The sequence below is a fragment of the Hakea prostrata genome, chromosome 8 (assembly GCF_041222555.1).
Source record: "Hakea prostrata isolate BN-2017 chromosome 8, UWA_Hpros_2, whole genome shotgun sequence".
Classification (NCBI taxonomy): domain Eukaryota; kingdom Viridiplantae; phylum Streptophyta; class Magnoliopsida; order Proteales; family Proteaceae; genus Hakea; species Hakea prostrata.
In genome coordinates, this window is record NC_142607.1 from 48,605,444 (window position 1) to 48,748,962 (window position 143,519).

The 143,519-nt window shown below is 38.2% G+C and overlaps 11 protein-coding genes and 3 pseudogenes across 16 annotated transcripts; 6 read left to right on the forward strand and 8 right to left on the reverse strand.

The window, feature by feature from the left end:
- Nucleotides 1–39,605: 39,605 nt before the first annotated feature.
- LOC149008331 (pentatricopeptide repeat-containing protein At3g29230-like) lies at nucleotides 39,606–45,755 on the reverse strand. Of its 2 annotated transcripts, none has more exons than XM_089165082.1 (2): nucleotides 45,544–45,755; nucleotides 39,606–45,331 (listed from the first exon to the last, which is right to left on the reverse strand). In XM_089165082.1, the coding sequence occupies exon 2, from the start codon at nucleotides 45,312–45,314 to the stop codon at nucleotides 43,482–43,484; it is 1,833 nt and encodes a 610-aa protein (XP_089021208.1). In that variant the 5' UTR covers nucleotides 45,315–45,331; nucleotides 45,544–45,755; the 3' UTR covers nucleotides 39,606–43,481. The 2 variants fall into 2 exon arrangements, with proteins under 2 accessions (XP_089021208.1, XP_089021207.1); XM_089165081.1 differs by having other exon boundaries at nucleotides 39,606–39,822; nucleotides 40,743–45,755.
- Nucleotides 45,756–48,508: 2,753 nt separating this feature from the next.
- On the forward strand, nucleotides 48,509–60,804 carry LOC149008332 (nuclear pore complex protein NUP93A-like). The gene is made up of 15 exons (XM_089167591.1): nucleotides 48,509–48,702; nucleotides 48,809–48,900; nucleotides 49,138–49,204; nucleotides 50,434–50,493; nucleotides 51,495–51,584; nucleotides 53,188–53,457; nucleotides 54,105–54,200; nucleotides 54,342–54,476; nucleotides 54,849–54,902; nucleotides 55,003–55,086; nucleotides 55,303–55,389; nucleotides 55,457–56,359; nucleotides 57,843–58,024; nucleotides 58,378–58,669; nucleotides 59,342–60,804. The coding sequence occupies exons 1-15, from the start codon at nucleotides 48,601–48,603 to the stop codon at nucleotides 59,417–59,419; spliced, it is 2,592 nt and encodes an 863-aa protein (XP_089023717.1). The 5' UTR covers nucleotides 48,509–48,600; the 3' UTR covers nucleotides 59,420–60,804.
- Nucleotides 60,805–62,004: 1,200 nt separating this feature from the next.
- On the reverse strand, nucleotides 62,005–64,614 carry LOC149008333 (basic leucine zipper 23 pseudogene; annotated as a pseudogene). The gene is made up of 2 exons (XR_016175346.1): nucleotides 64,173–64,614; nucleotides 62,005–63,651 (listed from the first exon to the last, which is right to left on the reverse strand). The product of XR_016175346.1 is annotated as a basic leucine zipper 23 pseudogene (transcript).
- Nucleotides 64,615–66,344: 1,730 nt separating this feature from the next.
- On the forward strand, nucleotides 66,345–67,675 carry LOC149008334 (putative glutathione S-transferase). Its single transcript, XM_089167592.1, has 2 exons — nucleotides 66,345–66,761; nucleotides 67,093–67,675. The coding sequence occupies exons 1-2, from the start codon at nucleotides 66,450–66,452 to the stop codon at nucleotides 67,462–67,464; spliced, it is 684 nt and encodes a 227-aa protein (XP_089023718.1). The 5' UTR covers nucleotides 66,345–66,449; the 3' UTR covers nucleotides 67,465–67,675.
- A 1,962-nt stretch (nucleotides 67,676–69,637) lies between these two features.
- On the forward strand, nucleotides 69,638–70,917 carry LOC149008335 (putative glutathione S-transferase). Its single transcript, XM_089166139.1, has 2 exons — nucleotides 69,638–70,057; nucleotides 70,383–70,917. The coding sequence occupies exons 1-2, from the start codon at nucleotides 69,662–69,664 to the stop codon at nucleotides 70,752–70,754; spliced, it is 768 nt and encodes a 255-aa protein (XP_089022265.1). The 5' UTR covers nucleotides 69,638–69,661; the 3' UTR covers nucleotides 70,755–70,917.
- A 1,646-nt stretch (nucleotides 70,918–72,563) lies between these two features.
- LOC149008336 (putative glutathione S-transferase) lies at nucleotides 72,564–73,729 on the forward strand. Its single transcript, XM_089165059.1, has 2 exons — nucleotides 72,564–72,921; nucleotides 73,247–73,729. The coding sequence occupies exons 1-2, from the start codon at nucleotides 72,610–72,612 to the stop codon at nucleotides 73,616–73,618; spliced, it is 684 nt and encodes a 227-aa protein (XP_089021185.1). The 5' UTR covers nucleotides 72,564–72,609; the 3' UTR covers nucleotides 73,619–73,729.
- A 321-nt stretch (nucleotides 73,730–74,050) lies between these two features.
- Nucleotides 74,051–79,109, reverse strand: LOC149008337 (25.3 kDa vesicle transport protein SEC22-1-like). Its single transcript, XM_089165060.1, has 7 exons — nucleotides 78,911–79,109; nucleotides 78,246–78,309; nucleotides 77,925–78,133; nucleotides 76,918–77,078; nucleotides 76,650–76,796; nucleotides 75,746–75,822; nucleotides 74,051–74,538 (listed from the first exon to the last, which is right to left on the reverse strand). The coding sequence occupies exons 3-7, from the start codon at nucleotides 78,110–78,112 to the stop codon at nucleotides 74,455–74,457; spliced, it is 657 nt and encodes a 218-aa protein (XP_089021186.1). The 5' UTR covers nucleotides 78,113–78,133; nucleotides 78,246–78,309; nucleotides 78,911–79,109; the 3' UTR covers nucleotides 74,051–74,454.
- A 1,283-nt stretch (nucleotides 79,110–80,392) lies between these two features.
- Nucleotides 80,393–82,103, reverse strand: LOC149008338 (zeatin O-glucosyltransferase-like). The gene is given in 1 exon segment (XM_089166157.1): nucleotides 80,393–82,103. A coding segment is annotated over 1 exon segment (1,506 nt). The 5' UTR covers nucleotides 82,080–82,103; the 3' UTR covers nucleotides 80,393–80,573.
- Nucleotides 82,104–88,076: 5,973 nt separating this feature from the next.
- On the forward strand, nucleotides 88,077–89,695 carry LOC149008339 (putative glutathione S-transferase). Its single transcript, XM_089166158.1, has 2 exons — nucleotides 88,077–88,438; nucleotides 89,342–89,695. Exons 1-2 carry the CDS (start codon nucleotides 88,130–88,132, stop codon nucleotides 89,693–89,695), a joined length of 663 nt encoding a protein of 220 aa, XP_089022284.1. The 5' UTR covers nucleotides 88,077–88,129.
- Nucleotides 89,696–91,514: 1,819 nt separating this feature from the next.
- Nucleotides 91,515–92,736, forward strand: LOC149008340 (putative glutathione S-transferase). The gene is made up of 2 exons (XM_089165061.1): nucleotides 91,515–91,890; nucleotides 92,170–92,736. Exons 1-2 carry the CDS (start codon nucleotides 91,582–91,584, stop codon nucleotides 92,536–92,538), a joined length of 678 nt encoding a protein of 225 aa, XP_089021187.1. The 5' UTR covers nucleotides 91,515–91,581; the 3' UTR covers nucleotides 92,539–92,736.
- Nucleotides 92,737–92,908: 172 nt separating this feature from the next.
- On the reverse strand, nucleotides 92,909–96,763 carry LOC149008341 (receptor kinase-like protein Xa21 pseudogene; annotated as a pseudogene). The gene is made up of 3 exons (XR_016175284.1): nucleotides 94,166–96,763; nucleotides 93,591–93,998; nucleotides 92,909–93,341 (listed from the first exon to the last, which is right to left on the reverse strand). The product of XR_016175284.1 is annotated as a receptor kinase-like protein Xa21 pseudogene (transcript).
- Nucleotides 96,764–103,976: 7,213 nt separating this feature from the next.
- On the reverse strand, nucleotides 103,977–107,894 carry LOC149008342 (uncharacterized). Of its 2 annotated transcripts, XM_089165992.1 has the most exons (3): nucleotides 105,227–107,894; nucleotides 104,664–105,100; nucleotides 103,977–104,501 (listed from the first exon to the last, which is right to left on the reverse strand). In XM_089165992.1, the coding sequence occupies exons 1-2, from the start codon at nucleotides 107,892–107,894 to the stop codon at nucleotides 104,694–104,696; spliced, it is 3,075 nt and encodes a 1,024-aa protein (XP_089022118.1). In that variant the 3' UTR covers nucleotides 103,977–104,501; nucleotides 104,664–104,693. The 2 variants fall into 2 exon arrangements, with proteins under 2 accessions (XP_089022118.1, XP_089022117.1); XM_089165991.1 differs by lacking the exon at nucleotides 103,977–104,501 and having other exon boundaries at nucleotides 104,603–105,100.
- Nucleotides 107,895–114,610: 6,716 nt separating this feature from the next.
- LOC149008343 (LRR receptor-like serine/threonine-protein kinase EFR) lies at nucleotides 114,611–120,085 on the reverse strand. Its single transcript, XM_089166322.1, is given in 4 exon segments — nucleotides 114,611–115,438; nucleotides 115,554–116,664; nucleotides 116,666–119,674; nucleotides 119,802–120,085. Coding segments are annotated over 3 exon segments (3,057 nt in total). The 5' UTR covers nucleotides 118,223–119,674; nucleotides 119,802–120,085; the 3' UTR covers nucleotides 114,611–115,049.
- Nucleotides 120,086–120,093: 8 nt separating this feature from the next.
- LOC149008344 (uncharacterized) lies at nucleotides 120,094–122,758 on the reverse strand (annotated as a pseudogene). The gene is made up of 2 exons (XR_016175139.1): nucleotides 121,573–122,758; nucleotides 120,094–120,970 (listed from the first exon to the last, which is right to left on the reverse strand). The product of XR_016175139.1 is annotated as an uncharacterized LOC149008344 (transcript).
- Between the last annotated feature and the right edge of the window lie 20,761 nt (nucleotides 122,759–143,519).

The window sequence follows — 143,519 nt, forward strand, 5'->3', positions numbered from 1 at the left end:
CAAGCTTATGTTTTATCTTCATCTCAAGTCATCAAGCAGATCCCGTGTGATGGATGGATACAGTTATCCTTTGAAGACACAGTTTGCCAATGGCAAGACTTCTCTGTATGTGTCCAACAAACTTCCAAGTTTTTCAATTCTGTGATCAGTAGTTGGTGATTTTATTTCATATTGAACAGAAAACTTAAATTTTGTCTTTTTCTTACATGCAATAACAAATTAGTCCATGCATCTCTGATAAAGTAAAAAAAGAACTACAGATTAAGGAATCAATTGCTACAAAAGAACTAGTTCTTGCTATGCAGATGAATCAGAACTCAATCAATCTCTTGGTCTGTCCTGATATACTACAAACCAGAGAAGACACCCCAAAACAAGGAATAGAACTTGGAAGAATAAACTTAATAAGATTGAGGTACCATGTTAGAGAATACGAATACTGGTGAACTAAAAGAAACTAATATGATGACGAAATAGTTACAGACATCCACATTCTTTCTCCTAGGTTGTGAAGATGATGATTGGAATAAAAGAACAAACAAAAGGAGATTTTGAATGCCTAATTTGCTTGTTATATTATGCTACCAGAGTATCTTCTACACTTATCAAGCATCTACTGTCAACTGGAGCAGGAAAAAGTACCTGCAGCCAAGGATTATATCTGGACGTTGACTTGGTCCTACATAATGATATTCTTCAAGACAATTGCATATGATATCTAAAAATTGCCACCTCTCCAACATTATAGTTGCTTTTTTCTTATAGTTGTGATAACCGTCATCATTTTTTAATGTGAATAGTTCCTTTGTCATTTGCTTTTGACAAAGTTCATTTCCAGAAGTTCCAACACGCTGCAGTCCAGAAACAGAACTACCTTTCTCTTCAGTGTCGAATGTTGATTCCAAGTTTTCTCCCTCCAAGATGTCAAAAATGCATCTGCTTATCTAGTGAGATAAGTCATAAAGTTGTAAATATACAGATTAAAGAAAGGATACAATTACTTTAAGTTTATGAAAAGGTCACACAAGTCTTCAACCAGTAACGCAATGGAAAGCAATTAACTGATGCATACATAAAACTTCAAGCATGATCTTTTTGTCTTTTATTTATTTTTTGGCTTGGGACCATAGAGAGGAGAAAGATATTAAAAAAGTCTATCAGAGACTGGTATAAGGTTATTAAAAATTAAGGAATGGAGAAATTCACATGCAAAAAATAAAAGATCTGACAATTCTATCTATACCTGGAAATGCACCTTGCTACTTAATATTCTACTTTGGTGCCGATCAGATAAATAATATACCTGGTTAAATAATAATTTAACAAAACAGACTCCAAGGGGTCCCTGGAGAAACAGAGGCAGGAAAGCCCCTCAACCTTATGGTTACCTATCCTGTAAACATGTTCTAACAGATACATGAGCTTATCCAGTCAAAAGGATACACCTATAGTCCCTAGGTTAAACCACTCCTGCATATGGTGCATTAATTGCAAACGACTCCAGAAGCTCTTTTTAATTTTCGGGTAAGGAACAAATTTATTCAAAGAGGCAATTGAAAGACGGCTTTTTAGCAAGAATTAATTCCTAAGAACCCGTAGTAGAAAGTGGCCACTCGGTCTTACTTGCCAAATTAAGGGCATCCTAGGCTAGGCAATAAGCAAGTCCATTACAGTCCCTAAATACAAGAACAATAACTTTATACATGAACTTGTGAGGACCTCAAGTAGAAAATGGAGTTTCTTTTCAAAGATACAACAACAAGAAGAAGCCTTGTCCCAACTATATGGGGTCGGCTACATGGATTCTTGCCTTCTAATCAGCTCTGTTTGAGGCCATGCTAGATACAAGGCCCAAGCTATGTGTATCCTTTCTCATCACTTCTCTTAATGTTATGTTAGGTCTGCCCCTAACTCTTCTAATTCCTTCAATTTGTATTATATCACTTCTCCATACAAGGGCATTTACAAGCCTCCATTGAACGTGGTTGTGCCACCTCAAGCAACTTGCTTGTAGCTTATCACTTATCGGAGCTACTCCTAGAACAACTCTAATATGATCATTTCTTATTTTATCCTTCTTAGTTTTGCCACTCGTCCATCTTAGCATCCACATTTTTGCTACATTGAGCTTATCTATATGATGTTTTTTAACAACCAAACGCTTTGCACAAAACATCATAGCTGGTCGGACGACGATATTATAGAATTTTTCTTTAAGCTTGAAAGAGAAAAACATCAATCACACAATACCCCGGATGCACCTCTCCACTTCATCCACCCTATTTTAATTCCTTGGGAAACATCATCCTCAATATCACCTTTTTTATTTATGACTAAACCACCTAAAACAATCGCTTTGAGGAATCTTTTTATGATCAAGTTTCACCACCTCATCGTCCGCCCGATCATGACCAAAGTTACAAAGTAGATATTTTGTCTTCGTTCTACTTAGTTTAAAACCTTCTGATTCTCCAAAGTTGCTCTCCGTGATTCTAACTTGGTATTAATCCCTACTCAAATCCCATCTATCAACACAATATCATTAGCAAAAAGCATACACCAAAGAACCTCATCTTGAATCTCTTTGGTTAATTCATCCATAATAAGTGCAAATAAATATGGGTTTAAAGCTGATCCTTGATGCAACTCAACTGTAATTGGGAATTCACTACGTTGTCCTCCCACCATTCTTACACTTGTCATTGAACCATCATACATATCCTTAACTGTTGAAAACATGGACTGAGGTTTCTTAATTAGAAAAAGATTATGTTTCCTCATAAGTCTAGAGTTTTATTTCTATATTTCCTTTTCCTACTTAGTATAGGACTTAACTAGGTTGTAACTATAAATACCCTATTGGGGTCTTGTGAATAACTAACTTTTAGATGAGCAATTCCTCACATTACAAAATGGTATCAAAGCAAGGTTTTGTTTTCATCCTATAGAGGTGCTGTGTGAAAAAAATATTTGAAGTCGCTATTCACTATCATAACACGGTTTTGTTTTCATCCTACAGAGGTGCTGTAGAAATTTTTTTGAAGTCGCTATTCACATGTTTTGTTTTCTTTTCGGATACCTTGGAAATGTATATTGGTGATTAAATGCATGTATAAGAAAATTTTATCTAAGGAGTCTGGTATTTAAGTGGACCGGTTGTGTCCCTTTAGTATTTCCTGGAAACTTTCCTAGTGTACTTTGATTCAACAATATACCAATTGGAGGTAACCTGAGGAGATACTTTTCACGTGAATTAGTGGGAGTAATTTTGAAAATATTTCAGGAGACTTTTTCGTAAATTTTGAAAAAGTTCAGGGACTTTTTGAATAATTTCTCCTTACGATGATGGATGATCCCATATCTCATTTATCTGGTACATTTGAAGAGTCTCCCATGTCTTCCATTCATAAGGATCGTGAGTTTTCTCCGCTTCAAATAACCACTGTGAAACTTAATGAGACAAATTATCTTAGATGGTCTCGTTCAGTTTCTCTCGCTATTGGTGCTCGTGGTCTTACTGGCCATCTTGATGGAACTTCTACCAAACCTTCCACACCTGGTATGCAACTTTCCAAGTGGTATACAGATGAATGCTTGGTCATGGGTTTTCTCATCAACTCCATTGAATCTAGCATAGCAGAGAGTTATCTCCTCCTTCCTGATGCGACAACAATTTGGAAAGTTACTAAAGATACATACTCCAGAGTTGGCAATGATGCACAGTGCTTTGAAATTAGATGGAAAATCAATCAGTTACAGCAAAAGGATCTTCGTCTTTCTCAGTACTATAACACTCTTCGGGGATATTACCAGACTTTAGATTTCTATGGGAAGTTTACACCAAAGAATGCTGAAGATGCTATTGCCTATCAACAATGGGAAGATAAACAGAGAGTTTATAATTTTTTGGCAAGATTGAATATAGAATTTGATCAAATTCGCGCATAGATCCTTTCTAGAGAGCCTTTCCCTTCTTTGGCTCAAGCCTATGCCATGGTAGATACCGAGGACAGTCGAAGGACAGCTATGGTACATACTCAAACATCTGATAGATATGCATCGGTGGCTGGTTATAGCAATAATAAATCTAGTTCTGGTAATTTTCGCCCTCCAGTAAAGTGCGAGTATTGTGGAAAAGAGCGTCATACAAAGGACAAGTGTTGGAAGTTGCATGGACGTCCAACAAATTCCCGTGGAGGAGGTAGAAATGGAATCAAGTGCAACAATCAAACATCTGCAAATCAAGCCAGTTCTGACACCTTGAGGACTCCAACACCTCTTTCCTCAGATGAGCTCCATCACCTTCGCCAATTGATGTCCAGACTTGACTCATCTTCTTCAATACCGACTTCCAGTACAAGTATAGCCTCTGTCATTGATCCCTCTGTTGATCCGCAAATCCCCACAGGTATTTTTGGTTGTCACAATGTCAATTTGACTTATCCCTCCTGGGTAATCAACTCTGGGGGAACCGACCATATGATAGGCTCATCTACTTTGTTTCATACTTATTCATTTATCCTAATTGCTCGGGACGTTCGAACGGCTGATGGGCTCTCTTCCCCTATCGCTGGGAAAGGATCCATTATATGTTCGCCTTCTCTTACCTTACCTAATGTCATGCATGTTCCTAAGTTTTCGGCTAATCTTTTATCTATTAGTAGCCTTACTCGTGATATGAACTGCAAAATAACTTTCTTTCCTTCTCATTGTGTGTTTCAGGGCCTGGAAACAGGGCTTACGATTGGCAGTGGTAGACAAAAAGGGGGGCTTTACTTAATGGATGGGTCCCCATCAGTTCTTTCTACGGTCTCTAGTTCCACCTCCCCTGCACTTTTTACCTTATTACAGTGGCATAATCGTCTTGGCCACGTTCCTTTACCTATTTTGTCCAAATTATTTCCTGATTTGATTAAAAGGTGCAATTTAAATGATTTTTATTATGAGGCATGTATTTTGCCAAACAGACCAGGCATGTTTACCCTATTTCAGATAATCGTAGTAAAATTCATTTTTCAGTCATTCACTCTGATGTGTGGGGTCCTTTTCGAATCGTGTTTGTATCTGGTCATAGATGGTTTGTTACCTTTATTGACTGTTGTACTAGGACCACATGGGTTTACTTACTTCACCAAAAAAGTGACGTTTTCTCGTGCTTTCAAAATTTTCATAATATGATTAGGACTCAGTTTGGGGCGACAGTTAAAATCCTTCGTACGGATAACGGAACTGAGTACTTGGGTGGCACATTCCCTTCCTACTTAGCAAACCATGGCATCATACACCAAACTAGTTGCGTCGACACTCCACCTCAAAATGGGGTTGCCGAATGCAAGAATAGACATCTACTTGAGGTAGCACGTTCCCTCCTGTTTTCTATGCATGTGCCTCTTCGGTTTTGGGGTGAAGCCGTTCTTACTGTGGCATATCTAATTAACCGAATGCCTTCCCGAGTCTTAGACCAACGCTATCCCCTTGAGGTTCTTTTAGGTACAGCAGTCTTTACAGTCTCACCTAAGGTTTTTGGATGTGTTGCCTTTGTCCAGAACCACCATGTTCATGGAAAGTTAGATCCTCGTGGGTTAAAGTGCATTTTCTTGGGTTATCCTCCTACACAGAAGGGGTATAAGTGTTATCATCCTAGTTCTCGTCGTTTTTTCGTCTCTATGGATGTTGCGTTCCAGGAACAAATTCTTTTTTTTTCCCTACACCTCTTCAGGGGGAGTTTTAGTGAAGATGTTCCAATGTTGATTCCTCCTTTCGATATTTCTCTTGAGATTCCTACAGATGATCCTCCTTTGGAAGATGGAATGACCGGACAGGAACAGCTGGTGGATGATATACAGGGGGAGACTAGACCTCTGAAGACCTATAAAAAAAAGCAACAAGTGACCCCTTCTGAACCAAGCTAGTCAAAAGCTTTAGTTCCTGGCCCTGAACAATCTGTTCTTCCAGGTGAGTCTGTCTTTGACCCTTCTTCTAATCCTACTTTAGACTTACCAATTGCATTAAGAAAGCAGCCTCAAACTTGCACCAAGCATCCTATTTCCAATTATGTTTCATATCAGTCTCTATCTCCAGAATTTCAAAGATTTATTTCCTCTTTGTCCTCTACTTCTATTCCTAACACTTGGCAGGAGGCATTATCACACTCAAACTGGAAAAAAGCTATAGATGAGGAAATGCAAGCTCTGGAAAAAAAAACAAAACGTGGGACTTGGTGACTTTGCCCATAGGAAAGCAGACTGTTGGGTGCAAATGGGTGTTTGTGATCAAGTATAAGGTAGATGGGACTGTTGAAAGGTACAAGGCAAGATTGGTGGCCAAAGGTTTCACTCAAACTTATGGCGTTGACTACCAGGAGACATTTGCCCCTGTTGCCAAGATGAACACAGTTTGTACTATTATTTCATGTGCAATTAATAAAGAGTGGAGTTTACAACAATTAGATGTGAAGAATGCCTTTTTGCATGGAGAACTCCAAGAAGAGGTATATATGGATATACCACCCGATTATTCTACTACAGAGACTTATAGGAAAGTGTGCAAGTTAAAGAGGGTTTTATATGGGCTGAAGCAATCTCCAAAAGCGTGGTTTGGAAGGTTCCATAAGGCAATGATATCTAATGGCTATAAGCAGAGCAATGCAGACCACACTTCGTTTATTAAAAGAGATGGTTGCCACACTACTATACTTTTAGTATATGTGGATGATATTGTGATCACAGGCAGTAGTGAGGATGAGATTTTAACATTAAAAACTTTTTTGGGAACTAAATTTGAGATCAAAGATATGGGAAAACTAAGATATTTCCTAGGTTTAGAGTTGGCATATTCTACTAGCAATGTATCTCTATCCCAGAGGAAGTATACATTGGATCTTCTTGAGGAAATTGGAATGCTAGGATGTAAGCCTGCTGAGACTCCTATTGAGCCTAACCTACACTTGAAGGCAAAGGAAGGAGAACCAGTTAACAAAATAAGGTATCAAAAATTAATGGGAAAGTTAATCTATCTATCTCACACTAGACCTGACATCACATTTGCAGTTAGTCTTGTTAGCCAATATATGCATGATCCCTATTCCTCACATTTGGATGCAGTATATCGGATCTTGAGATACTTGAAGACTACTCCAGGAAAAGGAATTTTAATTTCAGCTCATGGACATTTGAAGATTGAAGCATATACAGATGCAGATTGGGCAGGATGTCCAAATGATAGGAGGTCTACCTCTGGGTATTGTGTATATGTGGGAGGTAATCTTGTGACTTAGAGAAGCAAGAAACAGGCTGTAGTTGCACGGTCCAGTGCCGAGGCCGAGTTTAGGGCGATTACTCAAAGCATTTGTGAGGTGCTATGGCTTAAAGGGCTGCTTCAAGAGGTTGGGACAGATTTGGAGGTTCTTATACAGTTATACTCAGATAATAAGTCAGCAATCAGCATAGCTCATAACCCTAGTACAGCATGATAGGACTAAGCATGTGGAGATTGACAGACATTTCATCAAAGAGAAGCTTGAGGCTGGGCTGATCCATATCACCTTTGTTACTTCTGATATTGAGGAAATATGATCGAACCTGGTTCATACTTGGTTTGACCCTCGACCCCGATCGAGACAAAAGGAATCGACTCGCTTCCGAGCGAGCCGGGTCCAGGAGGTAGCTTACTGAGGAAGAAAACCGAATCAGCCACAGGCACGCCCTAATCCGACTTATGGATTAGGTTAATTACCCTAATGATGGCTGATTCAACTTGGTGGTTGTCACTTATCGCTATTGAAGGGATAATCATCGGATAACCGTGAGGTTATCTCAGGAGTCCTATACTAGTTCAAACTAGTAGAAGTCTATCGCTCAACGGATCTAATTGTTAGAATCCAACGACTATCCGAAGAAGGCTCAAATGCATCCAACGAAGAAGATTCGAAGGTACACTCTATATAAACCTTACTTACCTACAAGGTAAGGAAGGACATCAGATCCATATACACACCTTTGGACGTAAACACTCATATGCTTACGATCTAGATCATATTCCAATTATTCATTCCTTAGCTCTGTGTGTCTGGTAGAGCCGTTTGTGATTAAGTTCATCGACTGACTTAGCCTTCGGAGGTGGACTCCCGACCCCAGCGGTCGGGCCACATCTGACGCTTTTGTTTTGCAGGTCATTCCAAGGAGATCTAAGGGCTGAGCAGATTTTGGACGCATCATTTGGCGCCGTCTGTGGGAAATCGATTCAAAAAGCTATGGTGACTAGATCGGCAGCAGCCGCAGCAGCAGCCACTGCACAACGCGATAATGGTGTCCAAATTCCTGAAGAAAATAATCCAGACATTCCTCAGGGAAGTTTACCACCTCTCGAAGTAGATGGTGGTCAAGAGGGACACGATCCTCCAGAGACATTCCAAGATCAATTGAATCAAGTGAAGATCCAACTTTTGGAAGTAAGTCAAGCACTCCGCGTGCTAACTAAACGAGTGGTATTACCACAAGAACCTGATCATCGCGATGCAGGGAGGCGTGTATTACCACGGGATCAAAGATTGACTGAAGATCGGAATATCGGTCAGAACTTTCGTGAAGGTGACCGAGTGCCTAGGAGAGTCGATGATCTACCTAAGCGAAACGATCGGTTTGACTGACCACAAAGGAAAGTACAACCGATTCGAATACGAGGTTGGATACAGGAGTGAAGACTCACTCACCAACTGTTAGACGAGCCTTTCGTGAGGATCGAGCAATTCGTGATGAGCGGAATGTTCGTGACAAGCGGGCTGTTCGTGATGATCGAGTAGCTCGTGATGATCGTTTTGTTCGAGGTCGTGATCGTGTTGCAGAAGATCATTCAACACATATCGGTCAGGAATTAGCCAATATTAATCAGAAACTGGGACAATTGGCTAGAGGAAGGATAACTGATGATATTTATTCAGTTATTCGAAAGACCCCTTTTCCCGAGCCAATTGCGGGATATCAGTTTCCTCACAATTTCCGCTTGCCAACTTTTTCTACATTCGATGGCTCCGGAGATCCTACGGCCCACATCAGTTATTATCAGCAGACTATGGCAGTTGCAGGTAATTCTGATGAAATTCTCTGCAGGGTTTTTGGTTCATCTTTAACCGGAGCGGCGCAGAAGTGGTTTTCGAACCTCCCATCTGGAAGGATCGTAAATTTTGATGAGTTGGCGCGCAAATTCATAAGGCAACTCCAGAGTGGAATCCAGGTCAAGAAAACAAAGGAAACCTTGTTTACCATCAGACAAGGAAGGAGCGAATCGATCAAAGAATATCTGAAAAGATTTAATAGAGTTACAATGGAGATAGAGAATCTGGATGAGCAAGTAGCTAAAACTGCTTTGTTCACTGGACTCACTAACCAAAGACTCTTGGAGTTATTACTTCAAGATATGCCTACAACTTATGCGGAGTTGGTACAGAGATGCCAAAAGCAGGCTGAAGTCATGGAGATCCTAGGTGCACACCAGGGGGACAATAAAGCCTTCACCAAAGAACAAAAGGCTCCTGAGAACAAGTAGAAGCCAAAGCAGAATGTTCGAGATCGAGTTGGAAAGCCTCAGGCATGGCGGCAGAGATCTCCCGGTAAAAGTGAGTATCTCCACTAAATACTCCTCGGGCTGATATTTTGAATATCATTAAGAAGCGAAATATTTTGAAGTGGCCTCCAAAAATTCCTTTAAAGCCTGGAGAGCAACAGGATCGAGAAAAATATTGTCATTTCCACAAGGATTATGGTCATTATCGTCATTTGAAGGCAGATATTGAGAGATTGATATCTCAGGGACATTTGTCCAATTTTGTTAACAAGAGAAGAGAGGAGCCACGTGAAGCTGGCCCCAAAAGGGATCGTTCGGTTAGCTCAGAACAACCGAAGAAGGCTCCGAAATCTAAAAAGGGTAAGGAGGTGATTGATGCTACTCGGTCACCAATCCTTACCATATTTGGAGGCCCCGAACCCGAATCACTCCGGAGGTTGAAGGCAAAGTCTAAATTTGTTGGGACCGGAGAGACGGTAAGAGGCCAAATGGTGAAGATTCTATCACCTTTGGCGAAGAAGACGAAAGAGGCGTTTGTCTACCTCATGATGATGCCATAGTCATCAAGGTAAAGATCGCGCGCCGCGAAGTACATAGAGTTTTGGTTGATACAAGGTCTGCAGCTGACCTAATATCTTATGAAGTGTATCAAAAGCTTAAGGTGGATAAAGACTTGATGGAGCCGTCATCCACACATTTATATGGCTTTGCAGGATCGTCTTCAATAGTAGAGGGATCTGTCCAGTTGGACTTATCTATTGGGAGTTTTCCCAAGGAGACTACCGTCCAAATCAATTTTTTGGTGGTTCGGGAACTTCCAGCCTACAACGTTATCCTCGGGCGACCATCTTTGTCCAAGTTAGGAGCTATTGTTTCGACGAAGCACCTGAAGATAAAATTCCCGATGAATTGGTCAAGTTTCATCTGACCAGAGGATCTCTCGGCAATGTTATGTTGCCTATTTAAAGGACAAGGAGGGCCTGAGGAAAATGACTGCCCTACCAAAAGAAGTTCGAGATGATCGGGAAGAAGCAAAAATGCAAAGGCCCGAACCGGTAGAAAAGCTAAAGCAAATCTAGTTGTTTACGGATAACACAGAAAGGATTACCTATATCGGCTATATTGGAGCAGCTAGAGGAGTTCAAAGAAGAGTTGAAGTTTTTTCTTCAACAAAATAATGACGTATTCGCATGGTCTGCCGAAGACATGTCAAGAATCGATCGGACTGTTGCAGAGCATAAACTTTGGATAGATCCAAAGGTGAAACCAGTTATCTAGAAAAAGAGAAATTTCTCCATAGAAAAGTACGAAGCCGTTCGGGGCGAAGTCGAAAAACTGAAGAGTTCTGGTTTCATAGAACCAATCGAATGCCCAATCTGGTTAGCCAACATAGTGATGGTCAAAAAGTCGAATGGGAAGTGGAGGATGTGTACAGACTACATAGACCTCAACAAGGCTTGCCTTAAAGATTGCTATCCGTTGCCACGGATTGACCTCTTAATAGATGCGACTGCAGGGTATGAAACTTTGAGTTTCATGGATGTCTACTCAGGGTATAACCAGATCCTCATGAATAAGGAGGATGAAAAGTATACGGCTTTCATGACTGATCGTGAAAGCTTTTATTATAAAGTCATGCCTTTTGGCCTGAAAAATGCAGGAGCTTCATATCAGAGGGCCGTCAACAAAATATTCAAAGACCTAATCGGAAAGAATGTCGAGGCTTATGTTGACGACATGCTGGTAAAGAGCATTATAAGAGCAAATCATATCGCAGATTTAACTGAAGTATTCTCAGTACTGCGAAAGTATCAAATGAAGCTGAATCCAGAAAATTGCACCTTTGGAGTATCTTCAGGCAAATTTTTGGGCTTTATGGTATCACAGAGGGGTATTGAGGCTAATCCAACCAAAATACAGGCTCTAATTGACATGGAAGCTCCAAAAACTGTTCGAGATGTACAATGCTTAACGGGGAGGATTGCCGCTCTAAATCGTTTCATCTCAAAATCTGGAGAGAAGTGTCTACCATTTTTCAAAGCACTCAAAGATTTGAGGAGCAGCAAGGAAGTGAATTGGACTGAAGAGTGCCAGAAGGCTTTCGAGGAATTAAAGGAAACACTGGGAAAGCCACCGCTTTTGTCCCGACCAGAGAAGGGAGAAATCTTATAGCTATATTTAGCAGCATCCCTTTCAGCAATCAGTGCAATACTTGTTCGGGAGAAGGATAAGAAGCAGTGGCCGATTTATTATGTTAGCCACGTGTTACTTGATGCGGAGACATGATATTCGCAGATTGAGAAGCAGGCTTTAGCTCTCATGACTGTAGCCAGGAAGCTACGTCCATACTTTCAGGCTCACTCAATAGAGGTATTTACAACTTTCCCTCTTAGTAAAGTTCTTCATAAACCTGATTTGTTTGGAAGAATGGTGGCCTGGTCGGTTGAACTCAGTGAGTTCCAAGTAAGCTTTAAGCCCAGAACGGCAATCAAAGCTCAGGCGTTAGCCGATTTTGTAGTAAAAACTACTGCACCAATGGAGAACCTTGTTGAAGAGCCCACTATACCAACCATTTGGGAAGTATATGTGGACGGATCAAGTAATAAAGACAGGGCATGGGCTGGAATTCTCTTGAAGAGTCCAGCAGGATTTATCATCCGATATGCATTGAGATTTGCATTCGAAGCAAGCAATAATGAGGCAGAATATAAAGCCCTAATAACTGGACTTAGGTTGTCAAAAGCATTGGCAATAGCAGATGTAACTATTTATAATGACTCTCAGCTTATTGTCAACCAAGTTCAGGGGAAATATAGTATAAAAGAACCTCGCTTGCAGAAATACCAAGAGATTGTGCAGGCATTTCAAAAAGAATTCAGGAATTTGAAGGTATGTCAGATTCCAAGGATAGAAAACACGGTGGCAGATGAGCTATCTCGATTAGCCAATGCCAAAGAAAAAAAATTTAGACCCGTCGGTTTACATTGAAGAGATAACATTTCCAAGTTATCATGAGAAATAAATTTCTTATATTGAAGCAGAGCGTTGCTGGATGGATCCAATAGTTGAATATCTGAGAGATGATAAACTACCAGAGGATCCGAAAGAGGCCAGATTGGTCAAGGTACGATCAGCGAGATTCATTATGCAAAATGGAAGGTTGTACAGAAGATCTTATCCTGGACCCCTTCTGAGATGTTTGGGTCCCGAAGGAGCGGAGTCGGCTCTTGCCGAAGTACACGAAGGAATTTGTGGAGCTCATATGGGTGGATGAGCCCTGGCACACAAGATTCTGAGACTTGGGTTATATTGGCCTAAGATCCAGCAGGCTACTATGGAGTATGTTCGTCGGTGTAGTAATTGTCAAATCCATGCTACAGTATCAAAACGCCCATGACTTCAATTCTAGATCCCATCCCTTTCGCGATGTGGGGAATTGATATTATGGGCAAATTCACCAAGGCGTCAGGCGGACGAGAATATCTGATAGTAGCAATTGACTACTTCACAAAATGGGTTGAGGCCAGCGCCCTGGCAACAATCACTAAGAGAAAAGTGGAAAAGTTTGTGCTTGAATCGATCATATATCGCTTTGGGATTCCAAAGATAATCATCATTGATCACGGCACTCAATTTGATTGTCCACAATTTGAGCAATTTTGTGGAACTTACATAATCGAGCATCGTATGTCATCAGTGGCATAACCCCAGAGCAATGGACAAGTAGAGGTTACTAACCGAACGCTACTTGAGGGGATAAAGAGAAGACTTGAGGCCGATAAAGCCTTATGAGTCAAAGAACTGCATAATGTACTGTGGGCATACCGAACTACGGTTCGAACACCCACAGGAGAAACTCCATTCAGGTTGGACCCTTCCTGGGAAGGACCTTATATGGTTGTAAAACCAGTCGGTTCAGGAGCTTACAAGCTGAAGAACATCACAACCCAAAAAGAGTTGGATCGTTCGTGGAATGCCAGGCATCTCAAAAAATTTATCCTTGATGATTTCAATTTTGTTCGCGATGTAACCAATTTCAACTCAATTAGTGCAATTATTGGTTTTCAACAGTTATCTTTTGATTGAAGGGCATCATACACCACACTCAAGAACAGATCCAGCTACAAGGCATCGGTTTAAAACCCGTGTGGGTCCTTTTACAAGGCATCGGATGAAAATCCGTGTGGGTCCTTCAACACTTATTGAATTTTTTCGGAATTTCTTAAGTCAAGGCATCAGATGAAAATCCGAGAGAGTTCCTTCCACAAGGCATCGGTTTAACAACCGAGTGAGTTCCTTCTTAGACTTATTGAATTTTCGAAAAATCCTTAAGTAAAGGCATCGGTCTAAAACCCGAGTGAGTTCCTTCTCAGACTTATTGTATTTCTCCGGAAATCCTTAAGTAAAGGCATCGGTTTAAAACCCGAGTGAGTTCCTTCTCAGACTTATTGTATTTCTCCGGAAATCCTTAAGTAAAGGCATCGGTTTAAAACCCGAGTGAGTTCCTTCTCAGACTTATTGTATTTCTCCGGAAATCCTTAAGTAAAGGCATCGGTTTAAAACCCGAGTGAGTTCCTTCTCAGACTTATTGAATTTCTCAGGAAATCTTTAAGTAAAGGCATTGTTCTGAACAACTAAGACCTAGTGCAACAGCAACTCAAGTGACTGGCAAAGTTCAAGATGAAGTTAATTCTTAGTTCTTCAAAAGACCGGAAGGGGCCAACCTTTACATCAAACATACACATGAGATTACAAGAGTTGGGATACAATCTTCGTTCGGTCAAAAAAGAAAGTCATCATTGGTGATCATTAAGAAATCAAACAAGATCGAAACAGCTTTGCCAGAACAAACACAAGAGTCAAGAAGCAACACGGATTCAAGAAGAAGAAGAGGAGGAACGGGGATTACAAAAGCATTTCAGTATGTACAAAATCCTCCGCAATTTCATACTCTTTATCCAGCTTGACCAAAAGAAGTATGGTCCTTGATCAAACTTGCATTCAGGGCAAGCTCTTCATAACTGAATCCTTTCAGGGGAGAATAAACAGGAGAATCCTCGAGATAATGCATAATATCCGGATCCAAAGGCGGAGGGTCGATCTTATCCTTGGTCCAGTCAGGGAAAGGAAGACCCAACTTGGCAAACACTCCAGGATGACAATCAGCGCTGTAGGGAGTCGTATCAAAATGAGGATCTTTCCTTAGTATTGATTCCCATACTTCGTTCTCGCCATCCCGGTACGCCTGCAAGTTATAAGCATTCAACATGTCAACAAAGGGCTTACTGTGTAAATATTTGAAGATGCAGGTTCTACGAACGTCAGTTGGAAGGGATTCGAGCAAAGGAATGACAGCTTGCCTTTGAGGTAACGCTTCAGATCCTTTGGCCCCTGACTTTCCTGCTTCTCGCTCCAGTTGCCGGATCTTCTCCCTGGCATCATCCAAGTCTGAACGGAGATGCTCAATCACAGAGTTCTTTTCTCCTGCAACCTCCCAAGCTAATTTCCTAAGGCGAGCAATATCAGCATCTTTGGCTTCGAAGTCTTCCCGAAGCCTGGAAACTTCATTACTCAGTTTACTGAATCTAGAGGCTGCTTCCACTTGCTTGTGGAAGTTCCTAGTGAGACTCCTGCAAACGACTTCCGAGTTAGTCAAGAGCAAAAGAATAATCTTCAGCATCAAAAGAAAATGAAGAAAAACTTACATCACCAGTGACTTCATAAAGTCATCGTCTGGAAGTTTGGAAAGAACTATGCTCTGGCTAGACTTTTGAGCAACAGTGCACCACTCCAACGCTTTGTCAAACTCGTTTGACACTAATTCAGACTTCCTCGAGGGAGGAGAAGGATGAGCTACATCAAGAGAAGGATGAGCTGCATCCTCCACCAACCGACGACGCTTCCTAGTGGCAAAATCCTCTGGCTCCAAAAAAGGAGAGGAAGAGGATGCCAAACAAGCTCTAGAGTTGGAAATAGAAGCAGCACCTGCTGGGACCGCGCCTTTATCAGATGACAACATAGTTGCCCTCGATGTCCGAAGAGTCTCCTTCGGAGAAGCCCGAATGCTCTCTCTAGTGGGGGCATCAGCAGCACCATCAGCGACGGAGTGATCAAGATCATCCTAGGAAGACCGAGCGATCTCTTCAGGCGGAGGGAGCGTAGGAGAGGCATCGCGTGTGGGGAATCGACTCGAAGATCTCACCAACAACCACCAAAAGTCCTTACGCTTACGAAGATTCACCGGATGCAATCACCTCTCATGGCCACAACTTCCGTCGATCTTTGGAGCAGTCTTCTTGCAGGACTTCGCCCTAATAAAGTTCGGATCGATTCTGGGAGGCACTGCAAGCACAGAAAAAGCTGTATCAATACGAAAATCCAACAACATAAGGAAAAAGGGAAAACCCTAGTTCTCTTCAGATATGAACTTCTCAGAATACCCATTAAGTAAACCCCAAGTATTACTATTGTGGAGTTCACTTAAGGGGAAGGAGGAGATTGGTGATAGACAAAGCAAAAAAGCTCACTTGTTTAGAAGCTGATAAAAAATAAGGTAATTTTCATCTGGACCCCCTGAGGTTTGGTTCATGTCATTTTTAGTCCAAAAAAATGGACACTTTGCATCTGCCTCCCCTGAGGTATTCAATAAGATAAATTAAGGACAATTTGTGAGTTTTATGACCAAAATACCCTCACATCTATTCTACCGTAAGATTTGCATATTTTCTTCAGAATTAAATTCAACGATGAAAATAAAAAAAGTGGGGTGTTAGATTTTAGACACGTCAATCATTCCAATCGAATGAACATAAATCCATCTGAAAAAAATGCACATTTCTAAATTCCCAAATCTTCTCATCTCCTCATCGTCTCCATCTCCGGGCCGCCATCCGCTTTTGGGGTTTGACAATTCAAAGGAGACCGATTTTTTTAACCCGCACGCTCGAAAGTCTTGGCGGTACGAGGATCGTTTAGAATTAAAAAACTTCTATTAATTTTTCGTCTTTGAAAAAATCTTGAAGGAGAGAAAGAGGGATTTGTTTAATTATCTTCTTGGCCTGTTCTGATACGAGGTTTCATCGAGAGTGATTTTATATTCTTCCATTACAACTTTAGAGATTGTCTCCGATTGAATGGTTTTCTTCTCCTCTCTTCCATATCTATATTCTTTGTTAGTCCTGGGGATTATTTCTGTTGAACATTCGAGGGTTTTTAGAGAGATGGGATTCACTGGAAGTTTCCTTGGACTCATCGGCCGGATTGGGTATTCCAATTGGTCTCTTTCGGGCTATCTTCTCTTCATCTACCTCGAACCCGATGATGTAAAGGTGATTCACTACTCTTCAATTTCGTGGGCTCTCTCCTTACATACAGCTTCTAAATAGCATTTGATGATGACTTTTATGAGCTTCGATTTCTTTGATTCGATATTGATGTTTCTACTTGCTGTCACCGGTTTCGTTACAAGCAATGCGATCACTTTGTGACTGTCTCCGTTTCGTTATTTTCCGTGTCGCACGGAAGATCTTGAAAAGCTTTTCCCTCCTTTAAATAAATATGAATATAAGATAATATATTTGTTTTCTTTGTATTTTTATACCAAGAGCAAACGGAGATAAGAATCTCGGTTGCGTTGAACTTGTTTTCAGTCTTAAACCGCTTGAGATATTTATCCTCCGGGAAGGGTCGCGATATAATCTAAGTTCGCACACGAGTCATCGCCGGAAAATCGGCAATTCCGCGAAAGGTTGTAATTCGATTTCGGTGCTTTTTTATCGCCTTCATCGAACTTAGGACAAGATGCTCGGAGGGAGGAATGGAAAGAAGTAGATTTTTTTAATTCGCTCTTCATCGAACTTAGGACAATGATGCTCGGAGGGAGGAATGGAAAGAAGTAGAGATGGCGGCAACCAGAGATGGAGACGATAGAAGGAGATGAGAAAGATTTGGGAATTTAGAAATGTGCATTTTTTTCAGATGGATTTATGTTCATTCGATTGGAATGATCCACGTGTCTAAAATCTAGCACCCCATTTTTTTTATTTTCACCGTTGGATTTAATTCTGAAGAAAATATGCAAATCCTACGGTAAAATAGATGTGAGGGTATTTTGGTCATAAAACTCACAAATTGTCCTTAATTTATCTTATTGAATACCTCAGGGGAGGCAGATGCAAAGTGTCCATTTTTTTGGACTAAAAATGACATGAATCAAACCTCAGGGGGTCCAGATGAAAATTACCCTAAAAAATATTGTTTGAGTACAAGGAATACGGATGCAGAGCAAGAAGACGGAATGTCGTTTTGCAAATCTAACTTGTAGGTAGCAAGATAGATGGAGAGTACCCTTGAAGGACTTAAATAGCCTCAGGTAGTGAGGCGACGGTTGAGAGCCAAAGGCCCAGATCGAAGAAACGCTTCGAATTCTTTGACAAGCAAGATCAACGGTCATAAGGAAGCCACGTGGTAATATGCACCTGATACGAGAATACCTCCAACTATCGCGCCACCATTTAAATAATGGTTGTATTACCAATTCATTGAAAGAAGTGAGTGGTATACAAGGGCAGGGAAACGTTTGGACTTCGCAATAAATGAAGGGAAACGTTTGGACTTTGCAATAAATGAAGGAGCAAGTGGGGAATACGAAGCTAAAGCATCTTTCCCAAACGTCTCTTCATGATATCTTAAAGATTATCCCCCGTTAAGAAGATTAAGTGATAAGTTTTATCATTTATATTTGATTTCCAAGACAAGCTTTTGGATATGAGATGAGGAAATATTGAGGCAATCATTGAAAAAGTCTTTTCATTAATGAGGATCAATCTTTACAAAAAAAAAAAGAAGAAAGAATAACTCCCTACCCTTCTTCCTCATTATCGCCCGAAGAGTCCTGCACAGGAGAGCCTTTCTCAGGATCGTCATTCTCAGGGTCCTTTTCAGCGGCAGCCTATGAATTTTCTTCTTGAAGGGGCGGTTCGTCAGCAAGATATTCTTCATATTTCGGGTCAGCTGGAAAAGGATCATCCTCTTCCAAAGCCCGATTAGGGAATTCCAACTTAAGCTTCTTGAAGACCTCTTTGTGACACACCTCACGAAGGGGAGTTGTATCGAAGGAAGGGATAAATCCGAGGATCTAATCCCAAACATCATTCTGCTCTAAGCGGTAAGCTTGGAGGTTGAAGGCGCCCAGCAAGTTAGAGAAAGGAACGTTGTTCAGGTACTTCCGAAAACAATCCCTTCGAAGCTCCGACTTGATATGCTCGGGTTTGCTAGGAACTGCCATCTTCAGTATACTGTCGTGCTCTATGGACTTAAGCTCAAGTCTGTCACCGAACAACGTGGCAGCTGCTTTCTGTTTCCTAGCCTCACGTTCGGCAGCAGAAGCACAGGCATTTGAAGAGTCGAGATCATTTTTCAAAGATTTCATCTCCTCATTATGCTTCACCTTCAGCTCTTCGGCCGCTGTCTTCAGCCGGTCTATTTCAGAATTGGCCTTCGCCAAATTCTCTTCACAAGTCTGCAGCAAGGAGTCATTGCGACCCACCCGGCTCAATGCCTCCATATGTTGATAAAAGCTCAACACAGCATTCCTGGGACGAGGAGATTATCAGAAGAGATTATAAAAGATTATGAGAAACAATCAGTAAAAGATCAGGAAGGCCGGTACCTTGTGGACTGACTAACAAGAGCATCATCGTCCAGGACTTCAAAGGCCTAATGATTGGCAAGCAGAAGACCGAGAGAACTCCATTCTGCAGCTTTCTCAAGGTCTTGTGTTGCCCTATCAGTCTGCTTTAGTGTCCACTGAGGCGTGAAGACCTCCTCGCAATCTTCACAGTTTTGGGATTTTTTATGGGAGGAAGCATCGACTGTATCGTGCTTCCTTTTGGTTCAAGCGGCGGAAGAGATACTTGGCTTTTCCACCATTGGTTTTTTCCCTTTTCCCGAAGCGTCAACCACGGGCTTTAAGTTCCTGATACCCTTGTAGGAAGGCTCGGGGCGACCGTTGCTCAGCTGTCACAACGGCCCTGGCAGCCTTTGCCCGAAGATTCTCAGGGTTCATTCTTGGTGGCACTGCAAAGAAGGACAAAAATCAGGATTGCAAAAAGACATATCATTCTTAGAAAATCGAAAGGTGGTGGTTAAGAAGCTCATAATGAGCCAACCCCCAATACTAAAGGATGGAGTTGTACTCCACCTCAAATCCATGTATCTCCTGATACCATGGAATTGATTTGATCTTCCTGACGGCCGTCTCGTCCTCTTTGGATAAGGGAAGGACCCGGTTACATTCAGAGTATGAAGTATATTGTTTCCAGACGGTCGGGAAGTTGAGATCTGACTGAGGCGCTCAACAGAAAAAGTATCGCTCGCGCCATCCTTTGTGATTGGAAGGACAAGTTCCTTTGGCAAGAATGCTGCCCCTCCAGCCAAGCTCAGTCTTATTACGCTTGGAGAGCACAACCCAACGAGGAGGATGGGAAATAAAAAGAAGATGAAAGTGCACAAAAAGAGCAAGAGAGGGCGTAATGCCAAGTTCAAAACATAAACCCAAGAAGCCAACGATGAAACGCCAGCTATTGGGAAGGAGCATTCCAAGGCAAATGTCCCAGTGACTTAGGATGGCTGCAAACAAAGGATTGAAAAAAGGAAAGCAAACCTCGCTTTCCAGTGCATCTATGTATAGGGAAAATTCGCCCGGAAGGGTCGAACAACCCTCTCATCAGGGTTGGGAACCCTAAGATGATAAGAAGGAGGAAAATCAAAACCCTGGATGGCCGAAAGAAGAGTTTTCTTCTTATAAGAGGAGGGAACAGAACCAGGTCCACCATTAGACCTGGAAGTTTGTTTTGACTGCCCAGAAGACTCGGCGGTCACCCTAGGAGTCTTGGATGGTCCAGACTCAGGAAAGACAGAAAAAGTCTCAGCTTTTCTTTCTAATCTTTTCTGGTTAACTTCTGTGAATTCACGCCAGAGAGCAGTTAGGGTTTTATTATCACTATCCGACTGCTCAGAAGGAAGGGAAGCAAAGGCCTCGTTACCACTACTATTACTGACGCTGGGCACCAAGGAAGCTTCAGAAGAAACCCTATTGTCCTCCATTGCTAAAGCTTCAGTACGGTACAAAAAGAAAAGAAAAAACCTAGAGACAGGAAGTTAACTTTGCAAAGGGATCAGTAAACTTACTGATTCAGTGAGGCAAAAAGCTCGAGAACGAGAAGGCGCGAAGCAAACGACGAAGTTTCAAAATTCCAGACAAGAAGAATGAAACCTACGAAGACAACGAACCGCTTTTAAGCACCCACACAAGAGGGCGTGAACGATCGAGATTGATTCAGCATCGACGATCAAGATCAAGATATGGTTTGAAAGTTTGAACTCACGAATCCAAAACAGGCGTTCGGAAACCGTCGCTTGGGTTACGTGAGCCACGATCATTCGACTGCAATAAGACGCGTGGCGTTACCCTCACAACGCTCGAGGAAAAGTGACCACCGCATTAAATGTGACATGACATTTAGTGGGATATGCAAAGATTATTGCTCGACGAAGAACCCAGTTAAAAACCAAGCCCTCGAAATCGACCGAACGCTTAGTATGGGGGGCTCGTGATATGGAGGAAATATGATCGAACCTGGTTCATACTTGGTTTGACCCTCGACCCCGGTCAAGACGAAAGGAATCGACTCGCTTCCGAGCGAGCCGGGTCCAGGAGGTAGCTTGCTGAGGAAGAAAACCAAATCAGCCACAGGAACGCCCTAATCCAACTTATGGATTAGGTTAATTACCCTAATGATGGCTGACACAACTTGGCGGCTGTCACTTATCGCTATTGAAGGGATAATCATCGGATAACCGTGAGGTTATCTCAGGAGTCCTCTACTAGTTCAAACTAGTAAAAGTCTATCGCTCAACGGATCTAACTGTTAGAATCCAACGACTATCCGAAGAAGGCTCAAATGCATCCAACGAAGAAGATTCGAAGGTACACTCTATATAAACCTTACTTACCTACAAGGTAAGGGAGGACATCAAATCCATATACACACCTTTGGACGTAAACACTCATATGCTTACGATCTAGATCATATTCCAATTATTCATTCCTTAGCTCTGTGTGTCTGGTAGAGCCATTTGTGATTAAGTTCATCGACTGACTTAGCCTTCAGAGGTGGACTCCCGACCCCAGCGGTCGGGCCACATCTGACGCTTTCGTTTTGCAGGTCATTCCAAGGAGATCTAAGGGCTGAGCAGATTTTGGACACATCAACTTCAAACGAGCAACGAAATGATGTGCTCACAAAGAGCTTGAGCACAAAGATATTCAATTACATTATGAGCAAGTTAGGCATGATAAATATTTATGCTCAAACTTGAGGGGGAGTGTTGAAAACATGGACTGAGGTTTCCTAATTAGAATAAGATTATGTTTCCTCATAAGTCTAGAGTTTTATTTCTATATTTCCTTTTCCTACTTAGTATAGGACTTAAACTAGGTTGTAACTATAAATACCATATTGGGGTCTTGTGAATAACTAACTTTTAGACGAGCAATTCCTCACATTACAACATTAACTATGTCCACATATTTACTTATAGCATTTCTTTCCTCTAATACTATTTACTATTTTATCTTGTGAACAGTATAATCCATGACCCAGTTGCAAATTTAGAAGTTGACATGCACATTCAAAGATGAAATTGACGAAATATGAATTGAAATGTTTTATTCTTCTGTATATTATTCAGAACTTTACAATCAATATATACACAGCTACTATCTATGAAATAGGAAAGAAGCTATACAGCTGCCATCTACAGAATAGGAAGATATCCTATACAGCTACTATCTACAGAATAAGAAAAAATATCCTACCTAGAAGATTATAATAATGAGAAATCTACCTAGAATAAATGATTACAATCAATGAGAAATCTACCTAGAATAGAAGATTGCAATAATAAGAAAAATACCTGTAATAGAATATTACAATCTGATCTACTTAGATTAAAGATACTAATAAAATATTATGATATGATTCTAAGATTTTCCACACTCCCCTCAAGCTGGTGAATAGGCATTCTCCATTCCCAACTTGGATATGCATTTTTGAAAGGCTGAGCTGCTTAATCCTTTAGTAAGTACATTAGCAAGTTGACTATGTGTAGACACATAAGGCGTACAAATCAGTCCGCTATCCAACTTCTCTTTGATGAAGTGTCTGTCAATCTCAATGTGCTTGGTTCGATCATGTTGAACAGAGTTATGTGCTATACTGATTGCTGATTTGTTGTCACAATAGAGTCTTATTGGTCCACCCCATTCAACCTTTAGGTCTTCTAAGATAATCTTCAACCAAAGTAATTCACATATTCCTTGAGCCATCGCACGAAATTCAGCTTCTGCACTTGACCGGGTCACAAGATTGCCGCCAAGAAATATGCAATATCCTGTGGTCGACCTTCTATCTATTGCTGATCCTGCATAATCAGCATCAGTGTGTGCTTCTAATATCATTCCTTTATTCCTTCTAAATAAAAGGCCTCTCCCTGGCGTCCCTTTTAAATATTGTAGCACACGGTGAGCTGCATGCAAGTGAATTTCCTTTGGACTGTGCATGAATTGGCTGATTACACAACTGCATATGCTATGTCTGGCCTTATGTGAGACAAGTAGATTAGTCTTCCTACTAGTCTTTGATACATCTCTCGGTCCACAACAACATCTTCTTCTACATTCCCAAGTTTACTGTTGGGATCTATTGGAGTGCTTGCTGGTTTACATGCGGCCATTCCTGTTTCTTTAAGGAGATCAGTGATATACTTTTGTTGAGAGATGAAAATGCTTTGTTGAGAGTGAGCAACTTCAATGCCAAGGAAGTATTTTAGTCTTCCTAAAGCCTTGATCTCAAATTCCTTAGCCAAGCATTGAGTCAAATTTTATTTCTCTTTTTCTTCATTTCCTGTCACTATTATGTCATCAACATACACAAGTAGTGCCGTGACTCCCCCAGATGATGATTGCTTGATGAACAATGTATGGTCTCCTTGATTTTGCTTGTAACCCATACTAATCACGACTTTAGTAAATCTGCCAAACCATGCCCGCGGTGACTGTTTGAGTCCATATAAGGCCTTTTATAACTTGCATACAATATTAGCAGCTAAATCCTTCTCATAACCCGGTGGAACCTCCATGTAAATTTCTTCCTTTAGTTCACCATGCAAGAATGCATTTTAAACATCAAATCGTTGCAAGTCCCAACCATAATTTGCCGCCAAGGATAGTAAGATTCTCGACAAGTATTCATTTTTGCAATTGGAGCAAATGTTTCAAGGTAGTCAATCCCGTAAGTCCGGGTGTAGCCCTTGGCTACCAACCTTGCTTTGTACCTTTCTAAAGATCCATCTCGCTCGATACTTCAATGTATATACCCATTTGCACCCCCACGTGTTTCTTCCCTTCGGTAATCTTACAAGTTCCCATGTTCCATTGCTTTCTAATGCTTCCATCTCCACATTCATAGCTTGCTTCCACTCCTTATTGGATAAAGCCTCGGATAAGGTGTTAGGAATGGCAATGGTGTTTAAACTTACGAGTAAAGGCTCTATGAGATGGGGAAAAATGTTTAAAGGACAAGAATTAGGCAAGAGGGTACATGGGTTTCGTTGTGCATTCTCTAGTGCCTTTCCTAATGGCAATAGGAAGGTCTAGTTCATTACTATCTCTGGGCACATCAGATTCAGTTTGTAGTGAAGGATTAGTCATTTGTACCTCATTTCCGGAATTTGGATTGGAGTCTTAAACTTGCACCGATTCCCGGAACAAGATTCTTCTTCCTTGAGAACACCTTTCCTTTGCCAAATCTCACATGCTCAATATCAGAAATAGGCTCATTCATTTCAAAGTTTGACATATGTTCATGTTGTTCACAGTTTGACACAGGCGAGTTTGACACAAGTTTAGGTTGTTCACAGTTTGACTCAGGTGACATAGTGAAGTATTTGGGAGTGAACTCTAAGTCAAGTAAGGAATTCCCATTCTTATCTTCCATTATTGAATGCTCCCCCTGAAGATGAGGTGTGGAAAAATAAGACTTATGTTCATGAAAAGTGACATCAATGGAAACATAGAACCTTTTTTAAGGAGGGTGATAGCACTTATAGCCCTTTTGAGTGGAGGAATATCCTATAAATAAACATTTGAGTGCTCTAGGATCTAATTTACCCCAATGTGGTCCATGAATATGAACAAATGAGACACACCCAAAAATTCGAGGAACAAGGTTATTTGTCATTTGTAGGTTTGGGTAGAACTGGGAAAGGACATCCATTGGACTCTTGAATCCTAAGACTCTCGAAGGCAGCCGATTTATGAGATGAGTTGCTGTGAGGACTGCTTCCCCCCAAAATGACTTAGGCACATTGTATTGGAATAGGGAGGCTCTAGTTACATCAAGAAGGTGGCCATTTTTCCGTTCAGCTACTCCGTTTTTGTTGGATTCTATTAGGAGTCTAATAAGAGTTTGTATAGGAGTTAAATTAGAGTTTGCATTCATGTAAACTTCTATTCCTTGTAATAGTCTACTTTCCAGTTTATTATAAATAAAGGGCTTGAGATCATGGATCAATAAGCCATTTTACTACAATCGTTTCTTTCAACATGGCATCAGAGCCTAAGTTCGATTGAAGAATTTTTTCCTTCTGCAAAACCCATCGCAGATTTTTGCAGATTTTCTCTTTTCTTCGCTACCGTAAAACCCATCACAATTGCAGATTTTCTGCAACAATTGCAGATTTTCTGCAACCATCGCAGGAATTTTCTGCAACTGTAATACCATCGTAGCTCTTTCTTCTGCAACAATTGCATAACTTTTTCTACAACCATCGCAGGATTTTTCTGCAACTATCGCAGACATTCAAATTCCTCTTTTTTCTGCAACTATCGTAGATATTCAAATTCAGAAATTTTCTGCACCTATCGATTCTTCGATTTTGGACGCAAATCTGCCACCGCAAGAACAAGAAAAAGGAGGGAAAGAAGAAGAGAAGAGGAACCCCGCTTATACCATCACCGCTGCATCTCTTATCGAGCCAGAAGCCATTGAAATTCCCTGAATTTTTTTTTTCACCCATCGTTTTTTTTCTTCGCGCATACCCTCGCAACCGTTCTGTTTTTTTCGGTTCGCACCCATCGCAAACCCTCGCAACCCATCTCCTTTTTTTTTTCTCTTCTTTTCAAGACCCACCGCACTGGGGTGGGTTCGATTAGGGAAGACCAGGAAGAAAAGGAAAGAAGAAGAGAAGAAGAGAAGAAAGAGAAGAAACACCATCGTTGCTGCTACTTGCTTCGTCTCTCCAGCTTTTGGGACTTCAAGAAGAAGAAGAGAAAACAAATCGAGTGAACCAGGTAAAACAATAAATCTTGGTCGAACCATATTTTGGTTCTCTCCAACTTTAGACCATATTTTGGTTCTCTCTGAATTTAGACCAAACTAGACCATTGCATATTTGGCCAAACCATATTGTTATTTTGTTTCTTATAATCTACTATTCTGAAAAGAAAAAAAAAAAAAAAAAAAAAAAAAAAAAAAAAAGGGAGAAAATTTTGAAGACTGAAGAACTGCAGATAATTTTGTCAACATGACAACTATTGATGATACTACTGCTCCCACTGGATCCGAATATTTTTCCACTTTTCATTCTCTTTCGGTAAGATTTGACGACACAAATTACTTGATCTGGTCTCGATCTGCTTACCTGACTATTGCTGGAAGAGGACTAGTTGGATACATTACAGGCACTAATATCAAACCCACTACCGCATGTGTTTTACAGGATAAATGGATATCAAACAACTCTCTTATTATGTCATTCCTTTTGAATTCCATGCATCCAAATATTGCCTGGGGTTACCTATTACATGATACTGCAGCCCAAATCTGGAAGGCTACTACTGAAACATATGGACAGTTGGGGAATGATGCACAAGTTTATGAGCTATGAAAGAAGCTTCATGAGACTACCCAAAAGGAACTAATCGTGGACCCACTATTATGCTGAGTTACGATCTCTTTGGCAAGAGTTGGATCATTATGGGGATTATCACCCCACTAATCCAGATGATGTGGCAACATATAAGAAGTACATTGATAAGATTCGAGTATATGACTTCTTAGCAGGTTTAAACGTGGAGTACGATCAGATCAGAGTGCAAGTCTTAAGTCGTTCTCCTTTTCCTACACTAGAACAGTCTTATGCTCTTGTTCAATGTGAGGAAAGTCGTCGATTAGTCATGCTTCATACTCCTATTATGGAGAAATCAGCTTTACACTGTGTTCGCACTAAATCTGATTTAGCTAAGGAGATTGTCAAGTGTGAGCACTGTCACAAACCATATCATACCAAGGAAAATTGTTGGAAACTACATGGGAAGCCTGCTGATTTTGAGCAAAAACGAGCACAAAGACAGGGAAAACCAAAGACTAATCTTTACGAGACAGCTTTCCACCACACCCTCTCGCAGACGTTGGTTTTTCAGCGGAGGAGTTCACTACTCGCAACATATTATGCAGTCTTCTATTGCCGGTACAGCCTCAACCACTGCTTCCTCTACTACCCCTACCAACTCCTACCTAGCTACTTCAGGATCTGGGGAAGGAGATTGGTCGTGGTAAATGGACTTTATTTGCTCTAGCCGATTGGAGGATCTACTTCTGCTTTGACTACATCTTCTAATCCGGTCCATTCGGTAATATCAGACCTTCATTAGTGGCACCGTAGGCTCGGTCAACCCCCTTTCAAATTTTGTCATTCTCTCTAGATTTGTTTTCCTGATACTTTTATCTTACCATTACAATTTCTTCCTTTCCAAGTTTCCCCATTGGAATTTCCTTTGTTATTATCTTCCCACGTGTAACGCTACACGTGAGGGGGGAGATTGAAGATGTCTACAATTCAAAGCCTTTCATGTAGACTTCCTTATGTAGAATTTGATCTTTGTTACCTTTGAAAGTTTGTCCCTTACCTTCGCAATCTTCCACTTTGGAGATCTAACATTGCTATAGAGCTATCTTTTTGACTATGCAGAACTTGATCTCTGTTAACCCTGGAGATTTGCCCCTTAACTTGACATCTTCCCTTCGGAGATCTAACCTTGCAAAAGACTTGTCGTTTGACCTTTGCAGAACTTGATCTCTATTACCTTTGGAGATTGTCACTTATCTTGACAAATTTTCCCCTACCTTTGGAGATTGTCCCTTGGCAAACTTTCCCTTTAAAGATCTAACATTGCTACAAATCAAAACTTTCACTTTGGTTGTTTTACCCTAGCTATTGTTACCCCAAAAATATATTTTCCCTCAGATTTGTGCAGAAATTTAGTCTTCTCAACATTTGAAGATTCTACTTTTTTACTTGGGCGTTCTTCCTTGGAGACATAAAGTTGCAGTAAAGATGAGGACAAATCAAATGGAAGTCTATAAGGCAGACATAATCTATAAGTTTGAAGATCAAATTGCAGATGTTTACCTGGACAGATGTTTTATACTTTTTTGGTCAAGTTGGACATGTGTGATATCCATGCCTCAACTTGAGGGGGAGTGTTGGATTCTATTAGGAGTCTAATAAGAGTTTGTATAGGAGTTAAATTAGAGTTTGCATTCATGTAAACTTCTATTCCTTGTAATAGTCTACTTTCCAGTTTATTATAAAAAAAGGGCTTGAGATCATGGATCAATAAGCCATTCTACTACAATCGTTTCTTTCAACAGTTTTGTTGTGGGGTATCAACGCACGATGACTCATGTATAATTCCCTCCCTTTGAAAGAATGGAGTTAGAATTTGATTGAAATAGTCTCTGGCATTATCAGATCTAAATCTTTTTATACTAACTCCAAATTGGTTTTTAACCATGGAATGGAAGTTGGGAAGAACACAACTAACGTCGGATTTATTTTTGAGTAGAAAAATCCATGAGACACGAGTGCAATCATCAATGAATGACACGAACCACCTAGCCCCAGACACATTAAGAACTCTAGAAGGACCCCAAATATCATTATGAATGAGATAAAAGGGGATGGAACTTCTTTTCTTGCTTAAAGGAAGTGGTACACACTTGTGTTTAGTAAGCTCACACACATCACAATGAAACTCATCGACATGTATGCCTTGAAACAAAGAAGGAAACAAAAGACTGATTACCCTAAAGGAAGGATGTCCAAGTCTGTGATGGTAAAGCCAGATTTTTTTCTTTATTGGTTTGAGAAGGACTACCATTAGTAGCATGTGATTGGCTTGGTGCCTCAAGGTAGTAGAGTCCATCCCTTTCTCTAGCATGTCCAATCGTCCTCCCCGAATCCTTGTCCTGAAATATACAATGACAATGGTGAAAGACTACATTACAATGTAAATCTTGTGTGAGTTTCTTCACAGAAAAGAGATTTGTAGATAGTCTAGGAACATGTAGGACATTTTTCAAGGTGAGGGATGAGTTGAGCTCAATATTTCCAGTTCCAGCCACAGTAGTTAATAAGCCATCAGCAGTAGCTATCTTCCTACTACTTGGACAGGGAGAATATGTGGTGAAAAGATTTGGTGAGTGTGTCATGTGGTCAGTTGCACCTGAATCTATGATCCAAGGGCTTGGAAGAGAATTACTAGAGACATTTAATCCAATAGAAAGTGGAAACTCACCTGAATATGCCAAAGAACATGTACCTGGTTTTTTGTTAAGGTTGCTCAAAAGAGTTTTTACACGTTCTATGTCCTCCTGATTAAGGCTAGCAACCTCTTTATTAATGGCTTCAGGTTGCTGTGTAGATGTAACATGCGCCTGACCATTATTTCCAGATTGCTCTCCTTTGCGCCGCCACTCTCGGCTAGGAGGTTTACCATGAAGTTTCCAGCATCTTTCCTGTGTGTGACGAGCTTTCTTATAGTAGGTACACCATAGATTGTCTTTGTTTTGCAATTCTCCATTCTGCAGATTTTTTATTGTCTGATCAAATGCAGTCCCGAAAGTAACCTCTCTTGGTTCTGACATACTCTTTGTAGGTGCTTAAAAATAGTATGTGAAACAGTAACCAAAGATGCAATAGAACGACAGATAAGGCGGAGAAAGAAAAAAATATGTTTTTCAGGTAAACAAAAATAAACAGAACAAAGCTGAATAAAGAATGGCGATAAAGGCCAAAGAAAGAATAATCTCTGTGTGGCGGAAACACCAGAGATTACACCAGAGATTAAAGGCAATGAAGGCCTGAAAGCTGGACAGCAATCCCAAGATTGGTTGGCTCTGATGCCATGACGAAATATGAATTGAAATGTTTTATTCTTCTGTATATTATTCAGAACTTTACAATCAATATATACACAGCTACTATCTATGAAATAGGAAAGAAGCTATACAGCTGCCATCTACAGAATAGGAAGATATCCTATACAGCTACTATCTACAGAATAGGAAAAAATATCCTACCTAGAAGATTAGAATAAATGAGAAATCTACCTAGAATAGAAGATTACAATCAATGAGAAATCTACCTAGAATAGAAGATTGCAATAATAAGAAAAATACCTATAATAGAATATTACAATCTGATCTACTTAGATTAAAGATACAAATAAAATATTATGATATGATTCTAAGATTTTCCACAGAAATGGTTATTAAATGACAACATGGGAATGAACCATGTCAATAAAGGATCAATGTCCACTACCTACAGAATACCAATGTGTTGATTGTTGGACTTGGTACATACTGGATTAGAAAGAAATGAATTGGTAACCAGTATAAGTGTCAGTATAGGGCAATTGGAAGAAAATATTACACCCATAAGTTTTTTATTCTGTAAGTGCTCATACCCTCAATTATTTTCCATATATTCTCCTCCTGGGAAAGGGATTTGCTTTCTACGGGTGACTAATAGAATTTCATATCAACGGAATGCATTCAGTTCTCATAAAATCCATCTTTCTCCATATTTCCTCTTAGTATTCTTTCAGTAACATTTTCATTCTAAAATGATACAGAAAACTTTAGTTAATCCTGGAAAGGTGGATTCATTCAGCAAAGCACATTCTAAAACCTTTCACAAAAATAGCCAAAATATTTGCCATGTGTGGTCAATCAGAAGGATCCCAGAACAGTTGAGAGGAAGACCCCCAAGCTCCCCTGCTCCTGAGTCAATTTTCAGCCCAAATGGAGTTCACCAAGTGGAAAATTAGAACTTCAAAAAATCATAATGTGGAGTACAAAGTGATGGTCAAAGTACACAGCCACTGATAGACTTACAGGGGTAGTTGATTGAAATTGAGACTGAAATTGGACTGAGTTTTCCTTCATCAGCAATCAAGGGAGGAATCCTTAGTCTGAGCAATTCAGATGGTCTAGACAGGGTTTCGGGCAAGGGCTGGGATGTATTGTCAACTTTGTCCAATAGGAGGGAGGAGTGTTAGTTACCTTAGGATGTTGGTACTTGGCTGTAACCTACTCTGGGAATGAAGGAAAACCTTTTCCCCGCAATTTGACATATGGCTGAACCAGATTGTATCCGCTCAATCCAACAGTTATATTAGCCATGTTATATACTTATATGTACACATAGCACAGGAGGGTGACTAGTATCTAGAGGCCTCTCAACAGCAGACTTGGTAAATGAATTCTTTTCATCCCAGAAATAGGACTGCCTCTCGACACTGGATCGAGTAAATAAATTTTACAATTCCAGAAACCGATTTGCAATCTTTGGAGAGGTACACAACCATTATTACAATGGGAATGATAAATGCAAATAAAAGACTAAGCCTCCCCATATTTTTCCAGGTTCCTAACAAATTTGATAATGTACACACCCTGCTCTGCAAAAGAAGGTTAGCTGTCTCAAACTTTTGAGATACTGAAGCAATGCTATCACAAAAAATAACCTCTCAAATGTAACTCTAAACCCCACATTTCGGTTCAATCATTTTTCATTCCCCCTTTTTAATCCGAAATTTCAATCTTTTGGGTTCTGAAGTCCTATTCTTCAATATAGTGAGAAACCCACATTTCAGCTTCAACGTCTCTGATTGGTTGGGCCAAGGAGTAAAAGATTTTGTTAGTTGCTCCAGAAGAAATAGGAGAATTGAAGAATAGAAGAAATAGAACACCGAAGAATTTCCTATTCAAAAGGACATAAGGGAAAACTAGAGAGGTTATTGAAGACATAACCTACTTCAGGTAAAAAGCTCAGGTAGCTGTGTCCCCGTTAATAGGAAAGGAGGCTAACCAGAGCCCGAAATCTTGTACCAATTCCATCCAATCATCTAAAAAAATATATATAACAAGGCAATAACCTCTAACTTTACACACGAGTCTGCAAACTGCTCTGTATTTGCTTTGAGGGGGTAAAGTAAGTTGGTTTTGGCACCTTGAAAGCATGGTGAGCCTTGCATCCTGCTGATTGTAATAAACTCTCCAAATGGCTTTGCAAATACCAAAACATCCCTTTCACATGAGAATTGCATGATGAGCTATTATCCACCATGATTACTCCCCGTCGCGATAGTCTTCTTCAAAAGCTGGTCGTGAAAAATACATGAAGTTTAAGAAAACGTAACATGAATATTAGAAACAAAAGTAAGCTTCAATTCTCCATTTGGACAGTTTCTTGCCCTTCTAATACCTCCTGGATCTAGAGGAAGATCCTTCTCCTTCATCCCCGTGCTCTTTCCGCTATCTCTGTCCAAATCTTGCATGGATCTTCCACCCTTTTCTGGCTTGATCCTTGGCATCCGTTGGGCATTCTCTTCACCCTGCTTGGCCCCCGCAATGTCTATGATACCTGCATCCCAAAGTTTGTCACCCTTGACTATTTCCTCTCCAATGGATCTTGGGTCCCTCTCCCTCCCCCCTCCTCCCTCCCTCACTCATGTTTGGAATACTCTCCCTCCTATCTACAATCTTCCCTGCGACACCACCATTTGGACCCCATCGCCCTCAAAATCTTTTACCACTTCACCCACCTGGAACCTCCTCCGCACCCCTTATCCCCCTGTCCCCTGGTCCCGCTTGGTTTGGTTCAAAGGTCTCATCCCCCGTCATTCCCTTACCCTCTGGAGAGCCCTAAACCTTGCTCTCCCCACCCAAGCTTTCCTCATTGGCCGCCATATTGCCGCCAACACCTGTTGTACTCTTTGTGGGAATGGTTCAGAGGACATTGATCACCTATTATTTGCCTGCCCTTTTTCCCGCCCCCTTTGGGACAGAGCCCTTACCTCCATTTGGCCCCGCCAAGACGCTCACATGGGTTTGCTCGTGAATGGTCTTGGATATTGAGGAATTTTGCTGGTAATTCTATTTGCGACCGCCTTGGCAAGCTTGTCTTTGGTGCCTCCATCCATCACATCTAGTGGGAGCGTAACCTTAGAAGATGGACTTCCAAGTCTCGATCCCTAGATTTGATTTGGAAAGCCATTTCCTTCAATGCTTCCTCTAGATTGCTTTCTCTTCCCCATCCCCTTGTCGCTGACAACCCTAGAAATAGGTTAATTGTTAGCTTCTAGGATCTCAGCTGCTCCTTCTCTTGAGCTTGTGCTCCTCTTCCCCCCCCCCCCCCCATCTCTCCTTTTGTTCTCTTGTATTCTCCCTTGTTGGTGTGCTTGTCTTTTAATATATTATTTATTCATCCAAAAAAAAATATATAATAAATTAAATTTGAAGCAAGGAACAAGAAGAACGCGATGGAGTAAAAATTAAAAAAAAAAGGAAACAAGGTCACGGTACTAATATGAGAAACGGCAGCAATAGAACCATTGGGTAAAATAATTGGTAAATAAGATTTGAAAGGTGTAAGTGAAGTGAACAAAGAGGAATCAAAGGCAATGTGCTCAGTTGCGCCAGAACTCATCCAAGTAGAGAGAAGAGGTGAAAATTTTCCTGCCATATTAACTAGGGAATGATTACCAGATGACAAAGAAGAAGAATATATAAATGCGCTAATCGGGTCGCTACTCGCTAGCACTGGTTACATCAATACATGGTTGAGATGCATGAGAATGCACATTTCAAACAACATCTCAACGAAGTAGAGTGGCGCCAACCATGGCAAAAAAAGAAGGATCAAGTTCCTAGGCTCTAATACCATTTTAAACACAAAATCATCAAAATGACTTGTGTGTGTGATTGTATTCACTTTACAATAAGAGTGTTATATATACATGAATGTTTCCTAATCTACTCCTACTAGTTAGGATGTACAATCAAAATAATTTACAAAATATTGCAAAATGATACAAGATAGGAAAGGTGAATTTGGAGGATAATGATGTGATAAGGATGGTGATTGGAGGATCTCGGTAAAAATGGAAAGATAAGGCGGAAGAATAATGTGATGAGGGTGGTAATTGGAGAATCTCAGTAGATATAGAAGGATGAGATGGGAAGCCAATGTGATGAGGGTGGTGATGTGGAGAATCATGATAGATTTTGGTGATGTGGAGAATCCTGATGGATAATATCTCATTCAGCACTCCAGTTCCTTTATATTGTGACAACCAAGCTGCACTTCACATTGTCGTGAACCCAATCTACCATTAGCGCACAAAACGCATTGAGATTGATTGTCATTTGGTTCCTGAACAGCAACAAGAAGGTCCCATCAATCTATGCAAAATCTCCTCCAAGGATCAATTTGCTAATCTATTCACTACAACGCAAGGCTATGAGCAATTCCATTACTTACTTCCAAGTTAGGTGTTCAAAACCTTCACGCTCTAATTTGAGGGGGCGTATTATCCACCAATATTCTCCACATCACCAAGATCTTCCATGATTCTCTACGTCACCACCCTCATTACACTATCTTACACTATCTTTACACCTCATCTTTCCATATGACCATATCTACCTAGATTCTCCAATCACCACCCTCATCACATTATCTTCCCACCTTATATTTCCATATTTACCGAGATCCTCCAATCACCACCCTCATCTCATCATTATCCTCCCAATTCACATTTCCTATCTTGTATTATTTTGTAATATTTTGTAAATTATTTTGATTGTACATTCCTAACTAGTAGGAGTACACTAGGAAATTTTCATGTATAAATAGCACTCTTATTGTAAAGTGACTACAATCATAAACACAAGTCAATTTGAATATTTTGCGTTTAACAAAGCTGCTACCCCATCATCCCTTCCAGTGTCTTCATTGTTCTCCTCGTCAAATACAATAATGTATTTTGAGTTTCTAAGCAGCCATCTGTAGAAATTCACCAGTATTAGCACAAACTTAATTCAACAATTTATCATAAACAACCAAACATGCTAAACATAAGATTTTTAAATACAAATAATTTGAGCATATAAAACCCTAAAACTGATATCACTTATTAAAGATTCTAAATGACTCATGCTCAACTGCTACTAAAAGTCAACCAGTAGAGGAAGCTTAATTCAAATCTAAGCAAAAAACCTGAGAAAGAGAAGTGGTTTTTTTTTAAATTAATGACATATCTTGAAGCCAAAGAGAATTATTAGGAAAATAGGTAAAACTAAAGAGAATTATTAGGAAAGTGGTTATTATTTAGGAGTCCGGATCGTCATTATTTAGGGGAATGTTATTGAATTTAATTGAGAAATTTAACCTGGGGAGTACACGCCCCATTTGAGTCTAGATCCTCTATTCAATCTAAAAACAAAATCCTCTGTTGAGTGAGAGAGATAGAAGATTTGGATTCCTACATTTTTAGAATTTTCCTAGAACAAAGGATTTTTTTTTAGATGTGATACATGAATCTAACCATGTGGAATGAAAAATTTCCCTCTCCGGCAGATGATACAGGTTTACTCTACAAGTAAGCTAGAGTAAACTATTTTCGAATTTTCTTGGTTCGAGCTATTCTCCCAAAATAGGTAAGAAAAGCAAAAATAGGAGAGTAGGGAGTAACGGTATCCTTAATGAGGAGCTCAACCATCCATCCCAGAAAAATAAAGACCATAAGAGAAACAAGAATAAAACAACTAGATGTATATTTTCATGCGAATCAAGAAACAACAACAGACCAAAAGTATTTCATAAACTCTGAATTTGCAGAACACGACTGAATGACTCAATTGAAGTTATCAAATGAAAACACATAGAAAAGATTGTATATCTGATAAAAGAAATATAAATTGAGGAAAAAGATCTTGATTCAAATTAAAGAAGCAAACAAGTCACACCTCAATAATAACTGATATAATCAACTGATCATTTCCCAAGAAGTTGGTTAATCCTAACAGTAAGAAGAACTTCCACCGAAGGCACTTGAAACAAATGACGAACAAGATCCAACTCCAAACATCCGACGAGTTGGTTTGTACCAAGGGAATGACTCCAGATTACACACTCAAATACGTCCAATGTTTTAACTCGAACGGGAATCATCTGATTAAGAATCACCTGACACCAGAATCAGCTGAATCATACAAGGAAGATTTTATTTTTATATTTTATTTATATGTTTATATATCATAGGCTAGAAATTTCAGTTCATTAATGGAACAAAGGAAATCTTTGGCCATGAATATCTACAGCTTCACACCCCCAGGAAAAAGGTCAACAAATTCAAACTTAAATTAGTATTTGTTTTCCTAATGTTTCAGATAAAAATAGGGTGCTGTATTCAGCACCCATGAACCTGAGGAATACAGGATGTATTAAGCCTTACTCCATCATCATTTCTCTTCCATAAAAACTGCCATTCCTACTCCATTTAGCAAAAATGCAGACATTCTTAATCCACCCAATGATCCCCATATCAAACTCAAATGGAATCAGATTGTGAGAGGTATGTTTGACGATCTACAAAATGAGTATACCAACAGTTGCACAATTTGATTTGAAGATCATTATATAAAAGAGAATTACAACCAGGCTAGATCAGGTTATATATTATATATAAAATTAAAAAGAGAGAGAGCTAGGGAGGGAGGCAGTAGATTAGTTGTTGCAGACTTGAAGTCTCAACTATATTCAATAAATCAATCATCCATTTCACTTTAATAGCAAAACATTAGTAGATATACAGTATAACAGCAAAGGGAAGGGATTATTTTGAATTTTCTTTACTATCATATACCTGACTCCAGTACGGCCTCTGATGGTCACACTTTTGATCCCCTTGCACCAGTTCTTCCAGCAGAAAAAAAAGGGATGAAGGATCAAAAGAAGCACATTTCATGTAACTGTTTTATCAACAGATGTTATCAGATTTCTGTTTCTCTCTTGGCTACTATGTACTTCCTCTTGAATGCCACAGTGCCAACCCATATTCAAATTTATTTTTTTTTTCATCCACATTTCTTGTTCCAGCCTCACAAGTTAACATCTTAGCCTCCATCCCGAAAAACTTACTGTTTTTTTTTTTGCTCAAAACTTACTGTTTATATTGAAGCTTAACAAACAATAACAGAATAACAAAATGGGCCAAAGGAGTAATACAGAACAAATACTTAAATAGGTTCACAGTATGAAATGGAGAACCAAATCAACCAATAGATATCAACCTTAGTCACTGGAGGACAATTCAGATATCTCCATCACTTGATTCCTGAAAAAAAATTAGCCAACAGAAACCCACAAAGCCTAGTTCTACTTGTAGCATCCAATGTTATCTCCTTTATCCTTCTCTTTTCAGCCCCTTTGAGAACCATTTTCTGCTCTTTACTTCTCTCTTCATATCCTCTGCTTGATAAAAGAATGAAGATTATGAGAAACCTTTCTTCCCATTTTCAACAATGAAAATCCATGTTCCATGATTTTTTTTTTCTAATGGGTTGAGTGTGTCGGTCGAGATCCTCCTAACATAATTTTGCTGCGTGATTGGAAATATAGTTGGTTTTGTCTTTTGATGATTTGAAGCAATTGAATAGTCAATCTTCTGGATATGGTGTAAATATAGTTGGCTCTGTTTTTTTCATGACTTTAGGTAATACGCTACTAAATTGTTTTGAACTCAATTTTATATTATATGCATTCAGTAAAACTAAATTATTTTGAACTCAATTTTCTAGTATACACATTCAGCTATGGTGAGTTCATTTCTCTTTTATCATGTTTAGGTAGTTCCCATGTCATGACTTAAAAATGCTCCTTAGGAACATAACCAACTTGCTTAAGATGCTGACCCAATCTATCTATCATGTTATATATTCTTTCTGCTTCAGGGTGTGATCTATCTTGCACTGTAAATTCATGAATCTCATCATTCAACTCAATATAACTAGCTCCAGGAGGCTTACTGGATCCTGTATTTTTCATTTGCAACCTCATCTTAGCAACATCACCCCATTACCTGTTGCTGCATATATATTAGACAAGACTGCATAGTTCCCTGCATCTGAGGATGCAAACTCTACAAGATGTTCAACTACCTCTTCCAAGTCCCACATGCTAATGCATTTGACATGCCACCAAAAGGGTGCCCCAGATGATTGCATTTGGCTCCACAGGCATGTTCTTGATAAACTCAAATGCTTCCTCCAAATGACCCCCACGTCCAAGAAGGTCGATCATGCATCCATAATGCTCAATTTGGGGAACAAACCCAAAGTCTTCCTCCATTGCAGAGAAGTAACGTCGGCCCTCTTCGATAAAGCCCCCATGGGTACAAGCACACAATACACCAATGAAAAATACAGGTATTATGAGAAAAGGTAACAAGAATATTAGAAGCAGAAGTAAGCTTACTAATAGATAATAAATTAAATTTGAAGAAAGGAACAAGAAGAACACAATAGAGTAGAAAACCAAGAAACAAGGTCACGGTACCAATATGAGAAACGGTAGCAATAAAACCATTGCGTAAAGTAACTGGTAAATAAGATTTGCAAGGTGTAAGTGAAGTAAACAAAGAGGAATCAAAAGCAATGTGCTCAGTTGCACTAAAACCCAAAATCCAAGTAGAGGGAAGAGGTGAAAATTTTCCTGCCATATTAACTAAGGAATGATTTCCAGAAGACTAAGAAGATGCATGTATAAATGCACCAATCGGGTCGCTGGCAGTGGTCGCATCAATACATGGCTGAGATGCATGAAAATGAACATTGCAAACAGCATCTCTATGAAGCAGAGTGGGGCCAACCATGGCGGAAAAAGGAGGATCAAGTTTCTAGGCTCTAATACCATTTTAAACACAAAATAATCAAAATGAGTTGTGTGTATGATTGTATTCACTTTACAATAAGAGTATTATTTATACACAAATGTTTTCTAATCTAATCCTACTAGTTAGGAATGTACAATCAAAACAATTTACAAAATATTACAGAAAAATACAAGATAGGAAAGTTGAATTGGGAGGATAATGATGTGATGAGGGTGGTGATTGGAGGATCTTGGTAAATATGGAAAGATAAGGTGGGAGGATAATGTGATGAGGGTGGTGATTAGAGAATCTCAATAGATATGGAAGGATGAGGTGTGAAGATAATGTGATGACAGTGGTGACGTGGAGAATCATGGAAGATCTTGGTGATGTGGCGAATATTGGTGGACAATATCTTATTCAGCACTCCAATTCGTTTATATTGTGACAACCAAGCTGCACTTCACATTGCCGCGAACCCAATCTACCACTAGCGCACGAAACACATTGAGATTGATTGTCATTTGGTTCGTGAACGGCAACGACAAGGTCTCATCATTCTATGCAAAATCTCCTCCAAGGATCAACTTGTTGATCTATTCACTAAAGCGCAAGGCTATGAGCAATTCCATTACTTATTTTCCAAGTTAGGCATTCGAAACCTTCACGCACTAACTTAAGGGGAAGTATTATCCACCAGGATTCTCCACATCACCAAGATCTTCCATGATTCTCTACATCACCACCCTCATTACATTATCTTTACACCTCATCTTTCCATATCTACCAAGATTCTCCAATTACCACCCTCATCACATTACCCTCCCACCTTATCTTTCCATATTTACCAAGATCCTCCAATCACCACCCTCATCACATCATTGTCCTCCCAATTCACCTTTCCTATTTTGTAATATTTTGTAAATTATTTTGATTGTACATTCCTAACTAGTAGTAGATTAGGAAACATCCATGTATAAATAACACTCTTATTGTAAAGTGAATACAATCACACACCCAAGTCATTTGGAATATTTTGCGTTTAACAAAGTTGCTACCTTGTCATCCCTTCCAGTGTCTTCATTGTTCTCCTTGTCAGATACAATAATGTATTTGAGTTTCTGAGCAGCCATCTGCGGCAATTCACCAGTGTTAGCACAAAATTAATTCAACAATTTATCATAAACAACCAAGCATGCTAAACATAAGATTTTTAAATACAAATAATTTAAGCGTATCAAACCCTAAAACTGATATCACTCATTAAAGATTCTAAATGACTCATGCTCAACTACTTTCTTTTTTCTTTTTTCTTTTTTCTTTTTTTTTAATTAAGGAGATATCTTGAAGCCAAAGAGAATAATTAGGAAAATAGGTAAGACTAAAGAGAATTGTTAGGAAAGTGGTTATTATTTAGGAGTCCGGATCCTAATTATTTAGGGGAATGTAATTGAGATATTTAAATGGCTTCACCTAGGGAGTACACTCCCCATTTGAGTCTAGATCCTCTATTCAAGCTAAAAACAAAAAATCCTCTGTTGAGTGAGGGAAATAGAAGATTTAGATTCCTATATTTTCAGAATTTTCCTAGAAAGAAGGATTATGTTTTTAGATGGGATACATGAATCTAACCATGTGGAATGAAAATTTTCCTCTCGGGTAGATGATTTAGGTTTACTCTACAAGTAAGCTAGAGTAAACTATTTTCGAATTTTCTTGGTTCGAGCTTTTCTCCCAAAATAGGTAAGAAAAGCAATAACAGGAGAGTCGGGAGTAAAGGTATCCTTAACGAGGAGCTCAACCATCCCACCCAGAAAAATAAAAACCATAAAAGAAACAAGAATAAAACAACTAGCTATATATTTTCATGTGAATCAAGAAACAACAACGGAACCAAAAGTATTTCAAAAACTATGAATTTGCAGAACACAACTGAATGACTCAATTGAAGTTATCAAATGAAAACACATAGAAAAGATTGAATATCTGATAAAAGAAATATAAATTGAGCAAAAAGATCTTGGTTCAAATTAAAGAAGCTAACAAGTCTCACCTGAATAATAACTGATATAATCAATTGATCATTTCCCAAGAAGTTGCTTCTATCCTAACAGTAAGAAGAACTTCCACCAAAGGCACTTGAAACAAATGACGAACAAGATCCAACTCCAAGCATCCGATGAGTAGTTTTGTACCAAGGGAATGACTCCAAATTACGCATTCAAAATTGGAAAACGTTATACGTCCAATGTTTTAAATCGAACCAGAATCATCCGATTAAGAATCACCTGACACCAGAATCAGCTGAATCATCCAAGGAAGATTTTATTTTTTTATTTCCTTTATACTTTTATATATTATATTATACTAGAAATTCCAGTTCATTAATGGAACAAAGGAAATCTTTGGCCATGAATATCTACAAGTAACAAATTGACAGCTTAACACCCCAAGGAAAAAGGTCAACAAATTCAAACTTAAATTAGTATTTTTTTTTTCCCCATGTTTCAGATAAAAATAGCATGTACCTGAGGAATACAGGATGTATTAAGCCTTACTCCATCATCATTTCTTTTCCTTAAGAACTGCCATTCTTACTCCATTTAGTGAAAATGCAGACATTCTTAATCCACCCAATGATCCAAATGAATCAGATTGTAAATGGCATGTTTGACCATCTACAAAATGAGTATACTAACAGTCGCACAATTTGATTTGAAGATCATTATATAAAAGAGAATTAAAACCAGGCTAGATTAGTTTATATATTATATATAAAATTAAAAAGAGAGAGAGAGAGAGAGGCAGCAGATTAGTTAGTTGCAGAATTGTAGTGTCAACTATATTCAAAAATCAATCATCCATTTCACTTTAATAGCAAATCATTAGCAGATATACAACATAACAGCAAAGGAATGGAAGATTTTGAATTTTCTTTACTATCCTATACCCGACTCCAGTATGGCCTCTGATGGTCCTCCTTCTGATCCCCTTGCACCAGTTCTTCCAGCAGAAAAAAGGGACAAAGTATCAAAAGAAGCACATTTCATGTAACTGTTTTATCCTCAGATGTTATCATATTTCTGTTTCTCTCTTGGCTATTATGTATTTCCTCCACAGTGCCATCCCATATAAAATTTTTATTTTTTCTTAAATCTGCATTTCTTGTACCAGCCTCACAAAGTTAACATCTTAGCCTCCTCTGTTTTCCATTTCCTCTCTCAAAGCCAATAACTTTTTCTGTTAAATTATATATTTATATATTCTTATGGTCTTAAATACATGCTATTAAAGTCCAAAATTCCACAACAAAACATCCCACAGAACTTACTCTTTTTTTTTTTAATCAAAACTTACTCTTTATATTGAAGTATAACAAACAATAACAGAATAACCAAATGGGCCAGGGGAGTAATAGAGAACAAATACTTCAGTAGGTTCTCAGTATGAAATGGAGATCCAAAGCAACCAATAGATATCTACCTTGGTCACCGGAGGACAATTCAGATATCTCCATCACCTAATTCCTGAAAAAGATTAGCCAAAAGAAACCCACAAAGCCTAGTTCTACTTTGTAGCATCTAATGTCATCTCCTTTATCCTTTTCTCCTTTCAGGCCCTTTGAGGAACCTTTTCTTCTCTTTACTTCTCTCTTCATATCTTCTGCTTGATAAAGAATGACGATTATAAGAAACCTTTCTTTCCATTTTCAAAGATGACAATCCATGTTTCATGATTTTTATTTTTTTTTCTTATGGGTTGAGTGTGTTGGTTGAGATCCTCTATATATAATTTTGCTGCGTGATTGGAAATATAGTTGGTTTTGTTTTTTAATGATTTGAACCAATTGTATAGTCAATCTTCTGGATATGCAGCAAATTTAGTTGGCTTTGTTTTTTCATGACTTTGGGTAATATGCTGTAAGCCTAAACTGTTTTTGAACTCAATTTTATATTATATGCATTCAGCTAGGGTGAGTTCATTTCTCTTCTATCATGTTTAGGTAGTTTTCTATAGAGTGTAATGCTGTTATGCTGAAATCTGCACAATGGCTGAAATCTATAGAACTCAATTGCTTTGAACTCAATTTTATTCTTCTTGATGATGGTCAAATCTGTACTGAAATTAATCAACCATATATGGAATATGAAATATGATCTATGAACCTAATTCATCAGAATCCCTCCAAAATGAACTCAACCCATCATGTATGGTAGATATCCATTGGTTGATTTGGTTCTCCATTTCATACTGAGAACCTACTGAAGTATTTGTTCTGTATTATTCCTTTGGCCCATTTGGTTATTCTGTTATTGTTTGTTATGCTTCAATATAAAAAGTAAGTTTTGAACCCAAAAAAACAGTAAGTTCTGCGGGATGTTTTGTTGTTGGTATTTTGTACTTAATATCATATGTCTAAGACCAAAAGAATATATAGATATATAATTTAGGAATGAACTCAATCCATCCTTTATGGTAGATATCTACTGTGGTTGATTTGGTTCTCCATTTCATACTGAGAACCTACTGAAGTATTTGTTCTGTATTACTCCTTTGGCCCATTTGGTTATTCTGTTATTGTTTGTTATGCTTCATATATAAACAGTAAGTTTTGACCCAAAAAAACAGTAAGTTCTGTGGGATGTTTTGTTGTTGCAATTTTGGACTTTAATATTATATGTCTAAGACTATAAAAATATATAAATATATAACTTGACAGTAAAATATCTAGGGCCGGAACCCCTGGCTTTACACCAAAATGCTGCTCTGATATTGCTTCCACAACTGAGGATCATTGAAGAGGAGTTCTCATGTCTAATGTCACAACTTCAAAATGCTGCTTAGGAACATAACCAACTTGCTTAAGATGCTGACCCAATCTATCTATCATGTTATATATTCTTTTTGCTTCAGGGTGTGATCTATCTTGCACTGTAAATTCATGAACCTCATCATCCAACTCAATGTAACTAGCTCCAGGAGGCTTACGGGATCCTATATTTTTCATTTGCAACCTCACCTTAGCAACATCACCCCAGTGACCTGCTGCTGCATATATATTAGACAATACTGCATAGTTCCCTGCATCTGAGGGTGCAAACTCTACAAGATGTTCAACTACCTCTTCTGCAAGTCCCACATGGTTATGCATTCGACATGCCACCAAAAGGGTGCCCCAGATGATGGCATTTGGCTCCACAGGCATGTTCTTGATAAACTCAAATGCTTCCTCTAAATGACCCCCACGTCCAAGAAGGTCGATCATGCATCCATAATGCTCAATTTGGGGAACAATCCCGAAGTCTTCCTCCATTGTGGAGAAATAACGTCGGCCCTCTTCGACAAAACCCCCATGGGTACAAGCACACAATACACCAATGAAAGTGACTCCATCAGGCACAAAACCTTCTTGTTTCATCCTTGAGAAGATCTGGAGAGCTCTCCCACTAAGCCCATGCATAGCCATTCCTTGGATGATGGCATTCCAAGACACAACATCCCTTTCAACCATCCCTTCAAAAACTCTAAATGCTTTTTGTAGGTTCCCACATTTGGCATACATATCAATCAATGCATTGCACACTTGAGTACTACATATCAGTTTACTCCTCTCAATTGAGTCGTGAACCTTCTTACCCAAACTATACAAACCAGATTCAGCACAAGCAGCTAAGATGCTAATTAAAGTACCATCATCAGGCTTGAATCCAGCTCTATCCATTTCATTGTATAGTCTAAATGCCTCCTTGGCAAGTCCCTTCGCAGCATAGCCAGATATTATGACAGTCCAGGCAACCAGATTCTTGACAGGCATCTTATCAAACAACAGCCTTGCCATGTCCATGTCCCCAACTTTGCTATAACCAGATATCATTGTGGACCAAGACACGACATTTCTTTCAGGCATATTCTCAAACAACTCAAAGGCTGTGTTCATTTCTCCGGCCTTAACATACCCATCAATGACGGTGTTCCAACTGACAGTGTCTTTGTGAGGCATTTCATTGAAAAGCCGACGAGCTTCACTCATATCACCGGATCTTGCCAGCGCAGCAATCATGGAGTTCCAGGAAACAACATCCCGATCTTCCATTGCTGCAAATAGAATCCTCGCAGCAGCCACACCAGAAGCCCCACACCTGGAGTAACTGTCGATCAGAGAATTAGGTACGAAAATATCCGCATACAAACCAAATTTCTCAATATGAGAATGGATCATTTGGACTTGGCGAAGACCGAATCGGCCAGAGCAGGCCTTGAGAAGAAATGGGTAGGTGAAATTGTCAGGGTTCACGCCATTCTTTTGCATATCGAAGAAGATGGAGAAGGCTAAAGAGGGTTGGGAGTTTTGGGTGAAGGCTCTAATGAGAGTATTGTAAATAACTATATTTGGTTCCTGAATTTGACTGAATACATTCATTGCTAATACCATTTGGCGACATCGAGAAAATGCAGTAACAAGCTTTGGTGTTAAAAAAGGATCTTGGTGGAGATTGGCTTTGAAGATTTGGGCATGAATTTGCTTCAATTCGCCGAGGTTGGGGCAGTTTTGGAGCTCCGCAAGCTTTTGTTCGAACAGTCTTCGTCTTGAGACCCATGTTGGAGTTCGAATGCCCGTGGACATCAAAATTGTATCTACCGCTGCTAAAGTGTAAGGCATGAATCACAGAGATTGACTACTAATAATTTACAGAAACGCAAGCCAAATGATCGACATTAACATCGATGGATGGTTTTGCAAATAACAAGATAAGGCAGGCTCCGGTGGAATTGGAAGAAACAGTAAACGAATGCTTATCTTTACGTTCGCCTCTGGAATTGGAAAAAAACTGTAAAGGAAAACTTATCTCTACCTTCGCCACTAGTTTGCTGTGCATATGATTCTCTAACGTGGAAGCTTTCGCTATCAGAGAAGCTCTGATCTTGACGAAGAATCTAGGGTTTCATAATCTAATCATGGAAAGCAATAACCTGATCCTTATCCAACTGTTACTTGAAGAATTCTTCCTGCGACTGTTTCCTTCATACTCACCAGAGTGTTGCAGACAAGCTCGCGCCTAATGCAGCTTTGGAAGGATCAGTTTTCCCTCCACCCAAAAATTATAAATAAATAAATAAATAAATAAAGGGAAATTTTCGTCAGAATAATCAATTATAATAATAAATTATGAGTAAAAATTCTTCTTCTATAAAATATTAATCATAATTATGAAAAATTCTCAAAATAGACATAATATTTTATATAACAAGAAATAGGTTTAGGCTCTTCTTGGTATCAATTATCATTGTCAATTATGAGAAATTTTTATTATTTTAAATTATTTGGCATCTATATGGGAATTTTATTATAAAAAAAGAAAACCCCAAACCAAAGAACTGCCAAGGATATAATGAGAATCATTATCTCATGGAAGTTTACAAAGTCTATAAGAAGATGAGGGTAAAATAGTCATACACATTCTTTATAACAACCATATTTTCCTTTTTCACGTTACTATCATTTTTATAATTTATCTTGACCCAAACTTATTCCATTCATTATTTATTTTCAATAAAATTCACCAAACCATTTTTCATTATTGACAAATAATGAATTCTTGTTCTTATTTATTTTAAATAGGCATAATAGATAATGAGAATTGATACCAAAAAAAGCCTTAGTATTATTGAGTAAGTAGTATATTATGTGTCATTAGTGTGGTTTTTAGTTTACTTTTTTTAAATATATATCCGTTTTAGTTTTGATTTTGGCGCCATTTGGTAGTGTTTTAATATTCTTAAAATACTGTTAAAAGTATAAATGGAGTAATGTGGGGAAATGTGGGGGTAGAGAGGGAGAAAAACAAGATTTTGTTTTTTATAATTTTATCATTTTTTCCTTGCTTAAGTAGGAATTATGCATATGTTCATTAATGGGAACAGTCATAAATCAGACCAAATGTATCTATTTATGTTTATAGAACAGATAATCATAAATTTAAACTATATAAAATAGAGTTTTATAAGATATTTTTAAGAAAAATTTTACTTAAATAGATTCTATTTATAAAACCAATTACTAAATCCAAAATTTTGTACTAATTTTTCCAGCCCAACTAGGCACGCAACTAGCATTCTATGATGATTGAGAGCCACAAAAGACAAGATGTTGAATGAACTTGAAGTGGACAAAAACAATTATCACAAATTTAGGATTTGATAAGTATTTTAAAAAAAATATCCATTTAAGTAAAACCCTTTTTATAAATATCTTATTGAGTAATATTTTTTAAAGTCTGGACTTCTAGGACATTTTATAAAGAAAAATAAGAAGGGTAGAATGGGTAGAGAAAATTTCTTCTTATTGTGATCATTATTTGAGTTTTTTACAAGGTGCCCACTTAAGTGGACTAAAGTGCGTGGTGCCCATTGTGCATTTTTTTGTAAAATTGCAAGTTATCCACGATTAACTATTCTATTAGTTTGATATTAAAATGGTCATTTTGTCCATAATGTTTTGGTAAATATTAATTTATATTGTATTAAAAACCAATCCATCATCTCGAGCTGCATTTTAGTCGGTGTCAAAACCTATCTAGACCAAAAAAAAAAACTATCTAGATCTCTGTACCAAAAAAAACCCAGGAAAAATTACATGATTAGTCATTTTAAGGTTTTTCTTTAACAAAAATAACCACTTAATGTTTCACTTAACAAAACTAACTAAAACTAAGTTTGGATTTACAAAACTAGCCAAAATAGTAAATTTTCATTATTTTAATATTTTTTAACCCCTAAAACTAACCACATTAAAAAGGAAAAATCACTATTTTGTTCAAAAGAGGAAAATCACTAATTTTCATTCCATTTGGACATTTTTCCTCCTATATTTGTATGATTAATTTTAGAGGTAAAAATGTTCAAATATATAAAAAATTACTATTTTGGCTAGTTTTGTAAACTCAAACTCAGTTTTAGCTAGTTTTGTTAAGTGAAACTTTGAGTGGTTACTTTTGTAAATGAAAACTTAAAACTAGCTAATCAAGTAATTTTTCCAAAAACCTCTATAGATCCAGTAATTACAAAAAAATAAGGGGTTTAGGATCGGGTAAAGCCAGAGGTTTCATTTTATAAATAAATTTACAAAATATTAAACTCTCCAATACAAAAAAATAATAATAAATGTATGTACAACTTACCCTTACTATTTGATTTCACATCGTAGGATTACCTTTTGAACACATGGTGTATTCTCTAAGCTCAACTGTTGTCTTCAGCCTTGCAACAAATAAAAACCCAGCCATAACAAGCCTAACAATTTTCAGGGAATTTTATAAAGCCACCCCTTGAGATATCTCTTAAAATTAATACCACTCATTGAGTTATCTAATTTGACAACCAAACTTCTTATTTCATCCTAATTAAGTGTTGATATAAGTAAGTTAAATATTTGAAAGTGACAAAAATAACCTTGGATGAAAAACTCATGCTCAACTCGTTTTTTTTTGTCCACGACTTCTTTCTCTCCCAATCAAGTGCTCACAAATTTTAGAAAATATCATGGATAGTGTTTTTGAGTTTAAGATGTGAGATAATATTGAAAATAAATAAATAAAAACTACCTCCAACCAATGATATTAGTATTAAGAGGCCTCCTGATAAATTAAATGACAAATGGTAGCATTAATATGTTTATAAAAAAGAAAAGAAAAAAAAAAAAAAAACCATGGGTGCTACTGAAAATTTCTCCAATTTTTGTGAGTACATCGGCGGAAATATTACAAAAAAAAAAAAAAAAAAAAAAAAAAAAAAATTCCGCGGAAAACCCAGTCGCTTTTTTTTAAGGCTTGTCCGCTGCTTCGCTCTGCCACTTTCCCTCCATTTTAAACTAGGGTTGTAACGTTTCTCAGTGGAGCTTTCGAGTTGCAGCGATGGCTACTGAACCAGACATGAGTAGTTGGACCGATCTTCTTCACTCATCCACCAAGCTTCTCGAACAAGCTGCTCCATCTGCTCAGTTTCCACCTTTGCAGGTTCTTGTTTTTATTTCAATTTCGGCCATATCATTATCTTGCATCATCCTCTTCGTCTTAATTTCTGATATTTTCGGTTTCTCAACTCACTCATGAACTGTTGCAGAGGAACTTGGATCAATTGGAATTGTTGTCAAAGAAGCTTAAGGCGAAAACCCTAAGGACTGAAGCTCCTACTCAATCCATCGCCGCCACCAGGTAATGATTCGTTTCTATTTGTGCGGAGGAAAATATTAGGGTATTCTTTCATTTAAACTAAGTGAGATTGGGTTCCACCGCGGTTAGTTTGTCTGTGATAATGGACAATGTGGCTTACCGGGAGAAACTCTGAATTAATTATTCCGTTAGCCTAAGATAATTTATCGTTGGCTGTCTAGGATCAAGATTTTCTTGATATCTGTTGTTGAGTTTTCGGCTATATTTGTGTGTGGTCAGGTTGCTGGCACGCGAAGGAATCAACGCTGAGCAGCTTGCACGGGATCTCAAGTCTTTTGAATTAAAGGTTAGGCCACTCTGTGCCTCAATTATTTTATGCTATAAGTTGCAATGCCTTCTAAGATACTTTGGACAGTTCACTCTGTTGCTGAAATGGAGACACTACAGTTTAGATGCATTCCCTTTTAAGGTACTTTAGAATTGTGGCATCTATGAAAATTCTAGGAAACGTGTCACCTTTCTACTTCTAAAGACTTCTCTCCTATATTGGGGCTTGGGGTGCCAGAGAAAATCCATCGACATTTTTGTTTTCATATCCTTCAGCTTAAAATGTCATTTCCAGTTAACATTTAACAGTTAAACGTGGATCCACTACGATTTCATACTTGCAGGAGTAACAGATATTGAACTGTTATTTGTTTGCATTATGACTGGAGCAATGGGAGATGAAATTGTTGTTTTCCTTAGAGCCAACTTGTGCATGCTTCTGATATTCTTGAACAGTATAGCTTCGACATTTGGAAATTAAAATATAAAATTTATTGTGATGCTTTACCCTTCTTTTTTTTTTTTTTTTTGGGGGGGGGGGGAGGTTGGGGTTTGTTGGTGAAGGTTTGCCAGAGGAAACCAGCCGATGCACCCAAAAAAAAAATCTGAAAAGGATATCTTGTTGAATATATTTTGTGAGAAAAGCCATAATCACTACCTTCTCTCTCTCTCTCTGAGAACTTTCTATGCCTTTGGCTCAGTATCAAGTCGGTAACACTTAGTTGAACAGACAAGATTCGCCTAACTACATGCTTCTTCTAAAAGAAAAATGTAAAAGAAGATGATAAACCTGTTGTGCTAAAGCATTTGTCCATGGAAGTTCATGATGTGGAAAGCTTGAGGATAGCTAGTAAGGGTTGCATACTAATCTTCATTTGATTGCCATGGAGTATATCAATTTGTGTAATTTGATGTTAGAGGAAAACATATAACGTGATACCATAAAGGGTTGGCATAGATTCTGCAAGATCAAACCAAGTGTCAGAAATGGTTTCATTGTTTGCCATAAATAGTGCTAGTTTTTTCACTGGTCGTATTCTCCCCCCCCCCCTCTTTTTTTTTTTAAATTCTAAACCTTGTCTAGTTTTGAGTTCTGTATGCTAGGTTTCTGCCAATGATATAATGTAATACAATATATAGCATGTACTTTCAAGGCCCTCCTCCCTCATCACATTGCCTTTTTAACTTTTGATGTCTTTTATAGCAAAGCTGTCTTGACTTATGTTCATTTTCTCTTTCTTGTTGAAGACAACATTTGAAGATGTCTTCCCTGCTGAGGCAACAAGTGTTGAAGAATATCTGCAGCAGGTAGCTTTACACCTCCTGTTGCTCAATAAAGTATTTCAAGTTTGAAGTTTTTATTTATGTTATGGCAGTAGAATTTTTGATTGCTTTCTTTTGCTACCCAGTCACATTGATCACAGACAGCAATTCATGGAAATTCCAACCATTGATGAAAGTATATTCGTCAAATTTGTTCGAGTCGTCGAACCTTCGACTTTGCTTGGCCCCGGACATTTTATATGTGGGACGGGCGGACAATAGCGTGTGGACTTGGGCTTTTTTCCTTTTTCTCCCCAATGTCCATGTTTATTCATGCAGAAGTCTTATTATTAGAGTTTGTTTTATCATTCAACTTTGACTCATATGGTTAGATGAGATTACTTTGTTCTTTACTTTTCAAGTTGGAATATGTTTCACATTTTAGTCTTTTATCTGATTGCAAGGACTTGAGAAATCTTCGCTTTTATACTACATAATTTGAATATATTTAGGAGGGAGGCTGCTATTATTAATTGAGAGTTTCTTCAGGAGTTTCTTCTCATTTCTCAGCTGAGAGTTGGTTCTCCGACTGATATTGTACCTCAGTGTCAACCTATGCTGCCTGTATGTTACATATTGCTGTAATTAATGGTGTCACAAAGTTAATTAGGGGATTTGCTACTAAGACAACTTCATGCTGCCTGCTCTCTTATGCCATGCCTAGGCTTTTGATGATTATACTATATTGTGGCCTTGTGTTACCTAGACACTTCTCATTGCTCCACTAAGTAGCCATCTGCCATGATACCAGATGGTTATGGGTATGAAATACTATTTTTTATTTTATTATTCTCAGAATAAAGAATGTCTTTTTTGATCACTAAAATCCCCAAGAAGAAAAAGGAAAGGAAATGGGAAAATGGAAGACTACAGGCTCTACACTAACTTTACATTTGGACTTAAATAATTAGGATTGCAGGAATGGGAATTGTATTCATGCTTTGCTGAAATTTGTTTGGTTTTTAATATTTGTAGTCTGTGCACAGGTTCATGAAATGGCTATGGTTTCAGCAATTCAAGAAGCACAGAAGGATAACCTTAGAAGTTTCAATGATTACATGTTGCAAGTTTTGGAGGTAAGTATTTGTCAATGGTTTTATGTCCCTTAGAAGTTAACTTTGAACTCGGTGGTTGAGGCTTTCTTGTATGTTACATTCTTCCAAATGGCATATCATGTATCATTTTGTGAACTTTATTCATGGTAGTGTTCATTTTCTTTTATGACTTCTTTACATGCAGGCTACTGGCTCAGTTTGCAGTTTTCCTTTTGATGGGAAGCAGTCCTTGAGTTATACAAATACCTGATTATCAATGGTTGTGAAGGATTATTCTTTGACAGTTGCATGATTTATAACCTAATGCAACTTCATTTTTGGGTTGTATATGTCTTTCTACTTTTTTATTTTGGTATAACCTGTATTCTTTTACTCAAGGCTGTGTTTGATTGGCAAGAGATGAGTAGAAAAGAAAAGAAAAGAAGTATCTAGAAAAGAAAAAGTAAACTCTGGTGTTGTTGGTTGTCAGTGGAGAAGAAAATGAAATGAAATGAAATTTTAGTATTTGATATACAAAAACAATTGTGGGACACATGACAACTTTCATTGTAGATGCTAGTCCCAAGACAGATTTCTCATGAACAAGTGAGATTTCTTTCCAAAATAGCAAGACCTTTTTTTCTGGTGTGACTCGTGACATTTTTGGCACTCCTGTTTCAAAATTCAAAATGTCAGGGGAGTCTCCCATTCCCATTGTCATTCCAAACAACATGAAATAATCTTCCCAAGGGAAATCTGTGCAAAGAAGCAGTTTTTCCTTGCATTTCTATCCAAGTCAGGACAACCAAACATAGCCTAAAGAATCCTCTTACTCCCTCCTGAGAAAAAATTCTTGAAAGTGTAGAATTTGATGCATGATAGATGATAGTTGAATTCAGGTCTCCACCATAATTCCTCAAATTAGTGATCAAATGGCTGAAGATAGAGTAGTCCTTGGATCCTTTCCTTTCTTTCCAAAAGAAGTTAGTAATGTCAACTATTTCGTTACAAAAACTACTGGATCTCATTTCTGTAAGGTGGCCCTTTGGCATGTTTGCATTGGACAGTAGAACATAGGAAGCCTCTTTTCAGGTAGCAGTAAATCAATTTCCTGACCTAAATAGAGAAAAAAAGACTAAAGAAATCAATGGGGTGGCTGAATAGAATATAACAAAAAGAATGTTTAAAAATGTGTAAGCAGAAAATTAATTCTGTAGTGAATTCAGCCAGAACATAATTCTGAATAATGATTATTGGGGTTACTTGTATTTTAGGGTTTGACAGGAAGGTGTGAATCCTTTTTTCTGACCAGTCAGAGGAATTTCATAAGGGCTTAAAGTTTCCCACCATGCCTGCTTAAAACTGTAACTGCTCTCCACCTGGATACTGTAGCACGCCCTACAGAATGTCCTAATAATATCCTCCTTTGCTTGAAGTTGCAAAAGGTTATAGAAGGGACCCCTTCCTCTCCACTAATATAAAGCAATAGACACACTAAGCACTGTTTACTGACAGAATTGCTTCTGCTTTTGATATTATAAAATGAGGACAATAATAGATAGATGGTAATAATCTATTATACCAAAAAATGTTAATGCCAATTAGGCTCTTCCTTCTCTTATGTGTTGTGCTTGGTTGTTAACAGGATGACTGGCAAAAGGAAAAGCGGGATTTTCTGCAAAGCTTGAGCCGGCTCTCAACGTTACCAAGGACCAGCAGTACTGCATTAAGTACCATGGTCACTCGTCCTGGCCAGAGAACGTCCATTGTTTCTAGTCCTCAGGTTTCTACTGGTCAATCAAGTATGGAGATTTTGCCTCTGGCTAATCAACCTGTCCTTGAGAAGAAGGCTTCAGTCTATGCTGAGGTTGTGAGGAATCTCAATAATGCGAGAGAGCGTGGCTTGCCATTTAAAGTAAGACTTTGATTTTCTTTTGCTATCAAGCCCTTTCCATCTGTTGCAAGCTTTCTTTTTGTTTATGCAATTTCTTTGACAATGGAGATAGATCAATGCATAGTTGTCAAGGCATCACTTAGGCAATGCCTAGGCATCCAGGACCTTCTATGGTTTTGGGCATCAAGGCAACACCTTGTTGCCTTGGTTTTCTTCACCCCCTCGGATGCTTTGCTTGGTGCCTTGACAACTATGGATTAATGATACCATATTGGCTCAATGGTTTTCGTTTATTTGATACCTAAGTGATGAACTTCCATCTGCGGATATTTTCTTCCTGATGGCTTACACATGGATCCTGTTATCATCTCTAATGTCTAACTGTACCTTTGTCACTAGCAATGTGAGAAGAAAAAGGTATCCTGATACATGGATGCCCCTCTTGCATATTTTTTAATAATAATTTCGTTTATTTACTTATTTCTTGAAGATCTTCTTATATGAGATTTTGAACTTTAGTAAGAGAAACACGAAAAAGCACATACTCTCACGTTCACACATGGAGTCCACACCCTCTATGTGAAAACTTTGAATCAGATGGTCTTTCAATCAATTTAAAACCATGTGATTTTAGATTAATCTATTCACTGTTTATGGCTTCTGGTTAGCCTGCTACAGCTTTCAAGGGTGCTTATGAAAGTCTGGGCCTAGATGCCTCTGGTGGGAAATCAGTTAGCATGCAGAAGATATGGCACCTGATTCAGGTACATCTGCTTGTAAATATTATTTAGTTTGTCTTAAGAGTGGTACAGTATTCAAACATTTGCAATTTCCTTTGTCACCATCCAGTCTTTATATGTTCATCTATGATAATTCTGAGATGGTTGTTTTATTTATTTGATTAGTCGTTGATGGGTGAGAATTCAGCTATTCAGCAAAAGGTTTCAAGAAAAATGTCGTTAGTAATTGGTGCAAGGCGACACTTGGAATGGGGGCATGAGAAGTATATCATGGACACAATCCAAAGTCACCCTGCTCAGGTAAAAAATTTATTTAGTTACTTATATACTTATTTTAAAGAAACTTTCTATTTATTAGCTAGTCCCCCCCCCCCCCTTCTTCTTCTCCCTTTTTTTCCCCTTTTGTTTTCTCTTTTTTTTTCTTTCTTTGGTTGGGGCAAAATATTGCCTAAATGGATTTACTTACTGTTGATCAGCAAAAGGCTTTGTGAACTCTAGTGCCTTTTTTCTGTGCGAACACTACTTAGATTTTTGTAGCGATGCTGCTGATGCAACTCTGTATCCGTCTGTCTCCCTTCTCAGTTACATGTTTTATCTTGTAATTTGTCTGAATTGAAAGAACTGGTCTTAAAACTTTCTATATTGGTTGGTTTTCTCCTGATGCTGCTGTAGGCTGCTCTTGGTGGTGGTGTTGGAAACTTGCAACGAATTCGTGCTTTTCTTAGGGTATGTTTCATTTTCAAATTTCAGAGCTTTAATCTACATGGTGTGTTTGTTTAGCCTGTTTCCAACCTCCCTCCTCTGGTCTATTGGTATCTCTTAACAGGTGCGTTTGAGGGATTATGGAGTTCTAGATTTTGATGCCAGTGATGCTCGTAGGCAGCCTCCTGTTGACACAACCTGGCAACAGGTGTTTCATTCGTTCCTTTAGTATAATTTCATAGATCCAATTTTCTTGTAATTAATGGCCTTCAATTTTCTTCTGCTTTCAAATTATCTTTTTATTGGTTTTCATCACTTTACATGTTTAATTGTTTCTATAATGTTGTAAACAGCTTTTCTCCATATATAATATGAGGTTTATACTTGCTTCATACTCATTGTATGCAATTTTTGTTGTATACAGATATATTTTTGCTTGCGGACTGGCTATTATGACGAAGCAAGAAATGTTGCTCTAACTTCTCGTGTTTCACACCAGTTTGCTTCTCAGGTAAATATCTTTCACAATGTATACCAAAGAACTTTTGTATTGAATTAATATATTTTCTATCTGGCAGCTTGCTGAATGGATTACAACTGGAGGTATGGTGTCAGCTGAGACTGCATCTGTGGCTTCAGAAGAATGTGATAGAATGTTGAGAATGGGAGATCGGGCGGGCCGAGCTGGGTATGATAAGAAAAAATTGCTACTTTATGCTATTGTTTCTGGTTCTCGCAGACATATTGACAGATTACTAAGAGACATGCCAACACTTTTTCATACAATAGAAGATTTTTTGTGGTTCAAATTGTCAGCTGTACGAGACTGTCCTAGTGTAACTTCTTCTATTGTCTTGAATGAAGGCTTTGTACCCTATACTTTGGAAGATTTGCAGTCATACCTAAATAAGTTTGAGCCCTCACATTACACAAAGAATGGAAAGGATCCTTTAGTGTATCCGTATGTGTTACTTTTGAGCATCCAGTTGCTACCCGCCATCCTATACTTATCCAAGGAAACAGGAGATGAAGGATTTAACATTGATGCTGTCCACATTTCCATTGTGCTAGCAGACCATGGGATCCTTTCTGAAAGTGTTGGGTCTGGCCAGAAGCTAGGGATAATGGATGCTTTTGCAGAAGTAGCTAGTATTGTTAGGCAGTATGGATCGGCATACTTGCGTCTGGGAAATCTTCCAGTTACATTGGAATATTATGCACAAGCGGCTGCAGCAGTTGGTGGTGGACAGTTATCATGGATTGGTCGAGGCAATGTTGATCAGCAAAGACAGAGAAGTTTAATGCTGAAACAACTCCTTACTGAGCTACTGTTACGAGATGGTGGTATTTACCTTCTACTTGGTTCAAGAGGTTTTGGGGAAGAAGGAGAGCTGAGAAGATTCTTGGCTGATAGGAAAGCACAACAACAATTTCTGCTTGAAGCTGCTCGCCAGTGTCAGGAAGCTGGGCTTTATGACCAAGTAATGCTTTTATTTGTCTATATGTTGTTTGGAAATTTCCTTGATGATTTTTCCTTGTTTAGACTTAAGTCTGTTAACTGGAAGAATCAAAGATTTAATATCTATACAAAAGTTCGTCTCAGTCGAGAGTTTGGTCATCATATAACTATGAGCTGTAGTTTTGTTTGGGAGTTATAATTATGGTGCAACTTGTCATTGTCAAAATGGCAAGTTGATAAGTTGTCACCTTCTTCTGATTGCGTATTGTATTGTTTAATGCAAAGAGTAAAATAGGGTTTTAAATAAGTTAAAAATGACTTAGCATTGTGATCTCTCATTGACATAAATGATTGGAGTTAATCCCATTAAAAAAAGGTGTTATAATAAAAGGGAAAAATGTAAGGTTACAACTTCGTTTTCTCTGAGATTGGTTACTAAAAGATTTGGTCATCAATTACGCATATTAAGCTGATTCTTGGTTTCTTATAGGGTTATGCTAACTTGAACTTAGCTGGAATATGATGACAGGAGAGTTAATTAGCAAGTCACTACTTAGCCAATAATTAGGTATGGAGACAGATTCCCACAAATGATTGTGGCGTCTATGATAACTGTCTTATAGAGTTTATCCTTGAGCTTAGTAGGCACATGTTTGTCGCATAAAACACCCGAAGCACCTCTTCACTTAAACCATCCTACCTTAATCCTGTGAGAAATGTCATCCATGTCACCCTCATTATTAAGGGTATAGCCCAAGTATCGAACACATTTAGTTTGCTGTATCTCTTGATCTTCAAGTCTAACTACTTTCATTGCTTCTCACAGTTTGACTGAAGTTACACATCATATACTGTCTTTGTTCCACATATCTTAAAATTTTCACTTAAACCATCCTACCTTAATCCTAAATTTCATCTATATCACCCTCATTGTTAATGGTAGAGCCTGAGTATTGAACACATTTAGTTTGCTGTATCTCTTGATCTTCAAGTCTCAGTACTTTCATTGTTTCCCACAGTTTTGACTGAAGTTACACATCATATACTGTCTTTGTTCCACTTATCTTAAATTAACTCCAACTTGGCATTAATCCCTTCTATTGTATGTTTCTAGGCAATCATTAAAGGGTTACATATATATTTTCAGGTAGTTTTATGTGGATAGATTCTTTTCAAAATTATTGTTTATTATTTATTATTGTGATTATGTTTTAAGGGTAGAGTTTTGATTGGAATTGGATGATATGCTGTTCTTCTAGTTCTTAAGCTCCACTGCTATAACAGTCAAAGTTTGCTTGATTGCCTATTTATAGGAATTTCATATTTTTTAATTATCAAATTGTTTCGTCAAGCCAACCCCATTTAATTGGGACAAGGCCGAGTAGATTTTATACTGTTCCCTCCTCAAGTTATTTGAAGTATTTCATCTTCTACTGTTGAATCTAGCTATTTTGATTTTCTTGATTTTGTAACCAGTTGCTTTGTTTGGATTTGCAATGTTTCAGTCAATAGAAATTCAAAAGAGAGTTGGGGCATTTTCAATGGCATTAGAGACAATAAATAGATGCCTCTCAGAAGCAATCTGTGCTCTATCACGTGGTAGATTGGATGGTGACAGCCGGACTGCTGGTCTTATTCACTCTGGCAATGAGATACTTGAGATGTACAAATATTCTTCAGAGATCAGGTTATATTCTTATTTAACAATTTCTTTTCACGCATTTTGCCTATATATCAGAGGGACAATATGTCTAGTATTTTTGCCAATTGTGCTAAATATTGATGGATAAAGTGGTTTCATAATAATGTTTGTGGAAGTTAGATTTGAAGTTTCTGGAGTAGCTGCTTGTTTTGATGGTTGATATTTAAATTAGATGGTCCTTTTTTTTCAATATTGTCCGTTGGTGTTCTGTTCAGCTCATACATTACTTTCTAATTTAAATGCTTTGTCCTGTCCTATGTTCTTTGGGGTGCATGGTTGCACATGCATACATAAACAATATCTAGTCTGCTTAAAGGTTTCCTCCATGTCATGTGCAGCCTTCAAGAAAGGGAGCATGTTTTGGAGCAACAGATGGTGTTAAGACAACTCGAGGCAATCTTGTTTATCCACAAAGTGGCTAGAGAAGGCAATTATATAGAAGCTCTTAGGGAGGTTACCAAGCTCTCCTTCCTCCCCTTGGATCCACGGGCACCAGATGTTACAGCAGATGTGTTCCAGAGTTTATCTCCTCATGTCCAAACTTGTGTGCCAGATCTCCTGAAAGTTGCTCTTAGTTGTTTGGACAATGTGAGAGATACTGATGGATCACTTCGTGCCTTGCGGACTAAGGTATGCATGCATCCCAATAAAGATATCTATATCTTCTTCCTAGTTCTATTTTCTAAGCTTGATATGCTTGGTAAAACCATTGTAATATTGAGGAGCATATGGATCTTCAAACTTCAATGGGGTCCAAGGACCTAAAGCTGGGGTCATTCTGCCTTTCCAACGGGTTGGGTATTTGGGGGTTGGTTCGTTTGTGGACCAAAATCCTCCAATACAGACATCGTTGATTCCTTCCTGTTGTCATGATGCTAATGCCAACGAGAGCTCATGTCTATGTGCCAGGCTACGGGGAAGAGGCAATAAAGGAGGGAGGGAGGGGGGGGGGGGGGAGGGGCTTGGTATTTATGCTGTTGCAGTTATGTTTGCAGAAATTCCTGCCAAGCCTACAGGACTGGAGAAAGTTGAAAGTGATTTTTGAGTTTTACCATGGAACAAGGGTCATTGGCACACATATAGTGCTTGAACTTATGGTAGCATTCTGCTGGATGATCATTTCCAAATGCGCCACTCTCATTGCTCCCCTGAGGTTGGATTTCTACTCGGGTGACGCATACAATCACAAATTTAAACCATAAAGAGCTCATGCTTCAGGGGACAATGGGATTAGTGTTCTTTTACCCCACACTTCTCTATATTTTATGAAGATTGTAAAGAATTGATTTTCGACTTTTGCAGATAGCAAATTTTGTGGCAAACAATTTGACTAGGAATTGGCCTCGCGATTTATATGAAAAGGTTGCTCGGATCGTCTGAAGCAAGATCGCGTTGGTGGTCTGAGGCACACACCATTTTCCAGTCTAATCTGGAGCTGCAGTCCTCAAATCAAATATAACCATTGGTACAAATGTAAAGATCCTGTTGAAAAATAGTCAAAATGTTCTGTACGCCCTGGGAAATTTTGTTATGAGGAACCAAATTTACATCTTCTAGCATCCCCTCCCCTTTCTCCCCATGCCCATGACTGTAACTAGTGGCTGCTGCTGACCAAGGAGATAAATGTGAGCTTTCAGTGTCACTTGAAGATTCTAGTATAAACGGGTAACTAGTCCTTTTAGTTTTGTTGCATGTTTAAACTCATTAGATTTAGTATTATAGGCTGAGAATTTCATGGTTGTCCCTCGTAATAAAATTTGTAACTCGAGCACAGAAACTAACTATTTGTAAGAACTGACCCATGAGTGACAAATAAGAACGAAAAATTGAGGAATACACTCCCTGGAGGAATGCTATCCATTATAATTTTTCTAAATCTCTGGAAGTTCCCAAAATGCTAAAATGGTGATTAATGGTGTTGCCGATGCCTGAACTTTAAATAAGTTGCAGAAATAATATAAAGAGAACAAGTATTCTAAAAAAAGCAAGCTTCTGATCGGTTCAATCATTAAGGGTAATTTCGATCGTCTTAGTCAGGGCTACGCTGGTAAGTGACAATTGTCTGAGGAGAGGGCGATGTGCAGGGAAATTTCTGCAAATCCGATAAGCGAATCGTTTTTCCATGTTGCTGTTGATGCCATGCCTTTCTCTTTGTTCCCATGATTGTTCTTACTCTTCTCTTTTTGGATGAATTCTGTTATTCTGTGCTCATGTACTGGTTATCAACACATGATCAGAAAGGCCAGAAGCAATTTTCTTACGCTTGATGACCGTACATGCTATGTACTCCATTTACTCTGGATATATGAACATGCCTTACAGAGTACATAATCTTCCAGGAGAATAGAAGAACATCTGAAGCACTTCATCCTCTTATCCCAAATCAAATATGTTGATACATGAAAATTTCAATCTTGATTTCCAAACTCCACAAGGTTCATTCAATAGTTTCAGTGTAAGGTATCAGGCAACTAAGTTTCACAATTTAAATTAGGATCTGGGCACTTCCATTGACAAACTAGCAAACATATATTGCTGCTTCTGACTCAGACAGGGGGTTTCATTTTTTGCATTTCTATGTACACCTTAAGATAAACTTGCCAATTGAGCAGTGCTGAAACTAAGGAACCCCAGCATTTTATCCAGTGAACAAATATGCTTTGTTTGTTTCAACAGCTTAACATGTCTCAGCAACCTGATGATAAACCAATGCTCATTCTTATCATATCTTTATGATTCATCTCTCCATATCTTTCCATATATGTATTTTGTATCTATTTTCTTCCTCATTTGTTGTATATTCTGTTTTCCATCTTTGTTGTAATCACAAATTGATAGGAATAGTATTAGAAAAGATAATATTGTTGTAATCACAAATTGACAGGAGCAGTAGGAAAGACAATATCTAGAATTAGGAAAATAATTTTCCTTTCATGATATATATATTCCACGTTTGTGGAAGGAATAACACAGTGATATGATTCAATCTTCATTAACACTAATAAATTGCAGGAAATAATAACTATAGTCAATGCTAACTGGACAGGGGATCTTGTGTTGACAAGTCAAGTAGAATGTTTCATTTGCTGCATACAGGTTACTAAGCTTGCAACTAAGGAGACATTTCAATTGCATATACAAAAGAATAACAACTGGAGAAAAGGTTAGAACTTCTGTCTGGTATTTGTTCCTGATTAGAGAAGTAACATTCTGGTTGCTTGTTTGAAAGATCAGGCAGCAGCATGAATTGCATGAATTTCAACTTTTGATGGTATTTCCATGCACAATGGAATGAAAATTCTGATCCTCCATACCCAGATAAAGAGAAGGAATAAGCTACTGTTCATGTGAAAAGACTTGTCAAAATATCCTGATAGCTGCCATATGAAATTGGACTAATGTTGCAAGAGGGATGGGAGGCTTGGGTTTTCAGGTTCAATTTATGAGAACAAAAGAATGAGACGGAAACAAATAGTTAAAGGTGTCTGTAATTCATAGATAGTCCTTCAATTTCAGAAATTGATGCTCTTAAGTCTTAAAAAATTTAAGCAAAACATGGATTGCACCTCACACTTCACAATTAGCATTAATTAGATTTCAGAGAGTAGCAACAAATTGACATTTTTTGATATATCTACTGTTAGTGGCTCAACCCATTAATGTAAGAAGGCTGTCAAGGACTTGAATTATAACGATTCCATTCCAGCAAATAAAGTGGATATCAACTTGTCTCATAACTACTCTATGGTTGATTCTCTCTCCTCCTCCCCTTCTCTGTACCGCCTGTGTCTTAGTAGTTTTAAACGAAGTTTGATCTTCAAATAATAAATCTATAATTATTTCAAATAGCAGACTAAATTTGGCCCAGAAATAGATAACTATCAGAGTACTGGACGATGGTTCGAGAGAAGTCTCTCAAGGAATGATGTCTATATAGGCAGAAAAATCTGACAAAATGTCAAAATGTCAAAATGTCAGAGTACCCAGAGCACAAGCTACCTGGGCAGATGGGAACCCTTTATGATTTAATGTTGAAGAAACTGAAATTCACGTTTCCTTATTATGTTTTTTTGGCCTTTTTATCTGAAACTTTAGTTACAGGCAGAGGATTCCTGTTGTAAGATAGAAATGCATCAATACTCAAATCTAATAACATGGTTCTATGGAGGGCCTGATGGGAGCTTCTCCTCCCAATAAGCTAGAATGTATAAAGATTTATCAGATTCCAAAAAAGTTAAGAGGACTTCATTAACTCGAATTTTGTTTTATGAATCAAAGTGAAATCTCATTTCAAGAACTCACAAATAATAGCAATTGGGACTTTACAAGAACAAACCTATCAAGAATTGAGTCCCTCACCTTTCTCTCCATTCGTTTTACCCCAGAGGTTTGTCAAAGATGTTCATGACTGTAAAATCCCAACAAAAAAGTAGGATAAGAAAATATATAATTATACTTTATATTCATCTGACCACAAGAAGATGCTGTCATGTCCATACCAGTAGTCACCAGAGGTTGTATGAACATAAAAGAACAAACATTATTCCACCAGATACAAATATCTATCAGACTAAACAAAGGATACAAACATCTATTAGTATTTCATAAAAATATTCAACCTTCTAGGCATTCACATCTAATGTACACTGTATGGAGAAAGAAACTCATCACTACTCACTTAACTTCAGGAAAATATTAGGAGACTTCATGCTTTATAGGAAGGAGACTTACAATTAGATCCTCCCCTCTTTCTGTTCAGGTTTAGATGCAGATGAGACCAAGGTTTCTAGTGTGTCCATGGTTTCTGAAACCAGATTCTCTGTATGCCCCTTGGTACTTGCTATGCTTGGCCTGACAGGGGCACTTGGACTTGCCTGACTATCCTTGATTGCAGGTTGGCAGCTCCCATCCCAAGTGGCAATCATCTTTGTGCTTCCCCCAGTTTGAGTTTGATATGATGTCCCAGGTTCTGGATGGAGGCATTGGAGATCACTGTTGCACCTTACATCGATTCCCCCAACAGCATGAACCCTGCCATCACCTTCCTTGAAACCAGTAATAGAACTACACCGCTTCTGCAATGGGAAAGCACCCAACTCACTATCAATTTTGCCTCTAACATCTATTAATAGTGCTCTTAGCCTCAAGACCTCAGCTTCAAGTATCGATTGCCCCTGTAATCGCTTAAGCAATTGCTGATTAAGCATACGCAGTTTCTTGACTTCCTCTTCCAAATAAGCAGTATGGGCCTTCTTCTTCTCTCTATACTTCCGAACTGCTTCCCTGTTTCCTGAAGATCTTCTAACTTTTAAGACACACTTCCCTTTGTCATTTGACCCTTCATCTCCATCGGATGCAACCACTTGGGTGTGTGTATGGTAACAGGTGTGAGTGTGTGCTGCATCCGGGCCTGGTGGATTGCAGGTGTGAGTGTGAGTACATGTCCTAGTGTTCCTCAAAAATTCATCAAGGAATGAATCATAGGCAGATCCTTGTAGATCACAAGATACATCTTCGTTTGATACTAAGACCTGTTCAGAGAGCTCTACTTCTCCGTTCTCCATTTTCTAAAATTTTCCTTTCATTCCTTCAATCACTCATCCAATATACACCTAATCATTTCAGAGAAGTGGGAATTGTTTAATCCGAGATTCAATCAAATCCAACTAAATAATTCCACTACACAAACACGTCAAAAGAGATAGTTTGGTTCAGGAATATATACGAAAATGCACGACTTCCATACGAAATCCACCAAATGCCCAAGCATAAATTCAATTGAAGAACAGAAAGTCACCGATCCAATCAAGTTTTCAGTAGGCAAAAATTAAAGAAGGGCGCAGAAGAACCAAGTTAACACAATTAGTGGGTCTTAAGATATCAAAGAGAGCTTTAATAGTGTGATTGAATGGATACCCATATGGAGATTCCACCTAAAAAGACTAGGGCAGGCATAAAGATGAGACTTTGACGTTCAAATCACCAATTGCAAAAGATAACTCATGCTACAAGTGGAGAAGAAAAACAGAATCATAAGACCATCTTTCGTTGATCACAAATATGGAAGGTAAGAACATGGGTTTGATTGAATTGGAAAGCAAATGATTCTCTTATGGTCGATTGTTATTTTCACCTGGTTTCCGGAAAGTCAACACTGGAGCTCTTAATCCATTCTTGAGAGACCGGAATTGCTGATCATCTCAAAATTCTCATTGACTCTCTCTGTTCATCACTTCCCCAGAGAGAACTTCACTCATTAATCTTCTGGGTTAGTACACCCATCAGAATGGAGGTAGGTCGGTTTTGGTAAGAAGAACCGAAATTTGGCAACCCTTCAACAGTAGCTTATCCTCTCTACAATTTGACTTTACAAATCTCTCTTCCAGTGGTACGATTGGAATTTGCAACTATCAATGTGGCCCACCAATACATTGATTCCTATCCTTGACCATAACTTGCAGGTGTACGTTACCTTCGACAATAGCGTGTACTGATAAACTCGGAATCTTCCAGAGAAGTACTTTATTTGGTTTTTCTTTTGTTGTACTGCAACTCAGTAAGAAAATCTATATTTTCTTCAATCGCACTTGTGGAGTGATTGATGTCTCTTCCAATGTGTACGAGGAAGAATTCAGGCAAAGTTGTTCAATATCTGTTACTTTGGTCCGTTGCATACGAATTTGCACCCAGAAAGTTAGAAAAAAAGAAAAAAATTCCTTGCATACGAACTGCTCGATGAAATGCAAAAAGATATAACATCATTTCAGCCAAGCCCCTGTTCAAGATTCAATCTGAGGAACAACCTTAGGATGGGTTCGAGCTGACAGTAGCAACTTGGGTTCCAGTTTGAAGATACCCTCCCTCTAACTGCCAGAGCAGAAAACTCTCCCTCGTCATGGCACAGTGGCAAGAAAGAACTAAGTTTGATTGACATGGTTCACCCACCATGTGATGACAGGAGCTAAGGTTTATAGTTCCATGCATATTACCAGAAAAAGTCAAGTCCAAACAGATCATGTTAGGTAAAACAACAAGAACCCCTTAATGCGCATCTGTTTAATTTGCCAATAATTTGTGGGATTGATTCATACTTAAATTTTGTTGTTTAATGTATTTGGTCTTTAGGGGGGTGTCTTGGTGCAGTGGTCGGTAAATTGCACTTATAGCCAGAGGTCAAGGTATACGAACATCTTCTCAGCAAAAGTTACTGAGATAACACTACCTAAGAATATCACCTCCTCTTTCAGACTATGCATGATAGGTAAATCATGTCCGAATCCTTTACCTGTCAAGGTAGTGGCCAGTGCTCTAACTATACTTCTAACTATACTTCTTGGGTAAGTCGAGTCTGGATCCTCTACCTGTCAAGGTAGTTTGTGCTCACCTCATGCCTCGCCACCATATAAAAGGGATGGGGTCATGTGAGACCAGTGGATCCTATCCCACCCTTATTATGTGGTGAAAAAGTGTGAGAAGACTAGTAAATCCATATATAACTGGAGTGGGTTCTCAAGAGATTCATCTAAAGAGATCTCATATGAGTTGGATTCTGTTCTGATAGTTTCCTTTTGTTCAGTTCCAAATGGGTTCTGTTTGAAACTAAAATGCTGGTATCTTTTGTGTCAGATTGTTCCCTCTTAATTTGTATCCAATTTCACATTCTCTGGTAAAGGTAAACTAGATTCTTGTCAGCAGTGTGGGCTTGTGCACCGTGGATTGCTTGCCTGAGTGAAGGGAAGGAGCAAGAGAAAGCCATAAATGCGGCATTGGGGAACTTTAAGGACACTGGAAAACGAGCTCAAAGTGAAGTTCTTTGAAGAAGAGACTATTGGACTAGTAGACATTGCTGGTAAATAAATAGCTTTGTGGGTTGGAATATTTGAGTAAGTAGGAGGATATGATCCAAATTCTTACTTGTTTCTTTTGTTTATTTGTTTGTTTGAATTTCAAGGTCAGTGCGTACGTATGAGTGTGGTTCATCTCCCCTGGCCTTACAACCATAAAGTATGTAGGCTTATAAATAAAATATAATAATTTTTTTAAAAAAAAATCTTATCACCTTAACCTTGTGGGCTTTCTATAATTCTAGTCAACAGCAGACGAGCCAGGCTCTCCACTTACAGTCAAAACAGATGACAATATGCTTAGGTACTGAAACCATTTTTAGGTCTTGGTTCAACGGAAGGGTAAGATATTAAAACCTCTTAATGGTTGTCTGATTAATTTCCCAATAATTTATGGGATTAAAATACTTGTAGTGCACAGATGTTCTGTTTTGAAAACTATATATTTCTTGGGTGTGAAGAAACCAAAAACGTACAAAAAGTTTTTAGCAGAAGAGGGACTAACTGAAGGTGAACCATCGTTAGTCAGTAGTAAAGAGAAAGAAAGAGCAACAGCAAGAACATCAATGGCTCAAGAAGTAAAGGTGATGGGCTCGTGGATAAGCCCATTCAGTCACAGAGTTCAGCTAGCTCTGAAACTGAAGGGTGTCCCTTATGAATACATTGAAGAAGATCTAGCTAACAAGAGTCCGTTGCTTCTCAAGTATAACCCAATTCATAAGAAGATCCCTGTTCTTGTACACAATGAAAAGATCATCCTTGAATCCACCGTCATACTTGAATATATTGATGAGACCTGGAACGGATACAGCCTAATGCCTGAAGAACCTTATGAGAGAGCCATGGCGCTTTTCTGGGTTAAGTTCATAGATGAGAAGGTGAGCTGAATTTTTTTTCCTTCTCTGTTTCTGTTCATATTTGTTCAATCATGAGTTGATGGGATTGGCGTATGGCTAATCAAGTGAGTCTGTCAAGGACTATTGGATTCATAGATTATTTTATGTCCAGTAATCCAGAGATCACCTTGAGTGGATTCTCACTGAAGGGATCTCATGTTAACTGGAATCAGGTCTGGTGTTCTCTTTTGATCACTTTCCATATGTTATTGTCTGTGATGGTTCTCTGCTCTAACCGTGTTTTGTTTCAGCCAGAAGGTGAGTCATTGTTTTGTATTCTCTGCTAAAGTTGACTTAAAATTCCTGTGAGCAGTGTAGTCCTGCAGCATGGATGGCTAGCTGGAGTGAAGGGAAGGAGCAAGAGAAAGCCATGGAAGAGGCATGGGAGCACTTAAGGACCCTGGAAAATGAGCTCAAGGGGAAGAAGTTCTTTGGAGGGGAGAGTATTGGAATGGTAGACATTGCAGCTAACTTAATTGCTTTCTGGTATGGAATTTTTGGGGAAGTAACAGGGATGAATTTGCTAGTAGAAGAGAAATTACCCATCTTGTGCAGATGGATTGAACAGTTTCTCAGTATTGAGGTTGTCAAGGAATCCTTGCCTCCCAGAGATGAATTGCTCATGTACTTTGAAGCTCGCAAAGAAGCAATCTCTGCATCCAAAAACATGGTTTATAAAATATAAGTGGCTTCGTCCGTTGTTGTTAATGGTGGTGAACTTGCTAGTTAAGCATGATCATCCTACCTTTGTCATTTGGTTTCTGTTTTTTGAATTTCAATCTGTAACCTCATCAGCAGTTGGTGAGTTATGCAAGGAATGCTTGCCTCCCAGAGATGAATTGGTCATGTAGAACTTGCTATTTAAACATAATTCCAAGTATTATCTGTTTTCTGTTTTTCTGTGTTTCAATTTGTAATCTCAACAACAGCTACACAAGGGAAGGGGTTTGTTAAATAGTGGTGAAATCATAGTGCAATCACAATGCTTCAAAAACTTTTGAGGGAATATACTCGAAGGAGAAATGAGTCTGTGTTCTTATCCAGAAAAACTCCAGATTGCTGAACATCTAAAATTAAATACTCCAAGGTGAGGCCAGGAGTGACAGTAGCAGGAAACGGATCAGGAGTTGCAGCAGAGAGTAAAATTCCATTATATACCATTAGTATGGGGATCCATATCAATATAACTAACAATGATTATAGCGTATTTAAGTATTCTTTGAAGAATTGCTCAAATTCATATGGTAGCATTTCTGGTTCGATCCTTGTACCAAAAAATGAAAAATAAATAAACAAAATTCTAGTTTAACTTCCCCATGGCAAGATTTCGCCTCCTCATATCCATCCTCTATCCAGGGATTTTCCTAGGATGAAAATCTGTATTGTTGTTGGTTACATGATCAGAGAATCCCATATGGGTGAGAGACCCACTCAGAATGTGCAGCATTTTTGATCGGAATGTCACCCGCCAAAACATGGGTGTATGTTGAGTTGACTCATTCTTCGCATTGTGTTGCCAATGGACATGGGATCCCACTCCCGGTGAGCGGGCGGGGTCTAGGGAGGCCGCTTTGGCAAGGGTGTGGTGCACCCCCATAGCCTATAGAGGGTCCATGTTTCTCTGGGTCTCAAAATTTCTTTACAGTTTGGGTTTGAGCCCATGAATAACTATGGCTTAGGGTTTCTAAACGCATTGTACGTAGTTGTTTTGAGAAGAATATAGTGAAAATCAAATGCTGGACGTAGCCTCATGTTGAGGTGAACTAGGGTAAAATCCGTGTCTCCTTCTTCCTTGTTTTCTATTTGATTGTGTGTGATACATCGCTCTAATTGTAACAGAGTAACAATAATCTGAAATCTCTGTGCAGGAAGTGAGGAACACTTAGAACTGCAAAAGAGATGAAATTACCAGATCTTCTTTCTGACCTGCAAAAGGCCATTTTCAACAAACTATGAGAAATCTGAAGAGATTTATAAGACATTAATCTGAAAGTAGATACTGCATTAGGTATATTTTCCACATGCAAGACTCAAAATGAAGTGTATTTTGTTGCCATCATTACATTTTACAGATGATAAATTAAGGTTCTACACTCGATTGCATGCCAACATCTACCTATCAGTTTTAACTTTTTGTAGAAACATAATTGTCAATAATTAGCTTTTGGGGTATTTGACAAATTTGTAGAATGTGCATTCACCACTATTCGGACCCCTTCGATGTTAAATCCCGGCCATGACTGGAGTGGATTCTCCAGAGATTCATCTAAAGGGATATCATATTAATTGGATTCTGGTCTGATCAGTTCCCTTTTGTTCAGTTCCGAAATTGGTTCTGGTTAAAGACCGAAAGGCCTGTATCTTTTTGTGTCAGATTGTTCCCTCTTAATATGTATCCAATTTCACATTTCTGGTAAAGCTAAACTAAAATTCTTGTCAGCAGTGTGGGCTTGCACTGTGGATTGCTTGCCTGGAGTGAAGGAGCAAGAGAAAGACATGGATGAGGCGTTGGAGAACTTTTAAGGGCACTGGAAAACGAGCTGAAAGGGGAAGAAGTTTTTGAAGGAGAGACTATTGGATTTGTAGACATTGCAGGTAATAAAATAGCTTTGTGGGTTGGAATAATTGAGGAGTTAGGAGGACTGGATCCAAATTCTTAATTTAATGGTCAGTGTGTTCTTATAGTCAATACTCATGACGATATTGCTTAGGTACTGAGACCTTTTTTAGGTCTTCGTTCAACGGAAGGTTATGTTAAAACCTCTTATGGTTAATTAATTAATTTCCCAATAATTTATGGGATTAAAAAACTTGTCATGCCCAGCTATTTTGTTTTGAAGTCTTCAGATATCTTGGATGTGAAGAAACCAAAGACCTATAAAATGGTTTTAGCAGACGAGGAACAAACAGGAGCTGAACCATTGTTAGTGATTAGAATAGAGAAAGGAGCAACAGCAAGAACATCAATGGCTGAAGAAGTAAAGGTGATGGGCATGTGGATAAGCCCATACAGTCACAGAGTTCAGCTAGCTCTAAAACTGAAGGGTGTCTCTTATGAATACATTGAAGAAGATCTAGCTAACAAGAGTCCTTTGCTTCTCAAATATAACCCAGTTCATAAGAAGATCCCTGTTCTTGTACACAATGAAAAGATCATCCTAGAATCTACCGTCATACTTGAATATATTGATGAGACCTGGAAAGGTTATAGCCTAATGCCTGAAGAACCTTATGAGAGAGCCATGGCGCATTTCTGGGTCAAGTTCATAGATGAGAAGGTGAGCTAAAAAAGGAAAAAAACTACATTTCTTTTCTGTTTCTGTTCATATTTGTGCAATCATGAGTTGATGTGGTTGGTGTATAGCTAATCAAGGACTTTTGGATTCATGGATTGTTAATGTCCAGCAATCCAGAGATCACCTTGAATAGATTCTCACTGAAGGGATCTCATTTCGATAGGACAATTCGGATGTTTCCTTTTGGTCACTTTCCATATGTTCATCTGTGATGGTTCTATTTTCTAAATGGGTTTTGTTTCAGCCAGAAGGTGATTCATTAGTTTGTATTCTCTGCTAAAGTTAACTTAAAACTTCCTGTGAGCAGTTGGTTCCTGCAGTGAGGATTGCTCGCTGGAGTGAAGGGAAGGAGCAAGAGAAGGCCATGGAAGAGGCATGGGAGCACTTGAAGACTCTGGAAAATGAACTCAAGGGGAAGAAGTTCTTTGGAGGGGAGAGTATTGGAATCGTAGATATTGCAGCTAACTTAATTGCTTTTTGGTTTGGAATATTTGAGGAGGTGACAGGCATGAAATTGCTAGTAGAAGAGAAAGTACCCATCTTGTGCAGATGGATTGAACAGTTTCTCAGTATTGAGGTTGTCAAGGAATGCTTGCCTCCCAGAGATGAATTGCTCATGTACCTTCAAGCTCGCAAAGAAGCAATCTCTGCATCCAAAACCATGGTTTATAAAATATAAGTGGCTTTGTTCGTCATTGTTAATGGTGGTGAACTTGCTAGTTAAGCATTGTCTTCCCAAGTACTTCTTCCATTAGTCTTCTGTTTTCTTTTGTATTCCAATTTAACCTCATCAGCAGTTGTGGAAGGGGCCAAGTTTCAATTTGTGTTTACACAAAGCTATCAATACCCCCTATGGTGCCAAGAAGATATCCTCTTTACATATATAAAGTAGATCAAAGCTTTTATTTGACATAATACACTTGGAGATTCCTCCAGTAAAATAAGATTTCAGCAAGGATTACATCAACTGTTCATAACTCAGACTTTCATACCTAGCCAATTAGTGATCACTTTTCATTTCATCCCTGCCTTTAGGCTTAAATTTCAAACCTTGAGAAGGAACCACAATTTTTTTCATAGGGAAGCAACTACCTGACATTCAGATAACAAAGAAGCAGCATGATTCATACATGTAAAGAAGACATATCTTTCCCATTCACCTGAAATTCTATATTGGTTTATACAGGATTTGCACATCATCCATTATTTCCTTGGAAGCCGCTGGGTGGTTCTTCAAACAATTGTTTAATGCAGCAGTAGGCATGAATATATTTTCAAGTAGTGTTGAGATTACAATGCATTCAAACTTGCATTCATCTCATAATATTTCTCCATTTCTTGAGAATCCTAGTAAAATAAAAGCTCACCAAAATGTATGGTATTCTCTTTAAGAATTTCCCAGCAGGATTTCCAGTGTGGTTCTCTTAAATGAAGAAGAAAAGCTGCAGGAAGACATGAATGCATTCACACATATTGTTTAAGCACCAATTGTAACATTCCCAGTTGGAATGCCACCATCTCTCTGAAGTAACTTGTATCCCACAACAAGTAAGGCCTACAAAATTCACACAACCAAATCAGATGGAGAGGAAACACACCTTTTGAAAATAGATTGATTATGTTTCAGCCATTTCTAAATGGAATGATTCTGTTTCAGTCTTTCCATCAAATGGCTGGACCTTTATGCGTCATGCTTACCCATCAGACAATCAGACGGACAGGACAGAGGGCAATGTAGGACAGAGAGGATCCGAATTCGGATGAGGACACTTTAGTTTTATGTCATTTTAGACTAAAATGCAAGTCAATAGTACATTCAAATCATGTTAACCTTGTGAGCAAAGTTTAAAGTATCCCACGACACCATAAGAAACTAGCTGATACGTATCCATGTTTGACCCAACCGATAAAATACATCTCGATACATTTCTCCACTGAATTATACTAAAATATATTAGCTAGAGTGATACAATACTCGATACAAGACGATACGTCTCTTAAAATAACTTGACCGATACGATACTCGATATCGATACTTTAAACCTAGCTTGTGAGCATGGTTTGTGAGAAGGATCAATCCACTGTAAATTATATTGTCGACCTAAATCTGAAACATATGCGTGTGGCCCTCAAAAATCTATGACACCATTGCATAAGGACATGATCCAAATTCTTAATTCTTTCTTTTGTCTGATTGTTTGAATTTCATGATCAGTGTGTTCTTATAGTCAATACGAATGACGTTCAAAGTCCAGGTTCAACGTAAGGTAAGATATTAAAACCCATCCATGGTTATCTGATTAATTTTGCAATAATTTAGTCTACTCAATCAGTAAAAATCTGATGTAGATGAATATTTTAGAGGGCAAACGTTGCTTTTAATGCACAGATGTACTGTTCCAAAAATATAGATTTCTTGGATGTGAAGAAACCAAAGAGGTATAAGAAGATTTTAGCAGAAGAGAATCAAACAGAAGGTGAACCCTTGTTAGTCATTTGGAAAAGAAAAAGAAAGAGCAACTGCAAGAACATCAATGGCTGAAGAAGTAAAGGTGATGGGCATGTGGATAAGCCCATACAGTCACAGAGTTCAGCTAGCTCTGAAACTTAAGGGTGTCCCTTATGAATACATTGAAGAAGATCTAGCTAACAAGAGTCCTTTGCTTCTCAAATATAACCCAGTTCATAAGAAGATCCCTGTTCTTGTACACAATGAAAAGATCATCCTAGAATCCACCATCATACTTGAATATATTGATGACACCTGGAAAGGCTATAGCCTAATGCCTGAAGAACCTTACGAGAGAGCCATGACGCGTTTCTGGGTCAAGTTTATAGATGAGAAGGTGAGCTATAAAAAAGAAAACCATATTTTCTTCTCTGTTTCTGTTCATACTTGTTCAATCATGAGTTGATCTGGATGCTAATGAAGTGAGTTTTGAAGGAATATTGGATTTTCAATTTCCAGTAATTCAGAGATCACCTTGAGTGGATTTTCTCACTGATGGGATCTCAAGTTAACTGGACTCAGGTCTGGTGTTCTCTTTTGATCACTTTCCATACGTTATTATCTGTAACTGTTCTCTTCTCTAAGTGGGTTTTGTTTCAGCCAGAAGGTGAGTCGTTATTTTGTATTGTCTGGTAAAGTTAACTCGAACTTCCTGTAAGCAGTTTGTTCCTGCAGGGTTGATTGCTAGCTGGAATGAAGGGAAGGAGCTAGAGAAAGCCATGGAAGAGGCATGGGAGCACTTAAGGACCCTGGAAAACGAGCTCAAGGGGAAGAAGTTCTTTGGAGGGGAGAGTATTGGAATGGTAGACATTGCAGCTAACTTAATTGCTTTCTGGTTTGGAATATTTGAGGAGGTGACAGGCATGAAATTGCTAGTAGAAGAGAAATTTCCCATCTTGTGCAGATGGATTGAACAGTTTCTCAGTATTGAGGTTGTCAAGGAATGCTTGCCTCCCAGAGATGAATTGCTCATGTACCTTCAAGCTCGCAAAGAAGCAATCTCTGCATCCAAAACAATGGTTTATAAAATATAAGTGGCTTCGTCCATTGTAGTTAATGGTGGTGAACTTGCTAGTTAAGCATGATCATCCTACCTTTGTCATTTGGTTTCTGTTTTTCGAATTTCAATCTGTAACCTCATCAGCAGTTAGTGAGTAATGCAAGGAATGCTTGCCTTCCAGAGATTAATTGGTCATGTAGACCTTGCTATATAAACTTAATTCCAAGTACCATCTGTTTTCTGTTTTTCTATATTGCAATTTGTAATCTCAACAACAGCTACACAAGGGAAGGGGTTTATTAAATAGGGGTGAAATCATAATGCAATCACAATGCTTCAAAAACTTTTTGAGGGGCTATTTCTCCATCTGTGCTCTAATCCAGAAAATCTCCAGATTGCTGAAAATCTAAAATTAAATACCCAAAGGAGGGGCCAGGAGTAACAGTCACAAGAAACAGATCAGGAGTTGCAGCAGAGAGTAAAAATTCATTATACACCCTTAGTATAGGGATCCATATCAATATAACTAACAATGACTATAGCCTTCAAGTATTCTTGAAAGAATTGCTCAAATTCATATGGTAGTATTTCTAGTTCGATCCTTATACCAAAAAATGAAAAGTAAATAAACAAAATTCTAGATTAATTCTCCCATAGCAAGATTTCGCATCCTCATATCCATGGGTTTTTCTATGGCCGAAAACCTGTATGGTCTTGGTTACATGATTGAAGTATCCATATGGGTGAGAGACCCACTCGGAATGTGCAGCCTTGTGATCAGTATGTCACCCGCCAAACCATGGGAGTAACAGTAATTTGAAGTCCCTGTGCAGGAAGTGAGAACCACTCAGAACTGCAAAAGAGCAGAAATCACCAGATCTTCTTTCTGACCCAAAATAGGAGGATGACAACTCCTAAGACAATGGCAACAGGAGCCCATTTTCGAATCAAAGCCTGCAAAAGACCATTTTCAACAAACAATGAGAAATCTAAACTGATTTATAAGACATTAGTTGGAAAGTAGATACATATTTTCCATATACAAGACTGAAAATGAAGTGTATTTTGTTGTCCATTAATTTTACAGATGATTAAATACGATTCTACACTTGATTGCATGCCAGCACCTACCTATCTGTTTTAAGTCTGATGACTTCTAAAGAAACATTTTGCAGGCCAATTTCAAATCAGAATTACATTAAATTCATATAACAGGCTGACAATTCCACACCCAATCATTTCTTTCTACAAATTAAACTGGGTTCCAACAAGACAAGACATAAACTGATCTAATTTGATCTGCAATTCTAGAAGAATGAAAAAATATATTACAGTTGTTACCTTAGAATCATATGTGCGATACAATCTGCCAATCTTGCTATATTTAAGTAATTTAACTGAAAAATGCTACACAATGACATCCCTTATTAAGACGTCAAATGCTCTCAGAAGTGAAAGTTTGTAGAATGTAAAAATAAAATGGGAAAAGAGGAACTCTATTGCTAGCATATAAGTAGAAAACTGGAAGTCTCACCCCCATCCTTTTCTTCACTGTAATCAATGGCAATCTACATAAGGAAAAAACACATCAAATAGAAAATTTTGTCACTAATGTTGATGTGCTTGCTTACATTTTGAGTCACACCATGTACATCAAAGAAGTAGATGCATGCTTGCTTCACGGCCCTCCCTTTTTATGTTCTCCTTGTATCTCCAGTCTTATCAATAATTACAATATCATCGATAAAGAATAAATGTGGGATGTCCCATTTATGACAAATTAACTTATTGATAACTAAAGCAAGAAAAAAAGCCTCATTACCAACAACCTATAACTATTTCTGCATCAAATAACTCATTCCAATTTAACTTTTAATAGGGATAATCTTGTTAGGATGATGTCATCTCATGATACATGATTGCAGAGTCTGTGTGTTTCTTTTTCTTTTTTGGTGTGTCTGTGTGTGTGCATGTTGTACAAAGCATATCATCAAGCGAGAAATACAGCGATTTCGATAACATACAAAATATGAATGCAGATATATACTACGAGGCCAAATCAGTAATAGGAGCAAAACTGAAGTCCACCGGAAAGTAAAATTTTTTGATTTTTTGGAAGTTTTCACCAATATAGCATGTAGAATCATTGACGAGAGTTTACCTGTCGATTTAGATCTCTTGCCTTGTCAGCATAGACACGAGATTCGGAGGTCAGCCTGCTTGACAATTGACTTACCTCTACAAAATAAAAAAATAAAAAGAAAAGAAATCATAAATGAAGTCCAGAAAAAATGAATGGAATTTTGTTTTCAGATTCCAATGATCAATAGAAAGCAAATAGCCTCCTAAGCAAACAAAATCTCACATGGCAGAATGCACTGAGCTTAAGTTTCAAGAGCAAGCATTATGATGGTTATTAGGTCAAACCCACTGTTCCATGCCTCTCAATCTACTGAATGACCATGAGTAACCTAAAAAGCTCACTCTGTTATTTGAGGGGCTTCAATGGATTTCTTGAGTGATCCAGGAATAAGTGGGAGAGAATAGACCACTTAATCAAACAATAGACTCCACACAAATTCATGAGAACTGCTAATCTGGAATGTGGTTCAGAATAAGCATTTTAGACTGACCACGATCTTCAATTTCAACACGTATTGAGTAACTACAGAGATTCCTGATCCTAATGAAGCTAGAGAGAGTTGAATATGATGACCAGACCACACAGTATTTAAAGAAGGAAAAAGGAGGGGGGGGGGGGGAAGAAACTGGGGGGAGAATGCAAGTTTAACGGCAGTCACAACTCAGATGGTAATGCGGGCATGACACCAAACACATGTCTGCTACAAGTCAGACTGACTAGAATAGGAAACATAGGTAGCTCTTTCCATAAATTCGACATTTCATCTTGACAGTCAGTGGCCAATACGAACATTCATAAAAGGTATACAGAACCTGAGGTTTTTAGACAGATGGGCATTTTTGTCCCACATTCCCAGTAAATTGCACCTTAAGGAGATAGGAAATAATAGAAGCCAAGCAATCTGCGATAAAACTAAACTTACGGTCCAGCTTTTCACCAACACCAAGAACTTCCTGTACGTTTCGAGTCATTATTTGGTGTACTTCATAGAGTTCATCATTCAACTTTGCGAGGTTCCTCTGAGTTTGTGTATCCAAGTACAATTTCCTGGTCTTTTGTATGAATGTATCTATCCAACAGAAACAGAAGAAAATGACAAACCAAAACAGGATATAATATGTCCATGAGCAAAACATATGGAATAAGAAGGTTACTGTAAACAAAAAATAACAGAATGCATAGAAACATACCAAATTTAATAAAGGCATAAGGTCTGGCAGCAGTTTCAATTTGATTCCCATTGACTCTTTCAAATTCATTCTTCAGATCTTCTAGATATTGAAATGCCAATTTCTTTGGATAAGCACGATCACACATTGTCAGGTAACATACACGGCCTTCAATAATGTAGCTGTAATTATGGGTCAAGGTAACAAGTTTGAAAAGGGTGACATGACAAGAGAAACCAACAAAGCACCATGCTTTGATTAAAGTTTTCATTTTTTGATTAAAGGGAAAAACAGGCAACAAAAGAGAGTAGGCAACTGGATATTCATCGACATAACTCAGGACAACCCAAAGTTTCAAGGATTTGGATTGATCCTGATTCTGGCTGACATAGTTATGACATCTAGCTGGCCCAAGGCACTGGAAACAAGTTGGATGCAAGGTGGAAGGAGGCGATCAAGGCACTTCAACAACTATCCCAGCTAATATGGCTCGTCCAGTCCTTGTACTGAAAACTATATATATCAAGAATGTATCAACTCCAGGGCAATCCAGCCAGGACCAGTCAAGATCCCACTTCTGTGTTCTGAATCCCTAGACAACTTTTTTTCTAATTGATGTGCATCTTATTGCCATATAAGTGTATACAATGTATCACAAGCAAAGAACACCAATTGATTGATACAGCCTATAAATAAGTACAGAGTCAGAGCTTGATCAATAACAAACAAGTCCTGCTAAGCATCATTATTTAATGCAACCACACACCCTGGCTAAAGCACTTGGAAAATGGCTTATCCATTAAAGAAATGTATCAAAAAATGGCGTGGATGACATAAAAACACAACTCCCCTCGTTACAGGAACCATCATGCATCAACTATTTCTGATTGAATCTGATGACTCGTGCATTATACGGAAAATGTGAGAGGAGAATTTTTATTTTATTTTTTATAATTGCATTAAATTCTTTTGAACAGATTTTCTAAATGCAAACAGTCTTATTAAAAAAATAAAATGAAAAAGGATACTGAAAAACGTAAGGACCAGTTTCAACAGACATTCTTGAAGCTTCATGTTGGCCCCTCGACAGATTCTTAAACAAAGCCTTGGCCTGCTGCTTGTAGAATTCAGAATCTTTTATATCACGGCCATCATCAAGTCCTTCCGCTAGTGGAAGGCCATCGGTAACACGAGCTACCATTGTTAGCTTCACCATGTTCACTGTTACAGATCAGAGCTGCAAAACCCACAATGTGAATCAACCCTGCCGTGGAACAGACTAATAGCCGTGTAAGTAATCAAGACATGAATGTCTAATAGATGCAAGGTTTTTTGCCAACTCAACAAACCAGTATGGGTATTTGTTCTCCAGGTCGTTCAACTTCACACTGTCAGAGGTCAAGGGCCAGAAACCTGGTATAATGCAAAGATTAGTATCCCAAGTTGCAATAGCTCGTCAAAACCTGAAGTGCAATTCCATAATCCATGCATTTTCAAGTGCAACGACGGATCAGATTAAGGCTTGTCAAAAGGTTTAAAGCATCGTCAAGACTCAAAACACTGAATCCCATTTGCGTTATTAACTATATTTTTGGATGAATACTCTTGCCGACATTAATTTGATAAAACTTCCAGCGCTTGGTATCTGTCATCATTTAAAAAGCTGAAACAACTACTTCACATCTTGCAATTTGAGTTTGCGCTAAAAGAGTCATCGACATCCATTCCTCCGGAGACGATTGTTTTAATTTTCTAGGGTTTAGAAACTCCCAGACCGAGTAATTTGAAGATCGATCAGTTCCAACATGGATCGAGCCTTCATCAATCAAATGAAACACCAACTAACTTCACCGAAACAAACCTCAATTTCGGTATAGAAAGGATGCTTGAGAGATAAAAATATAGGTAGAGATCATAGATCTGCTTCAAAGGAGGCAATGTTTCATAATTGGACCTAAGCAACAAAAACACTTCTTCACATTGAGAAAGAAGGAGAGAAAGACAGAGAGCATACCTTGCGTCGAACCACCATACGTCGGACAGAGAAAGATCGCCGGAGCAAACGAGGAGAGACGACGATGAAGCTCCAGCGATTTCGTCGAGGGTGGAATAGGTTTTTCAAAATTTAAAAAGAATTTTAGGAATGTATTTTTTTTGGAGGGGGTTAATGAAAAGGATGAACATCAAGACTATTTTCTATGGATCGGATCTGATTCTGACATGCTGTCGTTTTGGAACAGAGGTCGGTTGTTTTAAACGAACGGTACGCGTTTTAAACGAAAATAGATACCAAAAAGACGGCTACGATGAATAAATGATAAAATTAAGAATAATAAAATAAATAATGATCATATTAGAGTTGGTTTAAAATCTCGGAGTTGCTCCCATAAGTGATAAGTTTACGAGCATGTTCAACAAAAGCCATGTTCAACAAAAACTGATAAATTCTCTGTATGAAGAATTGATATAACGAAGATTTATAGAAAATAGTCTTTAATCTCAATACTTTTCAAAATATAAAAAAAAAAATAAATAAATTCTAAATCAACAACAATCGAAAGAGGCTATTTTTTAAATCTCTTTCTCTTCCTTTTCACTTCCCTACCCATCGGATTACATATATAAAATTAAATCCATCGGATCTTTGACATCAAACTTTTGGTAAGGGAATTTGAACATTTCCAGTTCATCCAAGTTTTGAGGGAAGCCAACAATGTAGCTGATCATCTAGCAAGTCAAAGCAACCAAGTATCAACAATCTTCTTTTCTAATTCAACCCCTCCTCCACCTGTAATCTATTGGGCCTTATTTTTAATATGTCTTGTACTTTTTTGCGTTGTCTCATGTTCAAGTATCTCTTTTTCACCAAAAAAGAAAAATAAGAAAAAGAAAAGAAAAAAAAGCCATGAGTCAGCATCCTCTATCCTCTATCCTAACAAGTAGGGGATTGTGCTTTCGTTACACATTTTACCACACATTAGAAAAGAGCTTATTGAGGAGCCCATCTCTAATTTTTCTTGTAAGAATTTATATGTGGTCCTCCTCCTAATGTGTGGTGTATAGATTTGAGGGAAGCATAGGTTTTTACCCCTATGAGTAGAGGATTCAAACTCAAATGCCATATCCAATGGACTGACAATGGTATGATGGGGCTCGGACTTTGTGACGACTCAGAAATATTCTCTCACATTTTCTATATAATGTAAGGACATTTTGATAATAAAAATGACATTGCGTTCTTAATCAAACTTTTTGGATACCACAACAGAGATCAAGACATACAATATGTCATTTTATTTAGATTGAAAATGATTTGATCAAACTTTAGGAGAGGAGCTTGGCTGTTCTAGTGGTTGAAACCGACACCTCTTAGTGAAGAGGTCGTGGGTTTGACTCTCGCTGAGGCATATTAATATCTCCATCCTCCGGCTTAATAAAGCCCCTTTGTACCTAAAAAAAAAAAAAACTTCAGGAGAACAAATAAAAATTACCCTTACCTGAAACTAATTACAAGAGGATAGAAATGTTTACATCAACCCAACTAATTAACATTTTCGTACACGAAGACTACAAGTTCCAAATTAGCTAACTACAGTCTAGACAATTTTCCCAGGTGTTCGAAGATTTGCCTCAATGGGCCTTGGAAATAATCAGGTCTCTATCCTACACTACTCAAGTCATCTAGAGATATGGGAGATGAAAGTGTCCAATTCGGCACGGGAAGTCCCACCCTTGGCCAATGATTGACGAACCTGCGACCCCTAACTCGTAGCTCTATGGCCAATGACGACCCCTTCCTCCGACGCCATCAACCTCTTGATGGCACTTTCGATCGCAGTCCGAGTAACCAACTCGTGCCGCCGTGACCATTCTCGGACCACAACCCCCACCCTCAACACTTGGGTCACAAGCATGGTGTTCCTGGGCTGGTCTGAATGCATGGGCCAAGCAGCAATAGGCACACCCATGCTGATGCTCTCCATGCATGAGTTCCACCCACAGTGACTCAAGAACCCACCTGTTGATGGATGAGCCAGAATCTCAAGCTGTGGAGCCCAGTCTCTCACTATCACTCCCAAGCCCATTCCTTGTGTCCTCTCCTCATAACCTTCAGGAAGCTGGTTTTGGGTATCAGTCTCTTTAGTGAATATGTCTCCTCTGTCAGCATCCCTTAAAACCCAGATGAACCGCTGCCTGCTACGTTCGAGACCGACGGCGAGCTCGGCGATCTGATCATTGGATAACGATGTCATGGTTCCGAAAGATACATACAATACTGAAGCCCTGGGCTGCATGTCAAGCCACTCCAAGCATTCATGCCTCTTACAGGAGCTTCCAAGGGTGACAGGATTTAATGGGCCTATGGCCCATTGTCTCTTATCTTGGCCCAATAAGTCCATGAACCTACCCTCAATTGCATGGCAGGTGTTGTAGAGATCACCTTTGTTGAAGCTCATTAAATCATACTGACGCTGAATGTAAGCCTGAAACTCAGGTGTGAAGCATCCATCTAGAGAGAGATCGGAAAGCTCAACGGGGATATCAATGGCTCTCCCAAGAGACTCCCATAAGTAGAAGACAATAGCGAACGCAGACACGCTGTGGAAGGCGTAGGCCTCGCCGTTAGGGAGAGAAGCTACATCTTGTGCAGCAAAGGCCATGAGAGGATCATATATGATTACTAGTCTGCGTGTGGTGAGGGAGAGTGAATGGAGAAGAGATGATATGGGTTCGCGAAGATGCAACGAGGCGTCGAATGCGGGTTGCAGGTGGGCTGGGAATTTGATGGAGGCATTAGGGTTTGGTGGAGGAACAAGGAATGGTGGAAGTGGGAAGTCATGGAAATGGAGGTTAGAGATGGAATTAGGGTTCCAACCATGTAAACGTAGCTTGGCTTGACGGTTGTGGATGGTGGAGCCGACGTAGTGAACCGGAATGTTATAGGCCGCTATGAGTCTAGAGAAGTGGAGGAGCTGGTTGAGGTGGCCTTGGGCAGGGAAGGGTACCATCACCACCGTGACTGGTGGTGGTGATGGCGGAGGAGGAGGAGAAGGTGATGAAGCAGGTGATGATAGAGTTGGTTTTGTTAAGCCCTTTTGATTCAATTGCAATGGAAAACGGTGGTGATGAATATGCTGACAGCGATGGTGAAGAGGCTCATGGTGGCATTGTTGATGATCCATTAAGAAGAGCTTGTGAGATTTTTCTGCTCCTTTCTCTTCTTCTGGTTTTTTTTTGTAAACCTAGCTGCTTATTTATAAGCATTTTGTTCTTGTAGTTGCAATTAGACCCATGCACAGCATCTATTGAATTCATGAGTCATGCTTCAGCTCCACGCAATTAATGCATAGTTTCGCACAGCTTACGGTCTAGATTGAGATCTCAATCGTCTGTTTTGTGAAAGTGTTGAGAAATGAACGGTTGAGAACTAGATCTCGACCCTGTGCTGCAAGTCTTGCGCATTAATTACGCAACACCAGAGCAAAATCATTCATGTTGGCTGGTGATCTGTATTGCTTTGTTTTATTTGCTGTCATAATTCACTTTTGTTCACTCACAAGTCACAAACTATGGACTACCTTGATTTCCATGAAATGACAAGAAACCCTTGCGTATAGATAATAGCAAATTGGGTCCCCAAGAAAATAAGCTACCAATTAAATGAAAATAATTAAAAATATACTAATTTAGTTAGCCAAGAAATAATTAATACTCTAATTAATTAAAGTCTTTCTTACCAAAAAAAATTGAAGTCCCGAAAAAAAGGCTACCAAGTGGAATAATTGAGAGGTTGAGGTTGGCATGATTCTATTGGCTCAACCACTGCGTTTGGGTGGAATAAGAAACCGTTGCTCTTTTATGTCCATTCTTATGGTTGACACATGCCTTTAACTAATCGAAAGCTGACAACTCACTCAATCCTCTCGAAAAACATTTTTTTCATCTTTGAATTTGAAACCCTCAAAAGCATCTTCTTAACTAATTTTTTGACCAAGGAATCTTCTTAATTTATCATCACCATAGTCTTGAATCTTGATAGATGGATAAAGGAAACAATCATGATATAATTATCAAGCATTAATCATATATCCTGCATGTTTAAAAGACAAAAATACCCCTTTAATGCTGCGATATAAAATTTAAAGAACAAATTCCTTTAAACAAAGAAGAGGATACAAATGTAAATAGTACTAACCCTAAAACCAAGTAGTTTTATTATGGCCATAATTCCATAATTAACCCTTAGCAAGTAAATTTCATGTTCATTTAATTAAAATAATATAATAGACATTTCACATTATTAGAAAGGTATCATTATATTTTCTTAAAAGATAAATTATTTATAGGGGATTTACTTCATATTTGATTTATTTTCAGGTGTCATTAGCATTAAGCTATATAGTTCAGGGAGTAGCTTTGATAATTTCTAGATGAAAAAAATCTGTCCACTTGTTTTTAAAGTGATCATGATTCATCAATGCTCAGTCATCTTTATATTTTCCAAGAAAGGGAGAGTCATCAATTGCGACCACAATTGAACACTCATTCCTACCTATTTATAGAAAGATATTCATCAAATGTTTTGGTACTAACTTCTTTTTAAGAGGATAAGATAGATGGTTGGTTTTAAAGGGTCCTCTGTAGACAAAGATGACGATGATATTCAATTCAACTACACAAAAAGGTAATCTCAATGTTGAAGGCTTTCATGTAAGACTATAGATCTTCTTCATCCAGTTTGTTCATATATATGAGTATGAGATCCACAGTGTTCTGTCTTGTCTCGAGTAGAACTTGTAAGTGTGAGTTCTACGATCATGTGAGTATGAATGTATATCTGGATAAACAGACTGAGTGGAGAAGATTTAGACTCTTTACCCAAGCAAAGTCTGAGATAAATTACTCAACAGACCACATATTTCATCATTTATCAAAATTTTATGGTATGGGTTGTTTGCATGTGAAAATATTACAGAACTAATTTTGTCGGTAAAAGTTGCAGAGGCAAAGTTGTTGATCCACCTTTTTATTTTTTTTTTGTTTGACCAAAGCAATAAAAAGTGGAATTAATTACAAAAATTTTCCATGTTGATCCAGTTGGTGACTTTGATTGTCAGCTTTGCAATATTGCAAGTATGACATAAGACATGTGATATCTGGCACTTTTCTTAATTACGCTTAATGGTATGTCTGTATCAAACAACCCCATCCATCTACATCAAAGGTGGGAAATTGCATAAGAATCTACATAAATATCTTTACTTCTCTCCACCATCCTATTCTAAGTGATCAATCTAGCACTACAGTTTGCCCCCACCTAAAAAGGAAGAAGGAGACACAAATTTTACCCTGATTCACCTCAGTGTGAGGTTACGTCCAACATTAGGTTTTTCACTATATTCAATGTTCGATTACTAGAGAATATGTATAAACGCTTAGAAACTCTAAGCCACAGCTATTCATGGGCTCAAGCCCAAACTGTAAAGAAACTCCGAATCCCACAGAAACATGGATTCTCCATAGGCTATGGGGGCGTTGCCCCACAGCCCAGCCCGAGCGGCCTCCCCGGACCCCAGCCGTTCACTGGGGAGCGGGATCCCGTGTTTGTCGGCAACACAATGTGAAGTATGAGCCATACTCAACAGATTATTATGGAACTCGCTTTTGTCTTGCACATTAACAAGTATCTCGACTATCCGATGTCAAAATTTCGATTGAAGTCAAATATTCTGTCAACTGTTCGTTTTGATTAAGATCTTATGAAGGCAAGAACGGTCGAGATCAAATTTGGACCAAAATTTCGGTATCAGACTATCTAGATGCTTCGTTGGACAGTTAAGACAAAAGTTTTTTCAAGACTATTCCAAATACTACGAGAGCTCGTACCTCTTGACTAAGAGGTAGGTAGGGATCATTAATAACTAATAACCCTTCATGATAAATTATGTAACTATTATTCGACCATATTGATACTGATCTAAGAAGGTTGATTGATATCTCACGTCCTCTCATGACAAGACATTTCAACGAATTTTGGGTGATTAATGTTTTCAAGTGGATATTTCGCCGGTTCGTCAGGTAGCGAATAGATGAATTTTGCATAGCTTTCATACCTTGGGTACTCTTTTTCTACACTAGTTTTATTTAAAATTTTCGATGTGATTTTAGCTTTTATTTTCGAAATCTTGAGGGGTTAAGCCGACAAGTGCCGACAACTACTACTATTTCTTGAGTGATGTTTTCTGGTTAAGGAAAAAAAGGAATATTCTGTTTAGATTTTTTCACCTAAAAAAGAAAAAAAAAGGAAAGCATGATGGATACGATGAGTGGGGTCCATGATCCACTTGGAGCTCCCAATATCATTAAGCTCTCATCACAAGGATTTGACACGCCAATTCGGTTGAGGATTTCGCTTCGATTAGACCGGTTTTGGTTCGAGTAACGGTTTTGAAGGAAAATGTTACATTTAATGTGATGTGATGGACCGGGGTCCAGGGACCATGATAGCACGTGGAGCTAATGTTATAAAAAAAAATGTGGGTCAAAACTTGAATGTTGTGCATTTAAAGTGCAACACCTGCTGTTAAATGTTAAAATCAAATAAGATTTGATCTCAACCGTCCGTCTCACAAGTAATTGAAAGCAAAAATGACAGTCGAGATTGAAATTTCGATCTGTTAGCAATTCGGTCGTACGTATTTAATGGGCATCATTGTATTCGAACAAAAAACTTCTGGGTTTCACAAGCTGACGTGGTAAACATCTCTCTAGTCTCACACTTATCTTTAATGATGACACGTGGGACACACCCTCACCTTATCTTTGACATAATGGAAGGGTGGATAAATCTAACTTCACAATCGTACCTAGCTGAGCTGACAAAAATTCTGACACCGATGGAGTTCCACTTCCGAGTTGGAAAAATTGACTTTCGACTGTTCATGCATGTACTTAGTGGAAAGGTGATCTCAGCATAAGAATCATACATACACGTGTCCTTAAACAGTTTTTATATGTTTACAAATTGATATCGGTATCAAGCCGTATCCGTCAGGTGATTTTAAGAGATGTATTGTCCTGTATCGAGTATTATATTGCTCTAATTAATATATTTTAGTATAATTTAATGGAGAGATGTATCGAGATGTATCGTATCGGTTAGGTCAAATATGGATACATATTGACTAGTATCGTATGGTATCATGAAATACTTTAAACATTGGTTTGAGAGATTAGTTTGAAAATGATACCTTCTAATTTTAGAAGAAGATTAAAAAAAAGATCCATAATTTTCGTAATCATCACCTAAATACATGAAATCACGAAGAATGATTTTCATCTTTCGTATTTGATCCAATCAGGGCGGAGCCAAGATTTAACATAAGAATGGACCAACTATCGATATTTCAAAAAGATTACGCTAAATTTTCTATCCATTATCTTTAGTATAAATTTTTTGCTCTAATCGAGACTCAATTATTGATATCTCATACATAAAAAGAAGGTCGGAGAAATTTTTTCAAAATTGCAGTCAAGGATAGAGAAGGCATGGCCCCAGGCTCCAATATTGCTCTACCACTTGTTCCAACTGCATTGGTGTGGCTAAGTCTTATCTTTAGAGGTAGCTTTTGCAAATCCTGAATCCAATTAATCCCTGATTGTCACTTTGTAGGCACCCACCATTGCAACACTTTGTGAAGACATCTAGAATATGCAAAGGCAACCTAAACAAATGCATATTTTATTTGTTGATTTAGACATGAATGTTATCACTCTAACCCTAAATTCAAATATAATAATGCATACTATTTTTTGGTACCTTACACATAGAAACCTTACTAGACCAATTAGCACACCCACCCCTTGCTTGTAGAGTCTAGATCGTCTCCTTTGACGCTTGTTGACTACAAATTACAGTGGCTCACAGGGTTAGGGTGATGTGATTTTTTTTTAATGTTTTTCTTTATTTTTTACTTGTGAGCCCCACATAATTTATGGTTGTAATGCCATTGGGAGAGCACAGAGTCCTTCCCGTCAGGATAGATGATCCACATTCCTTGCTTGTATGCTTCCTTTACCTTTCTTATCTCTCATCTTGTGCGCTTGCTCAAAAGCTAGAATTTTCAAGTTTAAGGCCCAATTGATAAATATTTTCTGAAGTCGCAACTTGGGTGCATGGGCCAAACTTAAGCCCAAGGTCGGGTTGGGCTTGAGATGGACATTTCCCCTTAAATGATCAAATTGGGCTGAGAAAACCACCCTAATCACCCCAAATGCTAAATTCAAAACTGATTTTAAGACATTAGGGTCCTTCAAATTTTCGGCAATAAAGAAAAAGGAAAAAAAAATAAAAAAATCACTGCTTAAGAAATATTTAAAATATTGCAAAAGAGTGATAGGTAGTACCAATTTCTAATGCAGAGGTTTATAATTGTATATTTATTGACAACAACTCTATAACGGTATTTATTTATCTTTATTATATATATATATATATATATCATTTGTTGACATTTAAATAAAATGAATATTTGTGCAGATCTATTAGATAAAGTTTGTTTTTCCAAATTAGAGATTAATCTACTTTTAAAGAATTATTTTAATCATAATTAGCACAAGTATGGGTAGACAAAGCCTTTAATTCTTCCATATGTGCATGCAATGTACCTTCTTTTATTTTAATTTTATTAGGTGGATGAAACAATAGTTAACATCTTCATTATAAAAATTGAAATTGGGTTGGACTTCCTCGGGTCTGGAACGATGTCTCACCATATATTTAAATTATATATAAAATTTATCTAAAGATGTAATCGAGTCTGGATCTTTTATCCGTCAGGGTAGCTAGGGGTTGTGCTCCTTTCACATCTTTCTGCCACATATTAGGAGGGAGGTTCATGTCGAGCCTAACCATGTGTGGTAGAAAAATAAGAGGAGAGTAAAGACCTCTATCCTGACAAATAGAGGATCCGGACTCAATATAATCGAGGTGTGTATAAGCTGTTCTAGATGAACTCCGGTCCAGAAAAGAGAAAATTGAAAATTTTGAAGGATATTTGGAGTTGAAGAAAACCTCATACGTGCTTACATGTCGCATGAAACCTCGTGTGGTCTTTGGGTGCTCTATCTTTATAAATAGCCTAAGCAAGAGGTTTCCATAGCAAGAAACTAGCTACCACTTCAAAGCTCTTAAAAAGTTGCAGAGAGTCGCAGTTAATTCAGAGCTACTACAATGGCAGATGTGAAACTCTTGACTTCATGGGGAAGTCCTTTCAGTTGCAGAGTTGAGATCGCTCTAAAACTGAAGGGTCTCTCTTACGAACGCGTTTTTGAAGATCTCAGTAACAAGAGTCCTTTGCTTCTCAAATATAATCCAATTCATAAGAAGATCCCTGTGCTCGTACACAACGAACAGCCCATCATTGAATCCACCATCATTCTTGAATACATCGATGAGACATTTGAAGGCTATAGCTTACTTCCTGAAGATCCTTACCAGAAGGCAATTGCCAGGTTCTGGGTCAAGTTCATAGAGGATAAGGTAAGAGATAAGTAGAGTTTTTTCACATTTCCAGTGTTGAAGGTAAGTCTATGGATGAGATCTCCCTGGTTTATTTGGTTGCTTTGAACCTTAGGGTTCTTTGGTTTACGATACTGCATTTTTTTTTCACTCTTATCAGTTCACTCTTTTTTTGTTTTTTGGGATATTTAAGTCAACATATTAGTAACAAGGATTTAACCTGGCACACATTGTATCACTGTTTAAAGCTCTACTGCTACTACTGTTTTTCCTTTTTGAAAATCACGCACAGTATTCCTTTTTACCTGTTATTATAATATTTGAGAAAAACCACCAATATGTTTTTTTTGATCAAGCTGTGGATCAGCTAAGTGATTGCAAAACTAGGGTTTCTCTCTTTTCTTTGTTTTCTCTCTCGGTTGTGTGATGTTTGATGCTGTACGTCCATGGTTGGTTTTGATTACTTCTTTTAGGTTTCAAGGTCTTTGGTAAGGCATCTATGTTTGATTGAGGCTTTCACAGGTATCTTGTAATGTTGTACTTCGTTTTCATAGTGAATTGAGCTACATCTGAGCTCCGAAGACATAGGTCATACAAAACCAAATTCCGTTATCAAATCTCTCGTGTCTTCTCTTTGTTTGCTTGTTATTGTTCTACTCTTTCACTGGTTATACTCGTCCAAGTTGTAATATCATATTAGTCTGCAAAGGATTACTTGCACAAAACCCTAACCCTAATGGACTCTTATCGCATGTGAGAATTTGAATTCCTATTTTTGAAACACTTCATGCAATGAGGGTACATTAGAGTTAGCTTTTGTAAGAACAATCCTTGTGAAGACTTACATGATGACGTATCGTTAACATCTAGCATGAATGGCTAGTTCTTAACCTGTTAACTATATGGTTTATGATGTATATGCAGGTCTTCGCTGCGGCATGCAAAGCTTGCTGGAGTGAAGGAGCGGAACAAGAAACTGCCATGGAAGAATCATTTGTGTCACTGAAAACACTTGAAGATGAGCTCAAGGGGAAGAAGTTCTTTGGAGGAGAGAATATTGGGATTGTGGACATTACTGCTAACGTCGTAGCCTTCTGGATTAGAGTGATTCAAGATGCAACAGAAGTAAAAGTGTTTGATGAGATCAAACTCCCTATCTTAAGCAAATGGGTTGAAGACTTCTGCAATGTTGATGTTGTCAAGGAATCTCTGCCTGACAGAGAGAAACTGTTTGGTTACTTCAGATCTCGCAAGGAAGCCATGGCTGCTTCAAAATAATCCACGGTCCTTTATATACTAGTTATTAATTTGTGCTTGGTTCTGGTCATAAAGATGTAACCACTATAGCTACATCAACCATGTTATGTTTACTTCCTAATCATCGGGATTTCTTCCTTCTACCATGTTATCTAAATTTGTTATGTTTCACATTGGATGCAAAAGAGTAATCTACTATTTTCTGCATACTCTTTTTGATGTCTTGATGGTTCTATAGGGTAACTATTTAAAAAAAAAGGAACTATATTGACTGAATCAACCTCAGAAAATGGAAGCTAATCCCATTATTGGAAGAAGAACTAACAAAACATGCAATGAAGGATTCACATTTTATTGGGAAAGAGACCTTCAAATGTGTCTCTTTCTGTGCTTGCATGACATTCTACTAAAAATATTCTCTCAAACAAGGTATCCGTGCTTACATGAGGGCGATCAGCTTCATGAAGATCTTATATTTCCTGAGGAGGTTCTAGCCAGTGAAAATGCACTTTAATGAAACTTTGGCTTTAACGGTTCGTGACCAAGAAACTACTGCTTTTGCTTCGAGGGCTGGAAATGCCTGACTTATCAATTTACGAATGGTAGAGGATCAAACTGATTCTATCTCATTCAGTAGGAGGTGATGTGCTATATTCTGGAGAATAAGGATTACATTAATAAGAGATACTTTTTAGGGAAGTTAGTAAACATTTTTAGAAGTCCATCTCAAACGAGGGAAAGATGTAACTGGATGGAAATATTAATAATTGAATTAGTGCTACTACGAAGCACGTCATTTACCCTTGAAAAAAAATTAGTGTTTTAATTTTCTTATTTGTTTTAAGATTTTTATTCCATCAAAAGTCAACTTAATTTTCAATTATCAACGCCTTCAGTGGAATAAAGGATTCACATCCTCTATAATTCCTTTCCCTACAATTCCTTACAATTCCCTCCTAGGATTCAAAACAGCCAAAAATTCAAGAATAACAACCAATATTACACACTAAGAATTATCATCACACAGAGGAAAAAGGAGAGAACACCTTAAAATCCAACACAAGAACCCTCAAAGATCTACCATATTTCAATACGAAGATGAACTTAAATATCCTGGTTCAATGGATAAGACACTAGTGTCGATTCAAATAATACATGAATTAAAGTAAACCATAAATTAATTAAGCCAAATGAAATGCGACCAACAACAAAGGGAAATTAAACGAACCCCTCAATCCCTCATAACAAACACTCAACTGAGTAAGGAGCTATTGACATGAATTTAGTCTTGCATGGCATAGATTCATGTTCAAAGAACTTACAGATTAAGAAAACTCAATAAGTGGCCAAATGTTTTGTTGAAATTTATATATGGTCAACAATTATAAAACAATTCACCACGAAATTTATGGGATTGAATATTCTAATGGGGTTCACGTTCATTGAATATTCTATGAGAGACTTGGTGACTAAGGAAACCCTTGATTGGCTAAATATTTCTTTGAAATTTATGTGTGGTAAACAATATTTATTTAAAACAAAACAAATTTTACAATTCACTACGGAAAATAAAATACTCTGAGGAGATAGACGTGGGGATCAAGAAACCTTATCGACTGCTAATTAAGAATCCTTCTACACATAAACCAATGGTATGAAAATTAATGGTAAGAGCTCACTCTCCTCTTCGTGGTTGTATGAAGTGTTGTTTTCTTTCTCTGGCCTTCTCTCAGCTTTGAATGAAAATATTTCTTAAGAAAAAAAATAATCATAAAAGTCAACAATGAAATAGTCAATGGTCCTCTGGGGTTTGTACTCTCTTCTTATAAAGTCTGAGCCAGAAGTGTCGAGTGCAAGACAATATCTTCATAGAACATTACGGACCTGCAGCTCAGTTTAGGGCTTTAATGGCAGAAGTGAAGTTATTTGGTTCATGGGGAAGTCCTTTTAGTCGCAGAGTAGAGCTAGCTCTCAAACTGAAAGGGGTCTCTTATGAATACATAGAAGAAGATCTTGCTAACAAGAGTCCTTTGCTTCTTAAATACAACCCAGTTCATAAGAAGATCCCCGTGCTCCTACACAATGAAAAGCCCATTGTCGAATCCGTTGTCATACTTGAATACATCGACGAAACATGGGAAGGCCATAGCATTTTGCCTGAAGATCCTTACCAGAGAGCCATGGCGCGTTTCTGGGTTAAGTTCATAGATGAGAAGGTATAGCAAGAGCTACATCGAAATGCTTTCTAACTTTATACTGTTCTGTATTACCAGCACTCTTTGTTTAATGAAATTTTCATATTGGTATTGTTTTTGTGAGGTATGCAGGTGTTAATTTTCATGTTGGTCTTGTTTTTGTGAGGTATGCAGGTGTTAATTTTCATGTTGGTCTTGTTTTTGTGAGGTATGCAGGTGTTAATTTTCATGTTGGTCTTGTTTTTGTGAGGTATGCAGGTGTTAATTTTCATGTTGGTCTTGTTTTTGTGAGGTATGCAGGTGTTTGCTGCAACATGGAATGCTTGCTGGAGTGAAGGGAAGGAACAAGAGAAGGCCATGCAAGGTGCATGGGAGGTTCTGGGAACACTTGAAAAAGAGTTGAAAGGGAAGAAGTTCTTCGGAGGAGACAATATTGGACTTATGGACATTGCAGCTAACTTCTTAGCCTTTTGGATTGGAGTGCTTCAGGAGGTAGCAGAAATCAAGCTGCTCGAGGAGGATAAATTTCCTAACTTATGCAAATGGAGTGAAGAATTCCTCAGTTGTGAAGTTGTGAAGGGATGTTTACCCCCAAGAGAACAACTGTTTGCTTTTCTCAAAGCTCGCAAGGAAGCCATAATTGCTTCCAAATCTATGGTTTATAAATGAGTTTGGGAGAAGATCTTGGTGTTCTATCTGTTGATGATGTTGCATCAACCTTACAACAATCAGTTCATCACTCTATAATTTTTTGGGTCTGTTTCCTTTCTTTAGCTGTTTGGCAAAAGGGCTTTTTATCCTTGCTGTTTGATTCCTAGCTATGTTTACATGTTGGTAAAAAAGCTTGTCATCCTTGCTGTTAGTCTCTTAATTGCTTTCAAATCTAGTAGTAAAGTGTCTGAATTTTCTGTTCCTAGCTTTTGGACTATTATTTTTGGAGTTGGACCTTCCCACCACACATTAGGAAGGGGCCACCTCTGAATTCTAACAAGATGATGAATCAGAGATCCTCCCCCCTAGTGGGTGTGTAGTGAGAGGTGTGACGGTAACACTGACCTCTATCCTGATAGGTAGAGGATCCAAACTTTTATTTTGACTGTGATAGAAATGGGTTTATGAACGTAGAGATTTAATAAGGGCTTTGGTAAACTCACAAATGAATCTGCACTTGTTCATTAATGATAGTATGATACCAATGTAAACAAAAATTATAAATTATAAACAACTCTTCGATCCTCTTTTTTTATTTTAAATTTATTCTGAAACCAATTTATTTTAGTGAGAAGTAGGAGTCATAAATCATACTAAATACATCTATTTATAACTTTTGTCTATCTAACATATAGACAACTTTCACCTTTGTTTCAAACTCCACGACTTGCTAATCAGATTTCATGCTCTCGCTCTCTCAAATCCATCCTGAATAGCCTTGATTTTCATCCTAACAGCTGATCTTGTATCTGCATATTATACTGCAACAAACAAAGAGCAATTCAATGAATTAATCTAGTGATCCAGGTAATGATTTCTCAGGTTGTAATTTTTATTGCATTCTCACAATAGATTTTGGGTGTGCAATGCATTTGAAAGTGATTAAAACAAAATTTTCTTACTTGAGAAGGTCTTTTAGCATATATTGCATTACTGCATTCAAAACTAAGACTTACTTGGTCAATTGCTTCAAAGGGAATTAACCAAAGTTCTTCACAAATAAAAATCACCTTTTAATGAGGCATAATTGTTCTGTATTGATGGATTCATGCTTCAACAAAACTTCCCTTTGATTAGATGTAATCTCCCCACGACATCTTTCATGTTTACACGTTCTCTTGGTGATTCCATGGAGCATTGGAGTGCAACTTCAATTATTAATGTTACACAATTTTGTAATTTATCTATCTTGATAGTAAGCTCTTCAATTTCTTCACCTTGTTCCTCGTCAAGCAAGAGTGTTGGATCCAAAATTTGCATCACATCTGCAGATAAAGCTGCCCTTGCAAAGTTATGGAGATTCAATTCACCGAAAAACATTTGATCTGTTGGCCTTTTTCCAGTGAACATCTCCAATAGAAGGATCCCGTAGCTAAATACGTCCCCTTGTGTAGTTGCCCTTCCGCCTATGCCGTATTCTGAAATTCAAAAGCATCTTATTCTTAGTATTACAATTGGAGATTTACATAGTATTTGGACTTTAGCTAGAGTAGCAAACAAAGATTTGGCAATTGACATTCAAATCAATAGAATCAAATTTTACCATATTGGTAACTCATAATAAAATTGCAAGGTCTACTTTTACATGGAGCTGTATAGCCAATAGATCCTCGTAACCCAACAGTACTAGTTTGAGGTTGGAATGAACCATCACGAGGTTCTAGAAGTAGCTTGGCCAAACCAAAATCGCTAACATGTGCAATCATATCACTATCAAGTAGAACATTGCTTGGCTTCAAGTCACAATGAACAATTGACACATGACAATGGTAATGAAGGTAATCCAATGCAGAAGCCACATCAATTGCAATATTCAATCTTTGAAGAAGGCATAAAGTCCTTGAATGATTATGTGGCTCTACTGGTGGATGCAACCAATCATCTAGACTCCCGTTGGACATGAACTCATAGACAAGGGCTTTGAAATCTTTGCCATTCGAATCAAGACTTGAACATGTAGTTATAATCTTGACAAGATTTCGATGTCGAATGTTTCTTAATGCTTCACATTCAGCCATAAAGCTCTTGGAATTTCTTGGATTTTCCAGATTGAGTACTTTGATTGCAACAACTGTTTCATCTTGGTTGATAATCCCTTTGTATACGGAGCCAAAACTTCCACAACCTATAAGTTTAGTTGAAGAAAATCCTTCGGTAGCTTGGAAAAGCTCTTTGTAAGAAAGCCTTAGTAACCGATTATTGATCAATGGTATGGATGGATGTTTACTTTTTGATTTTCTTTTCCAATAGAGAGTAAGAAAAGAAGATATCAAAATAGAACCAAGTATCACACTAGTTATCACCAAAACTATTCTCAAAGTGTTGGTTAAGGCATATAGGCAATTGTAGCTGTGCAATTCCCCCACAAAGATTATTGTTTCCAACCACTGAAATTGCACTTGCATTTCCAAAGATTCCTTTTGTTGGAACCTCCCCCTCAAGATTATTGAAGGATATATTCAGAATCTTCAATGCCGAAAGTTTCTCCAGGCCTTTTGGGATTTGACCAGATAAGTTGTTGAATGAGAGATCTAAGTCTTGAAGCCCCTTCAAATGAATCATAGATTCAGGAATGGTTCCATCAAATAGATTATTCCCCATACAAACATGTTCCAAACTATTACAATCACCAATGGAGGAGGGAATTTCACCGGACAACTTGTTGTTGGAGATATTTAATACAGAAAGACTTTTCAATCTACCAATTTCAAGTGGTAAGGAACCGGATAGAGAATTATAAGATAAGTCAAGAGATATTGTTAAGGAAGAAATAAGAAAAAGTTGCATAGGTATTGGGCCTTGGAAGTTGTTATTATAAAGAGTTAGGTCTTGTAACTTTTGACAATTTCCAATGTTGGAGGGAATGCTCCCATTCAAGTTATTGTCTTCTAAATGGAGGTCATACAAAAGAGTGAGATTGCCTATTGTGGAAGGTATTTGTCCTGAGAGTCTATTTGCATTCAAGATTAACCTTTCAAGCTTGAGAAGTTTCCCTATAGAAGATGGAATGATACCTTCAAGAAAGTTCTCCTCCATACTCAATAAACTTAAGTTGATGAGATTCTCAATCCCTACAGGAATTGTCCCAGATAGTTGATTCCCTTCTAAGTAAAGCATTGAGAGATGTGTTGAGATATTGGCTTGAAAGTTGGGAAAGGGACCTTTAAAACCATTGTTTCCTAGAGCCAACAACTCTAGATGTGTACAATTGAGTAATGAATTAACAAAATGTAAATCATCATCTTCTTCCATTGCACATTGATTTGAATCAATGCCGAAAAATTGAAGGTTTTGAAGATTTCCTAAGTTGTTAGTGATTGGTCCAATGAAACTGTTGAAACTAAGATCAAATGTATTGAGTGTTGAAATGTTGGAGATGGAATCTGGTATTCTCCCTGAGAAAAAGTTGAAAGAAATTGCCAGAAGCTGGAGATTTGGAAGACTAAGACCTATGTCTCTTGGAAGAGTTCCATGTATTTGGTTTATTGCAAGGGATATTTGTATAAGAGATGAGAGATTATATAAGGTAACAGGAAACGTACCGGATAGCTTGTTTTGATGAAGTGCTAGAAAGAGTAAGTTTGTGAGGTGACACAAGGATTCTGGAATGCTCCCCTGTAGTTCATTTCGACCCAAAGAGATAACTCGAATGGAGGAAATGTTCCCTAAAGAAGCTGGCTGGTACTTTCCCTATTAAACCATTTCCATTCATAGAAATAATCTCCAGCTTTGACCATGATGTAACTAGCTCAATTGAAATCTTCCCAACAAGATTGTTATTGGAGAAGAAGACTTTTCTTAGACGAGTGCAATTGGCCAAACTAGTAGGAAGTTCTCCTTCAAGAGTATTGTTTTCAAGGCTAATGTACTCTAACTGAATTAGATTTCCGATCTCTCTTGGAATTTTTCCATGGAAGCTATTGTTCCCAATGTCAATGACTCGTAGAAAAGTGAGATTCCCAATGGTTTGAGATATCTTACCTCCCAAGGACTTCCCTCGTAAAGCCAAATGGATAACCCGTTGTCGATGACGACGGCCACATGTGATTCCTGCCCAATTGCAGAATGGAATGGAATTGTTCCAAGAATTTAGCGCACCATAAGGATCACTAGTTACTTGTTTTTTAAACTCCAACAAAGCTACGTGATCATTCTCTTTGATCCTTTCACCATACGCGATCATTCTCTATGATCCTAAAAGACAAAAATTTGAAAAACTAGGGCAGATGTGAAATTGACACCAAAATAAATTGAAGACTTTTGCAATTTCTTGCAAATGGGTAAGATCAAATGAAATTTCAGTACAGCTGGTCGACTATTGTACCCAATTCTTTGATCATTTGGAAAACACTTCTGAGGATTCAATTATTTAGAATTTTACTTGGAAAAAGTATTAAGAAGTTTTTCAAAGTCTTCTTCCACCACAAAACAAAAATTTGGAAAATTTTAGTAGACGTGAAATTTACATTTATTTTGTAATGACATAAATGTAGCTGAACGGTTATGTAAATAAATTCTACCATTAATCCTACCAAATTTAATGGTAGGACTTTTAGGAGTGTTCAACCAAACAATTTATATGGCCGTTTAGCCACCAGCTTCCCATTTGCAATTTCTTGAAAATGTGTAAGATCAAATGATTTCTTGGAAAGATTTTGCAAATTTTTTTAAATTGGTAAAATTAAACTATTTCCTGTTGGAAAGGTTTTGCAATTTCTTGCAAGCTGGTTTTATTAAATGATTTCAAATAGGAGTTGGTGAGCCAGTTGTAGACATGATTTAATGGACCATTAAGCTATATTAAAGGAATTCAGATCTTTCGTCCTTATAGAAAAATGTCTAACAGTAGAATAAGGGAATGAAATGCCATGATATCAGAATCAAATTTTGATATATATATATATATGCAAATGCACAAACCATTCATGCAACCTCTGAAAAAACTAGTATTATATTTAAAGGGCTGTTCCTAAGAAGAGATGTACTCTTGATCTGGACATCAACTCCTCGGTCAATCAATATTACTAATCCAGCAACTTTTCCTGTTTTATTGTGGTCCTCAATCCCACTAGTATATATATGTGTGATTATTTTTATTTCATTTTAATTTTTTCTTCTTTTCATTAGCGGCTGGACAAAGTTGCAGATTTTTAGTGGTTCGGATCTCTCAATTCTTTTCTTCTCTTTTCTCTTCTCTCGAATTTAGTTATTTCTAAGTCAATTATCCGATATAGTTAAATTTTGTTTCTTTCAGTACATTGTAGTGCACTTTTGTATCCATTTTCAATGAAAATTTGAAAACGTTTATGAGAAATTTGTTCAAAATTTTACTCGAATGTTGTACACATTAGAAAAGTCTTTCAAAGTTTCTTCCACTAGAACAAAAATTTGGAAAAGTTTTTCAAAGTTTCTTTCACTAGAAAACAAAAATTTGGAAAAACTTTATCAGACGTGAAATTTACAACAAAAACAAACAGAAGATTTAGCAATTTCTTGCAAGTGGGTATGATCAAATGATTTTCTTTTGGAAAGATTAAATTGCAAGTGGGTTATTGGTATTTGAGTCATACTCAACTTATAGTTGAGGTATATATATATATCCAAAAGTTTTTCAAAGTTTTTTCCACTAGAAAACAAAAATTTGGAAAAACTTTATCAGTTGTGAAATTTACAACAAAAATAAACGGAAGATTTTGCTATTTCTTGCAAGTGGGTATGATCAAATGATTAAATTGCAAGTGGGTTGTTGGTATTTGAGTCATTCTATATATGATCACAAGTTAGCTTTTTTTTTTTTTTGAGGTTATCCGGGCCAGCTTGCGCGTATTCGATTACATCCTGGGGGGAGCTTTGTCGTCTGCAAGGGTCAAACCTATGACCTCTTCACTTAGAAGTATCGATCTTACTATTCTACCAACCCTGCATTGACTATAGTTGAGGTATTTGAGTTATACCTAACATATGTTTTAACATAGGCCATCGGATTAAGTACGATCCAGTAGTGTGTAATCAGCCTCTGTGGAAGAATCCATTTAACCATAGAACCTAGTGTAATTCTATAAATACTAGCTGAAAGCAACATAAATATTCCAAACTAAATATTCAAGGTATAATGCTTTAAAAATCTGTTTAAACCCTGAACATTAACAAGTGGGTGTGATCAAATGATTTTCTTTTGGAAAGATTTTGCAATTTTCTTAAGTGGTTAAAGTGAAACTATTTTATGTTGGAAAGTTATTTGTAATATTTTCCTCTCTCTCTTTTTTTTTTTTTTTCCATATCTAAAAACCGTGCAAATGCATGTGTGTGAATTTTTTCCGGCCCCTTGTTCTCTAAGAGTGGGTGCAAATCTAGATTCTTCCTGAGATTTCAAAATATAATGTTGATACAATCTTTAAAAAGTTAATACTCAGTGATAACCTACGCTCTATAGGCTCTACCTTTTAAAAATAATAATTATAATAAAAATAAAATAAAATAAAATATTATAACTAAATTAGACAAGCAAGAAAATGGTTCAAGAGAATTCTTTTTGGTAATCAGCAAATTGCTTCAAGAGAGAGAGAAACGTCTTTGTAGATTACAACCTAACATATCCTTTAGAATGAATAATATAGCTTCCATGGTATTGCAGTACATGAGATTATCATCAATACGATAGCATGATTATCACTTTCAATTTTTATCTGTGGGATGTTCAAATTGGCACTCCAATGTAAGGCTTTCCTTTTTTTGGTCAAGAAACTGAAAACTTAAATATAAAAAAGAGTTAAAGCCAGGAGACCTGGACAATACAGACGGATCAATCATAAACATTGGTGGAATAGTCCACCAAGACCTAGATAAAGAGAGACGACGAGCTCCCTAAGCAAGAAAATCCGCAAAAACATTAGAAGATCTAGAAATATAATTAAAAAACACCCAACTAAGGCTTTCTTTACTGTCAATGCTTCTGTGACTATAGGGCCTGATACCCACATCCTTGACCAAAAGACCAACATTTTGAGAGAAAAATCCCTAGGGGTGACTCAATTGGCAAAAGACCAACATTTTCACGTAGGAGGTTAGAGTCGGAATCCCGTTGGGATTAAGGGCGAAGTTCCGTCTATATTAATTATACAAAGCCTCCCCGAGGATGTAGTCGAGGTTCATGTAAGCTGGCCTGGATGAACTTCAAATCTCCTCAAAAAAATTGAAAAAAATCTTAAAATGATAATTTGGATAGTTAAAGTCAAAATTTTTAGTAAAAAGGAAAAAAAGTATTAAAATACATAATAAGTAAATATTTTTAAAATTAAAATACATCATAGTCTTTAGATGTTTGCCCAGACCGCCCTCCAATTTAGGTTGACAAAGAATTCCCCAAGACACAAGATGACACTTCTTTTTCTGATCCTTGTCGCCCCACACAAATCCTCTTGTAATTCTCTCAACTTCTTGGAGAATCCCTGTAGGGATTACCATATATTGCATCGTATAATAGGGAATGATTTGTAAAACAGAATTGGCTAACACCACTTGTGCAAAAAATGAAAGTGAATTAATTTTCCAAGATGGCCAGCCTATTCTTAACCTTCTCCACAATAAATTTATAATGGCCATTACATTTTTTCCTTTCCAAATGGGTACACCTAGATATTTGCCAATGTCTTCGTACCTTGAGAAAGCACTCAACTGTGTAATTTCCCTGATCCTCTGAGTCTCCACATTTTTAGAGAAAAATATACGAGTCTTCTCCCCGCTGATTTTACTACCAGAAGCCTCGCAAAAAGTATTTAAGCATTGTAGAATGGTAGAAATTTGCTCTCTAGATGCTTCAGAAAATTAAAGAACGTCATCTGCAGACATCAAATGAGAACCACCTAATCCTCCTTTAAAGAAGTGGAAAGGCTTCCATCTACCTTCCTGTACAACATCATGTATGATATGTGTCATTCTTTCCATGCATAAAATAAAAAGATATGACGATAAAGGATCCCCTTGTCGTATCCCTCTACTAGGTTGGAAAATTTTTGTAACTTCTCCATTCCACAGAACATCTAATTTAGAAGAAGTAACACAGTGGATGATTACCTTTTTGAGGTTACTAGGCACACCTGCATATGAAAGAGAGTCAGCAATAAAATCCCATTGGGTTCTATCATAGGCTTTTTTCAGATTGATTTTTATTGTCATGTACTGTGACTTGCGCTCTTTCCTTCTCATAGCATGAAAGAATTCCTGAGCAAGAATAATATTGTTCTGAATTTGACGGCCAGGGACAAAGCTAGTATGATTTGGGGCAATAAGACTAGGCATGAATTCCTTTAGCCTATTAGTTATCACTTTGGTTAGAATTTTGAAGCTCACATTGCACAAAGAAATTGGGCGAAACTGAGTAATTCTTTTTGGACTATCCACCTTCGGAATTAAAGCTATTAATGTTTCATTCAACTTGTCATCCATGTTTCCCACAAATGCATCCCAAATGGTATTGAAGACCGCATTCCTTGTGATAGACCAAGTTTTTTGATAGAACGCAGCCTGAAACTCATCAGGGCCAGGAGCTTTCCAAGGTCCTAGTTGCCTTACTACCTTGAAAATTTATTCATCTGTCACTTTAGAGTCAAGCATATTTAACCAATCATTATCAAGAGTAGGGAAACTATTGGTAGAGGATAAAGATGGAAATTTTTGGCTTCCACCTGAAAATAAATTTTTATAAAAATCAATCACACGTGTTCTAAGAAGAGTTGGATACCGAATCCAATTGCCATCCTCATTTTTTGAAGTTTCCACCCTATTCCTCCTTCGGCGAGCAATAGTAGAGATATGAAAATAATGTGTGTTTCTGTCCACTTGCAAAATCTAATTTTTACGTGATTTTTGTGCCCAAAAAATTTCTTTTCTACTAAAATTTTTTTTCCGATTCCATCCTTAATTATTTTTCTAAATTAAAAAGAAAAGGATTTGAGATACCTTTAGTAATTCGTTTATGGATCCCTCCCAACATTGCCTTGAGCCTCCTTTTCTCCTTATCTAGTCTCCCAAAGTTATCTTTGTTCCAAGCAAGAAGCTTTTCTTGAAGGTAGAAGAGAGCATTCGACAGTCTTTCACTCATCCTCCAGCCTTCCTTAATTACATTAGCAAATTGATCACGTGTAAACCACATAGCTTCTTTTCGAAAAGGGCGTTTATGAGGCGTGGTTTACACATGATTAATTTATTTGTTAGCTAGTTATCCTTATGCTTTAATTTACCTTCTTTTTTTTTTTTGTAAATAATTTACTTATGTTTTTGTAAGTGTAAACCTATATTTTTAATATGTGATCAGGGCCATGTATAAAATGACAATATAATTCAAAGGTGGGATATTTAGTGGGTCCCACATGGTCCCATACTACGTATGGTGAAAAGCATTAGTGGTCCCTTGATGGGCAGATGATGTAGATTCTCATTATCTACCTCCCCCCCCCCCCCCCAAAAAAAAAAAAATGTTGAATCCTGGCTCCACCCTTGCTTCTGAGGGTGCATTTGTTTAGAATTTTACTTGAAAATTTTATATATTAGAAAGTATTTCAAAAGTCTTCCTCCAACAAAAAACAAAAGTTTGGAAACGTTTTCAAGTTTTCTTCCACTAGATTAGAACAAAAATTTGAAAAAGTTTCTCAAATTTTTCTTCCACTAGAAAACAAAAATTTGGAAAATTAGTAGATATGAAATTAAACCAAAATAAATGGAAAATTTTGCAATGGCATAAATGTAGCTGAATGGTTGTGTAAAATAAATCCTACCATTAAATTTGTACCACGTATAATGAACAATCCAGATTTAATTCTACTAAAATTAATGTAGGATTTTAGAAGCGTTCATCAAAACAATTTACACAGTCGTTCAGCCACCAGCTTCAACAAAGCAATTTCTTGCAAATGGGTAAAATCAAATGATTTCCTGGAAAGATTTTGCAATTTTTCTTAAGTGGGTAAATTTAAACGATTTCCTCTTGGAATGGTTTTGCTATTTCCAATTTCTTGCAAGTAGGTACGGTCAAATGATTTCAAATAGGAGTTGGTAAGCAAGTTGTAGACATGATTTAATGGACCATTGAGCTGTATTAAAGGAATTCAGATCTTTCATCCTCCACTAAAATGGTCTTTTTCGCAAATGGTATTTGGCTGAATTCTTTTACCTAAAGAATCAAAATGGCTACATAACCTTATAGTAAGCGTTTCATGGTAATTCTTGGCATTCAATATCGAGTGGACTTAACTAAGTTGTGGTCATCATAGGAAGGTCTTCCCAATAGAGTTTTGATTCGACACCACTGAAAGAGGTGAAGGACAACTTTACACCACATAAAGGATGAAAGTTCCATCTCCCAGTGGAACCATCCCAGACCAAACTCCCCCTTGCCATCCCTTTGTTCCCTAGGGATGTGAGAACCTTGGGGTGTCAATTTGTAGACCAAACCGTTAAAGCCGAACCGCACCGGCCTGTTATAACCAGAACCGGCCCGGACCAAACCTTAATGGGATGTGTTTGGGCTGAGGTAGAACCCAAACCCAAACCGCAACCCGTTATAAACCGTTTTACAACCCGCTTTATAGTTTTACATTAAATATTGTTTGAGTCATCATATTACCACTAGTTAGTTTGTATAGACTATCAGAAAAACTGAGTATGAATTCAAAAATCAAATAGTTCTTCGCTACTTGTAAAGGTCAATTAGAAGGATTAAGTATGAATGCCTAGTTGAATGTATAAAGTTTGTTAAATTAAGTAAATATTTATCCAATCCAGAGGTATTTCTTTGCACATCAAGCTAAATACCAACAAAAAAAATAGATGGATTTCATAGAAGGCAAACAAAATCAACATTCTCACAAAACAAGAGCCCAATTTCAAGACAATCAATCATACTACAAGTTGAAATTTAAAAGGGTTTTTAGTTTGAATACTTGTTTTAGGGCTATTTGGTGGAGCCTGAGGAATGAACTTGTAGTTTCTATGTTACTACTTACTACATGAGCTCTTGATTTCTATAAAATGGGTGTAATTTTTACAATGTGGAATGACTTTTCATTTTTTAATGGAAATTGATCAATAACAATTTTTTGTTTTCCATAGAATTTTAGCTCTTGTTGCAAGATACTCAACTATTTTTTTTTTTTGTTCTTTTTATTGCATACAATAAATTGTTAACCCAAACTGTTAGTCAACTCGAGTATAGACCTTTAGCACAAACCGTTAGTTAGCTCGAATCCAAACCACACCAAACCGAAACCGGCCCGAAACCGTTATTTTTCTAATGGGCTGTGTTTGAACTAGGTGTATTTGAGTCCGAAACTGCTCCAAACCACACCGTTGAGAACCAGATTCTTCCAATAAAATGCCAAAAAATTTAATGTCTTTACAGTTTACAGCCTTCAAAAAGTCAACATATAGTGATATCCCCTATACCATGAAAATGGTTTAGGAGAATTCACTTGCACAATGAAGGGGTTTTGCTTTAAAATACACCAACTATTTGTATAGTACCCTAAATATATCTAGCTCAAATAATCTACAATAATGAGTACAAAAAATTTAAGCTCCAAATTACTATGCTTTTAGATTAAATTATCCACCATGACAACATTGGAGAATGTTGAGTGAGTGCCGATCTATATGATAACAACAAACAAATTTTGTTCACAAAGGCACAATCATGCTAGGAATTTCACACCTTCATCATCAACTAAAGATCTCTTGAAGACAAAAGCCAAGAACTATCCAATGTGGAAAGTAATCTCTCTCGAGCTCCATGAGAGAATTTCTTGTTGCATCAAGAATAAAGAGAAGTGATCACAAATATCTCCTCGGTTTTCAATGGACCTATCGCATCTCCAAAATCCCTATTGAAGATCCATATGTAAATTCCATTCTTGTAGCTGATCTTGAACCTGCACATAGAATTCCACTTATTGTATCACATTGAACAACTTAAGTTAGGTCTTGTAGGCAACTTTTTTATAATTACCTAATTTTTTTTTACCCTGAGTTTTTCATGTGCATTAAGTAGCCAATATAATACAATAACTAGAAAGATATAAATTCAAAATTACCTTGTAGTTAGATGTAGTTGCTTAGTATTGCTATATTCTAGCCTGCACAAATTTCTTTTTGATCAAATGTAACTCTTTCACAACAGTATTCATACTCATACGTTCTCTTGGCAATTCCATAGAACACTGAATGGCAATTTCAATTATTGGAGTCACGCAATTTTGCAATATACCTATTGAATGACTAGGGCCTGGCCCCTCAACTCTAGTGATAGCACCCTCTTCAGTTTCTCTACTTTGTTCTTCATTAAGTAGCAGTGTTGGATCTAAAATTTGAATCACTTGTCTAGGTAAAGAGGCCTTTGCAAATTTATGGAGATTCATGTCATCAATAAATGTCTGATCTGTTGGCTTTTTCCCTGTGAACATTTCCAATAAAAGGATCCCAAAGCTAAATACGTCCCCTTGTACACTTGCTTTTCCACCCATGCCATATTCTGAAATTTAAAACCTTGTCAGCACTACTGATATAATGATACAAGGTTTGTAAAAGACATTTGAAGTTGTGCAATTATAATGTTATACATTGATATCTGAAAATAAACATATAAATCATTTGTTACCTGGAGCAGCATAGCCGATAGATCCTTTTATCCCAATGGTGCTAGTTTGATTCTCAGATAAATTTTCATCAATTTCTAGCAATAGCCTTGCCAAACCAAAGTCAGTCACATGTGCAATCATGTCATTGTCAAGTAAAACATTGCTAGGTTTCAAGTCACAATGAACAATTGGCACATGACAGTTACAATGAAGATATTCCAATGCAGAAGCCACATCAATTGCGATGTTTAATCTTTGAAGAAGGCTTAAACTCCTTGAGTGCAAATGTTTCTCTACTGGAGGATGCAACCAGTCATCTAAACTCCCATTAGGCATGTACTCATAAACAAGGGCTTTGAAATCTTCACCTTTTGAATCAATACTTGAACAAGAAGTCAAGATTTTTACAAGATTCCGATGCCGAATGTTTCTTAATGCTTTGCATTCAGCCAAAAAGCTCTTGTAAACTCTAGGATTTTGAAGGTTGAACACCTTGACTGCAACAACCGATTCATCTTGGTGGAGAATGCCCTTGTAAACAGTGCCAAAACTACCGAAACCTATGCGACTAGCTAAAGAAAAACCTCCAGTAGCTTGGAAGAGCTCTTTGTAAGAAATCTTTAAGAATGGGTCTCCAATTGGTGACGTAGATGGTTGTTTACTTTTTGATTTTCTCATCCAATAAAGAGTAAGGAAGGAAGAAATCAAAAGAAAACAAGTAGCCACACTGATAATCACCATAATAATTCTAAAAGTAGACTTCTCTCGATTCTTAAACCTGTTGCTTTTGCATGTTGGTAGTTGTAACTTTGTAATTCCCCCACAAAGCTTATTGTTTCCATCTACCACAATTGCACTTGCATTTCCAAAGATTCCTTTTGTTGGCACTTCTCCTTCAAGATTGTTGAAGGATAAATTCAAACTCTGCAAGGCTGCAAGTTTCTCCATATCTTTTGGGATTTGACCAGATAAGTTGTTGAGTGAGACATCTAAAACTTGAAGCCCCTTTAAAAAAGTCAAAGATTGAGGAATGGTTCCTTCAAAGAAGTTATCCTCCAAAAAAAGATTTTCCAAACTGGAGCAATCACCAATGGAGGATGGAATTTCTCCAGACAGTTTGTTATGGGAGAAAGCTATTGTCGTAAGACTTTTCAAGTTGCCAATTTCAATTGGTAGGGATCCGACAAGTGAGTTATAAGATAAGTCAAGAGATATAGAAAAGGAGGAAATAAGAAAGAGTTGTCTAGGTATAGGGCCTTGGATGTTGTTATCAAAAAGTGTTAGGTGTTGTAACCGTTGACAATTTCCAATGGTAGAAGGAATGGTTGCATTCAAATTGTTGGTATCTAAATGAAGTTCATACAAAAGAGTGAGATTGCCTATAGAAGAAGGTATCTGTCCTGAAAGTTGATTTCCCCGAAGGTTTAATGCTTGAAGCTTTGGAAGTTTCCCGATGACAGATGGAACATTACCTTCTAAAAAGTTCCGCTCCATGCCCAAAGAACTTAAGTTGATGAGGTGCTCTATCCCAGTAGGGATGGTTCCAAATATTTGATTCCCTCCCAAATAAAGTGTTGAGAACTGTGTTGAAAGGTTACCCTTAAAGTTGGGAAGGGGACCCTTAAAACCATTACTTCTTAGGCCCAAAACCTCTATATTTGTACAATTGAGCAAAGTATTGACGAAATCTAAATCATTACTTTCCCTTGCTCCAAAATGATTTTCACTAATACTAAACCATTGAAGGTTTTGAAGATTTCCCAAGTTGTGAGGAATAGGCCCAACAAAATTATTTTCTCCAAGATCAAGTATTTCGAGTGTTGAAATATTTGAGATGGAACTTGGAATGTTCCCAGAGAAATTGTTGCTTCCAATTAATAGTTGATTGAGATTTGGAAGAGTGAGGCCTATGTTTTTTGGAAAGCTTCCAAGAATTTGGTTTTGAGCTAGAGAAATGAGTTCCAGAGACGAGAGGTTATATAGTGAGATAGGAAGCATACCAGATAGCTTGTTTTGATCAAGTACCAGAGCATGTAAGTTCATTAGCCGACCAAAAGAATTTGGAATGCTCCCTTGCAATTCATTTCCACCGAAAGAGATAGCTTGGATGGATGAAATGTTACCAAAAAAAGCTGGTATTTCTCCTTCTAAGCCATTGCCATTAATTGAAATGATCTCTAGCTTTGACAATGATGCAAATTCAGCCGGAATCTTCCCGACAAGTTGGTTGTAGGTGAGCTGTATCTGTCTAAGACGAGTGCAATTAGCCAAACTAGTCGGAAGTTCTCCTTGGAGAGTGTTGTTAGTAAAACTAATGTACTGTAGTCGAAATAGATGACCAATCTCTTGGGGGATTTTGCCATGGAAGCTATTGTTTGAACAGATGAGGAAATGGAGGAAAGTGAGATTCCCTATAGAAGGAGATATGGTTCCTCCCAAGCCCTTCCCTTTTAACTTCAAGCCAATAACCCGTTGTTGATGACGATGACCACATTTGACGCCTACCCAGTTGCAAAAATGGATGGACTCATTCCAAGAACTCAATGATCCATAAGGATCATAAGTTTCTTTCTTAAACTCCAGCAAAGACATTCGATCATTCCTTACAGTGATTGATTCTACCAGCCTCAGTGAAGTCCCAACAAATAGAATAATGTGGAGGAGTAGAATAAGGGTATGAAATGCCATGATATCAGAATCAAATTTTGATATATATATATATATATGCAAATGCACAAACCATTCATGCAACCTCTGAAAAAACTAGTATTATATTTAAAGGGCTGTTCCTAAGAAGAGACGTACTCTGGACGTCAACTCCTCCGTCAATCAATGTTACTAATCCAGCAACTTTTCCTGTTTTGTTTTGGTACGGTCGTCATTTTCCACTGGAATACCCGTGTGATTTTTCTGGGTCTTTTTCTTCTTTTAATTAGTGGTTGGACAAAGTTGTTGATTTTTTTTTTTAAGGTTCGGATCTCTCAAATATTCTTTTCTTCTCTTTTCTCTTCTCTCGACTTTAGTTATGTCCAATGTTTGAGCAGGAACGGTCGCACATCAGATATGAAAGGAATCATACAATCTTGACTACTTGTTTTTATGGGAAAAGTTTCCTGTTTAAAGGAGCATTATTGCTTAGAATTCCACCGGAATAAAAATCTAGAAGTTGACAACTTCAGTTGGTCCACATTTTGATGGTTTTAACTTTTAATTGGGTTCATTTCGTGTAAGGGACGAAGCATAGAGGTTGAGTAAAACACGTCAAATTTTGTTTGTTTCAGTGCAGTGTGGTCCACTTTTGTATTCATTTTCAATCAACATTGGAAAACGTTCCTGAGAAATTCGTTCAAATTTTACTTGAATAATGTACACATTAGAAGAGTCTTGCGAAATTTCTTCCACCACGAACAAAATTTTTGGAAAAGTTTTTCAAAGTTTCTTCCACTAGAAAACAAAAATTTGAAAAGACTTTATCAGATGAGAAATTTACAACAAATATAAACGGTTGATTTTACAATTTCTTGCAAGTGGGTACGATCAAATGATTTTCCTTTTGGAAAGATTAAGATGCAAGTGTGTTGTTGGTATTTGAGTCACATTCAGTTGAAGTTATTATTATTTTTTTTTTGGGATCTGAGGTTCATTCGGGTTAACTTACGCATACCATGACTACATCCTCAGGAGAACTTTTATATAAAAATATAGAAGAGGCTTTGCCCCTGGCTTTGATGGGACTGACCTCCTAAGTAGAAGCGTTGGTTTTTTGCCAACTGAGCCACCCTTCGGGGTTTATAGTTGAGGTATTTGAGTTATATTCAACGTATGTTTTAATATAGGTCATGTGATTAGTTAAGATCCAATAGTGTAATCAGCCTTTGTGGAAGAGTGCAATCAACCATAGAATCTAATGTTGTTATATAAGTACTAGCTGAAAGCAACGGTTTGAATATTCAAAACTAGATTTTTTTTATTTTTTTTTTTTTTGGATAAGGTTCATCCGGGCCAGCTTACGCGCACCTATATTACATCCTCAAGGGAGATTTTATATATATATATATAATTAATGCCGCCGAACGGGTGCGAACCCAAGACCTCCCTACCTCCCCTAGGGAAGTTGGGCCTTTAACCGCTTTAGTAACCATCTTCTTTCTTAGGTATGCATATAAGGGCCCAATTCAAGGTATGAACTTTTTGTTTATCACCTGACGACCAAAACAGGCTCTAGTAGTTTGCTCAACTTCCTCAATTGTAATAACCCCCACAATCATCGAATTGTAGGTTCGAGTATCCGAGCGTCTAGTCGAAGAAGTCCATGTTTCAGCCCTAAGCCCATGGATCTAGATGAAGATGTTGAAGAACTTGCCTTGTTTGGAACCAGAAGAAGATCCAGTTAGAACTCGGATGGTGTGGGCAGGAGAATATCTAGTGTAAGAGAGTCAAGGATGGAAGATGTCAATGAGCGAGGTATACATAATGTTTAAGCTCACAGTAGTGTTAGGGATCAACCGGGAGTGCAAAATGCACAAGTACTGAAAATACTAGGGGGTGGTTGATTGACCAAGCAATTGCCACCCCTGACGGTTGATTCGAAATTACAGCTAGAAATGCCTATTTTGCCCCTAACACCTTATTTAAACCTCTTAAACCCTCTTTTCGTATTATTTTAATGCTGTAGATTGCTGTTGGGGATGGTTGCAACATCAAAGATCACATGTTTGGAGAAGGAAGACCTCGTTTCGCGGACAATCTCGTAGAGACTTTGTTGACTTTTAGATCCTAGAAGAAGGTAAGCTAACAACTCTCTTTAGTAGTTACTAATTGTAAGAAGTAAAATTTTGAGGAAAAAACCCTGAAGGGTGGATCAATTGGCAAAAGACCAACACTTTCACGTAGGAGGTTAGAGTTCGAGTCCCCTTGGGACTAAGGGCGAAGTTCCGTCTATATTAATTATACAAAATTTCCCTTGAGGATGTAGTTGAGGTCCGCGTGAGCTGGCTCGGATGAACTTCAGATCTGGAAAAAAAAAATTGAAAAAACCTTTAAAATGATATTTTGGATAGTTAAGATCAAATTTTTAGTAGAAAGGAAGAAAAAGTATTAAAATAGGTAATAAGTAAATATTTTTAAATTAATATGTAACATGGTTAAACATTTTTTTAACAAACTTATGAAGTAAATCTTTTTTAATACAATAGATCAAGACGATTTTTCCAAAGTATAAGCATGGGGTTAAGGGCAATATTGTACATTCACAAAATATTAAGGGCAATTTAGGAATTATAATATTCTCTAACCATGACTTAACAAGATTTGATAATAGAATATACAACAACAACAACAATAAACCTTGTCCCAACTAAATGGGGTCGGCTACATGAATTCTTGCCCTCCAATCAGTTCTATTCGAGGCCATGCTAGATACAAGGCCTAAGATATACATATCCTTTCTCACCACTTCTCCTAAGGTTATCTTAGGTCTAGCCCTAGCTCTTCTAGTTCCTTCAATATGAATTATATCACTTCTCCGTATATGAGCATTTATAGGTCTCCGTTGAACGTGGTCGTGCCACCTCAAACGACTTTCTCGAAGCTTATCATTTATGGGAGCAACTCCCAGACCAGCTCTAATATGATCATTTCTTATCTTATCCATCCGAGTTTTGCCACTCATCCATCTTAGCATCCTTATTTCTGCTACGCTAAGTTTATCTATATGATTCTTTTTAACAGCCCAATCACTCTGAGGAATCTCTTTATCTTCAAGTATCACCACCTCATCATTTGCCCGATTATGACTAAAGTTACAAATTAGATATTCTGTCTTCAATCTACTAAGTTTAAAGCATTTTGATTCCAAAGCTACTCTCCATGATTCTAATTTGGTATTAATCCCCACTTGGGTCTCATCAATCAACACAATATCATCCGCAAAAAGCATACACCAGGGGACCTCATCTTGAATGTCTTTGGTTAATTCATTAATTACTAGTGCAAATAGATATGGGCTTAAAGTTGACCCTTGATGTAATCCAACTGTTATCGGGAATTCATTACTTTGTCCCCCTATTGTTTTAACACTAGTCATTGAACCATCATACATATCCTTAAATATATCTACATATTTACTTGCAACACTTCTTTTCTCTAGTACTTGCCAAATTAACGCTCTAGGGACTCTATTATAAGCTTTTTCTAGGTCAATAAATACCATACGAAGGTCTTTCCTACATTCTATATATCTTTCCATAAGTCTCCTAATTAGGTAAATAGCTTCCGTTGTAGATCTTCCCGGCATAAACCCAAATTGGTTCTCTGTAGCTGTAGTTAAGTGTCTCAAACGGGTTTCAATTATTTTCTCCCATAATTTCATCGTATGGCTAATCAATTTAATGCCCCTATAGTTATTACAACTTTGAATATCTCCTTTATTTTTGTAAATTGGAACCATGACGCTTCTCCTTCATTCATCTGGCATTTTCCCTGTGCTCATAATCTTATTAAACAACTTAGTCAACCAAACTAGTCCATGGGTAAGCTCTTCCATACTTCAATTGGGATTTCATCAGGACCTTGTGTTTTGCCGAGTTTCATCCTCATTAAAGCTTCTTTTACTTTAAACATAGAAATTCTACGTATATAAGTTCGGACATTGGTGACATGGGAAAATGTGTAATCGTTCGAATCATAAGTGCTTGAAGAATGCTCATTTAATAAACTAGAGAAATATGTTTCCCATCTTTTTTTAATGTCCTCACAAACTAATACTTTACCATCTCCATTTTTAATGCATCTAACATGGTCAAGATCTCTATTCTTCCTATCCTTCATCTTAGCTATTTTATAAATAGATTTTTCCCCTTCCTTCGTGCCCAACTTATTGTATAACTCTTCATACTTCTTTTCTCTTGCTTTTCCCGTAATTTTCTTAGCTTCATTTCTATCTAATGGCAACTTGAACCTCACTATCCCACTACCACGGAGAGATAATAGAATATAATAGAAGATCCTCAATATCTTTATTTCTATTTTTATAATGATAATAGAATATACCATTATGAAAATTTAAGAGACATTTTGGGTGTTTCTACTAATTTAATATAGTCTTGGGGTGTTTGTACTTTTTACTATCCATTTTGTGGGGTTCCTAACATTTTTCCAATTTTTTTAACTGGTTAGATGGGACTTGTTTAAACTCTTTTCTTGACTTGATGCTCTTTAGTTCTCTCTAATTGGCAGAATGGATGACTCGAGATTTGTAGGTTTAGAAACTCACATGACCTTCATATGGTGACCAAAAAGATCGAAAATACTAGACTTCAAGACCTGGATTATTTGAATCTGTCATACACCATAAAGATAAATCCTATGTCCCATGTTTAGCTGGGATCAATCCGTCAGTCTCTCATTGGAAAGCTGAGATCGTCCAACCCTGACCAATAATTAATTGCCAAGTCAATGCATGGAGAGGTTGTGGATTCAAGCCTTGCGGATGACATTTCATTTTCAGTATTAAAAAAACACCAGTACCACTCAAAAAAAAATTGCTAAATTTGAAATTCTTTTTCTATAAATATTCATGGTTTTTTTTTGGGGATAAGAATAACTTATTAATGTTCGATAGTGATATCATTCTTTCTAACCTTGTGAAATTTTTTTATTTATTTTTTAGAACAAACAATTTTTATATATAAGAGATGAGGATATTACATAATATATCATCAGACAGAATTGAACCCACGACCTCTTCACTAGGAGGTGTTGGTCTTACTAACTGAGCAACTCTGCAATGGTAACCTTGGGATTTTGATATCATTTTTTTTCCTTCGTTCCCACATTTCCCTTCCAACCAAATAAGGAGGTATAGAGGCATAATTGAGGGGTGTGTGTGTTGAGCCCACCGTAGTTTTAACCCCAAAGAAAAAGCTCCCCATAGGAATGTGTATCTAAACCCAAGCCCAGCCACACCTTGACAGGGTTTTCCCAACTCCGGGCCCTATGTGATTGGCCTAGATTCCACTTGAATATCATGGCCCATTTATTTATATAACTAATAGAGTCCAACCATCATAACAGTGAGATATGTAGGTTTTGGAAAGCAAAATATCTAGAACAACTGTACAACGGTGGGCATCACAGGTACCACCACGTCAGATGCACCACACAAAAACGATCCACCAGCCCATGATTGTAAACCCACAAAAACCTCAGCCCAAGCCCAATTTAAACTTGCTGAAACTTCAAGAACAACTCAAAAATTTGAAGGCACTTGAAGCTCTTCTCTTTCACACTCTCTCACCCTTGTGACTTGTGTTTTGCCTCCCTCTTCGAAAATTCAAATCACCATTGATCGATCGATCGACCGATCAATCTGGCAATACCAAAAATGCCCGAGATTAGAGAATTGTATTCACCCTAACAATTCTAAGTTTTGCTACCTAAATCACCCTTCCCACTTCTCTTCTTCCTCACCACCAGCTTTGTCGAAATGCAAATCAACAACAGCAACTTACTACGCAGCTCTAGATCCTGGAGACAAGGTTGGGGGTGCATGTAGCTATGGCAATCTAGTGAAGCTACAGTAGGTCTAAGCAGATGGGCAGGAATTGGGGCCAAAACTGGCATATTAATGCTGATCTAAAGAATAAACCCCTCTCATTTGAGGTCACTTCCAGTGATGGAACCACAGTGACATCTTACACTGTTGCACCCAAGGACTGGAATTTTGGGTAGACCTTTGAAGGGAAACAATTCCATGCATAGGAACACTTCAAACAACAAAAACAAAATTTGGGTTTATTACTACTTGGGCTATTAGGTTACATGGGACCTCACAAAGCTTGATCAATTCTCCCATACCTTCCAAAATGCTACTGTGAAGCTTGATATGAAGTTGGAATCTGGACTAAATGAGGAAATATTTTTAGAAGGGATTTACCAACTGCCCATTTTAAAGGACAGACTCCCAAAACAGAAACATATAAAAACAGTTTTATTCAAGAACTGGTCTCCTAGAGCGGAAACATAATCAAGTGTATACTGAATAAGTTGGCAAAAGAATACAAAATATCATTGTACATCTTTTGCCTATAAAATAAAAAATGATTCCCAGCAGGCTAACTTAGCTTAAAACTTCTTCACCAAAAGGGAAGTAACTTACAAATAATGGCTAAAGAGACTAGCTTCTAGCTTTTAAGTACAAGCCAAAGGAAAACCTAAATAAACCTGATTTCTCAAGGAATATCCTTGTTGAAAAAACTTCACTTTTTTTTTGGTTTGCCAACCCCAGTTTCCAAGACTTTGCCTAGACTAATCCGGTGTTTGACCCGGGTCACACACCTGGCTGTGGTGGGTGAGTCTCCCAGTGGGAATTTTTTGCATCCACAAAGTTTCGATACCGAAACCTTGCTTAAGTGGAACAAGCTGCTTACCACTTGAACCAACCCCGTTGGTTAAAAAAAAAATCTTCACTTCTAGTAAGTTGGAAGTATACTGATAATTTATTGAATTCATATGAGGAAATTAGAGAAGACAAAGTTCCCAATGCACAGTCATGTTTTTGCATCCTTGTTCAAGATGTGGCAGACTCCTGTAGAACTGGAGCTACTACTAATGTCATTTTTGGGCTTGCTTTAGGATACAGGTCTATCATTATTCACGTTTTTTCCATAATTATTCTTGCAAACACAGATCCACTTATTGCAATGCAATGAACATCTCTTAAGTTAGGTCTTGTGAGTATTTCAAGTCCATTAAATAGCTAATACAATACAATAACTAGAAAGATATAAATTCACAATCACCTTGTAGACAGATTTAGTTGCTCAATATTGCTGCATTCTTGCTTTAAAAATATTTCTTTTTGATTGAATGTAGCTCTTTCACAACGTTATTCATACTCATACGTTCTCTAGGCAATTCCATGGAACACCGGACGGCAATTTCAACTATTGGTATTACGCAATTTTGCAATTTATCTATCAATTGATCAGGACCGTTAGCTCTGGTGAAAGCATCCTCTTTAGTTTCTCCGCTTTGATTTTCATTAGGTAGGAGTGTTGGATCTAAAATTTGAATCACGTGTCCAGGTAAAGATGCATTTGCAAATTTATGGAGATTCAAATCATCAATGAACATTTGATCTGTTGGTTTCTTCCCTGTGAACATCTCCAATAAAAGGATTCCAAAACTAAATGTGTCCCCTTGCATGCTTGCTTCTCCACCCATGCCATATTCTGAAATTTAAAAACCTATTAGTGTTATTGATATAATGATACAAGATTTGTAAACTAAGTAGTCAAAAGTGCTATATATTGATATCTCAAAATAAACTTATGTATCGTTTGTTACCTGGAGCAGCATAGCCAATAGATCCTTTTATCCCAATGGTGATAGTTTGACTCTCAGATGAATTGTCATCAAGTTCTAACAGTAGCCTTGCCAAACCAAAGTCACTAACATGTGCAGTCATGTCAATGTCAAGCAAAACATTGCTTGGCTTCAAATCACAATGAACAATAGGCACATCACAAAGATAATGAAGGTAATCCAATGCAGAAGCCACATCAATTGCGCTGTTTAATCTTTGAAGAAGGCTTAAACTCCTCGAGTTATTTTGTATCTCCGTTGGCGGATGCAACCAATCATTTAGACTCCCATTAGGCATGTACTCATAAACAAGGGCTTTGAAATCTTTTCCTTTTGAATCAAGACTTGAACAAGATGTTAAAATTTTTACAAGATTCCGATGCCGAATGTTTTTTAATGCCTTGCATTCAGCCAAAAAGCTCTTGTAAACTCTTGGATTTTGAAGGTTGAACACCTTGATTGCAACAATGGTTTCATCTTGGAAGAGAATCCCTTTATAGACAGAACCAAAACTACCAAAACCTATGCAATTTGATGAAGAGAATCCTCCAGTAGCTTGGAAGAGCTCTCTATAAGAAATTTTAAAGAATTGATCACCAATCAATGGATTGCTTGGAAGTTTACTTTTTGATCTTCTCATCCAGTAGAGAGTGAGAAAGGAAGAAATCAAAAGGAGACAAATAACCAAACTGATAGTCACCACAATAATTCTAAAAGACTTCTTTTGCTTCTTAGACCCATGGCTTACGCATACAGGTAGTTGCAGCTCTACAATTCCTCCACAAAGCTTAACATTTCCTTTCACTAAAATTGATGTTGCATTTCCAAAGATTCCTTTTCTGGGCACTTCCCCCTCAAGATTATTGAAAGACAAATTCAGACTCTGTAATGCTGAAAGTTTTTCTAGATCTTTTGGAATTTGTCCAGATAAGTTGTTGTTTGAGAGATCCAAATTTTGAAGCCCTTTCAAAAGAGTTAGAGATTGAGGAATGGTTCCTTCAAAAAAATTACCCCTCATATAAAGATGTTCCAAACTATTGCAATCACCAATGGAGGAGGGTATTTCTCCAAACAATTTGTTTTCAGAGATATCCTATTGTAGAAAGACTCTTCACGTTGCCAATTTCTATTGGTAGTGAACCAACTAGAGAATTTTTAGACAAATTGAGAGCAATTAAGGTAGGAATACTGAAGAGTTGTTTAGGTATTGGGCCTTGAAGGTTGTTTTCAAAAAGGTTTAGGACTTGTAACCATTGACATTTTCCAATGCTAGAAGGAATATTTGCATTGAAGTTGTTAGAATGCAAATCAAGTTCGTACAAATGGGTGAGATTGCCTATAAAGGAAGGTACCTTCCCTGAAAGTTTATTTTCTCCCAACAATAACCTTTCAAGCTTTGGAAGGTTCCCTATACTAGATGGAATATCACCCTCAAAAAAGTTATACTCCATGCTCAATGAGGTCAAATTGATGAGATTCTCAATTCCAGCAGGGATGGTTCCAGAGATTTGATTCATTCCTAAATCAATTACCCAGAGTTGTGTTGAGAGATTGGCTTTCAAGTTTGGAAGGGGACCCTTAAAACCATTCGAACCTAGGCCCAACTTTTCTAAACGTGTACAATTGAGCAAAAGATTTATGAAATCTAAATCACCAGCTTTCCCTGTTCCAAATTTGTTTTCTTCAATAACAAAAATTTGAAGACTTTGAAGAGCTCCTAATTTGGTAGGGACTGGCCCAACAAAGTTGTTTCCAGGAAAACTGATTATTTCAAGCATTGAAATATTGGAGATGGACTCCGGAATCATCCCTGAGAAAAGGTTCATTCCAATTTCTAAGGCTATGAGATTTGGAAGAGTAAGGCCTATGTCTTGAGGAAGGCTTCCATAGAATTGATTGTAAGCAAGAGAAACAACTTCAAGAGATGAGAGATTGTATAGTGAGAGAGGGATGATACCAGATAGGCTGTTTTGATGAAGTGCTAGACCGTATAAGTTTGTCAACTGACCGAAGGATTCCGGAATACTTCCTTGTAGTTTGTTTGTTCCCAAAGAGATAATCTGGATGGAGGAAATGTTGCCCAAAAAAGCCGGTATTTCTCCTGTTAAGCCATTATTATTGATAGAAACTATCTCCAACTTTGTCCAAGATGTGATTACTTCAGCAGGAATCTCCCCAACAAGATAGTTATTGGACAAGTAGATACGTCTTAGACGAGTGCAATTGGCTAAGCTAAGAGGAAGCTTTCCTTGGAGAGTATTGTTTTCAAAACTAATGAATTGCAGTCGAAATAGATTACCAACCTGTTGGGGGATTTGCCCATAGAAGCTATTGTCTCCAATATCAAGGAAACGCATAAATGTGAGATTTCCAATGGAAGGAGATATGCTCCCCGCCAATCCCTTCCCTTTTAGCTTCAATCTGATAACCCGTTGTTGATGAAGACGGCCGCATGTGATTCCTACCCAGTTACAAAAGTGGACAGAGTCATTCCAAGAACTTAGGGCTCCATATGGATCATTGATTATCTGTCTCTTGAACTCCAAGAGAGCAAGATGATCATTCCCTATAATGGCTGATTCTGACAGTGAACTCCCTGCAAAGAGAAGAATGATGAGAGGTAGAATAAGTGCTTGAACTGCCATGATCATGCAAGAATCAAATTTTGATATTCAAATTCACAATCTTTGAAGAAAGTATTGTGACATTTAAATGGATAGTTCCCAAGAAAAGAGATGATGTGAGCTGGAGGTTGACCTTTTGAGAAACCATGGACGTGGTGCATGTATGGACGTGGTGCATGTATGATTATAGCAACTTGATATTATAAAAATTTTAAGGATGGAAGGCTGTGTGATTCCGTTTCTCTAGGTTAGGAGCCATTATTGACTTCAAGGACCTAATTTTTGCAAGTAGACGATTATCTTTTTCTTTTTTGCAAGTAAACAATTTAAATACTAAAGCCTTGGCTTCTTGTCTTACGGCTGCTAAAGGAAGGTAAAGTTGGATTTTAAGTTGTGGTTTTGTGCATGTACAAAGTCAATGGTATAGATTTTAAAAAATCTACATAATCTTCATTAAACATTCAACAGTCGAAAAGTCTGAAAGCACTAGGCTTCAAGACCTGGATGATTTGAATCCACCATACAAGTGGAGGTCTAGCCTGTGGACCACATTGGCTGGGATTGATCCATTCGTCTCTCAGTGGATAGCTGAGATGGATGCTACTATCTAGGTTATCTCATCCCGTGGTCCCCATTGCGCATTTGGCTCGTCGAGCACTCACCTAAAATTAATCACTAATTCTGGAGAAGTAGCAGCTGTGAAGATTAAGGGATCAAAAACAGGGTGGCTGCAGATGGGCATGAATTGGGGCCAAAACTGCCATATTAATGCTGATCTGAAGAACCAACTCCTCTCATTTGAGGTCACTGCTAGTGATGGAACCACAGTGACATCTTACAATGTTACACCCAAGGACAACACTTCAAACAACAAAAACAAGAAATTGGGTTTATTACTGGACTCAAAAAACAAAAAAAACAAAAACTTGGGCTACCAGGCTTCATGGGACCTCACAAATCTTGATCAATTCTCCCATACCTTCCAAAAAGCTATGATCTGATGTGGGATTCTGGACAAAATTAGGAAATATTTTTTTGAAGGGATTAACCAAATGCTCATTTTAAAGAATGGCCAGTCTCCCAAAACAGAAACATGTAAGAACAGTTTTACTCAAGAACTAATCTTCCAGAATGGAAAAGAAACCAAATGCATACTAAATAAGTAGTAATGGACCTTACAACATAATATGTCACTCTAAATCTTTTGCCTATATCATCAAAAATGATTCCCAACAGGTTAACTAACCATAAAACTTCTTTTTCAAAAGCAAAGTAATGTACAAGCAAAAGGAGAACCTAAATAAATCTGATTCCCCAAGGAATGTCCTTGTTGCAAAAACTTCACTGAGTATGTTGGAAGTAAACTGATAACTTACTGAATTCTCATGAGGAATGATAAAAGAAATATCATTAAATTAGGCTACTATCACTAGACGAGCCACCCACCAGCAAAAGACAGTTTTTCCTGGTGACTGCAACCTGCAAAAGACCACCACAGGAAAATAAAAAAATAAAAAAAATAAAAAGAAGAAGTAAAAAGAAGAAGAAAGCAGCTAATACAAGATATGATTACAAAAGAGAAGCAGGACCCATGCGAAGCCCTTACCTACCCGCCCATCGCAAGTTTGACTGCAACTGAATTGGCAGGTCTGCAAGAAAAGGAGGAACACCCTGAAGCAGAAAGGGCCCTAGCTCATGATATGATATATAAATGCATACAAATAAAACTTAGAGATGCTCTTTGAGGTTTCTGCTGGTTCATGTAATCACAGCTCTAATATCCCATACCAAAAATGGGGTTCCAGACTTGATGCAGAAGTTAAAAGATAGAGACACCGAAAAGCGAGTCAATATGACCCTTCTCATATGATCTATTCAGTCACATTGATAATCTGCATCCAAAGATAGAATACATTCAAGAAGAAATGGGTGTTTTTACAAAACCATGTATAATTCCAGTAATTACAAAACAATAAAGGATACCCGTTTTCTGCATTCAGCTGTTATTACTGCCACCCCTCCAGAAAGCCAAGCGAGGAATCTGTGATAATAGGGATTCCATGACTGCTGAAGGACTTCTGTTTTCTGTGAACTGCTCCTTACTTCCCACTTGAACTTCACTATTCCGCCAGAATTTAATCACATGGAGGCTCTCTTCCTCAGTGGATCTCTGGACAATAATTCGGGAAGCATAGCCCTTCTCGCTCATCATACGGCATATTTGAGAAGGGTTGTTAGCAGCTAGCATGACCATGTACAACCAACCCCTTTCTGACAACAGTTTGTCTGCAATGGGTAGGATCCTGTCAATGACACTCCGCCCATTCTCACCTCCTGCCCAAGCAGAAGTAATCCCATCACGATCTACTTCATCTTCTGGTGTTGGTACAAAGGTGGGTTCACAACCATCACATCCTCCATGCCTGACAACCGTCTCTCCAACCCAGATGCAATATCTGTCAGTATCACCTCTGCATGGACCCCATGGGCCTTCAATGTTTCACTGGTCACCCTCACAGCATGAGGATTAATATTAGTGGCAAAGTAATTGACCTGAGCACCCTCCTGCCCTAGCATGATTGCTAGTGATGTGATCACATAACCACTACCACAACCCAATTCTATGCACAATGTTGGCCTATGCATTAACAAGTTATTTCTGTCAGCTAGTTGAGCGTCAACAAGGGCAAAAGAATCATCACAGGGCTCATAAACCTCAGGATAGGAGCTCACAAGCTGGATTTGGGCACTTCTGGCAGACATCCTGTATGAGACCTGCAGACAAAGAAGGTTCAAGTTTTATTGAGTGGGACAAGCACAATAGCAAGAAAACAGAGAAGCCAAAAGCTTGACGAACCAATATATTCTTCAATGTGGAACCTAAAAAGAAGAAATAGGTTATGGCTGCTGCTGTGACAAAGCAGTCAAGCATTGAAGCTTTTTTTTTTTTTTTAAATTACATGAGGGGGCTAATTTGAACAGTAAAATAATTTCCATGTGTTTGTTATGTCATACCCTTTCTACTCAGCAATTTTGATCCCCATAGCCTTAAGCAATATCAGAAAACATCACTTCTTCAAGGAAACCAGAAAACTTAGGGTCACATTCACAGGAGAGAATTTCAAAATGAAAACCATGGACCTATACACGTAGTAAATCCAGGGGATTGAATGATTTTGATGGTTAGGATATATAGAATGTGAAATCTACAAATGAAGAGAAAAGGTGGCGTTTTAAAAGGTTCAGAACCCACAACATTATCACACGAAACCTCATCTAGAAAAACAAACCCAAGATTTTGTCACAACACTTTGCCATCCTCAGGAATGAAGCATATTGACAAAGCTACAAAAGAAATTCTCAGATTTATAGCTTACCAGTCTATTGTTAAGTTCATCCTCTTCCTTTGTGCTGATAAAGGGCAGGGAGGGCTTTATGGCATTGTCTTCTAGAGAAGGTTCCATGTCAACTCCCCACATTAGTAGAAACCTGAACCAAATTTTGTGGCAAACATATCAGACAATGGAAAATGGATGCATGAGTAACAAAATAAAAGTAGAAGAGATATGAATGCAGTGATGCTTTAGGATAGGAGGTGAAAGGAAAAAAGAGGAGCATAAATTCAATTCAATTCATCTAACTAAGCCTATTCCTAACTGAAAAGGAAATAGCATCCAACCTATATAAAAATTACAATTAAAAGTACATGTTTCGAGGGGAAAATGCTCCATATCATCCAACTTCTTTTTTTTTAAATTGTACCAAATACCCAGCTTTTGCCAACTAAACAATGCAACCTTAATATGAACAAGTAGTACAACAAAAACAACACTGAGCAAAATTGCAGGAATTTAGGGGTCCAAAGCCACATGCTCAGTGCAATCAAATTAAGCAAGAGAAATATAAAGAAAGCCATAAACATGTGGACAATAATTTTACTCATTTCAGCTTAGTGACCCAACAACCATAGATAGAATTTTGGTTTGCTACCAAAACAGGACTTGTTCTTCTTCCTCTACATAAGTCTGGTCAATATTGTTTTGTTATTTGACGCTTTAGCCTCGGGAAAAAACTTCGAACCAAATACGACGGTAGTCCTCCCTCCTTCCCAAAGCTAGTGAAACACACATCACCTTTCATAGAAAAAGTCCCCTCTCTTTCTCTTAACAAAGTTTGAAAAGATAGATATAAACTATAGCTTTGAGCATATAACATTTATTGATAAATGATAAACTGAACTTAAGGTAGACTCTAATGAAGGTTCAGATCCACTACTTAGAGAAACCATAGGCTTAATAAGATTGCTAGAACAAACACCACAAAATAGCGAATCGAAAAATAAACAAAAACGAAAACACACAAAGATTTAACGTGGTTCACACATTGATGTGGTATGCTACATCCATGGGCGAAGAAGAAGAGTTTTTCCACTATGTAGAAGAACAGAAAAGAGAACTCACAACCAATCGCAAAGAACGACGTTACAAGAACTCTCACCCAAAACCCTAATCCAAAATCCCAAATCTCTCAATAATATGGTAGGCGAACATAAGATACATATATATATACTCCAATCGAGTAAACGGGTCAACCCATTAGGTCGGGTCGTACCATACAACGGAGGCTCCGCCCCCCACAGACCCCTTTATAGATCTACACAAACGGGTCATTCGGGTAGCCCACCAAAATATGTCGGTGTAGGTCCATCTTCCAAATTGGGTACAAGAATTCGGGTCAAAACATAACAAACCTCCACCTTAACTTGAATTCTCCCACTAAGTTGAATAATCTTCATCTTCTCCAAAAGCCCCTTTATGGGCTAAGCACTAATGTGACCAACTCCAATCAAGTCCAAGCAATGCTTGAACTGCCAGTACATAATGGCTTTGTCAACATATCAGTTGGATTGTCTTCAGTACCAATCTTCAATACTTGGATATTGCCTTCAGCAACTATCTCTCTATTATAGTGATACCGAACATCAATGTACTTTGTCCTCTCATGATACATCTGATATCTAGTCAAGTGAATAGTACTTTGGCTATCACAATGGACAACAATCACCTCCTGAACCATGTTGAGTTCTCCAAACAAGCCTCTAAGCTAAATAGCTTCTTTAACTGCTTCAATCATTGCCATATACTCTACTTGTAGTAGATAATGCAATTATAGCCTGTAAAGTAGCCTTCCAACTAATCGCACAACCTCCCAAAGTAAACACATATCCTGTGAGTGACCTTCTTTTGTCAAGATCACCTTCATCTGAGTCAACATAACCTGTCAACTTGTTACCATTCCTCCCAAATTCCAAACACACACCAAAAGTCCCCTTCAGATACCTAAATATCCTTTTCACTGCTTCCTAATGAGTTTTACCTGGATATGATAAATATCTACTCACCACACTAACTACCTGGGAAATGTTAGGTCAAGTGCACACTATAGCATACATAATGGAACCAACTGCACTAGAGTATGGAACACATGACATATAACTCACCTATTCATCTGTCTGAGGTGATAGAGCAGTTGAAAGCCTAAAATGAGATGTAATTGGAGTACTAACAGGTTTTGCATCTTTCATGCCAAAACGCTCCAACACCTTCTCTATGTATTTTTGTTGAGATAGTCATAGGTTCCTTGCCTTTCTATCCCTCTTGATTTCCATACCAAGAATCTTTCTTACAGCCCTCAAGTTTTTCATCTCAAATTCAATACTTAACTGTTACTTCAACCTGATGATCCCATCCATATCTTTATCAGCAATTAACATATTATCCACATATAGCAGCAAATATATGAATGAACCATCAAAAAGTCTTCTAAAGTATACACAATAGTCATACTTGCACCCACTGTAACCCAAAGTAGCCATGACAGAATTAAACCTCTTATACCATTGTCTAAGAAACTGTTTCAAACCATATATAGACTTTTTCTACAATAAAATCCTTAGGCCGATGCATGTTGTTGGATTCTACTAGGACTTGTACTAGGACTACAATTAGAGTTTGTATTCATGTAAAATTATATTCCTTGTAATAGTTTACTTTCCACTTAATATAAATAGAGGGCTTGAGATCATTGATCAATACGCTATTCTGCCAAACATTGTGTTTCTACATGGCATCAGAACCTGAATACGATTAGGGAACCTACCTCCTGGCCTCTCTCTCGTTGTCGCAGAGTGTCGAACTATCTCTTTCAAAACCATCACCTCTCTCCCGTTGCAGCTCTTCAAACCCATCAAAAACTGATAGAAATCCATCGCCCTTTCTTTCTGGCAGTTTTTCAAACCCATCAAAACCCATTGCCCCTTCTTTCTGGCTATTCTTCAGTACCACTGCTGCACTACGCTGCTGCATACGGTGAGAAAAGACCAAGAACAGAGAGGGGAAAAAAAAAAGGAAAGAAGAAGAGCAGAAGAAGCCTACACTACCGCTGCTCCTGCAACCTTTTTTTTTTCTTTGATTCTTCATCTGAAGCCTGGTTCTTCATCTAAAGCCTGTGATTGAGGTTCTTTGATTGGGGTTCTAAAGTGTTTCGATTAGCCCAAAACAAAATAGATGTTTGAGGGTTAATTTTGTAAATTTGCATTTGCAGGGACTTATATGTAAAGTTGTATTAGTTCCAAGACTTATTTGCAAATTCAGATTTTTCAGGGACATATTTGTCATCACTGAAGAAAAAAAAAAAAAAAAGTGAAGACATGGTGTTCCTTATATGCACTCTTTAAATTGTGATTTGGCTATTGACTTCTGCGACGTTTTAGTTGAAAGGTGAAGACTAAAGAACTGCAGACAATTTTTTCAACATGGCAACTACAGAAGGTACTATTGCTCCCACCGGCTCCGAACATTACCCCACTCTTCATCCTCTTTCGGTAAGATTTGATGGAACAAATTATTTGATTTGGTCTCGATTTGCTTACTTGACTATTGCTGGAAGAGGACTTGTTGGACACATTACGAGCACCACTATCAAACCTACTACCACAGGTGTTTTACAAGATAAATGGATCTTGAATGACTCTCTTATTATGTCATTCCTTTTGAATTCCATAAATCCAACTTTTGCCTGTGGATACCTATTACTTGATACTACAGCCAAAATCTGGAAGGCTACTACTGAAACCTATGGACAATTGGGGAATGATGCACAGGTTTATGAGCTACGAAAGAAGCTTCATGAGATTACCTAAAAGGAACTGACTATGGCCCAATATTATGCTGAATTGTGATCTCTTTGGCAGGAGTTGGATCATTATGGGGATTATCACCCCACTAATCCAAATGATGTGACTACTTATAGGAAGCACATTGATAAGATTCGGGTATATACTTCTTGGCAGGTTTGAATGTGGAGTATGATCAGATCAAAGTGCAAGTATTAAGTCGTTCTCCCTTTCCTACACTAGAACAGTCTTATGCACTTGTTCAGTGTGAGGAAAGCCGTTGATTAATGATGCTTCATGCTCCTATTGTGGAGAAATCAGCTTTACAGTCTGTTAGCACTAAATCTAATTCAACTAAGGAGATTGTCAAGTGCGAACACTGCCACAAACCATACCATACCAAGGCCAATTGTTGGAATCTCCATGGGAAGCTTGCTGATTTTGAACAAAAAGAGCACAAAAAATAGGAAAACCGAAAGCTCATATTTCTGAGACAGTTTCCACAACACCCTCTGCAGACGTTGGTCTTTCACACATGAGGAGTTAGCTACTTTGCGACGTATTCTGTAGTCTTCTACTGCCGGTACAGCCTCTACCACTGCTTCCTCTACTAACCAAACCAACTCCTACCTTGCTACTTCAGGTAAAACTTTTACAGGCTTCCAAGTTTCTTCAGTTTCTACTCCTTGGATTATTGATATAGGAGCCACAAATCATATGACAGGTTTATCCTCCTTTTTCTTACAATATTCTCCAACTTCTAGAAAGGATAAAGTTCGAATTGCTGATGGCTCCTATTCTTCCATTGCTGGAAAAGGAACCATTCAACATTCTCCATCACTTTCTTTGTCTAAAGTTTTACATGTTCCCTCTTTCTCTACTAACTTCCTCCCTATCAGTAGTCTTACACATGACTTGAATTGTAAAATGACATTTTTCTAATCTTACTGTGCCTTCCAGGATCTGGTAATAGGGAAGGAGATTGGACATGGTAAACTAGACAATGGACTTTATTTGCTCGAGCCGATTGAAGGATCTACTTCTGCTCTGACTACATCTTCTAATCAGGTCCATTCGGTAATATCAGACCTTAATTAGTGGCACCGTAGGCTAGGTCACCCCCTCTAGGAACTCTAAAGAAAATATTTCCTGATTAGTTTCTTATTGTAATGAGGATGATTTTTTTTGTGAAGCCTGCATTTTTGCGAAGCTGACTCGTTCTACTTATTTACCTTCTCTTCATAATAGAAAAACTATTCCTTTTATGCTAATTCATACTGATGTGTGGGGTCCCTGCCGACGTGTGTCTATTATTGGCCATAGGTACTTTGTTATTTTTATTGATTGTCACTCTCGTTCTACATGGATTTATCTTTTAAAACAAAAAAAAAATGAAGTTTTTCGATGTTTTCGTGATTTTCATAATATGATTAAAACTTAGTTCAATGCAACTGTGAAGATCCTTCGCAGTGACAATGGCACAAGAATATTGATGGTGAATTTCAGAGATATCTCTCTGACTCTGGCATAATACACCAGACCAGTTGCGTTCATACGGCTGCCCAAAATGGGGTTGTTGAAAGGAAGAATCGGCATCTCTTAGAGATAGCCCGTTCCATTATGATTGCTATGAATGTACCTGACCAATACTTGAGTGATGCTATACTCACTGCTTCTTACCTTATGAATAGGATGCCCAGTAGGATACTTGGTTTTAAATGTCGTAATGAGATTCTCCAAGGAGCCTCTTTTTTTATTATTCCCCCAAAGATTTTTGGATATGTGTGTTATGCCAAAATCACTGCCCACCAGAGAAAGTTGGCTCCCCGCGGCCTATGCTGCATATTTTTGGGGTATTCTGCTACTCAGCAAGGATATAAATGTTATCATCCTCCTTCCAGGAAAACCATTGTATCCATGGATGTAATTTTTAATGAGTTTTGCCCTTACTATTCACCTCTCCAGGGGGAGAATTCTAGAGGAGAGGTGTTCTTTCCGACTCTAGATCTTCCTATCACACACCAACACAACTTAAGAGTCCCAGAAGAGTTTCCTGACCAGGGGGAGACTACTGCCAGTATACCTGAGGACTCTAATCCTCCCCTTTCGTTTTCTGAACCATGTGAAAAACCTAGCCAGGGGGAGACCACTCTTGTGAGACAAATTGTTAAGGTCTTTCAAAACCAGATTGACCAGAATAAGGAGGTGTAGACTTATCAGAGGAAGAATTACAACTAGCTAAAGCAGGTGGAGAAAGGTGATACGTTACCACTTCAGTCTTTTGCTCCAGAATCAGATTCTACTGTTCCCCTTAACGTATCTTCTTCTGATCTTCCTACTTTTGTTAGAAAAAAAAGTCAGATCTTATACTCAACATCCCATAGCTAAATATATTTCTTATAATTCTTTGTCTGACTCCTACCGTGCTTTTATATCCACTCTATCATCTGTATCTTTTCCTAAAAGTTGGCAGGAAGCCTATGCTGATAAGAGATGGAAGGCAACTATGGTAGAGGAAATGCAGACAATGAAGAAAAATGACACTTGGGAGTTGGTTACACTTCCTCCAGGAAAAAAACCAGTGGGCTGCAAATGGGTATTTGTGGTTAAACAAAATATGGATGGATCAGTCAACAAGTTGAAAGCTAGACTAGTTGCAAAGGGGTTTACCTAGACCTATGGGATTGATTATTAGGGGACTTTTGCCCCTGTTGCGAAACTAAATACTGTCAGAGTTCTGTTGCCTGTAGTTGTGAACAAATACTGGAATTTGCACCAACTAGACGTAAAGAATGCCTTCTTACAAGGGGAGTTAGCGGAAGAAGTCTATATGGAAATCCCACACGGTTTCTCCGATGACAATATTGCAGGAAAAGTTTGTCGATTGAAGAGGTCAATTTATGGGTTAAAACAATCTCTTAGATGCTGGTTTGGACGCCTCCTGAAGGCAATGACTTCTATAGGGTACAAGCAAAGCAATGCTGATCATATACTATTTGTCAAGAAGTCAGGTACTAACATCACACTTATCATTGTCTATGTAGGCGATATTGTCATCACAGGGAATGATGGTGAAGAAATTCAAAAGTTAAAGGACTTTCTTGGCAGAGAGTTTAAAATTAAAGATCTAGGGAAGTTACAATATTTCTTAGGGGATCGATCAGACACGGTGGTTCCGGCGCCGGAATGAAAGCTATTGAGGGAGAAGGTATATTCCTATCCCAAAGAAAATATGTCCTAGATTTATTATCAGAAGTGGGAATGTTGGGGTGTAAAGCAGTTGAGACCCCTATTGAAGCTAAATCTAAACTTAAAGAAAAAGAGGGAGAACCAATGGACAAAGGAAGATAACAAAGGCTGGTAGAGAAGCTTCTTTACTTGTCCCACACCAGGCCAGACATCGCTTATGCTGTAGGGATAGTGAGCCAATTCATGCATGATCCATATTTAGCTCATATGAAGGTTGTTACCAGAATACTACAGTATTTGAAGGGAACTCCTGGAAAAGGAATACTTTTGTCATCCATTGATAATCTAAAAGTAAAAGCATACACTGATGCAGACTAGGCTGGATCTCCAGACAGAAAGTCAATTTCAGGTTACTGTACCTTTATTGGAGGTAATTTAGTTACTTGGAGTAATAAGAAACAGAATGTGGTAGCTTTATCTAGTACCGAAGTTGAATATAGAGCAATGGTTCGTGGAGTTTGTGAGTTACTATGGTTGAAAAGCTTACTGCAAAATATTGAAGTCTAAGTTCCAAACCTATGATGTTATATTGTGACAACAAGGCTGCTATTAGTATTACTAATAATCCGGTGCAATATGATTGAACTAAGCACATTCAAATTGACATATTTTTTGTCAAAGGAAAGTTGGAACAAGAGCTTATCTGCATGCCTTTTGTAAGATCTGGAGACCAAGTAGCAGATGTTTTCACTAAGGGTTTGAAAGAAAGAGATTTCCTTCCTATTGTAGGCAAGTTGGACATGACTAATATCTATGCCTCAACTTGAGGGGGAATGTTGGATTCTACTAGGACTTCAATTAGAGTTTGCATTCATGTAAAATTATATTCCTTGTAATAGTGTACTTTCCACTTAATTATAAATAGAGGGCTTGAGATCATTAATCAATAAGATATTCTGCCAAACATTGTGTTTCTACACATATAAATATGTTCTTCTAGTTCACCTTGCAAGAATACAGTTTTCACATCAAGTTGTTCTAACTTCAATAGCAACAAAAGCAAGCAAAACATGAATGGAATTATGTTTAACAAGTGAAAAAAACATCATTAAACTCAACACCTTGTACTTGACTATACCCTTTTGCAATCAATCGTATCTTGTATCTAGCATCCCCATCACCTGTGGTGGATTCTTTCTTCTTGTAGACCCATTTGCAACCAACAATCTTCTTCCCTCTAGGCGGCTTAACAAGCTCCCATGTCTGATTTTTATAAAGAGACTCAATCTCCTCATTCATGGCCATCAACCACTTTAAAAAATCAACTGAGGAAATAGCTTATGAATATGTTGTAGGTTCATTATTATCAATTGTATCTGCAACAGACAATGCATAAGCAACAATTTCAGCATGCCCATATTTTTGTGGTGGCCTAATGTTCCTCTTTGGCCTATTTCTGGCAATATTTTACTCCTCTTCTTCTTGATTCCTTGGAACACCTTCTTCTTCACTAAAAGTGGGCGGCTGAACTGAAGTTGATTATGCATTCTTTAAAGATGGATCATCCATTTCAAATTCTACCTTCTCCTCAGAATTTTTCTAACTTTCTTCACTATGAATATGGGTTTCTTTCTAGGATTCAACATAGCAGACTCATCAAAAGTTACATCTTTGCTAATAATAAATTTAGGATTATGTGGATTAGGACCCCATAACCTGAATCCCTTAATTCTAGATCCATATCCAAGAAAAATACACTTCTTATCCCTAGGTTCCAACTTCCCATCATTCACATGTGCATAAGTAGGACATCCAAAAACTTTTAAATAACTGTAATCAGGAGGTTTACCTAACCATACCTCCTCTGGAGTTTTGCACTCAATAGCCATGTAGGTAGACCTATTTACCAACCATGCTGCTGTATTTATTGTTTCCGCCCAAAACTCCTTGCCTAATCCTGTATTTGACAACATACACCTTGCCTTTCTAACAAAAATCTATGCATACACTTTGCAACTCCATTCTGCTTAGGTGTCTTCACAATTGTGTGGTGTCTTGCAATCCCCTCATTCCTGCAGAACTCATTGAAGTCTCCTTCACATAATTTTAGGCTATTGTTTGTTCTCAATCTTTTAATTTGCTTCCCAGTCTGATTCTCAATCAAAATCTTCCATTGTTTGAAAGTAACAAACACTTCACTTTTGTGCTTCAAAAAGTAGACCCAGACCTTCCTAGAATAATCATTAACAAAAGTAAGTAAATACCTGACACCTAACTCCCTTTAAAGGAACCTTGGATGGTCCCCACAGATTTGAATGAATGTAGTCTAGAGTTCCTTTGGTCATGTGAATAGCAGTACTAAAACTAACTCTCTTCTGCTTTCCGAACACACAATGCTCCTAGAACTCCATCTTTCTGTACTTTGACCATACAATAGACTTTTGCTCAATGCAGCCATCCCTTTTTCACTCATATGGCCTAGTCTCATGTGCCATAATTTTGTGGTATTTAAATTAGAAACTGATGAAGTTGTTGCAATGGATCCAATGATTGTAGTAACTTGCAAGAAATACAAATTTCCAACATTCTTTCTGATGAGGGAGAAATATATCAGAAGAATCTCCGGTAAAAACCAAACCAGTTCGGTTTAACCGAACAGGCTGAGTTGGATGAACCAACCAACAGAATAGTAAGGCGTATTCTAAGAAGACTTGTGGCCAAGGAAACAGTGTTCAAAATCTAACTATTCGTATTCGAGTAGGATTCAATCACTAAGATTCATATTGCCGACTTACTAAGGTTTGAGTTCCAGTAAAACTCCTACCAAGAAAAGCTATAAAAAGGTATGACATCACAAAAGAAAGGTACGCTGAATAGAACTATCATTATTCGAATTCTTATTGTTCATTACTTTCTTGTCTTCCTTAGTCGGATCCCTAACTAGATCGTCGGAGGTGAAAACTCGACCTCCACGGTCGAGCTCATTCTTGGCAGTTCAACCGGCTGAAGGGACGAACAGGATTGTGTAGCAACAATTGGCGCCGTCTGTGGGAACCTCTGATCAAAAAGCCATTATGAGGACAAGATCAAGTTTGGTAATCGAAGATGGGTTTGACGGAGAAAAGGAGGTCGACCAAGGCAACCTAGGGGGCATTCTGAACCTCCCAGGAATGGAAAAAATTCCCGAACTCCAGATTCAGCAAGATCCTCCAATTCTTCCAGATCCTCAAGCAAGTAAATACGCAACAATGCATCAAATTGTCGAAGTTCAAAAGGAACAATCTGCGATGAGAAAAGAAATCTCATCCCTAAGTGAGTTGATCAGGATGGCCATACAACACGTAATTGCTCCCCAAGCAGATTCTCAGAAAAAACAAAAAAGTCCCGAAGGGAGCAGGCGTGACCTACCACCCGTGATCGACCAGATACCTCAACAATCTCAAAAGGAGCTGCAGAAAGACACAGCAAAGTCTCGAACCTCGAAAGAAGTTATTCCAGAAAAGAATCCTCTAGTCCACGAAGACGGAGATCGAGGAAGCAGCACAGATCCAGCAAAAGCTTCAAAGGACAAAAAGAATCATAATGGTTCAAAGAAGCGGGATGAAGAGATGAATAAGCGCATCACCGACCTTAAAGAAATAGTCAAAAAATTGAAAAATACTGGCAAAGAAGAGCTATACGCCGTTTTAAAAGAGGATCCTTTCATCAAAAGCGTCTCAAAAGCAGAGATGCCAATAGGTTTCAAATGCCCTACCTTCAAGGCATACGACGGATCGAAGTGTCCTAAGCATCACATCACCCATTATAAGTCCGTCATGTCTACTTCTAGACACAATGAAGCAGCTATGTGCCGCAGTTTTCCAACATCATTGACTGGAGCAAGCGTTAGATTGGTTCCAAGCTCTGCCTCGTGGCATAATAAAGAGTTTCGACCATCTAGGTCGGACTTTCTTATTATGTTTCCAAAGCGGAGTATAAACCAAAAAAATAGAAGATACCTTGTTTGTTGTAAAACAAGGGCGAATGGAGTCCATTAGAGATTTCCTTGCGAGATTCAATAATCTGACCATGTAGATTGAAAATCTGGATGAAAAGATAGCCTTCCACGCTTTGTACCAAGGACTCAGCCATGAAGGCTTACTTGAGAGACTTTTGCTTGACATGCCTGAAATGTATGATGATCTCAAAGAGCGATGCCACAAACAAGCAGAGATATCAGAAACAATTGAATCTCGAAAGAAGGAGCATCCAACCACTGAGGCAAGAACACACAAAGAAAAATACCAACCCATCAGAAGAACGACCATAGACCTGACCAGGGATGGTCGACCTGAACGCGAAGGGTCACCAGCTATGAGGAGATCATAAATCCTGATGCAAATTAAAGATCGAGGAATTCTCCAGTGGCCCAATAAGCTACACTCTCGTCCAGGAAACCGTGATAAAAGCAAATATTGCGAGTTTCACAAAGATCATGGACACTGGACGGATGACTGCCGACAACTAAAAGAAGAAGTTGATAGGATCATCTCCCAAGGGCAGCTCACAAAATACCTCCGACCTACCCGACTTGATCAAAAGCAAGTAGAAGGGGGTAAGAAAAGGTACAGATCTCTAGGCAGAGAAGGACGCCAAAACAAGTCCCGACCACGGGAAGGAGGAGATGATAAAAAACGACCACCAATATTTACTGTGTTCGGTGGCCCAACTAAGGAGTCAAGCAAACAAGCCAAAAGAAAAGCACGATATGTGGGGAATGCCGAGCTTGAAAAGCCAGGTGAGAAGATCACTTCAGAACCAATCACCTTCTCATCCAGAGATAAACAAGGGGTAAGCACTCCCCACGACGATGCCCTTGTCATCAAAGTCACTCTGGCCGGAATAGAGATCCATAGAGTCCTGGTAGATACAGGGTCATCAGCAGATATCTTGTCACTAGAAGCTTTCAAAAAATTACAGATAGACTAGAAAATGCTGATACCATATGGAACACACTTATACGGCTTCACAGGAACCTCAACCCGAGCAGAGGGCACCATCAGGTTAGATCTCCATATCGGCAAATACCCCAGAGACAAGGTCATTCAAGCGAATTTTATGGTCATCCGAGATTTGTTTGCTTATAATATGATCTTAAGACGACCAACCCTTTGCACTCTAGAAGCGGTAGTTTCATCCTTACACATGAAGATGAAATTCCCTACAAAAAGGGGAATAGGAGAATGTTCCGCGGATCAAAAAGGAAGCCGTCAGAGCTACGCCAATTACATGAGAAAAAGAGTAAAAACAAGCTCTACCATGCCGGTTGAAGTCAGAGATGATCTCGATGAAGAAAGCATGCAAAGGGCCGAACCAGTAGAAAAGTTGGAAAAGATTAGGCTAAATTCAAAAGAAGATCAGGGAACTATGATCGGAGCAGAACAAGAAGAAAAGTTCAAAAATAGTTTAACCAGATTTCTACGGAAAATGCTGATGTCTTTGCATGGTCGGCAGAAGATATGCCCGGAATAGACAGAGAAGTAGCCGAGCACAGGTTAAACATAGACCCTCAAGCAAATCCAGTGATACAAAAGAGAAGAAAATTTTCTTTGGAAAAGCATGAGGCCATCCGAATAGAGGCTCAAAAGCTAAAACAGTCTCGGATTCATTAAACCTATTAATCACCCAACTTGGCTAGCCAATGTGGTAATGGTAAAAAAGGCCACTGGAAAATGGAGAATGTGTATAGACTATACCGACCTCAACAAAGCCTGTCCAAAGGATTGTTATCCTTTACCAAGGATAGACCTGCTTATCGACGCAACGGCCGGTCATGAGATGCTCAGTTTCATGGATGCCTATTCAGGATACAACCAAATCTTGATGAATCCAGCCGACCAGAAACACAAAGCATTCATGACGGACAGGGATAGTTACTATTACAAAGTAATGCCCTTTGGTCTAAAAAATGCTAGGGCAACCTACCAGCGAGCAGTCAACAAAATTTTCGAGCAACAAATAGGCAGGAATATGGAGGTATACGTCGATGACATGCTGATAAAGAGCACATCTCAATCCAATCACCTTAAAGACCTAGCAGAAGTATTTGAGGAGCTACTCCGAGCATACAAAATGAAGCTCAACCCAGAAAAATGCGCTTTTGGAGTATCTTCAGGAAAATTTATGGGGTTCATGGTATCCCAAAGAGGAATAGAAGCTAATCCGGAGAAGATAAAAGCCATAAAAGAGATGAAACCACCAAAAAGCGTCAAAGAGATACAAAGTCTCATTGGTCGGGTGGCAGCCTTAAACAGGTTCATAGCCCGATCAGGAGAGAGATGTTCTCCTTTCTTTCAAGCTCTAAAAAACATTTCCAAAAAGGGAGTACCAGAGTGGAGTGAGGAGTGTCAACAAACTTTTGAGCATCTGAAAGAAAAGCTAACTACTCCACCCCTGCTCGTACGGCCGACCACAAGAAAGGAACTGATCATCTACCTGGCAACTTCGCCACTGGCCGTTAGCGCAGTGCTAGTGCAAGATGAAGGAAAACAGCAAAACCCCGTTTTCTACGTAAGCCATGTACTCCTTGATGCTGAAACAAGATATCCAGAGGTGGATAAGCAAGCTTTGGCCCTGGTCATAGCAGCCAAAAACTGAGGCCATATTTTCATTCACATCCTATCGCAGTATTAACAAACTTCCCCTTAAAAAAGATACTGCACCGACCAGACTTGGCCGGAAGACTGGTATCATGGGCAGTTGAGCTAAGTGAGCATCAAATTGAGTTCCGACCAAGACCAGCTATTAAAGCACAGGTCCTAGCCGATTACATCCTTGAAACTTTTGAACCAAAGCATGAGCAAGAAGAAGAAGCTGCTTCCGATAGTATCAAAAGATGGATACTCTCGATAGATGGTTCTAGCAACGCACAGGGGAGTGGAGCGGGTTTGGTCCTAATAAGCCCAAGAGGATTCCAAATACGGTATGCACTACGCTTCCAATTCAGGGCATCAAACAATGAAGCAGAATACGAAGCATTAATATCAGGTCTTCGTATAGCAAAAGCCCTTGATATTCAAAACATCGAAGTCAGAAGCGACTCACAACTAATTGTGAATCAAGTGAATGGGCTATACGAAGCAAAAGAAAAGAGGATGACCAAATATCTGACCATGGTCAACCAATACAGACAATGCTTCAAAGACATCCAAATCCAACAAGTCCCTAGAGCAGAAAATGAGCAGGCAGATGCCCTATCTAGATTGGCTACAGATGAAATGGATGCAGACCCAGTCGTATATATGGAAGAGCTACAGTTTCCAAGCATCAGTGTGACCGACCAGATGCACATACAGACCGAGCATGGTTGGATGACTCCAATAATCAATTATTGGAAAGTGATTTACTAACAGAAGATCCAAAAGAAGCTAGAACTATAAAGCAAAGAGCAATTAGATACACCATCAGAAACGACAAGTTATACAAAAAGTCTCTAACCCGACCATTGTTACGATGTGTAGGGGCTCCAGAGGCAGCTGTCATCCTAAAAGAAATTCATGAAGGAAACTGTGGAGGTCATATAGGAGCCAGAGCCTTAGCAGACAAGATAATAAGGCAAGGATACTATTGGCCCACACTACAAGAAGATTCGAAAGCTCATGTCCGCAAATGTGACAAGTGCCAGGTGCACGCCAACATACCTCATGCCCCCGCAATGCCTCTAACATCAACCCTCTCTCCGATTCCCTTCGCTAGATGGGGGATAGACTTGGTAAGAAAACTACCAAAGGCCATAGGGAGCAGAGAATACCTAGTGGTGGCAATCGATTACTTTACTAAATGGGTGGAGGCTAAAACACTGGCATCCATCAATACCGACCAGATGAAAAAATTCGTCACACATAATATCATATATCGGTATGGTATCCTAAAAATCATTGTCACCGACCACGGTAAACAGTTCGAAAATGCTGAATTCGAACGATTTTGTAAAAGCAAGGCATAGAACACCGTTGGTCTTTTGTAGCATATCCACAAAGTAATGGTCAAGTAGAAGTTACTAATAGATTAATGCTTGAAGGATTGAAGAAAAGATTGGACCAATCTAAAGGCAGATGGGTAGAAGAGTTACCTAAAGTACTTTGGTCTTACCGAACTACTGCCAGAATGACCACCGGCGAATCTCCATTCCGACTAGCTTATGGAGTCGAAGCTCGGATTCCCGTAGAGGTTAAGGTTGGATCTATCAGAGAAGAAGAATTCAATGAAGAAGCAAACATCGAAGGAATGAGGGCAAACATAGACTTCATTGAGGAAGTCAGAGATAAAGCACAATATTGCTTGGAAGAATACCAAAGACGCATTGCAACACATTACAATGCAAGGGTTAAACTGCAACAATATCTCCCTGGAGATCTAGTCCTCCACAAATCATCTGCTTTTGATCCTACAAATCAAGGAAAGCTTGCTCCAAACTGGGAAGGACCGTACATTGTAGTGCAACAAGTTGCCCCGGGAGCATACAAGCTGCGAGATCCAAAGACCGGGCAACTAATACCCTGGACCTGGAATTCAAACAACTTGAGGAAATACTATCAATAGTATAAAATCCTCAACAAATCTTGGAATTTTCTTTCAGTTTTTCTTTAAATTGTTTAGATATTCACACAATAGTTTGTGATTCAGACATTATGAATTTTTTCCTCCATTGAATAAAGTTTTTGAAGTTTCAACATATCATCACAACTCAAGCTAGAATACCTAGCTAAGATGATCGAAGGAGTACTGACAGAAGTTAAAGTTCATAAACCGACCTACTAAGGTTGAAAAAGAAAAGCCCTAAGCTACTTAGGCATAAAAAGCCCTAAGTCACTTAGGCAACCGACCTACTAAGGTCGAAAACAAAAAGCCCTAAGCTACTTAGGCATAAAAAGCCCTAAGCTACTTAGGCACAAAAAACCCTAAGCTACTTAGGCACAAAAAGCCCTAAGCTACTTAGGCACAAAAAGCCCTAAGTCACTTAGACAACCGACCTACTAAGGTCGAAAAAATAAAAAGCCCTAAGCTACTTAGGCACAAATAGCCCTAAGCCACTTAGGCACAAAAAGCCCTAAGCTACTTAGGCATAAAAAGCCCTAAGTCACTTAGGCAATCGACCTACTAAGGTCGAAAAAATAAAAAGCCCTAAGCTACTTAGGCATAAAAAGCCCTAAGCCACTTAGGCACAAAAAGCCCTAAGCTACTTAGGCACAAAAAGCCCTAAGCTACTTAGGCATAAAAAGCCCTAAGCTACTTAGGCACAAAAAAGACCTGTCACTTAGGCAAAACTGATAAACCGACCTTCTAAGGTCGGTAACGAAAGACCTAAGATACTTCTAGGCAACGAGGACCGATCTTTTAAGGTCGAAGAAAAGGCCTAAGTTACTTAGGTACAATAAAGACCTAGCAAAATTACTAGGCAACAAAAAGATCTGATTCCAATCAAATATACAAACAACCAAGTTTGTATGTTCGGAAAGACAGGGGTAACAATGGACCAAAACATCTTTAGAGATTAAATAAAATATTCCATTCCAAACAAACAAAGATTACAAAATGGCATGAAGAAAAGCCAAAAAAGTGTTATCCATACAAAAAGGACCATGACAAAACACAATCTTAAGAAAGCTCAAGGACGCTGATAAACAAGGTTTACAAGGAAATAGGCTAAGATTTGCTATCTGGTTTTTTCAGAACAAACCCACTTTTCGAAGTAGAGGTTCCCGAACTACCAACTTTGGGCAAAGGATCCCAATTGGAATCTAGAAACTCAGCCACTTCAACCGGTTGAGGCTTAGGAAACCTTGCTCGGGAAACACACCAGGAAGGACGAGGAATCTTAAGGTCGTCATAGATTCCAGGATCGATCAAATCTTGAAACCGTTCCAAATCCATGTCCTTGAAAGCTGCAATGATACCCTGGTAGGCATGACGCCGGGCATAAATGTACCCTGGCGCAACTACTTTGGCCATGAACTTCTTACAGCTGGACGTCCTGACCCACCTCTTGATCACCTCAAAGCGAAGCTCGTTGGGGATATCTTCGAAAACACAAGGAGCTTTCTCCTAATTGCCTTCATCAGCTTTGCCACCTGGTGATCCGAGCTCTCTAACTTGGCTCGGAGGCTGGAGATCTCAGCATCTTTTCCGACCAAGGAGCCTTGGGTTTCCTCCAGGCTAGTTTGAAGAGAGGTTTTTTCAAGCTCTATAGCCTCATTTCTCCCCTTCAAAGCAACAACCTCGCTGAGAAGCTCGGCTTCCCGAGCTATCAAAGAATCCTTGCTCGTCTTCAAAGATGATGCTTCATTTTCCAATTCCTTAACACGTTGCTCGGATTTCTGCAAAGCAAAGTAATCCTCCCGAGCTTAGTGAATGCTTTGACCTACGGATGAACCATAGCGCAAGCCATCCTATAACCAAAAGAAGGACTGGTTAAAGATACAATTACCAAAGGGATGAAGTGTTCAAAAAACTACATGGTCATCACATACCTGACAGTAATAGCATGGGCCTTGAGACGACCGAACTTCTCGAGATAAGCCATGTCGGCAGGAAGAAGCACTCCAGACATCCACTCATTAGCAACTCGGGAGATGACAAAAAAAGTTCCATCAAATACCGAGGAGCTAGCATCTAACGACCAATCAGGTTGAAGAGTGTTGGATGGCCCTGAAGCTCCAGCCTCCGACCTGGGAATGTCCTTAAAAGACACATCATCTCCCAAAGAGGGAAGAGGCTCAGAATCCGAAGCTTTCTCCGAGCTGGACACTTTCTTCAAAGGGCGGGGAGGCAGGTCGCCAGGTTTCTCCTTTCGAACCCTGACTGCCTTTCCCTTGGGGGAAGAGACAGGACCATTTGGAGCCTTATCCGACTTAGTCGGATGGTTTTCCTCCACTTGCTGCATAGTAGCAGCGACCTCCTCAAAGTCATCTTCTCCGAGCATCACTGCATCATTTTCCGAGTAAGATAACTTGGAATTATAAAAATGATGAAGAAACAAATAGACAAAAAGAAGAAAACTCTTATTACCAGTCAAGAACCCCCAGTGATGAAGGATATTCGGATATTCCGAACAATATCCATTCACAACAAGCAAGTTCCGATCTTCAGTGGGGATCATCCGAATTCGATCCCTTGCTTCCTGTTCGGAACGAGAAAGAGGAGGAATGGCATTTGAATCCTCTTTAGGTTGTTTGGGCCAGGAAGTCGGAAAGCTGGGAAGAGAAGGGGACCGAACAAAGAAATACCGGGACCTCCAACCCTTGGTATTGGTTGGAAGAGTACCTGATCTTACAAAGTTACCCTTCCACCCAGTTTGCAGAGAAGTTCGTTTGGAGAGATAGAACCAACGACTTTGTTCTTGTTTCTTGTGCATACAAAATTGAAGGAATAAAGGTAAGGTCGGAATCACACCGACCTCAGATTGTTGGCACTTGGCAGAATCCCCAAAAACAAACTATGTTACGCCAACTATTTGGCGCCAACATCCCTGGACACATCCCAAAGTGATTAAAAATATCAGAAAAGATTGGATGCACAGGAAGTCTAAAACCACTGATAAAAGCATCTTCATAAACAACGAACTCACCCTGAGGAGGTTGGTGAGCACGTTCATGAGAGGTTGGAACCCTGATCACAAAATCATCAGGTATAGCATACCTAGCTCGGAGAAGCTTCAGATCACTCTCAGTCAGCTCGGAAGGAAAGAAGCTGGGACCTGAGCTACTAGGAACAAAGTCTATATGTTCGGAAGTCCTAGGGTGTTTTCTCTCAAAAGCAAGCTTTGAAGAAGAAAGGATGTTTAACCATCTCCTCCTATTGGTACTAAACCGAGCACGAATACTTAGAGACCTAAACTCATCGTCACTGAGTAAGTTCGGACGAACACCAGGAGATAAGGTCGGATCAACAGAGGTGTCACTCTCTGTGTCACTATACCCAGAGGAAGAAGCTCCACTGTTCTCAGAACGAACATAAGAGCTCCCGGAGGAGGGTCGGATAGGGGAAGCTCTAGAAGGCCTAGAAGCCTTTCTCTTAACACCCATCACAAACAAAAGTCTATATTAAGTTTACAGTTGCAGAAACAGAAGAAAGAAAAAACGAGCAGAGCCAAGCAAGAGGGAAATTCAAAATAAACTCAAAATATAGCATGAAATGAAAAATGAACCGGATAAAAATGATCGTGAGGAGTAAACGGACTTACTGGTGACTAAAGATGAGCAAGGAAAAGCTGCAACGAGGGCGGGCGAAAAAGTCCTTTCCAAGCAGCACTGTTCACCTTTGTTACAAACAGAAATTGCAAGTAACAGAAATGAAAAGAAGTGGAAGAAGAAGGGTTTTATACTCTCCCAAAAATCCTAATCTAAGGGATTAAAAAGGAGGACTAAAGCACTTCCCAAAAAAGATCTTGATCCGACGACCCTAAAGAAGTTCCTTCATCTGATGATCCACAAAGAGTTGAGACCTTACATCTTCTAAAAGATTCCAATCCAAATGTTAAGGTGAAGGGACAAAAGCGTTGGAAATTCAAGCATTTTTAAATAATAAAAAAATCATTATGAGAGGCCATCAATACAGGGCCACGTGCTAGTAAAGGTGACACCCTCAGAGAATGTGCGCCGTCGTTGCCAGATATTACGGCACAGTCTCTTGTCAGATGACATCAGCTATGAGGCTAACCCTAAACCAATCTCCAAATATACAAGTTATGTTGGTCGGATAGCCTAAGCTTCATAAACGTGTATTCGAGCTTAAAAGTCTCTACAATCCGAACAGCCTGAAGACCGGATTCCAAAGATTGGGGGGCTTATGATGAGGGAGAAATATATCAGAAGAATCTCCGATAAAAACCGAACCAGTTAACCGAACAGGTTAAACCGAATAGGCCGAGTCGGATGAACCGACCAACAGAATAGTAAGGCGTATTCTAAGAAGACTCGTGGCCAAGGAAACAGTGTTCAAAATCTAACTATTCGTATTCTAATAGGATTCAATCACTAAGATTCATATTGCCGACTTACTAAGGTTTGAGTTCCAGTAAAACTCCTACCAAGAAAAGCTATAAAAAGGTATGACATCACAAAAGAAAGGTACGCTGAATAAAACTATCACTATTCGAATTCTTATTGTTCATTACTTTCTTGTCTTCCTTAGTCGGATCCCTAACTAAATCGTCGGAGGTGAAAACTCAACCTCCACGGTCGAGCTCATTTTTGCAGGTTCAACCGGCTGAAGGGACGAACAGGATTGTGCAGCAATATGAGATTTGAGAGAAGTACCTTCACCCATATGCAAAATATATAACTGTTGCTTTGTACTCAACCTATTAGTGAGGAATTTTGTGAGGTACAAACTTTCTAATGTTGACCACAATTCTGCCGCTGTCTTCTCCAAAAGAACTTCTTGTAAAACTTCGTTTAATAGACATAACTGAATTGTGATAAGGGCTCGATCATCCATATCATTACAATTTTCTTCAGACATAGCCTCCTTCGTCTTCCCAAATATGGCCTTCTTCACTCCTTGCTGAGTAAGAACCACAAACACCCGAGCTTGCCATAAACTGAACTAATGCTTACGTCGAATTTTTCAATATCGTATTTCATTGATGTAGAAGCCATGGATGTATAGATCAAAAACAACCAAGAGCTCTAATAACACTTTGTTAGAACAAACACCACAAAATAACAAATCAAAAAATAAACAAAAACAAAAACACACAGAGATTTAATGTGGTACACACAACACTACAAGAAAGATATACTCCTTTTATGGAGAAGGCGAAGACGGACGTTTAGAAAGGTTCTCGAGACTATAAATCGTCCAGGCGTGTGGGAAGGGAGTGATAACTCTATGAAATAGAGTTAAGTTTGATAATTTTATACTTGAGATAGCTTGATTTAAGAGTATTTTATCTTTGTTTTAGTGTTAGTTGTCATTAAATGTTGTTTTAGTGAGTCTTAACATTTTAAATCTTGTAAAGGTCCTTTATGTCATTCTTGCATGAATTTCTCTTCAATTAAAGGATGAATTTGATTAACCCTCTTTCTCTTGGCATTGTAGGGGAAGACCCATAAGAGAAGAAGAACGTGTCTTCTCACTTTATTGTAAAGATGCTGCAACATCACGGAATAGAATATTCCCAGATTGAATTCACGTAGAAATGACTAAAAAGGGCTAACTAAATGGGATTTTTTTCTTGTCAATACGTGAATGATCTCAGCCCTGGATATCAGAAGGGAATGTTCTAATCCTACAGCCCCAGGTTCTACCCTATGATTGGAGGAATTTTTTGGGGAAAGAGAAAGAGGGTTGCGGATGAAAAGGCACATATAGAGAAGAACTAGGACTGAACGGAGAGAGCTGAGCTCGTGGAAGAAAGCAAACCTGCTGGAGATAGGAAGCTGAACTCTGTTGATGATTGTATATATTTCTTTCCTTTTGAATTCTGATATGAGCTAAGTTCTTACTGTGTTGGGATGTAAGAGTACTTGAGCCTGTGTTTTGAGCTGTAATTATCCAGTGTTATTTAGCTTTACTGCAGTACAATCTGTTATCAATGAATTCAGCATGTTAGTTTATGATCAATTTCATTTATTGAGTGATCATCCATGAATGAATGCTGTGATTTTAGTTAACTGGAACGTTAATTAAGTCTAGATAATTGTTGAATGGCGTGAGTTAGCTTAATCCTTATTTGGGTTTAGCCATTTAGTGGGTAAAGTAGGAATACTCACCCGCCTCACGTAACCATGATTGGAATTTGGCATAATTTGCATTCTCAGTTTACTTCTCCATAGGAATATGATGATTATGAATTAGGATGTTAATGCATATGTGGATTGGAAGATACCCATATGTAATTTTGTTCCAGGTTATTTGATATATGTTGTGCTACAGTGTTGCTGTAGTTTTGACAATATAAATTCAGGGGAGGGGAAATTG

Bases quoted from the DNA above. Each gene is read 5' to 3' on its own strand.
- LOC149008331 (XM_089165081.1), bottom strand. From the start codon at position 45,350: ATGCCTTACACTTTAGCAGCGGTAGATACAATTTTGATGTCCACGGGC.
- LOC149008332 (XM_089167591.1), top strand. From the start codon at position 48,601: ATGGCTACTGAACCAGACATGAGTAGTTGGACCGATCTTCTTCACTCA. The intron at 58,025-58,377 runs GTTATATTCTTA...TGTCATGTGCAG, and splicing joins AAATATTCTTCAGAGATCAG to CCTTCAAGAAAGGGAGCATG. The intron at 58,670-59,341 runs GTATGCATGCAT...CGACTTTTGCAG, and splicing joins TTCGTGCCTTGCGGACTAAG to ATAGCAAATTTTGTGGCAAA.
- LOC149008334 (XM_089167592.1), top strand. From the start codon at position 66,450: ATGGCTCAAGAAGTAAAGGTGATGGGCTCGTGGATAAGCCCATTCAGT. The intron at 66,762-67,092 runs GTGAGCTGAATT...TCCTGTGAGCAG, and splicing joins TTAAGTTCATAGATGAGAAG to TGTAGTCCTGCAGCATGGAT.
- LOC149008335 (XM_089166139.1), top strand. From the start codon at position 69,662: ATGGTTTTAGCAGACGAGGAACAAACAGGAGCTGAACCATTGTTAGTG. The intron at 70,058-70,382 runs GTGAGCTAAAAA...TCCTGTGAGCAG, and splicing joins TCAAGTTCATAGATGAGAAG to TTGGTTCCTGCAGTGAGGAT.
- LOC149008336 (XM_089165059.1), top strand. From the start codon at position 72,610: ATGGCTGAAGAAGTAAAGGTGATGGGCATGTGGATAAGCCCATACAGT. The intron at 72,922-73,246 runs GTGAGCTATAAA...TCCTGTAAGCAG, and splicing joins TCAAGTTTATAGATGAGAAG to TTTGTTCCTGCAGGGTTGAT.
- LOC149008337 (XM_089165060.1), bottom strand. From the start codon at position 78,112: ATGGTGAAGCTAACAATGGTAGCTCGTGTTACCGATGGCCTTCCACTA. The intron at 76,797-76,917 runs GTATGTTTCTAT...TCTGTTGGATAG, and splicing joins TTATGCCTTTATTAAATTTG to ATACATTCATACAAAAGACC. The intron at 75,823-76,649 runs GTAAGTTTAGTT...TTTATTTTGTAG, and splicing joins TGTTGGTGAAAAGCTGGACC to AGGTAAGTCAATTGTCAAGC.
- LOC149008339 (XM_089166158.1), top strand. From the start codon at position 88,130: ATGGCAGATGTGAAACTCTTGACTTCATGGGGAAGTCCTTTCAGTTGC. The intron at 88,439-89,341 runs GTAAGAGATAAG...ATGTATATGCAG, and splicing joins TCAAGTTCATAGAGGATAAG to GTCTTCGCTGCGGCATGCAA.
- LOC149008340 (XM_089165061.1), top strand. From the start codon at position 91,582: ATGGCAGAAGTGAAGTTATTTGGTTCATGGGGAAGTCCTTTTAGTCGC. The intron at 91,891-92,169 runs GTATAGCAAGAG...TGAGGTATGCAG, and splicing joins TTAAGTTCATAGATGAGAAG to GTGTTTGCTGCAACATGGAA.
- LOC149008342 (XM_089165992.1), bottom strand. From the start codon at position 107,894: ATGGCATTTCATACCCTTATTCTACTCCTCCACATTATTCTATTTGTT. The intron at 105,101-105,226 runs GTAACAAATGAT...TTTAAATTTCAG, and splicing joins TATCGGCTATGCTGCTCCAG to AATATGGCATGGGTGGAAAA.